We start from the raw sequence: 143,493 nt of genomic DNA, 5'->3' as shown, positions 1-143,493 counted from the left end.
GCGCTGATAGCCATCGCCGCCATTGTGTCTGCTTTGGGTTTGTGCCCCGACTCCGTCTGCGATCTCCTCATCTTTCATATCCTGTTGAGAGCACAGCGGGGATGGGCTTTAAAAAATAAAAATGGACTGCTCGTACGTGCGCTGGTGGTTAATGTGCCTCGGCGGGATCGACAGCCGTAGAAGATGGCGTGTTGCGTCACCGGCGGAGGAGCCAACTGAGTCTCGGCATATGTGGATGAGCTGTTTCATCAGCAGAGATTAACATGGATCATGAATCTATAGGTTTATAAAAACCTGCTTACTCTATATTAATAACTAGAGAAGATCTAATGCATCTTTAAGTCTGTTAATGTCAACTCATCCCATCAAGAGACTCAAACCAGCAATGAATGCATCTACTACTAAGTGTCTTCTTCCTCTGAGCCACTGAGGGCTGCACAGTTAATATTATTAAGATCAGGATCTCTCATTTATAAGTGACAACAATTCCTCCGTGTTTGCATTAGCAGGAAGATCCGCTGCATCTAAACGAGCGCTACCAATATACAGTATCTCCCTGAGCTGTATCAACAGACAACAAGTGTTCCACAGGAAGGAGGGAGCAGGACTAATGAATCTGTTCCATCCTGGCTCTGACAGAAACGCTGGGCTTGTACTGTAAAGAGAGTTGTGCAGTAAGGCTGCTCCGTTATTGGTCAATATTAAGATCATTATTTACCATTGACTTTGGAAACATCACGCATTTAGCAAGAAAATATTGTAGGCTGCATTTTAAAGTTAAATGCATCAATCTGGTGCACTTTGAGAGCAAAAATGAAGAGGCTAGAAGGACATGAATAACTTGTGCTCTTGGAAACAATTTAGTTTGTCTAGATATCTGGGCTGTCAATCGACTAAAATAGTTAATCGTGATTAATCGCACATTTTTTATCTGTTCAAAATTAACCTTAAAGGGAGATTTGTCAAGTATTTAATCCTCTTATCAACATGGGTGTTGGCAAATATGCTGCTTTATGGAAATGTATGTATATATTTATTATTGTAAATCAATTAACAACACAAATCAATGACAGATATTGATCCAGAAACCCTCACAGGTACTGCATTTAGCATAAAACAATATGACTATGACTTGCCCCAAACTGCATGTGATTATCATAAAGTGGGCATGTCTGTAAAGGGGAGACTCGTGGGTACCTAGAGAACCCATTTACATTCACACATCTGGAGGTCAGAGGTCAAGGTACACCTTTTGAAAATGGCCATGACAGTTTTTTCTCGCCAAAACTAGCGACAAGCTAGTATGACCTGGTTGGTACCGATGGACTCTTTAGGTTTTCTAGTTTCATATGATTCCAGTATCTTCACTCCAGCTGTAAAACTGAGCCGCTACAACCTCTGAAAGATTGATTGCGTTAAAGAAATTAGTGGTGTCGAAACGAATGTGCGTTAATCGGCGCACTGAGGACAGTCCACCCCGGCTGCTGGATATAGAACGCAAGACAAAATGATCGATTATCGATAAGTTGATTATCTTGTTTTTATAATCGTTGGAGGCCAAAATTGTAATTTAAATTTAAATATTAAGAGACGGACTGACATGTTGTTGGTTTTGGTCTTTTCATTGGGATAGTTGACAATAAGAAAAACATAAGATAACACCAGCCTTATCATTCAAAGATATTTGGTATTCAACAATTAAAGCAGAACTTACTTTAATACTTACTATACTATATATAGTATACTATGTGTACATGTATTTTTGAGAAGAACTAAAGTGCGTGTCCTGCAGCACACTAGACCAGAGATACTGTAGTCTTTATGAGAAGCTTGGGATAAGGTAGGAGGGCATAAATCAGTGAGTGTAAAGTGGCTTAGTGTGCAGATCCTGCAGAAAGCGTGAGCAGGTTGTGTAAATAATGCTTCACTAAGGCATATCCACTCTCTCCCATCAGGAATGGATGATTTATGAGCTCTCTGACTCTGTAAATCCGCACGACCTTGATTGATATGAAAGTTAATTTTCCCATATGTCCAGGAATGTTTGATCCTGAAAGCAGCCCGGTGTTGTTGTTGGTGTTGGTGTTGTTGGTGTTGTTGGTGTTGTTGGTGTTGTTGGTGTTGTTGGTGTTGTTGGTGTTGAGGTCAACGCAGTCTGTTTTAAAGTGGAGAGAACACAGTAAAGGCTTGTTTAAAACATTCAGCGTGCACTTAATCCCACACTGACACGATACATTCTCTCATTCATACATTCAAAAAGATGGAAAAAGAGAGTTCTCTCTCACTTGTGGGAGAATTGATTTAAAGAAACATGCGTCACAATCCTTTAACAAGAGGATTAAACCTCTCCATGTTCGTGTATTCTGAATCCAGAGTAGGTTTAAAGAGAGTTGAAAAGGGGGGATATGAAGAGTTTCCTTTTCCATCCATGAGGACATAGTGATTATTTGAGCCGTTGGACTTCTGGAGGCTCTTTGACCTTGATTGATATGAGAACTAATTAAACTCTGATGCTCTTCCAGATGCTTCGTGTCTGATGTTCTAGATCATCGGCCTTATTCCGACAGCTGTTTCACAAATCAACTTCTAACTAACAGCTCATTATTTTTATTCCCTCAATGTGGCCCTAATACTCCGTAGTACATTGTCTCTTTTGCCCTCACTGCATTAGACTTATATACTATATACTGAGACTATAAACTGTGTTACCTTCATCACAATGATCATATGTTTTGCGGCTCCAGACAGATTTTTTGTCTGTCTATAATGGCTCTTTTGAGGTTGCTGACCTCTGAACCCAGACCATGGGGAAAAAGTTGATCTCATCAAACACTTCTAGGGACTTTTACTTTGTAAAATATCTAAATGAATCCAGTAAAAATGTTAGATTTTCAGCATGTCTGTAGTCAGAGATGTCCTGAAGTCAAATATATCAGTCATTGTCAGGAATTATTTATTATCCAGCAACCCAACAATCAAAGAATAAAGACATTTCCCTCACAAATCAGTGGTATTTTCTTTTTAATTTATAAGGGTCATGTAATGTTTTATACTTCTGGAGAATATAATCCATCAATCTTATTTCCATAGATGTATTTTGTATATACAGTTCCCTTTGTTAACACTTTATTTTGAAAAGCAGACGTAGTCCCACGTGTCTACTTCCTCTAACTTCTCCAAGGTGGTCTCTAGCTCTCCCGTCAGCTCCGTTCTCTTTATCCATCCATGGTCAGCTCCATCGGGGCCGTTTCAATGCAGAGAACACAAATGTCAGTATCTGGGTGCTCTACAGTCGTAGCGTCGGCCCATTTGACCACGGAGACGAGAGCGACGGCCGGCTCCACCGCCACGTTACCGCCATACCATAACGTTTCCTGTCCGTGACATAGTTAGCATGCAGCTTTAGCTCTGCTCTGTGTAGCTCTGCTTTTCCTGTCAATGTGTGAAACCCAAAGTGTTTCCATCCTTTACTGGATGTGTAGTGTTTACCACGCTGGATTTAACATGTGAGGGTGCAGGTCGTATCCACGACGACCCTCCGACGTTTTAGACTTTCTAGTTTTGACTTGCTGAGGTTTGTTTTGGTTGACGGATACGGAACGGATATGACGTCACGATACTCAGACTACAACAATAAGAGCGGTCTTGTTCTCTTTTATAAAACCACTGAACTCCAGCCTCCTCAACACGTCACTGAATTCACAGCTTCTAGGTGAAAAGTGATCAGTATAGAATGAAAGAAGACATAAAGAGGGTCAACTCACAGTGATCGTACGGAGGCGTCCATCAGACATAATCTGAAGAGACCACAGCTTCTATCACTGCCACAGTTTAGCTCACTATTTGTTGAATATTTCAGAGGGCTGCATGTCAAGAGGGAAGTAATGAAAATGTCACTCTGGTGTGAATTAAGACGAGTCTGACAGAAGTTAAGATCAAACCAGCCGGTAACACGAGAAAATGAGATTCCTCACCGTTCACGCGGCTGATTAAGGAATTCCCGCTGCGGATCGGCACGCAAAGCAAAGAGACAAAAATTGGCCGAGATGAATTGAAACTGAACTCCGGCGTTACCTGACATGCTTGGAAAAAAACTCTTGGTTGGAGGTAATTTACTGACAGATATGAGCTGCTGAAAGACATTCTGCGTCAAAGAAAAGTAGAAAACAAATCTCCCTCAGTGCTTCTGAAAGCTCATCTAGAGTTCCTTTTACACCGAGCGTCAAAATAACAACGTAAAGGCATCAGAGTATAACATGATTCAGTTATATCTTCTTTGTGTTCAAAATTGCAGATGAAACAAGCAACCAAATATGCAATTTTTAGGGTGTAGAGTGAAGATACTGGTATCATATAAAACTATAAAACCTGATGAATCCATCGGTACCAACCATGTCATACTAGCTTGTCGTGAAAGAGGTTAAATAACGCTCCAAACTTACGCTAAATTCTGGTGAGGAAAAGCTGTCATGGTCATTTTCAAAGGGGTCCCTTGACCTCTGACCTCCAGATGTGTGAATCTAAATGGGTTCTATGGGTACCCACGAGTCTCCCCTTTACAGACATGCCCACTTTATGATAATCACATGCAGTTTGGGGCAAGTCATAGTCAAGTCAGCACACTGACACACTGACAGCTGTTGTTGCCTGTTGGGCTGCAGTTTGCCATGTTATGATTGGAGCATATTGTTTTATGCTAAATGCAGTACCTGTGAGGGTTTCTGGATCAATATCTGTCATTGATTTGTGTTGTTAATTGATTTACAATAATAAATATATACATACATTTACATAAAGCAGCATATTTGTCCACTCTCATGTTGATAAGAGGATTAAATACTTGACAAATCTCCCTTTAAGGTACATTTTGAACAGATAAAAAATGAGTTTTGGTGGTTTTAATGTCGATACAGTAGTCACAGTATGTCATCTGAATGAAGTAACTGAAGCTGTTCATCAGGGTTTACATTCAGATCAGGTGCACAGTGGAATCAAGTCAGTGATGGAAACAGTCAAGTCAATCTGCTTGCAGGTCTCAGTTGAAAGCGTCCGGATCAGTGATGAGGTCACCGGGTGGTGAAGCTCATTAACAAACATGAAGCTCAGCCCTCGGCAGCACTCAGAGCACCGTTTCCCCACCGGCTGCCGTTTATCGACTGTGTGCATCCGTTGCTGCTTTAGCTTCTTGACAAATGAATGTCATTAATGAGTAACGGAGAGCACCTGGTACCGACGGACACAAATCAGCCTCCGGAAAGACCGAACCAAAAGAGGCAGCCAGCGGGGGAGCCCCCGGAGGACAGACGCTGGCTGTCAGATGAGTCTGAATTAAAGATAAAAACCATCCATTTACCGGCCTAACCATGATGGATTTACACATGTAGAGTCATTTAGTCCGTTCTGTTGCTCTTTTTCTCTGTTTTGACATTAAGATTTAACAAGAAAAAGAAAACAAGGCTTTTTTTACAGCCATTTTTACAGCTACAGCGGCATAAATATCCCACAATGCAATGCTGTAGTGACGACATTATTTGAATGTGTATTCCTGTATTGTTTTGAGCTGGAAAGCTTCTTATAAATCCTTCTCAAGGAGGACCTTAAAAGCAAATCACTACAGGAGTAACCTGCTGACATGTAGCTGGAGAACAAACAGCCCCGTCGCTCTATGATGATGTAATCTAATGTGGTTTAGCATACTGTAAATTGAGGAGGGCTTCTGCTCATTCATCTTAATTTTACAGGTTTTGTTTGCATCACTGGGAGAAGACGGCGTTATATTTACACTTCAGCCACGTTCAGTTGACGCATTAACTCTCAGCGTATCGGTGGAAATACCCAGAGGAGGACGAGACGGTGTCTATCAATCTCAATATACAGACTGAGCTTTTTTTTCAATCACCACTCTACTGAGCCGTATGAGGTGTCAGGATTGATGCTGGGAATCAGTGAGACTGCACATACGTCTAGTTCATCTTGTTTATCATTATAAGACTTCATAAAAAATAAAAACTTTAATAAATAAAAGGGAAAAATTGACAGAAGAGTAAATAAATAAGGGAATTAATACAAATATAAATAAATAAAGAAGCAAATTAAAACAGAAATATAAATGTATGTCATTTTAGAAGAATTGTTTTTCCCTCCGGCCTCAACGGTGAACGGAGAATAAAAAAAACTAAGAGAAGTCTTGCTGAATTGAAGTAAATGGCTGCGTTTTGCTAAAAGCTTACTATTTAAAACACAAATGAGACTTGGATTATTCTGCACCAGTTGTATGAGAGTTTGTAAACTGATGTTTCGATGTAGTTTACTGTAATTCATCCGGACGAGTAGCGTGCCGGCATGTTTTAGCGTAAATGCATGTGTTCTTCAAGAATTCAAGTTCAACAGGGTGAGTAACTGATTTTCCAAATAGTCAACAGTTTGACATTTCAGTGTTAAAATTGGAGCTGACGATCTTCCCAGTGCTGACCTGAAGTCAGTGTTGGATGTTGTGCAGCGACACACAGCTGAGCTGGAAACTGCAGATTTAGCATGAAAAGTAATTTGAGGAAACTGCTGCGGGTGAAAAGTTGATCTAGTTTAGAGAAATGATGGTAGTTTAAAAGGTTAATATGAGTCAAGAGCTCCCGACACATCAGATAAAGGCTGCTCGTAGATATCGACGGGGGGGTATTGGCAGCTTAATCTCATCTCTCCAGGTGAGATATGTGAAGTGGCCTTTCCTCCTGCAGTGACTAAGGTCAGCAGTAACAGCGATACTGTGCGTCAGCAGAGGATGAATGCCTCGTCTCCGGCCGCCTGTTTAACCTTTATTCCCTCAGAGAAGATGTGCTGAGCACGCTTGTTATTCCTCCGAGCCTCACGCCTGCAAACACTCTCTCAATCCTCTGTTAGACGCTGAGCGGTGATTCAGTTCAGGATTAAGTAGCTCGTCTCAGCGTGCTCGTCTCAGCGTGCACGTCTAACCGCCCACAAGGTGGATGTTAATTCCTTAAAGGGACCTTGTGGAGCGTTTGACCGCTAGTGGACCTGTAAATGAATATTTCATGGCGGTCCTGTATTGTTTGTATGTATTTAATAGGTATGTGCATGAGGACACACATGCACATTTCAGTTTGTCAACAGATACAGATTAAATTCATTCTAGATGTTTTTCTTTATTGTAAAACATGACGTCCTTCTGGTCTGAATGAAGAAAAACACTTTCATTGATTTCTTATAATGTTCTTTGTGTTTGCTGTTAAGCTTCACTCTCTCTAAAGATATGGATTTCTATGTTATTGTTTTGGTCTCTTCTTCCCTTTGGTTACTCTTTTTTTTGTGATTAATTTTAAGTTCTGGGGAGTAATTAGTTGCATGTAACGTTACGTAACTCAATTACAAAATAAATGTATTTGTAATCAGTTATTGAGAAGAGTTACTGATCAAAATGACGGTGATTACAAACGGCGGACATCCCATTATTTACAGTAAAAAAAGCTTATAACATTAATTCTGTTGCTCTTTTCCAATCTCAATTCAGTTCAATTCATTTTATATTGAAGAACTTTTAATAAAAGTTTGACAGTCAGTGTTGTGTTCGGTTGAAGTTTATGCTTTTAGGACTTTTCAGCTTTATTGCTCAGTTTATAACATTTGTTAGAAAGGTAATCAAAAGGTAATCAAATGTAATAAGTTACTTTGAACAATTTTTTGTCACAATGTCAAGCAAAAAAAAGATTATTTTCATATCGTCAACCAAAACAAACCGCGGCGAGCCGAAAGGAAAAAGCAGAAAACAGCGGAGGGAGTCCGTGGATATGAGTTTTCTACAGGTGCAACGTTTCAGTCGTGGAACCTTTTGATGGACAAAGCTGAAGTTTGACAGCGTGATATGAATTTAGAAAAATGAGCGCACTGTGTAGAATTATTATGAGATGATTGTTATGTTTTTGTTTGTAGAGAAACTAACCGATCCCAGTGAGAGTTGGTGGAGTTTAGCAGAAAAGATGAGAGCAGGGAAACTCTGAGTTACCTGTTTTCTAAGGTAACAGCTGGACTGCATTAAGTCATAGAAGTAAAGTCCACTCTGGCCTGAACGGGCTTCACTGCTCCTCTCAGCCGGCTCCTTATATGCAGCTAAAGGAGGACGCGGCCTTTGCAATCAAACTATAGCTGGAGGGAAAGAGGAATAAACAATGTATAATTAATCAGCGCGCTATTAGTATTCCCTGACATTGTCGGCAGCGACCCTGGAGGCTGACGGAGCAACAACAATGTTCACAGATACATAAATTAGACTTTCAGAACAGAAGCAGCTGCTCGGGGAGAGTAGGACTATTGTTTCCTCCTGGGAGAGGTCAGAGGTCATGGAATCACTACATGAGGCTGCTCATTTGTTTAGTTTGGAAATACAGAAGTTAAATCTGTTTATTCTGTTTTTATTTTTCAATATTTTAATAAATGAGGAGGGGAGAGACTAATAATATTTGAATCAGACCACGTTTGTTTGTTTTTAATACTTTATACCTCATTATTATATTATTATATTATTACATTATTACATTATTACAGTTATACTAGCGTCTCTTCATCATGGCATCTATACTCATTATTATATTATTATATTATTACATTATTAAAATATTATATTATTACATTATTAAAATATTATATTATTACAATATTATATTATTACATATTATATTATTACATTATATTATTATATTATTATATTATTACATTATTATATTATATTATTACATTATTATATTATTACATTATATTATTATATTATTACATTATTATATTATATTATTACATTATTATATTATATTATTATATTATATTATTACATTATTATATTATATTATTACATTATTATATTATTATAGTTATGCTAACGTCTCCTCTTCATGGCAGCTGTACTCATTATTATATTATTATATTGCATCATGATTTTTGTTAAATTAACGCATGTCGGAATAACATCACGAGCGTTTTGCTAGAGTTGTGGCGCGCTCCGGTGATCTCGATCGTTCAGTGTAAGGTGGACATAAAAACTCAGTCCAAGCTGTTTTAAGTCAGTCTTGACGTTCCGATAAAATCAAACAACTTTAATATCACCGTAAGTTTAATGACGCGAACGTCGTCAACAACCGATAGGAGCGCTCTCTCCAACACCAAACAGGAAAACGGGGTAGAAAGTGAGGAATAACTTTGTGTGAGGATACGTTGCATTAATTATCATATCAGGAAATGATACATACTGTATACTATAAATACAGTTGTGTGTTTGCCTCTTCATCTTTACCTCAGGACGCCCGTCTGTGGTAGAAATACAAAATAAAGATATATACTCTTACTCAAGTAATTACTACGGCGACTACTTTTACTTGTACTGTACTTATTATTATATTAAATCATAGTATTCTAAGTTTGTGCTTCTCTGCCCACGTCTGTCCTTAATCAAGACGTTTAACTCCTTTACCAGTATAACAGTGTAATAATAAAATCATCAGTAAGAATCAGGAGAGCGTTAGAGAGGTGAATGTCAGCTACAGCGAGGCGTGAATCACTCCGTCGACACTGAGTCACTCACTCGTGAGTTCTCTGACATTTTTGGGGTGATGAAAGTCAAACGTTTGACTCAGTGATATTTCATATTGACATACAGTATATTTATTGTGTTATACTTCAGACCTGAAGTCATGTAATCATACCATCATATTCTGCTTTAACAGTTTGGCTCTGAAATGCTGCAGAAGTACGACTCCCTGTACGAGGTGTGTTCGACCTGCAGACTCTGACCTGTCTGACTCAGCTGGTTTAGCATCTACTCTGTTTTACTGTCTCTTATTTGTTGACGTAGCAGTTGTGTTGGAGTCTCGTAAATAATTCACGATGACTGCAAGCGAATACAAATGTGATGTTAACATACAGCATACAGAGTGTAACATTTCTCTAGTCGTTCTCCATCCATCTGTTTATTTATCAGTTCATCCAGAACCAGGTCAAATTAAAAATATACAAACAGTTCAATTAAACATCGCTGCGGATTACGGAAACGATTTTCTGCTTTTTAAATGCTGCAGGAGGAAATGTGTTGTCTTCAAATGGCAGCAGGAACGAGGACATGAAAAGACCCAAACCAACAATGAGCTGATGCTGCTAATAAGTATCGTCTGTGTATTCAATATAAGGACGTCGGCTTACGGCTCAAACTGAACAAACGTTTAGTGAATTTCCACCTTTTAAACTTTTAAGCGAAAATGGCCGAAAGGAAAATGCAAATGTGATATAATCAAAAGCCCCGGAACAGCTACTTAATACCCGTTGAGGTGCGATTGTTTCGTCAAGAAATAAACTTTGAACCTCAACTTTTTTACAACACTTTTAAATCCAGTTCTGGCAACTACCGGGAAGTAAAGTAATTATGATTAATCGCATGATTATCCATCGTTAATCATGATTAATCGCACATTTTCTAAATGTTCCTTGAAGGGAGATTTGTCAAGTATTTAATCCTCTTATCAAGATGGGAGTGGTCAAATATGCTGCTTTATACAAATGTATGTATATATTTATTATTGTAAATCAATTAACAACACAAAACAATGACAGATATGAACGCTATCGGTTAAAACGTTAAAAGAAATGTTAATAATTAATTCAAAAGCTGAGCGGCTCAGAGGAGCGGCTCGTCTCTTTAAGGAGGAAAGCTGGTCCACCTTAACAGCCCACCTTAAGAGGCAGAGCCGGAGTTGATGGATACAGGAAGTCGGCTCCCGTCTCTCCGGCTCGCTTGAGCGGAGCGGAGGAGTTGTAGTTTCATATCATTTATTCACCGACAAATAAACTGTCCACACACTGCTACACCTACGATCACAGCTAGAACGCCACCAACAACCTCACACTCACCGCCAACACACACACACGGTCTGTTGGACAATCGTCAAAGTTTCGCTGCGCTGACAGACTGAACGTGCGGCGGCGGCGGCGGTGGCGGCGGCGGCGGCGGCGAGTCACCGGCAATGCTAGAGCTGCTGTAGCACAAACACACACACTGTTTGTTGGATACTCACTAAAGTTCCGCCGGGCACACACACAGCTGACAACCTGCTAAACTAAACTACATGTGCGGTGGAGACTTTTACTGGGAAAGTGGCTGCATGTCGGCGACCCTACACGCAGCATCGTAGCTGCTAAGTTAACGCTCCCAGACGGTGAACTGGAGACGGTGAACGCAGCATCGTAGCTGCTAAGTTAACGCTCCCGGACGGTGAACTGGAGACTCAGTTGTCTGTTTTGCAATTAAGGCTGTCCCACTTGAAGAATTAATTTAAGATGATAAAACAGGTGAAAGTCTTGTCCCTTTGTACTGTTTAGTGTGAGAAACAAATGCCGCCTGTGTTGTTGGTTTTTAAAGTTGTAACCGGAGGTCTTCTCTCTCTGCAGTCTTGTCTTCTCTCAGCTGTTCTGCTCCATCAGCCTCTACTGAGCTCCATCTATCAGAATGAGCAGAAGTGACGCCCTGTAGCTGCCAAATCCCCAACCAACACCCCCCCCCCCCGCCCCATCCATCCACTTTCTAGACAACCTCCCTTCTTCCACATGGAAAACATTTTGGGAAATCACCTCCTCTATTGTGATTAATCTGTCCTCTCTGTCTTCAGGCCTTTAAGAGCTCATTACTGAATCCATCATACTTTGACATTTCTCTGCGTACGCGCTGTCGGCAAATTGAGACGTTTGTACGCCGTTTGGCTTCTCTGAGAGTTGGTCAATAGCTCCCGTGTTGAACGCCCATTAGCGCACCACATATATCTGTCAGTGTTTGTCTGAGTCATGCAGATCGTCTCAGGTTTGTTTTCTCTCCTGATGCATGTAAACATGAATTACTTGATGAGTAAGTCATCTGTCAGACCCTATCTGTGTCGAGGGGAAGCGTGATATCAACTCTTTTCCTTCAGCTCATTCATCATTATGGTGATGTCAGTATCAGACGGTTAAAATCAGACTCAACGGGCTCGTTCACAAGACGTTAATATGCAGTAGGATTCAGTCAAAGGACGTCATTTCATGTTTCAATTACAATCTAATTCAAGTCCAGAAAAAGAGCTCTAGATTTCACACAAAGTAAATTATCCCGAGACATCATGAAAATGTTCATTATTGTCATTATAAAACATTTATGACACAAGTTCTAACGTGAATCAGTTTCTTTGAAATATGATGTTTTCTACGATTAGGGCCATTATAGGTTAAGAAATGTAATAAATTATGGAGCCGGGGGAGGGCAATAATATTCTGAGAAAAACTCAGAATTTAAGAGAAAAAAACTCAAATATTCTCCGAGGTTATAAAGTCATAAATTTGCGAGAAAAAACCCAGAAATTCTCTGAAATTAAAGTCACAAATCTATGAGACGAAAAGACGAAAAAACTGTGTTTTGTTTTCTCGCAAATTTGTGACTTTATCATCTCCAAGAATTCCAAAAAAAAAGTTTTTGTTCATAAATTTGTGATTTATTTTCTCGTAAATATGTTTTTTTTCTTGCAAACTTGTAACTTTATAATATCAGAGAATATTTCAGTTTTTTTATCTTAAATTTATGATTTTTTTCTTGTAAATTTACCAATTTAATCCCAGAGAATTTCTGAGTTTTTTCTTGCAGATTTATGACTTTATAATCTCAGAGAATATTTATTTTATTTCTGTAAATTTGAGAATTTTTTTATCGTAAATATGTGTTTTTCTTGCAAATTTGTGACTTTATAATCTCAGAGAATATTCAACTTTATTTCTTGTAAATTTTTGTTTCTTTTTTTAAATTCACCACTTTAACCTCAGAGAATAGCTCAGTTTAAAGTATGTTTTATTTTTAATCTACAATGGCCCTAATACGCCGTCGTAGTTTTCACATCAGACATGATGAACAAAGGCATTAAAAGAGTCTAAAGCCTGAGACTTGACGTGTACTGTAGGTCTTTACCGACATTCAGTGTTCAGTGTGGGAGCTCATGGAGAATATATTTCTCATAATCGTAGGTAAGGTGAGGTATAGACTTTATAATAGAAAAAGAACAATATCTACAGCCTCTTCATGCTCATGTTCGGTTCATCCGAACTCCGTTCTGCCGGTGTCTCATTGGGGGGGAAGAAAGCACACAGTAATTGCAGTTGTGATATTTTTAAGTCTGCAGAGGTTTCTATGTCTGGCTGTATCGATTCACACATCAGTCAAACTCAGGAGCTCGCCCACCGCCTCCACACTTCACCTCAAAGTGCTGCTGCACACCAACTCTTCACCAGGTTTTCTATACTCGTATACTTGAAGTCATTTCTGTTGAAGATAATTAGTATATTCCTCAAAGTCCAAGTCCACGGCAAATGTTCACAGGGCTCTTTGGCTGGTAGCAGTCTACGAACGGAGAAGGTAAAGGAGCTGGAAACAACACTTAAACGACGACTGAGGAAGAAGGCCAATGAAGCAAAGAGGCTTTGTTTAGTGGCGTACATCCTAACGAAGCACAAAGCCCTTCACCTGTGGCGGGATTGTAATAGAGTTGATGACTGCGGTGGCTGCAATGTTATTGAAGCACCATAAAAGTAAGACAGACATTATGTCTGCTGTTGGCGATGTACCACTTGGTGTTTGAGTCGCTCTCGCCCACTTTCATTTTGTCAAATTAGCTCTCAGAGGGAAAAGTCCTTCCCGATCGGACAACTGCATGAGGCAACCCACTTGCACCAGGGCAAGTGTTCCTGCACGTGAACGCAGCATAAACGCCCTTTATCACAATGTTAACGAAAGTTAAAAAATTATGTGTGTATCCGCCCCGTGAGTCGGATCTGCTCCGAAATGTAATGGGTTCTTCCGTGACCCGTGTTCCACCCTTCCACCAAGTTTCACGACATTGGGTTTAGTAGTTTTTCCGTAATCCTGCTGACAAACAGAGAAACAAACGGAGCTGAACACCTCCTTGTTGGAGGTAATTAGAGATTCAGATGAGGAGCTCCTGAAGCTTCATCATGTTTTTCTTTTTTTTTCTTTGCTCATTGATTCGCTGGTAATTGGAACAAATGATCCAAATTGAGATTTACCCTGTTTAGAAGAGAGGAGGGGAAAGCCTTTTGCAGGAGCACCAAATGAGTGTTTTTATTTGATCTGCAGAAGGTGTGAAGTCTGTTTCCTGCTCAAGGACTCTGAGATTATAATGAAACAATATGCAGATAAATAAATGTTGCTCCTAAGAATCAGTTCATATTGACGGGAAGCAGTCGGTGTTTTAGTCTTTGTTAACCTCAGTGTTAACATCAGTATCGGTCCTGTTGTTTTATGGACGTTATTGACGGCGTCTTGTTTACCTGTAGTGCATCCATCTGGACCGCCGTGTGCTGTGGCGGACCCTCGTCGAGCCCGTCACAGCCCGCCAGTCTGGACAGCCTGTCATCGGCAGGGCGGGACCGATGTCGGCGGAGGGCTGATTGACACAAATACCCACCGAGCTGCTGCAGACAGACGAGCGGCGTGCGGTCGGCAGCCGGGAAATTGCAGTCAATCAGAGCGTAGCTTCGCCGTTTGTTGATCCTAATGAGTGCAGGACTGTCACGTCTCCCGGCGGACCTCGCTGCTGTCAGGAACGCAGACAGGAAGTCGGTCCCAGAGGTAGTGAGTGAGCGAGGACTATTGGAAATGAGTTCCTGTTAGTTTCATTGCTCTTACTTATTGTGTCTGATTGGTATAAAAGCTTGATTGTCCTCGTTGTTCTGATGAAGTGTTTTCAGATCCATGAAAAGCCCTTAAATTAAATTAACCAAACTCAAGGCTGTAAAATATCTTTAATCCAGATTAGAAGAACTTTTAATGTCTTCAGTAAACCTTTAGAGGTCGTTCAGGTGTGTGTTGTCACACTGTTACTCCAGTTGGGTTAAAGGTTTTCTCACAAAATGAAATGCAGGTGTTACTAATGTTTAAAAAGTGTTAGTTGGAAGTTCTTAAACACAGCTCAAGTTTATTATAATCATTCATCCAGAAGACATTTTAACAAAAAGAGTCGCCATTAAATGCCGGATCCATCTGCGTTCTTTTCCAATTTTTCCAAACGGAAGCGTCCACTCAGCCGTTAGGATTTGGGATTTTTTTGAAGTATGGTTGAATGTATACTCTCACGTTCTGTGAGGTAAAATGACTGTTTTTGTGAATGTAGTCTGGTGGCTTTGAAGAGCACGAAAAGGCGTTTAAATGCCACAATAATGCCCAAGGCGTTTAGCGTGCAATAAGTACGCCTTCCTTGATTTCCGTGTGTCATTTGTACGTGTGTGGCGTACAAATGACACACGAATGCGTACTCATAACACGCAGAATGTCCGTGTAATGTCGTCGTATTTACACGCCTTTCTGTGACAACAGTTTGGAGATAACGAGCGTCAACAGAAAAACTTGTGTTTGCTCTTTTGCACGTTTTAAGTTTTCACCCCTTTTTCTTCCAGAGCAGCAGCGTTTGTTTGTCGAGTGCCTCCCAAGATTTGACTTTACAGACCTCTATCTTTTTGATCTTCCATGTTGTAATTAACCAGTTTTCCCTTAAATAGAAGAGCGATCATTAATCTTCTTAGTTGCATCTGTGTTTTTGCAGTTTTGATGAAGATAGAATATAATCCAGAGGTTGTTTTCATGTAATATAAAGTCCTCATATGTCTGTGTATTCTCCACGTGTAAATGAAAAGGATTGATTACTTACATATGATCAGTAAATTAAACCGTCATATCGTAAGAAGCTAAAATCACAGTTTGATGCTTTGGATGTTTTTCTGTTTATCTCTCTGAAGATCTCCACCACACGTGTCAAACGATGTGTAAAACACATTCCCAGCAGCCACTTTCTCCCTCTTGACTCGGTGAAGGAGCCTCTTAGTATTCTGCCAGCGTCCCCGCCGAGGCGGCGGTGGCGGCGGCATCTGCAGCCTGGTCGGCGGGGCAGCGCCGGCTCTTTCTGATGAGCGACTGAACTCTGAAATCTGGGCTAAATCTCTGGCCTCCTCTGAGACGGAAAAGAGAAAAAATACTTTTGAAGTTCACGGTGGGCTTTGAGAAGTGGAGGAAATCATTAGGATGCGGTTCTCTTGTGAATCAGAGCTGCAGCGGGATGGAGGCAGCTGTGGCTCTGTGTCCACCTCAGACTCCTACTTGACCTCTGACCTCTTAACGTCAAAGTCGGTCTGCAGAGGGAAAGCATGCGTTGACCGACGCCACAGAGCCAGTCATTGTGAGAGTAGCGTAGGTCGTTTGGAGAGGAGCCAGTGCGTATAGAGTGTGAAAACTGAGTGGTGAAGCAAGAGAGAAAGAGCGGTGGCGACGGGAGCGAGTAACGTTATCGACTCCTACCCAAGCTGTTCTGGGCTACTGCAGAAACATGGCAGTCTTTTTTTATGTAATAAAAATAAATGCAAAAATAAAAGAATGAATGAATAAAAATTGCAAAAAATGAATAAATTAAAATAAATGCAAAAATAAATAAATGAAAATGCAAAAATAAATGAATAAATAAAAAACAAATGCAAAAATAAATAAATATATGAAAATGAATAAATAAATAAGTAATGCAAAAAATAAATGCAAAAATGTATTAATAAAAAAAATGCAAAAATAAATAAAAAATAATAAATGCAAAAATAAAGGAATAAATGAAAATGACAAAATAAATACATGCCAAAATAAATAAATAAATTTAAAAATGAATACAAATAAATACATAAATAAATAAAATGTAAAATTAAACAGAGTAAATAAATAAGAGAATTAACACAAAGATAAATACATAAATAAAGAAGCAAATTTAAACTGAAATATACATTTTTGTCACATTTTATCAGTTAATTAATGGCTACATTTATTTTTAATATTATTTTTGCTACATTTAATGACATTTATTTATTTATTCATTTTGTTTTTATCTTGGCATGTTCCGTCCTCCATACAGATTTGTACATTTTGACTTTTTGTCAGATATGTTTTCAACATAAAGAGTTTCATGTCCATCATGAAGTCTTGAAGTGCTCCAACAAATCTGAAGTAATTCCATTAATCTGAACAAACAAATCAAAAGTCAGCCAGCGTGAGAAAGACACTAATCATTCACTAGTGTATTTAAATAAATCTTCTTATTACTAATTGTGACGGTTTATTGTGATACAAGTTTTAGATGCTATTATCCACCATAGGATTGTGGGATAGTCTCAACATTAAGTCATATTTATGTTATTTATTTCCATAAATCTGTTTTAGACATCAGGACGATCGTAAAGATCTTCACACCAAATGTGAAAAACATAAACAAGACAGAGAGGTAGATCCACACGAACACACTCAGGTGTTGACGTGTTTGTGAGCAGGTTTAGTTTGTAAACAGCGAAACAAACTTTAGTTTTAATTGAATTCTACATTCGCTCGCTGCTCTGCTGTAGCTGCACATATTGTGTGTGTGTGTGTGTGTGTGTGTGTGTGTGTGTGTGTGTGTGTGTGTGTGTGTGTGTGTGTGTGTGTGTGTGTGTGTGTGTGTGACAGTCAGCGACTCCGCGGGTGTCTCTTTGTGTTTGGCTCCTAATTACACTTCGAACTCAGCAGTCGGGCTGCTGCACGGCTCCGTGAGCCTTACAGCACACCGTACAATATGCCTCTGAATCACTGCGAGCTAGCGGCGGGTAACCAGGGAGCTAATTAGCCGTCTGCGTAGCTTCCTCCTGTTCTGTCTGCTTTTTTTTTACTTCTCTGCATGTCGGAGAAAAGTTTTCAGAGAGTACTTGTGGATTGTGTTTGTTGTTGATTTAAATATTTAGTGAAAAGGAATCAGCTCTCGGTGTTTGTGATGTATCTGTGAGACAACAATCAGCCTCTCTGTGTGATCTGAGGGCCTCTTTAGAGTCGACGACACCTCAGCGGAGAAGAACTGCAGCAGAAGTTTCAGACATGAACTCACATACAGACCAGGGACACTTTCCTCTTTCAGGATATGAGGAACATTTCTATCTGATTCTGGAGTTCAGCTTACGGGCCAAAGTTCAGGCGGTTAGTTTAGTGTTGGGATGTAACGTAAAAACACAATCCTCCGTTCGGTTCTCGTGTTCAGAAAAGACAAAAAGTGACGTTTCCTGTTTCAAAACAGCAGCACCAACGTCCCAGTAAAGAGGATGGAACCTGCCATAATCAGAAATAAATGAATAAATAAATAAATGACTTCATAAATAAATAAATATGTCATTAAATGCAGCAAAAATAATATTAAAAATAAATGCAGCCATTGATTAATTGATAAAATGTAACATAAATTAAATATTAAATATTTCTGTTTTAATTTGCTTCTTTATTTATTCATTTATTTATCTTTGTATTAATTCCCTTATTTATTTACTCTTCTGTTTAATTTTCCCTTTGTTTATTTATTTATTTTTGTATTATTTAAAAAATATATTTTTATTTATTTTTGCAGTTATTAATTTATATGTTTTTGCATATATTTATTATTTATTTTGAAATATGTGTTTTTATTTATGTATTTATACATTTATTTATTTATGCATGATTTTCCCTTTGCATTTCACCCCTTATTTTAATTATTTTTGTTTGTTTTAATTCATTTATCTGTTTATAAATTATCTTATGTATTTACTCTTCTGTTTAAATTCCCCTTTTATTTATTTATGTATTTATTTTTATTCATTTTTAAATTATCTATTTTTTAATTTTTTTTAATTTTTATTCATTTTATATTTATTTTGAAATGTATGTTTATATTTATTTATTTCCCCAAACTTATTTATTTCTGTATTATTTTCTTTATACATTTCCTAACACATTTCTTTATGCATATTCACTTAACGTGTGTCATCATGGGGTCATAAATAAATACATTTAAAATAAAACAAAAAAATAAATGCAAAAATAAATAAATAAATACAAAAATAATTGAAAAAAATATATACATTTAAAATAATTAATAATAATTAATAAAAATAATTACATAAATATATTAAAGGGAAAATTAAATAGAACAGTAAATGAATAAGGGAATTAAAACGAAGATCAATAAATAAAGAAGCAAATTAAAACGTCATATTTTGTCAATTAATTTATGGCTTATGGCATTTATTTGTAATATTATTTTTGGTTCATTTAACGACATATTTATTTATTCATGTATTTATTTATTTTTTTGAATTTTGTTATGAAACGGTAACAGGCATACAGTATATGTCGTTTTGGGAGTCACTGGCAAACGATCTATTCTGTCGTTTAGTGTGAAGACGTGTTGTAATAATAATAATAATATTAATAATCGTCTCTACAGTCGTCCCAGACTGAAATGCCAAAACTAAACAAAGTTGGTACAAGCGACCGACACTTTCTGGATTCTTCATTATTATTGAAATGAGCTTGAATGAATATTATTATTATTATTATTATTATTATTATTATTATTATTATTAATAATAATCATTGTATTCACATCACTGACCCACAAACCCACGCAGCCTCAGCTCTGTATCTTCACATGAATACAGGTTGTGACTAATTCTTCCACCTGCACGTTTTCACAAGTCAGAGATGTTCAGAGCGTTTCTGACATCGGAGGGATTTTTTTCATGTTTTATTTTTTTTAATCTCAGGCCTGTTGTTGGTGCTTCCCCCGCTGAGATGTTTCTAGGCAACCGGATAAACACCACGTCTGTGTTAACGCTCACAACTCAGCAGCATCAAACAAAGTGTCCTCCACCCTCCAGATGGATGGAGAGGATGATAACACTGCTTTCTTTATCTGATCGCAATATAAATGTAAAATATATATCAGGATGTCACACGGGACTGAAATCAGCTGCTGAGCTCGTGCCTTCTAGATTCCAACGTAAACAAAGTGTTTCAATAACATTACAATTATCTCCAGATAAAACAACAACCAATCAATAGCTAGATGAGCTATTACACCCAACATGCCGTTTCATTTGTACTCAAAATGCAATCTAAACTTCCATCAATACTCTCAACTGCAGCTCCCATAATTCTTCACCCAGTAAATGAAAACTGTTTTAAAGTCGTCCTACTATACTTGAACTTGTCTGAACACAACGTCCTCCGTTTGAACTGCTCCTGTTGATAAATATTTCTTATATATTTCATGAACTTGCCCGTGAGTGTTTCCAGTTCTCTGTTGTGTTGATCTTGTGAAGGACTCTTAAATATTTGATCAGTTATTGACGGATTATTGTCTCCGGCGTTGTGATTTGTCTCAACTTTAACTCGATCGACTGCTGAAGCTTGAAACCTGAATATAAGAATATTATTGTCTCGTATTGTGAGTTAAATTTCTGACAGAGTTCTCTGTCTGAAGCATTGATTGTTCAGTACATTTAGAGCTGACTGTGTGCAGGATTTACAGTAGGGATGGTCATTTTGAAAAATGTTCTTAACCGATAACCGACCCTCGTTAACCAATTATTAACCGTTAACTGACAAGATTTATTTACCAGCTGCAGGAGCACAACAGATATTCGTTGACGGGAGTCTCCAGTTCACCGTCCGGGAGCGTTAACTCAGCAGCTACGATGCTGCGTGTAGTGTCGCGGTCATGCAGCCACTTTCCCAGTAAAAGTCTCCACCGCACATTTAGTTTAGTTTAGCAGGTTGTCAGCTGTGTGTCTGCCCGGCGTAACTTTAGCGAGTATCCAACAAACAGTGTGTGTGTTTGTGCTACGTTAGCAGCTCTAGCATTGCCGGAGGCTCCGTGCTCGCCGCCGCCGCCGCCACACGTTCAGTCTGTCAGCGCAGAGAAACTTTGACGATTGTCCAACAGACCGTGTGTGTGTGTTGGCGGTGAGTGTGAGGTTGTTGGTGGCGTTCTAGCTGTGAACGTAGGTGTAGCAGTGTGTGGACAGTTTATTTGTTGGTGAATAAATGCTATGAAACTACAACTCCTCCGCTCCGCTCAAGCGAGACGGAGACCAGAGACAACTTCCTGTATCCTGCAACTCCGGCTCTGCCTCTTAAGGTGGGCTGTTAAGGTGGACCAGCTTTTCTCCTCAAAGAGACGAGCCGCTCCTCTGAGCCGCTCAGCTAGATAGCGTTAATCTGTTAAAATGCTTAATGTCGGTTAACGGTTAAACGGTTAATTGTGGACATCCCTAGCAGGATTGCACTGATTTTCTGTAGTCTAACCATAAAAGAGTCATATTAGATCAAGTCACATGTATTATTTCCAGTGAAAAGTGTAATTGAACTCGTTTTGGACAGTTGTGTAGCAGCTCTTTGGCTTTCGCTCCGTGAGTTGTGGTTTGCTCTCCTTAATTCATGATCCAACCTGTAAAATAATGTCCTCGTGCTTCCTGTAAATCGCTGCGAGGAGTCTTCTCTCTAACAGCAGCGACATCAAGCGACATCTGCAGCGAGGGATCAGTGATAAACTGATATGGTGGAAATTGACTTTTTTAGAAATCACTTTGTGTACCTTCAGACTTAACGTCTCCCCGGCGAGTCGGTGTCAGACTCCCAGAAGCACTCTGCCTTTTATTGTCGCTTCGTCCCTGCACTTATCCCACCAACACAAATCCGTCTTTGTACTCCGTAATTAAAGTGATTCTGATTCAGAAACCGCCCCGCCCCCATCCGTCTCCTATAATTATTTTTGAAGCCTATTTTTAAGTGCAGGGTTATTAATCATGTCATGGTTGAAGTACCTCCCGAGTCTCTAGGCATGCTGGGAGATATTTCCTCTCACAAGCGTATCGAGCCATCTCACTTCAAACAAAGTTAACCTTTGTTGTCTCGACTGAAGGAAGATCAAATCTTCACTCTCGTGATGCATTTGTATGGAAATTTATGCCGCGGAGAAAAATCTGCAAAATCAAAAACAACGCGGTTTGTTTGTCTTTTCTTCATCTCCAGCATCATCCTGTCATCTCCACTAATCCTTCTACTGTTGCTCCTTCTTCATGATTCCTCCTCCTCGTCGTTGTTTGCGGCGCAGCTTCAGGGTTAGAGAAGAAGGCGTGCGAGCAGCGAATCCCTGGTTCAAAACTTCCAGACCATCTGGGATCAAATATATGGGAGGGGAAACGAGTGAATAGTGTTCTCTCCTCCTCCTCCTCCTCCTCCTCTTCCTCCACTTCCTCCTCCTCCTCCTCTTCCTCCTCTTCCTCCTCTTCCTCCTCCTCAAAATGTCCATCCAAGACGTTTTGTTCATTTTGTTGTGGTTCCTGATTTCTCCTCAAATAAAGCTTTCTATTCTAGTGACACACAAAAGAAACACCTGAGGAAGTCTTTGAAATATATTGATTAGGGGTGGGAAAATAAAATAGATTCACCTACGTATCATGATTTTGAAATCGGTTTTTTAGTGTCAGAATTGATATATTTGCAAAACAAACCGCAGGAAACGTTGGAGGGTCAGCGTGGATACGACCTGCACCCTCACATGTTAAATCCAGCGTGGTGAACACTACACATCCAGTAAAGGATGGAAACACTTTGCAATTTACAATTTATTGAACTTTCTTAACACTAGACCATGAAGGGGGAAAGTTGAATCATACACTTCTAGGGACTTTTACTTTGGAAAATCTCTAAATGAATCCAGTAAAAATGTTTGATTTTCAGCATGTATGTAGTCAGAGATGTCCTGAAGTCAAATATATCAGTCATTGTCAGGAATTATTTATTATCCAGCAACCCAAAAACCAAAGAAAATAGACATTTCCCTCACAGATTAGTGGCATTTTCTTTTTAATTTATAATGTTTTATACTTCTGGTGAATATAATCCATCAATCTTATTTCCATAGATGTATTTTGTATATAAAGTTCCCTTTGTTAACACCTTATTTTGAAAACCAGCCATACTACTTCCTCTGACTTCTCCAAGGTGGTCTCTAGCTCTCCCGTCAGCTCCGTTCTCTTTATCCATCCATGGTCAGCTCCATCGGGGCCGTTTCAATGCAGAGAACACAAATGTCAGTATCTGGGTGCTCTACAGTCGTAGCGTCGGCCCATTTGACCACGGAGACGAGAGCAACGGCCGGCTCGCCCGCACGTTACCGCGATACGATAACGTGTCCTGTCCGTGACAGAGTTAGCATGCAGCTTTAGCTCTGCTCTGTCTAGCTCTGCTTTTCCTGTCAACGTGTGAAACCCAAAGTGTTTCCATCCTTTACTGGATGTGTAGTGTTTACCACGCTGGATGTAACATGTGAGGGTGCAGGTCGTATCCACGACGACCCTCCAACGTTTTAGACTTTCTGAGGTTTGTTTTGGTTGACGGATACGGAACGGATATGACGTCACGTTACTCAGACTACAACAATGAAAGCGGTAACTTCCTTCTACCTCACATAGACTCAGATGAAGCACATATATCCATTCTGGCATTAAAAACTCTCCCCCCCCCTATAAGTGAACCCTGCGGACAGAATAGCTCCGTAATGAGAACCATAATGCTGATTTCATCCTCTATTCTGGAGATAGCAGTGATGGTCTTTAAAAGGATAATAACTTGAATGTGTCCATGATGAGGTTGGCGGTCTGGAGAATGAAAACATAAAGGCTTTAATTTTCTTTTCTTTATGAGAGTTTAATAAAGTCTGAAGTACAGAACAGAAAGATGAAGTTTGTTCTGATCTCAGTTTGTGAGCTCCCATTAAATCTTCTGATTTATGCATCAAAAGCCTTTTTTATTATTTGCACAATCTTTTTCTTCTTCTTCGTTTTCTTTGATCTCTAAAACGAGATGTGAAAATAAAACCTGCAGCAACGCTGAGCTTCTTTGTCTCTTCTTAACAGTATTGATTCGGACCTATACGGCTGAAACGCCGCTCCATCATTCACGACACCTTGAGTGAAACCTCCTCCTGGTGTTTCCTGGCGTCTCTGCGGACTTCCTGTCGCAGGCCTTCAGATGAGATGATTTAATTGAAGCTGAGGTTTTGACGGTCCGCGGCTCTGACGGCTCACGTTCACCCTTCAGACAAGATCGCGCCTCATCATCAGACCTCCCCCAACCGTTCGCTGCGGGAGGCTCGTCGCTGGCAGCTGACGGCCGGAGAGGGGAGCATGACGCAAACCCCAACACGGCGGCGGCGATGTGGCGGCTCCTTTTACAGGTTTACAAGCAGAAAGACTTCAAGGATGATGTCCAACGGGTCGGTTTGGTTTGTGGATGTGATGTCAGCTTTTCCGTGCTAACGTCTCCCACGCAGTGGATGAGACACATGTAGTTTCTGACCGGTAGTGCTACGGAGCAGGACTTTCATATGGTTTCATGCTATTCCACTGATCTACCGGTTGTAACTGTCACGGTTAGGGATGTCCCGACCAAGTTTTTTAGCCTCCTATCCGAGTCGTTTAACATTGAGTGTCTGCCGATACAGAGTCCCGATCCAATACTTCTATTTTACTAGATGATACAGCTGCGAAGCCGTCTTCAAGGTAGGGCTGTCGCAATATTGCAATAGCTCTGCATGTTTGGTGGGGGGTTTTTTTCTTGTTGGTAAAACTGGTTTGATAAAACGCTGCGCTTGTAACTGTCACTTTTCACCCAGCTGTCCAAATCCAAAAACCAGAAAGACCAACCGTCACATCCTACATGTAGCTACAAGTGCTGAACACAACGACAATGGAGGAGAAATGAACCCACATTGACCGGCAGTTCGTCCTCTCTCCTACGTGCTTCAGCCTGCCCTCATCCAGAGCCAGGACTCTGCCTTGTGCTGACATGGAACTAGGTGTACTCGGGTACGAGCCCCTGATGTGAAGGCCTCCACAGACTCCACCTTTAAGTAAAGTAAAGTATCTCAAATTTGTACTTAAATACTTGAGTAAATGTACTTTACAGCACACAGTCAGCTCTCTTTAGTGTGATAAACAAAATCATTTGTGTTTAATACAATATTTCCAATCCATTATTTCAATTTATTTTATTAGAAAATCTGTTCAACATGTACCTTAAAGGGAGATTTGTCAAGTATTTAATCCTCTTATTAACATGGGAGTGGACAAATATGTTGCTTTATGTAAATGTATGTATATATTTATTATTGTAAATCAATTATCAACACAAATCAATGACAGATATTGATCCAGAAACCCTCACAGGTACTGCATTTAGCATAAAACAATATGCTCCAATCATAACATGGCAAACTGCAGCCCAACAGGCAACAACAGCTGTCAGTGTGTCAGTGTGCTGACTTGACTATGACTTGCCCCAAACTGCATGTGATGATCATAAAGTGGGCATGTCTGTAAAGGGGAGACTCGTGGGTAACCATAGAACCCATTTGCATTCACTGATCTGGAGGTCAGAGGTCAAGGGACCCCTTTGAAAATGGACTTGACAGTTTTTCCTCGGAACAGTTTAGCGTAAGTTTGGAGCGTTATTTAACCTCCTTCGTGACACAAAATACAACCTAAAGATCACAAGTTAATGCGTTAAAGAAATTGGTGGCGTTAAAACAAATTTGCGTTAACTCGTTATCGTTTTAACTTTGACATCGTTAATATACATGCATATGTTGTAGTTTTCACCTGTTCTTCTCAACAGCAGATTTGTAGTTAAAAGCCGACTGCTTTCTCAGTAACAGTAAAAACAACATGAAGGAAGAACGTCTCCAGAAAATGGACATGCTCAAGCTGAAAGTCACATAAAAGTCACGGAAACCGTCGGTGCCACTGTGGGAATCGGCAGCTGTATCCGCCCTGCTGAAGAGTCCTTGAGGAAGATGCTGAGTTCCTGCTGAACGCCGCTGTGTGGGGGTGGCGACCGTGACCTCTGACCTCCACCGGCAACACGGCCAGCGGACTGCCGGGGCCCGTTATCAGCTGGGTTTGGATGTAAGCGGCCGTGTCAGCTGCCTCGCTCGCCGGCTCGATCGCCTCATTATCGCCGGGATCGTTAGAAGGTCGACGCACTGAAGAGGAGTTCTCATTGATTGGTGAAGACGTCGGCCTGGAGCTCAGACAGGATGCGTCATGGGACGGTTCAAAGAGGAAGGATTTAAGTCACCCCTCGTATTCATCACCAGCTGCTGACGGAGTGCTCCTGAGCAAGGAAGCGACCTTCAGACGGACCGCTGGAGCTGGTCAGCAGTTTGGAGTACAGCAAATAATTAGAGTTGATTACCCATCTAGGTAGTTCAGTAATAACATGCTAATAGTGGGGTAATAGTTTGATAATAAATAGGTAATAATTATGTAATAGCATGTAATTACCTACGTTGCGTGGCGGCTGCGTGACTCACGCGTCGGGTGTTCGCACCAGCTGCGTTTCTGCTGCTGCTCCTGTCAGCCCTTTCTTTCTACATAGAGTTTGTCTTTCATAATGGCCATTTAATTTCATTATAAATGACATTTTCATTTATTTTAGACAGAGAAACGATTTATGAAACGTGTGGTAATTTTGTAAATAATAGTAATAATCCACAATTAAAACCCCGTACTGTATTCATAGTATTCATTCAATACTATGAATACATTCATGGAGCTCTCCAAGTCACTGCATGTTCTACAACACTGTCCGGCACATATTTCAGAATAAAAGCCTTGTTAACAAATGAAGGAATTCTGTCCACAGAAAAAACGCTTGAGGGCTTTTATTTTGAAATGAAAGCAGGAAGTATTGATTTGAAAGTAAGTCTTTGAAACTGTAGTAATGTTGCTGATATGATGTCAGTATACAGTCAGTAGATCACCTTCACTGTCTGTTGTTGCTGTGAACCGTGCGGCTCGCGTCAAAAATAGGCGAGACGTCTGCGTTTCATCTCTTTGCTTCTAAACTCTTTGGGAGAGTTGAAGGGAAGGCAAAGAAAACTGCAGGAGGTGAATTTGAGTCAAAAATCTCTCCTCTTCTCAGAGTCATAACTAAGTCAAATGTTATCACAAAGACATGAAAAGCCCATCGATATCATTCAGTGTGATTCACACTCTCCGAGGAGATCATTCTATCTGATGTCCGTTGAGAATAAAACATCTATAAATCTGCTTAGAAATCCGACGCTTCAGAACCTGCCTGAGAATCATGACATTGCTCAGTTGGGTTGATATCTGGATTCACGTCCTCCTCGTCAAACCGCTCAGTGAGCCTTTGTGTTCTGTCTGGAAGCATCTGCACTTTCTTTCATTCAGATTTCGTCCCTTTTTAATTTGTCACCCGTCAGTCCGTTTAAACTTTCACTCCACACAAACATAAAAAACGTTGAACCGAGTTCACAAAGGCGACAGAAGCTCCGTCACCTTCGCTGTTGTGTGAACGTCACAGACTTCAGCTTCAACACGCGGAGAGGAGATAGATAAAGGATGTATCCATCAGGGGAGCGCTGGCCTGTCTCCGTTCAGAGTATTAATGCAGGACGGATGGGATGGATGCATGAAGAGGGGGAGTTTTATTGTACCGCCTGCTACATTCTCATTCTCCAGATCCACTCGGCCGCTCTCTGGAGAGCTGTTGTTATCCATCAGCTGGAATAAGAAAAGGCTTCTTCACGCCGCTGTTCATCATCCATTTGATTTGATCCCCCCACAGCGCCTGTAACCAGACATCCCTCATGAGGACACGGCAGCATTTTTCATATCAAACACACAGAATATTTAACATGTAGAGAAGAATGTGGTTGTTGTGCTCTGACATGATGTTGATGTTGATGTTGTTGTGTGGTGTGAGACGGTGGAGCGGTGACTCCTCCGCTGATTCATTCCCTGCTCTCTGCTGCCCTCCCCTGTGACGGGGATTCATGTTTAATAGAATCTGGAGGGAAATAAAGAAAAGTCACACCAGCAGAAAGCTGCTAAATCTCCCCCCCGAGGCTGATGGATGTTTTTTTGTGTCTGAGACGAGGAGGAGGTGATGTGAGGCAGTTTCCTGACCTGTTCAATGCAATTCATTTAACCTGCGCCGACCGCGGCGGCTTCAGTAGCTAGTAGCAGCCGTGTGTGTTTGATGGACTCTGTTGTGTTCAGTGTTCATGAATGAAATGACACACTATACACACACACACACACACACACACACACTATACGAGTATCGAGCCGGTTTTGGGCCTGCAAATCCCTGATATTTTGATGGTTCTAAAGATGATGTTTCCAGATGTTCCTGTGGTGTGAGGTATGTCATGTTACATCCCACGATCAGCTCTGAAGTCCATCCTGGACGCACCGATTCCAAATATTAAACATGTTGAATATTTCCGATGGGATAACCTGTTGTGTGAGGGGAACCCCGAGGACAGCCGATGACGCAGCCACGTGATTTAAAGAACGACAGCCAATAGAGAACCGAGCTGACAGAAGAAGGAAGGACAACCACCGCCGTCGTCATGGCGGCCGCGGCTAATGCATGAGCTAATGCTAAACGTGAAGCATAAAGTAGTAGTGAGATGGAGCTCAGAGATGGAGGAGCAACTTGTTGATTATTTATTTAACGTGTCTCCATGACGACATCCATCCATCCTTTGTGAGTTTTCAGGACAAAGTAAAAACTACCATCACTAATTCTTCCTGCCCGTTGTCCGCCATGTTTGTTTACACTAAAGTCACGTTTCATCGCCAGACATTTAGAGAGATTTCTGTTTTTTTTAGTCGGGACTCTTGTCGTTGATGATTGAATCTGTTAGTGTGTGGTGTTCTGGCTGTTTTGGCAAAATCGTTGCTCTCCGCACATTACAGGAACTAAACTGTTACATTGAACATGTCCTTATGTTTGGGCTCTCTCACATATTACACATCTGTTAAGATCTGAAACATCTGTTAGTGTTGGCCAGCCTTTAGTTGTGTGTGAAAAGAGTATATCAATCCATTAGTTAGGGGACAAGAAATCAGTTATGATAACCACGAGTTATGCCAGAGCAGGAATGTCATAGTCTGTTAATAAAGGGCCCTATCTTCCAGCCAGAGAACGGTCATTGCTAGTTTCAGTTTGTCATTTTCACGACCAGCGTCCACAGGGGGCGTTTTTTTTATCGCGAGGGATCGCCTCACTTTACGCTTTCCCTCGTGAGCTGCTGCTTTCAGCTTTCAAACCGGAACCAACATGGAGGCTCGTTTGGAAACTTTCTTCTCTTATTTAACAAAAATAGTTCACCGAAATGTGTTTCTGAAAAAGTTTTATGAGAGAAATAATCCATGCAGTTGATGAATCTGTCTTCATTTCACACCGACACCGTTTAGTTTAAAAGTTCATCGGGAGTTTCCAGAGGCGGCGAGTCGCGTCGGACGCCCCTGATTTGCATAAAGTAGCTGAGACCTCAACTTTATGCAGCCGCCACGCTACCAGAATGCATTGCACGGCTGCTTACATAGACAATGAATGGAAAGCGTGGAAAGGACGGAGCCTTAGCCGATCCTTTACGAGAATTATGTCATAGGTTTACGAGAAAAAAAGTCGTAGTATTATGAGAATAAAGTCATAATATTATAAAGTAGTAGTTGTACGTGTTATTTTCTTTTTTTCTTTTAAACTTCTGACTTTATTCTTGTAAACTTCTATCTGTTTTTCTCGTAATATTCTGACTTTATTCTGTAAATCTCAGATGTTTTTTCCATCAATGTGGCCCTAATACTCCGTAGTACATTGTCTCTTTGGCCCTCACTGCATTAGACTTCTATACTATATACTTAGACTATAAACTGTGTTACCTTCATCACAATGATCACATGTTTTGCAGCTCGAGACAGATTTATTTTTTTTGCCTAAAATGTCTCTTTTGATAGTAAAGGTTGCTGAGCCCTGAACCAGAGTAGAAATAGAGTCCAACTTCTTTCTCTTCACCCAGACATGTTCTCTGTGAGACTCTCCTCACGTTGTCGTTTCATTTCTTGCAGTCTGCCGCCCTCTAGTGAGACGAGACGCTCTGCAAAACTGCCATGACATGATACATATTTTAATAAGAAGAAGGCTCAGGGAGGGAAATAAGCAGCAGCAGCCAGACGCTGCTAAATCTCCTCCTGAAGCTGATAAATCTGTCAGGCCTGCCGGCGGCGCTGCGTGGCGGGAAGATTACAGGCAAAAGAGACGAGTCTGTCACTTTGGGTTTTATGTTCTGTGTAAATCTTTTGTTGTCCAACACTTAGGAAGCATTTCTTTTTATTAATAATTATATAGTATTATTAATATTAATAATAGTTTCATTATACACACACCACTATATTAATTCTATAAGTTTTTTACACACTGACTATACCCATCCTCACTTTTATCGGTTATTTGTTAGTAATGCTGAGGAAACAACACAATGATAATTAGTTTATTAACTTTACATATGTCCAATTGCGCTTTCTCTACATTTTGTATCTATATTTTTTTGTTCTTCGGGGCGACATTTTCCAAAATATTTGCGTTAAACTAGTTTAAATACTTCGCAGACCTGCAGGTATCTCTGTACCAGCAACTCTGTCCTACAGATTCTGATCAGATTCAACTGAATAGCAATGATAATGATAATTTAATGTGATAATATTGATAGTAATTACTTTATGTGATTAGCAGCCATCCATCCTCTGAATGCTCTAGGTCTCTAGTTTGATCCATCCATCCTCTGAATGCTCTAGGTCTCTAGTCTGATCCATCCATCCTCTGAATGCTCTAGGTCTCTAGTCTGATCCATCCATCCTCTGAATGCTCTAGGTCTCTAGTTTGATCCATCCATCCTCTGAATGCTCTAGGTCTCTAGTTTGATCCATCCATCCTCTGAATGCTCTAGGTCTCTAGTCTGATCCATCCATCCTCTGAATGCTCTAGGTCTCTAGTCTGATCCATCCATCCTCTGAATGCTCTAGGTCTCTAGTTTGATCCATCCATCCTCTGAATGTTCTAGGTCTCTAGTTTGATCCATCCATCCTCTGAATGCTCTAGGTCTCTAGTTTGATCCATCCATCCTCTGAATGCTCTAGGTCTCTAGTTTGATCCATCCATCCATCCTCTGAATGCTCTAGGTCTCTAGTTTGATCCATCCATCCATCCTCTGAATGCTCTAGGTCTCTAGTCTGATCCATCCATCCATCCTCTGAATGCTCTAGGTCTCTAGTCTGATCCATCCATCCTCTGAATGCTCTAGGTCTCTAGTTTGATCCATCCATCCTCTGAATGCTCTAGGTCTCTAGTCTGATCCATCCATCCTCTGAATGCTCTAGGTCTCTAGTCTGATCCATCCATCCTCTGAATGCTCTAGGTCTCTAGTCTGATCCATCCATCCTCTGAATGCTCTAGGTCTCTAGTCTGATCCATCCATCCTCTGAATGCTCTAGGTCTCTAGTCTGATCCATCCATCCTCTGAATGCTCTAGGTCTCTAGTCTGATCCATCCATCCTCTGAATGCTCTAGGTCTCTAGTTTGTGGCTGTAGAGTTTCATGAGGCTGTGATTATCCTACAGGTCACCACAGGTTATTTTATACAGTGAGGTCAATGAAATGTCTCCTATGGGGACTAACATCATCACACATGAATCCAGTTGGGGTCATTGGATCCACAAGAGTCTCAGCTTTACAGTGAGACCCAGTTTATGTAATTCAAGACTGTTTAGGGACCCCAGTATGCAGAAATATTCAGATACACCATTTTAGAATAGGAGACAATAACACATTTATACTGCATGCAACTGCAAACTGCATGTGATTATCATAAAGTGGGCATGTCTGTAAAGGGGAGACTCGTGGGTACCCATAGAACCCATTTACATTCACTGATCTGGAGGTCAGAGGTCAAGGGACCCCTTTGAAAATGGCCATGACTGTTTTTCCTCGCTAAAATTTAGCCCAACTTTGGAGCGTTATTTATTGCCTCTAAATGTATTTTTCTTTTTCTAATACTCAGGCTGTTGCAGGTTGATCCTGGACACACAGAGACGAAGCTGCTGTCAAACATCATCCGACTCAGTAAGACAACAAATAATTACATTTTCCAAACCTGTTGTGTACAGTCACCTACTTTACGTGCATATTTAATCCCACATCCTGCATTGTAAATTATTCTTTTTTCTCCCCCACCAGCGTTGGACAGATTCCTCCAGCTTCATGGTAACCGGCACAATGAAGTGATTGTTGCCACGGAGACGCTGGCTTGTCCTCCTTTTCATTAGCGTCTTCAAAAGGGGGGGAACTAATCCGTCTCCAGTGTGTTGTTGCATCAGTCCAGCAGCCCGGCCGGCGCCCACTCTGAACCCCCCATCCCAGGAGTGTCGACATCAAAGCAGCCGCTGGTGTCAAGACGGCGTTAACAACATCTGTATTCTCCTGGTAAGTAGGACACATCTTCACCCCAACGGAGTATATATATATACTGTATATATAACACACTACAGTTCATGTATGTCAGGGCCTTAACGGGATACACACACCAAATAAAAAGTCTAAAAATCAGTGTTAGATTCTTACAACAAGACAGACTAATGGAGAATGTATTGGATGATATAATTCATTTCTGTTGTGTTGAAGTTTTATCCGAGCTTCAACAAGTCGTATCAAGTTGTTTTTGTTTATGCAGTTGGCATTTACAAAAAGAAAACAATAATACTAGCAAATTTGATTTGATTACAAAATGATTTGCTTGAGTTCAAGACAAAAAATGATTAGGATATGTTGACAGTGGACATCTTATGGTATTATTAAACCGTTCATATACATATTTGATATGAAATGTTTGATGGTTTTAAACGATTAGTGGGTTAATCTGATTATTTGATCTAGATAAAAGTTATTTTGATAATGAATTAATAATTTAAGTCATTTTTTTTAAAGAAAAAATGCCAATTATTTCCTGTTTCTACCTTCTCAAGTGTGAATGTTTGCTGGTTTTCTGTATCTTCTATGATAATAAACATATAGTCATACACAGTATATGCCATAAAAAAAGCCATAGTATAGTATGTCATCAAAAAATGCCATAAAAAGTCATATATATCGTTTGAGTTTTGGATTTGTTGAGACAAAACAAGACATTTGAAGACGTCACTTTTTGGCCCTGGGAAATTTTTTATGGAAATTTTATCAACCAAATCGCTGGAAAATAATCAGCAGAAAATCCAGCTGTAGTTTCCTGCTTTGAGTTTGTGACTGCTGATTTACTGACAACCAAAGTGTTATCTATACACGACATAATGAAACCAGGAAACACATGTCATCCATTAGGAAACAAGATAGATCTTATGATAGCTGCTTGTTGTTACAGCAACTTTTAATGTGTTAACAGGATGAATTACAACACTGAGGAATGAACGTTAACAAACACAGACTCCCTCAAGAAACCAGAAACCTTTTACAACAAAAAAGTAAGACTAAAGAAAGAACAGAAACATGCTTAAAAGTTTAACTAGTACAAATTAGAAAGAGCAGCCAGTAATAATAAACCGTCTCTTGTTTCTGTGTTCAAACATGATTAAAGCCTGAGGCTGACTGGGTGAAAGTATTAATGAGTTTATTTGACAAGCAGGTACAGAGCGGCCTCCAGCAAAACATACACTTATAAAAATTAGATGATAAATCCACCAGAGAGGTATTTATATTCTTCTGGACTAAAGTTTTAACCAGGTAGTTTTGTTGTGTTTCAATTTCAACACAGTCTCACAGAAATAGTGAAGAAATGTAATCTATTTGATTCGTTTACAAAGACACGAATTTCACTTTTTTTTCTCAGCACGACTTTCAACAACGTATTTTTTGTGCGTTTTCCTACAAATGTCCAGCAACACGTGTCAATTTCTGCTCCAGTCTTTTCAAAATAAAACTACTTTAGTACTACTTAGTTAACTTTAGGAAAAGATCGCGATTTGAGTTTACATAACTCTGAAAGTGTCGTAACTTAGGTATGGAAGTTTTGTGACAAAATTACTTAGTTAGTTTTCGGGAAAGATCGGGATTTGGGTAAAAAATATCAACCGAAGTGGTGAACCTTAAGTACCGAAGTTACGTGTCAAAAACAAATTAGATAGGTTTAGGAAAGGATCGCGGTTTGGGACAAAATAACTCTAGAAGTGGCGTAACTTAAGTACGGAAGTTACGTGACAAAAACTACTTAGTTGGGTTTAGGAAAAGATTGCAGTTTGGGTTAAAATATCTCCAGAAGTGGTGAACCTTAAGTACAGATATTATGTGAGAAAATCAACTTAGTTAAGTTTAGGAAAAGATCACGGTTTGGGTTAAAAAAACACCAGAAGTGGCGTAACTTAAGTACGGAAGTAACGTGACAAAAACTACTTAGGTTTAGGAAAAGATCGCGGTTTTGAGTTTAAGTAACTCTGGAAGTGGCGTAGCTTAAGTACGGATGTTACGTGACAAAACTGCTTAGTTGGGTTTAGGAAAAGATTGCAGTTTGGGTTAAAATATCTCCAGAAGTGGTGTAACTTAAGTACGGAAGTTACGTGACAAATAAATCAACGTTGACTTCTGGTTTCACACGGGGCACCAACAGCGGTCTCCTGGTGAACGTCTGGTGTTTTTTGACCGATCCATCCACCCCGACTTCCTCCCTATTCGTTGTGTTGTTTGTGCAGGAGGAAGGTGATCGATTCCACCCGTCATCACATGTGAGGTGGGATATTACACCATGAGGCTGCAGGCTGTGCATTATGTTCAGATTACTGCACTGTTCTGACACCAGCACCTTCATCAGCTTTCTAAATTATTCCTCATAGCTGGAGGGAGTGTTTACTTCAGCACTGACAGTTAGTGTTTCTCCTGATACAGATTCAGAGACCTCAACTCAGGTTATCTGCCGATACCGAGCACTGATTCAGATTTACTGCATCAAAGTTTGTGGAGTTTTTAAGTCAGGTAACATGAGGACAGGGATTCAAGGGATTTTAACATGAGCATATAAAAACCCATGGATGATATTGTGTGTGTTCATCTTCTGAATGGCTTACATGCTGCTCTTAGATGCTTTTTGATTCTACTGTAACACCAAGTACTGACGCTCCGGAAAATCACGTTTACGTTTACAAGTGGGATTCATCATTCAGCACCTGGATAAGAACAGTTTTAACAACGTTTGGTGAAGTTGACTTCTCTTATTTTTTCTCTTAACGGAAAATGAAGAGAGATTTAAGAGAATGCTAATTTTATTGCCTAAAGATAAATATGTTGTAGTTTTATTGCCTAAACCTAAAGAAGTTGTAGTTTTGTTGCCTAAACCTAAAGAACATGTAGTTGTATTGCTTAAACCTGAAGAAGTTGTAGTTTATTGCCTAAACCTAAAGATGTTCTAGTTTTGTTGCCTAAACCTAAAGAAGTTCTAGTTTTGTTGCCTAAACCTAAAGAACATGTAGTTTTATTGCTTAAACCTAAAGAAGTTGTAGTTTATTGCCTAAACCTAAAGAAGTTGTAGTTTTGTTGCCTAAACCTAAAGAAGTTGTAGTTTTGTTGCCTAAACCTAAAGAAGTTGTAGTTTTGTTGCCTAAACCTTAAGAAGTTCTAGTTTATTGCATAAACCTAAAGAAGTTGTAGTTTTGTTGCCTAAACCTAAAGAAGTTGTAGTTTTGTTGCCTAAACCTAAAGAAGTTGTAGTTTTGTTGCCTAAACCTAAAGAAGTTGTAGTTTTATTGCCTAAACCTAAAGAAGTTGTAGTTTATTGCCTAAACCTAAAGAAGTTGTAGTTTTGTTGCCTAAACCTAAAGAAGTTGTAGTTTTGTTGCCTAAACCTAAAGAAGTTGTAGTTTTGTTGCCTAAACCTTAAGAAGTTCTAGTTTATTGCATAAACCTAAAGAAGTTGTAGTTTTGTTGCCTAAACCTAAAGAAGTTGTAGTTTTGTTGCCTAAACCTAAAGAAGTTGTAGTTTTGTTGCCTAAACCTTAAGAAGTTCTAGTTTATTGCATAAACCTAAAGAAGTTGTAGTTTTGTTGCCTAAACCTAAAGAAGTTGTAGTTTTGTTGCCTAAACCTAAAGAAGTTGTAGTTTTATTGCCTAAACCTAAAGAAGTTGTAGTGTTGTTGCATAAACCTAAAGAAGTTGTAGTTTTGTTGCCTAAACCTAAAGAAGTTGTAGTTTTATTGCCTAAACCTAAAGAAGTTGTAGTTTTATTGCCTAAACCTAAAGAGAATGCTGTTGATTTCAGCCCAATAAGTGCCAAAACAACAACAAAGTAAAAACACTAGATAGTATTCACATCTTCATCAAGCCTGCACGATACTTTATTTGAATGATGCTTAGTGTTTAATTTGCATCTAGTTTCAGATCTGTATCTAAATACTGTTTACATGATGGGATTAGGTGTAAGAGATCATTGTGACTGACTGGGGTCATCAGAATACAAGCATATCTTTACTGTACTGCAGTTCCATGTTAATAATGGGCTGACATATACAGAGCTATATCAGCCACTAATATTGGAATGACCAATTTATCGGTGTGGTTCTTGTGTCTGTATTCTGAGCTGTAAGTCAAGCAGGTTCTCGTGGGGGTTCTCAATGCCGTTGTGTTTTACATGGGCCAGTCTTAGTGTACTTCTCTGTACATACTGTATATACAACACCTCCTGCTTGTCTGTCTGTTTTAGGCTCTAAGGAAAGAGGCCCTCTGTAAACACGAGCATAAATAACCCTGACGCTACCGCACCAGACTGTAACGGGCGTAATCAAAGTGGTTCTGCTCTGAAACGCCCGTTCTGGAGGCTGAAACCACGAGACAGTTGGCAGAGTGTTTCCATGATGACGTTTCCTTGGGTTTGGCCGCGTGTGGTTTGTGTGTGGGAGTCCGTAACAATCAGAACCAGCTCTCTGCAGCAGCGTAGATCACTTTAAATGGTCAGCTTACAGACAGCAGAGAAACAAAAACCATGACCCTCCAGTCAGTTATCATGATGATACAAACAAATATATCTCACACAAAATCATCCAGATTCACTCTTTACTGTCTTCTATAGAGGAAGTTTGTTTTCACAGTCTGTAGAAACAATGTTGGCATTGTACGTTTCTACAAACCGAGGGATACGTTTAATCAACAAAGTTACGATTCAACCTGAAGGGAACATGGATGTCTGAACCACATTTTCAAGGCAATCGATCCAATAGTTGTTGAGCTATTTCACTCAAAACAACAAGTGTCAAACTCTTGGTCGTCCAAGAGGGAAAAAGACACTATAATTCATCCTCTGGGGACCCTGAATGTCTGCATCAAAGTCCATGGTGTTCCATCCAGTAGCTATTTCAGTCTGGACCAAAGTGGTGGAGACTGACTGCTAAATAACTATTACACACTGAGAGTCATGTGCTGAACATGGAAACTGAAAAATAGAAATGAGTGTTCTGTCTGATTTGAGCGTGTGAAGTCGTTTTGCCAAAAATAATGCAGAAAATTATGTTATCTGTGATGGATTTCCTCATTCAAGTCTCTATGGAAACTAGCAGCTGCAGCAGCTCTCTCTCCCTCTTTCAGTTATATTTTAAACTTGACAACTTTATTGGCATGCCAGTAAGAGATAAGCATAAACAGTGGTGGAGTTTTGTTGCCTTAACCTAAAGAAGTTGTAGTTTTATTGCCTAAACCTAAAGAAGTTGTAGTTTTGTTGCCTAAACCTAAAGAAGTTGTAGTTTTATTGCCTAAACCTAAAGAAGTTGGAGTTTTGTTGCCTTAACCTAAAGAAGTTGTAGTTTTATTGCCTAAACCTAAAGAAGTTGTAGTTTTGTTGCCTAAACCTAAAGAAGTTGTAGTTTTATTGCCTAAACCTAAAGAAGTTGTAGTTTTGTTGCCTAAACCTAAAGAAGTTGTAGTTTTATTGCCTAAACCTAAAGAAGTTGTAGTTTTGTTGCCTAAACCTAAAGAAGTTGTAGTTTTATTGCCTAAACCTAAAGAATCCTCTTTGTTTGTGTTCAAAACATGACGTTTCATTCAGTTTTACATGTTAGAACGTGTTGCTTTTAAGTTTCACTTTAACTTTTACAACGTAGTAGGCGTAGTAGGCCCCTACTGATCCACATCTATGGTGCTTATAGCGACTTATAACGCCTCTTTAATGGCCTGATAACAGTCTAATCGGGTGATACTCTTCTGGTCTGAATGTACGCAGCTTTACTAGAGCTGTGCTGTAAAGAATGTAAATTATGCATCAGCTGTGTGCACAATAATGAGCCAGCATGTAGAAGTGCATCTTAATTGGCTCAAAACATAGCATCATAAAGAGATTAAATAAATTTTCTTTAGAATAATTAGTAGTGATTTTTAGAGTTTAACAGCCAAAAACCATCTGCAGTCTTTCACAGCTGAATATCTTCTTTCTTTATTCCGACTCTTTCTCTGCAGACCAAACTGTAGTTTTATTAAGGGCGCAATCAGAGAGAAATGAATCTCTTCCACCTCCAGATTTACAGATCTGTGGTGTGTGAGGACATTTTATTCAGTTATAATCCTTTTTTGTATTGCCTTGTATTTCTTTTATATCTTCTCAGTGTCTTCCTAGTCCCAGTTCTTATATCTTGTGTTCAGCACTTTTAATTCCCTTATTGTTGAAAAGGTGCTTCACATACTGTGCACAAAGCTTCCATCCAGCGTGTAATAGCAGAGAAGCACAGTTAATAAATGTGTGAAAAAGTTAAAGGTTGGTGGAGACATCGGAGACGAAAAGGCTCATCATAACAACTCCTCCTCCTCCTCTTCCTCCTCCTCTTCTTCCTCCTCCTCCTCCTCCTACTTCTCCTCCTCCTCCTGAAGCGCTCTGTCTAGTTTACCCAGCATGTTGAGTCAGGTCTCATTTAATTCATAAAGAGACTTTCCAGGAAACAGAGAGAAGCAAGAGAGAAAGATTCCCACGGATCATGTAAGAACAAAGCCGTTTCTGTTTCTATTTCTGTGCGTAACGGACCGTGGAGAGATGGAACAAGTGGTGCGCACAGAGCGGAGAGCTCTGCCGCAGCTCTGCCTCTGCCTCCTCCTCCACCTCCTGGTGGGCTTCTCCGTGCCATCCTCGGCGGCCTTTGACCTGGTTCTCCTCCACACCAACGACGTGCACGCCCGGGTGGAGGAGACCAGCGAGCTCTCTGGGAAATGCAGCAGCAGCAGCCAAGGCAAGTGTTTTGCCGGGGTGGCCCGGAGAGCCACGACGATCAAGAGGATCCGCAGCACCGAGAGCAACGTGCTGCTGCTGGACGCAGGAGACCAGTTCCAGGGGACCGTCTGGTTCAACTACTACAAGGGAGCCGAGGCTGCACATTTCATGAACAAACTGGGTTATGATGCCATGGTGAGTTTAATAAGTTATAATCTGATTGCTGCTTCTGCATGTACAGTATATTCTGACTCTGGGGACACTAAGCAGACCTGATCCAGATGACCTGAGAGGTCTGGATGGTTCAGAACATAGCAGAAGATCAGAAATGTATTTTGGCCCTAAACCATTTAGTGCTTTGTAAACCAGCAGCAGTATTTTGAAATCAATTCTCTGAGAGGCAGGGAGCCAGTGTAGAGACTTCAGAACTGGACTGATGTGATCCACTTTCTTGGTCTTAGTGAGGACTCTAGCAGCAGGTTCTGGATCTGATCCATCTTTTAGGAAGACCAGTAAAGACGCCGTTACAGTAGTCAAGGCGGCTGAAGATAAATGCATGGACTAGTTTTTCCAAATCCTGCTGAGACATCTGTCCTCTAATTCTTGCTATATTCTTCAGGTGATAGAAGGCTGTTATTACACTCAAATGTGTTTTCTTTCCAGTAGTGGAGGAAGTATTCAGATCTTTTTCTCAAGTAAAAGTAGCAATACCACAATGTATAAATACTCTGTTAACAGTAAAAGTTGTTAAATCTAAAATGTATCTAAGAAATATATACTAAAAGTCCTCATTATGCTGTCAGTGTTGTATTAAACAATTGATGCATCATATTGGATCATACTTTGTAAATGTATCAATCTACAAAGTAACTATAGCTGTCTGATAGATGTCGTTGAGTAAAAGAATCAGAAAATGGAAATACTCAAAGAACACGTCAGTCAAAATTGTGCTTAAGTACAGAAATATTTAATATTTCTACTGTTTATTTGTGTGTATAACAATACTGTTATTACAATATTCTTAATCATAAGTCAGAGGATTAACTGTAGTTTTCTGCCATTAAAGCTCACAAATCAGAATCAGATTTATTAGCCAAATACATACTGTACATACTCCGGTTTTATGCATCTCTCTCAATGTACTTGCACAGAAATATAAATAAAAGAGACAAGCACAACAAAGCTGGGCAAATAAAGGTGAGAAATAGACAGGACTGTTATTATAAGTAGTGAAAAAATAGGTGTATATATAAATATATATATAAAAAGCACCAATGACAAACAATAAAATAAGAAATAAAATAAAATGTCTATATACAAGTTAAGTGTTCTGTAAGCTGTAAAATAGTGCAAAGAAATTAAGACTGAATGGATATACATGGACTGGATGATTATGTTCAGTATGTACTTGTAAAGATGTCCTCTAAATATAGAGAATATTGTATTACATAGTTTATTTCTTGTCCCACATTTTTAATGATGTAATCTACGGTTAACAAACATTACTAAAACCATCAAAGATAAATAAAGATTAGAAAGGTCTCAGTTCAGAGCAGACGAATCAGTGAAAGTCTGAAGTTGATGTATTGATTCAGGTCTAAAGGCCTCAGTTGGTTTTAATCAGCTTAACAGCAGCAACACTGAGAGAGAAACGTTTTAAAGGATCAGCTGTCTGCTCTCTCTGCCTTTTATCTTTGCACCATTTTAAATCTTGATGGCAGAATGAATCCTGTTTCCTGTGGAGGCATTTTGCCTAAAAACAAATTTATTTTCTATGCAAAAAAAATGACTCCTGTACGGTGGCCAAAATAGGTCAACACACTACTTCAGAAAAACAAATGAGCGAAACGTACATAATACAAAAATGCTGCAAACAAAACACATTCATCAATTTGAAACATGTACACAACTTACAGAAATACAGTACACAACACTGCAAGTCGTATAGAACAAAAGTTAAGTTTCAAGACAATATAAGATTTATTTATGTACTGTACGTAGCACTTTTCTAAACATAGCTGCAAACAAACAGAATACAATATTGCTAAAACAATGAAGCTACCAGATCATTTTGAAAATATAATTAAACAATAAAACAGTAGAACAATGAGGAGGATACAAAAGAAATGCAACCAAAAACAGGTTCAAATAAGTTTTAAGTAATACGTTTTCCAATAACATGTCTTATGAAAAACGTTTTGAGCCATCCAATTCTTAAGGTCGCTAACACATCTCATAAATCAGGCTGCATTTGCAGTTTAAGAGGAATATAAAGGTGTGTATCATCAGCATAGAAACTAAATAAATATCATAAATGTGCAATCAGAACGTCTTTAGATGATATACTGACATCACTGACGAATGGGATTTGGTGGTTAGAAGGCCACAATACGTCTAGCTTTAAACTGAGATAGATTTGCTCACATGGAGACAGTGCAAAGATGCGAAGAATGAATGGGAGTAAATAACTTAACATCTTAGGGTGGAGTCAAGAGGATTATAGTTGTCCAAGCAAAAACGGTATGAACTACTTTCTCAAGATATGCAATTGTTAAAAATGTTTAATTTTAGCTGCTGTTCTCAGTTGAAGGAATTATGATTGTACTACCCCAGATTCAAATAATAGATTGATGTCAAATTGAAGCCCTGGATTCCAAGAAAAACTCCTTTTTATTGGATGATACATGACCAATTTTGGATTACAGAGGAACCGTCAAAGAAGCGGGGCCAAATATAGGAACTTCGGATTCTGATTGATTCAGGTACAGAACATTTTGAGCCATCCAATAGTTAGGGTTGCAAAGACATCTCAGAAATCAGGCTTCATTTGCAGTTTAAGCAGAATATAAAGGTGTGTATCATCAGCATAGAAACGAACATATCCAGCCAATATCTAAAAAAAGATAGCAGAATCGTGCAATCAGAACATCATTAGCTGATATATCGACATCATTGACGAGTGTGATTTGGTGGTTAGAAGGCTAAAAGACGTCTAGGTTAAAACTGAGCTAAATTTGCTCACATGGAGACAGCGCAAAGATGCAAAGAATGAAGGGGAGTAAATAGCCTAATGTCTTAAGGGTTGTGGTTATGGTTATAGTTGTCCAAGCGAAAAGGCATGAAATACTTTCTCAAGATATGCAATTGTTAAAAATTCTCAGTTGAAGGAATTATGATTGAACTACCCATGACACTTGGTTGTCAAATAATAGATTGATGTCAAATTGAAGCCCTGGATTCCAAGAAAACTCCTTTTTATTGGATGATACACAACCAAGTTTGGATCAGTATTTATTTGCAGTTTAAGGGTGATATAAAGGTGTGTATCATCAGCATAGAAACGAACATATCCAGCTAATACCTAAAGAAAATATCAGAATCGTGCAATCACTGATATATCGACATCATTGACGAGTGGGATTTGATGGTTAGGACAAAAGACGTCTAGGTTAAAACTGAGCTAAATTTGCTTGAAAACCGAGCGTTATTTTTAGAGATCTAGATTACATATAACCATTTTTTCATCCACATTTTAATGACTGTTTCAGTGTGTTGTTAGAACACATTAAAATAGTTGTTGAAATGTTGTCGAAACAGAAGTTATATGTCACCTGGATGTCTAAAAACTTTCACATTTCACATCTTTTGACTGCAAATCATCAAATAGATCTCACTGGGTAACAACTACCTGTATTAGATACAAGAGCTTTACTTCTAAAACAAAATACTTGTGTAATTTGTGGTGTTTGTGACGTATTTATGTTTCCCCCCAAAAAAGATGTGTTTCATAGTCAGATCCAGCAGAAACAAGGCTTTTCTCTGTTCTGCTATTTTATTTCTGGTTAATTTCCACATTGTCAGTGGGTCACAAGACGACCAGACTGTTGTTTCCTATCGTTTTAATTCAGTTATTTCCGTGCCTGTAGAGCTGCTTGCTGTCTGATGTCAACATCCATCTTCTTCTGTCCGGAAACACTTAGTTTGGTTTCCTGTAGCTGGATTTAATAAACATTCTTTAACGAGCCGCTGCACGGCTCTGTGGACGAGGACCTTAGTTTGTTTATTCCGATTCAAATAAATTGAACTAAAGGAGTAATTTTCTATGACTAACATGCTCAAAGGACTAAAGCAATAACCACATTGAGTTTACAAACCAGTCTGTCATCAATAAAATCATTAAAATGCTATTAGATTAATCAGATTAATCATTAAAACATGAGGAAAATATTCTATAATAATATTATGGAAGGAGCCATTCTGTCAGGACGTTTTTGCTTATGATGTAGTATTTTTAGGCCATGGTATTTCTACTTAAGTAAAATATCTGAGTACTTCTTCCACCAATGATCTTTTCATGTTGTATTCTGATTGGTGAGGATACTTCTGTGTTAAAAGTTTCCTCTTTCTAAGTTCATCATTCATTGTCTGCAGAAACTAGACAAACTAGTCTGTGAGTGATTTTACTGAACACACACAGACTTGTTTAATATACTGTGTGTTTGCACTGTGTGTAATTTTGAAATGAATTAATGAGGGCAGTAGTCTGCAGTTCTTTATTTGACTTTCATTTTTGCATTTTAGGCTTTTGGAAATCATGAGTTTGATAACGGAGTGGACGGACTCATGAAGCCGTTCATGGAGCAGATTAAGTGTCCTGTTCTCAGCGCCAACATCAAGCCGGACGCAACTCTGGCCTCGACGTTTGGCAACTCTTATTTACCTTATAAGATCCTTACGGTTGGCAGTGAGAAGGTGGGCGTGGTGGGATACACTTCACAGGAAACCCCAGATCTGTCCCAACCTGGTAAGTGGATGTGGATCTTTTCTGTCTGTTTGATTCTAACTCTGCCTCATGCTCATCTGAAGGGCCTCCACACTGTAAACATGATGATATATACACTCTCTCTTAGTGTTATGCGTTGGCGTTTCATGGCCTACATCAGTATAGTAAACACTGTTTCCTCTCCAGCTGTCATGAAGAGTTAGAGAGGAATTTTAAGTATGTGTAGAAGAAAGTCTGAAAAACATGTTGGAAACAAGATTGTAGAAACACAAATCACCAGTGGCATTTCATCTGACGGTGCACAAGTTAAATATCATTTGTTGCTGTAGCTACATAGTCCAAAAAAAACCGACAAAATGAAAAAAAGGATGGCTTCCTGAGAGAAATCAAAAGAGGCACAGAATTCCCAGGAGAAGTTATGTCGTCTAACTAGAAAACAGTGCTTCACTAATGGAATAATTGATCTGAAGATCTGTAATATTACTGTAAAAATCAGAAAACAAGAATACTTAAAACATCTTGTTTCAGCAGAGCTGCAAAGCTTCTGGTCTACTCAAGACGGGACGCTGATATTTGTGCACAAATTTAGAAAGTGTGAGCTAAATATACGCTTGCAACGCCGGCAAGGTGTGTTGCACTTGAGTCCAAGACAAATTTCCCCAAGGGGACAATAAAGTGTATCGTATTGTATCGTATCGTATCGTATCGTATCGTATCGTATCGTATCGTATCGTATCGTATCGTATCGTATAGTATTGAATAGTACCGTATCGTATCATACCGTTCCGTATCGTATCGTACAGTATAGTACCGTATTGTATCGTATCGTATCGAATAGTGCCGTATCGTATCGTATCGAATAGTACCGTATCGTATCGTACAGTATAGTACCGTATCGTATTGTATCGTATCGTATCGTATCGTACCGTATCGTATCCTATCCTATCCTATCCTATCGTACCGTACCGTACCGTATCGTACCGTACCGTATCGTACCGTATCGTACCGTAACGTATCGTATCGTATCGTATCGTACCGTACTGTACTGTATCGTATTGAATAGTACCGTATCGTATCGTACCGTTCCGTATCGTACCGTAATGTATCGTATCTTACCGTATCGTATCGTATCGTATCGTATTGTATTGTATCGTACCATAATGTATCGTATCGTACCGTATCGTACCGTATCGTACCGTATCGTACCGTAATGTATCGTATTGTATCATAAATTGCAAGTATTTAAATGTTTAAAGTGAGAGAAAATCAATATGACTTGAGAGGAGTTAGCATGTTTAAAAACAAAGGGTCACGACTAATGTGAAAACTTAAATAATAATAATGAAACATATAAAAATAGAATTGCCTTTTTTGTTTGTTTTTCCTAAATTGTTTGTGTTTGTGTGCAATTTATTGATGTTTCTGCAGGATTAACAGATATTATTTTGTACAAACAGTGTTTCCTAATGCAGACCGTCCCTCTCACCTGTCCCATGTTGCTCTACAGGACCACACCTGCAGTTCGAGGACGAGGTGACCATCCTGCAGGTGCAGGTGGACAAACTGCTGACGTTGGGAGTCAATAAGATCATCGCTCTGGGTCACTCAGGCTTCACTGTGGATCAGGAGATCGCCAAGAAGGTCCGCGGAGTCGACGTCGTCATCGGTGGACACAGCAACACTTTCCTCTTTACAGGTAGGAAACTGAATACTGGTGTTTATGTCACATCTGTCTTTATTTATGGCTCTAATCTGTGTTTCATTACAGCCATTTTGTGGTGTCTTGTTAGTGATGCATGTGCTAATCCAAAGTCCAAACTTCACCCTTGTTGGTCTGAGTTTAATGCTTTAAATAATAAATATAGTGCAGAAAAAAATATGAAATATGGTGCAAATAAAGAGATGCATGGGAATAGTGGAGGTAATTGGGAGATATTCCAGATCTCTCCATATATGAATTACAACTAAGAGACTGATGGTAAGTTTCAGAACAAACTCTGTTAAGGATTAACTGTTGGTTATTGTTTAATTTCACTCTCCTGCAGTGTTTAACACTGTGAGCTGTGTTACAAGAGGAAACTCTGAGTCTTCGTCCTCGTGGTCAGGTCAAGAGTAAACATAGTGTCACTGTCGACACGGATGTGGTCTCCGTAAATAACTCTATAGTGTTTTATATAAACAGCATTTCGACAGAGGAACAGAGTTGTTGGTTTGGACCTCAGGCTGTGTTTCTGTGTTTCTGCAGCAGAGATCAGGCCGTGTGTTAACTGTCAGGCCAGCTCTCGGCCACTGTTTGAACTTCAGAGATAAAAGAGTGTCCTTGAAGCTGACAGTGATGCATTCAAGGCCTCCTGTGAAGTGCAGATTTGTGCTGTAAAATTCAGTTAATCCCACAGACAGAAGGAGAAAAAAAAACTATGAACTTGGCATCAGTGACTTTTGCAGAGATGTTTTTTTGCCACTAGAGGCAAAGCGACCAAGATGGTCAACTCTAAGGCTCTCTCCACATGTTTTCTTATGGAGAGAGAGATGCCGTTGAACCTCACTACAGTTCTACCAGATGTTACAATTCTCCGCTGCGCTCAAGTAGGGCTGATAACACAAAACCAATAGTGGTGGATGGAAAGAGTGATAATACAACTATCGGAAAGCCAGCACTGTCCAGCATCTCTCCTCAGTACGTCCATGTGTATTGGTGTGGGACGTCCCTGTGATCGATGCCCGTGCATTGGTTCCTGCAGCATCAGCATGCTTGCTGGGAGCTCTTGATGTCTTTGGCAGTGATTGAGAAGTGTTATTCTCCAGGCTGCCACATTGTCACTAGGTGTTGGAAATCCCTCGTTAGCCTTGGTAGTCCCTCGTACAGACGTAGTTAATTAAGGATGGTAGCAGTTGGTGTCAAGCAGGCACCGGACGCGGCAGCAGATGCAGCCACAATACCGGAGACCACCAAGATCCAGGTGAAACCCTGCTCCAAGTGTACCGATGCTCCAGGTATAACCTCGCTCCCGGTGTGATCCCGCTCCAGGTATGACCTCGCTCCAGGTGTGACCCCGCTCCACGGTTAGCTGCGAGACAAGGAGGCACAAGGACTCCCGGGAAGGAATGAAGTTAGTAACAACATGGACATGGGACATGAGTATATCCAGAAGGAGAGGGGAGCTCAGTGTGTCATAGGAAGTTCCTTATGACAGTGTGTCATAGGAAGTCCCCCGGCAGTCTATGCCTATAGCAGCTTAAGTATAAGCGTTATCAAAGAGGAAAGTCTTTAGCCTACTCTTAAATGTAGAGACGATGTCTGCCTCCCGGACTGAAACTGGGAGCTGGTTCCAGAGAAGAGGAGCTTGATAGCTGAAGGCTCTTGCTCCCATTCTACTTCTGGAGACTCTAGGAACCTCAAGTAACCCTGCATTCTGTGAGCGCAGTGCTCTAGTGTGGTAGTAGGGTACTATGAGCTCTTTAAGATATGATGGGGCCTGACCGTTTAGCGCTTTGTAGGTGAGGAGGACGATTTTAAAATCTATTCTGGATTTTACAGGCAGCCAGTGCAGAGAAGCTAATACAGGCGTAATATGATCTCTTTTTCTAGTAGAACTTTTTCTAGTTCTAGTTCAAAGTGCAGCCAAAGAGAGGATGTGCTAATGGCACCACTTTTGTGTTAAAAAAGAAAGAAAAGAGTCATAATATTATAAAGTAGTAATTTTACGTGTTATTTTATTTTTTTCACATAAAGTTATGACTTTATTCTCGTAATATTACAACTTTTTTCTTGTGAAGTTCTGACTTTATCCTGGAAATCTCAGATGTGTTTTCCCTCAATGTGGCCCTAATACTCCGTAGTACATTGTCTCTTTGGCCCTCACTGCATTAGACTGATATACTATATACTTAGACTATAAACTGTGTTACCTTCATCACAATGATCAAATGTTTTGCAGCTCCAGACAGATTTTTTTTTTTTTTCTTTCTTTGCCTAAAATGGCTCTTTTGATAGTAAAGGTTGCTGACCCCTGCTCTAAATGCTGCACACTGTTCCGGCTTTTATTTGTCTTACATTATAATGAACTGAATGTCTTTGGGTTTTGGGTTGTTTGTCAGAAAAAAAAAGTAATTTAAAGTTGTTTTTTTTTGGTTTTATTGGACCAAATGATCGAATAAACAAATAATCAGCAGATTAATCGATGATGTAAACAATCATCAGCTAGAACCGTAGTCGACACACATCAAAACGTGCTGTTTAATCGACAAGAAGATAACTTATAAATATACTAAACAACTGCTTTATTGGCGACGACCACGTTCACAACACGCGACGAAAACAACCAAGTTTCCAGTGCACAAAAGTACGATCTGTACAAAATGTGCATATTTATGAACACACACATACTGTACCTCTCTATAATCCTTTAACAGCAGGTTACACCCTGATGTAAACCAGACGATGATTTCCAAACCAGCGATGAGCAGCATAACAAACATTCTTTAAAAAGCCATCATTGGAGGATCGGTCACATACAGACAGTATTTATAACACCTGGGATTCCAGTTCGGTGTTAGTCACCAAACTTAATGCCAATGTTGACAGAGTGACCACAGGGGGGAGATTTCCTCACAAGTTGTTTTTCTGTCTGAGTTGAGTCACTGTTTTTTTTTATTTAACCTAAGTTGTAAGTCAGTCAGGTGAGGTTAAATCAACTGGTTTGGTTTAACCCAGTTTTTATTCTGGACTCAGGTTTTGGAAGTTTAACACTTTTAGCTTCTCCTGAAGATGTTTCACAAGTTAACAGATTTATTTTCTGTTCTGTGAGTTGATGAAATAAGACTTGTGGAGAGCTCAACTTGAGCTCTGGGGATTTGTAATGAGCATATTAAAAAGAATCAAAAAGTTGATCTATAATGAACATACTTGGTTGCAGCCCTGGTATTATCGGACATTTTATTAAACATGGTAGTTTTCCGTTAAAAACTGTTGTTAGATTTAGATTCCCACAGACTCTAACTCTCCATAACACTTTATTTTTTCAGGACCCGCTCCGTCCTCTGAAGTCCCCGCAGGTGTTTATCCTTTCATGGTGAAATCAGACAATGGGCGGCAGGTTCCTGTCGTGCAGGCCTACGCCTTTGGAAAGTATCTGGGTTACCTGAAGGTGACCTTTGACGATGCTGGGAATGTGCTGAAGTCCACAGGAAACCCCATCCTGCTGGACAGCAGCGTCCAACAGGGTAAAGAGCTGGCCAGCTTTTTGATGTGATTTTTCTAACGCCCTTTTCAGACGTGAAATACACAACATTGCCAGCTTCATCCGTCTCTTAAATGAATGGCTGAATGTCTTGTCCAGATCCAGAAGTTCTTGCCGACGTGGAGGAATGGAAGAAGAATCTGGCCAACTACTCGGCTCAAGTGATTGGAGAGACTCTGGTCTTCCTGAACGGGACCACTGAGGAGTGTCGATTTCGGGAATGCAACCTGGGAAACCTGATCTGTGATGCCATGGTAAGTAATTAATCACATGAAATAAAGGAACTGCAGATCAAAATGAGGTGGTGCAATACATCAAACAAGAGGTTCTCCTATTAGACCCCCTCAGTCACAACTCAAATTTACAAGACAGTCTCGATTCCCTCTCAGTAAACATCAAACCAGTTGCAAGAAACCTGGGTGTTTTATTTGATACAACACTTTGTTTTGAGGCACAAATAAAACGGGTGGTGCAATCCTGCTTCATGCATCTCAGAAACATCTAACATCTAAAATGAAATCATTTCTATCAATCATGACGTCAATAGAGTAGTCAACGCTCTCATCTGCTCTCGTTTAGACTATTGTAACGCCCTTTATTCCGGTCTCAGCCAAACTTCATTACATCGCCTGCAACTAGTCCAAAACGAAGCTGCTAGACTAATCACTGGTACGAGGAGATTTGAGCACAAACTCCGGTTTCAGCTTGGTGCACCTTTTCCCACACCTTATATTGTCCTCTTTTGGCATATGTATTGATACAGTACCTCTGGTTACAGGTTTTAGTTTTCTCATTATTTGGTCTTTATGTTTTGTTCTTTTATTGTTGTTTTTCTTTTGTCTGTATTTCACTGTATCTGTGCAAGCACTTTGTAACTATGTTTAGAAAGGTAAATAAAGATTGTTATTATATTTTTATTATTATTATCAAACGGTAACATCAGTGTTTGGTATCGTACATGGTCCTTTACAAATCAAATAGATAACACATGGAACCCATGTGTGAATCTGCTTCTTCTCCTCTTTGTTATTCAGGTCGACAACAACATCAGATCCTCAGACGATGTTCAGTGGAACCATGTCAGCGCCTGCATCAACAACGGAGGAGGCGTCCGCACCTCTATTGACGAACGCACAAGAAACGGTGCGTCACTCATTTTAAATGGAAGTTAAACTAAAATGAAATGTTTTTATTTGATCAGATAGATACCATCAGCCAGATGGTGCCAGGAAAGACATCACATGATTAGCTGGAAAAGCAGGATTTCGCTTTTCGTCTTTACAGGCCTCTCTGGAAAAGTAGATCAGACATCTGCAGCTGATTAAAAAACTCACTGATGCCAGGAAAGACCACACCAGTTCAGTTCTCAGATCTTTGCACTGGCTTCCTTTATGTGCCAACAAACTGACTTTAAAAAATTACCAAATGGTTTATTTCTGATCTGCTGCTCCGTTATGAAGCGTCCAAAAGCTCTCAGATGGTTCTGGTTCAGATCTGCTTTCTGTCCCCAGAGTCCAAACTAAACACGGAGAAGCACAATTCAGTTTTTATGTTCCACATAGCTGAAACAAACAAACACTCTCAGTTCTTTTAAATCAGGGCTTAAAGGGACTCTTTGTAAGAATCAGAAATTGCTTTTTAACAGCGACACCTGTGGCCGTTAAGTCAACGACAGTCAACGTCCTGTTGCTGAGCATCGATCAAAACAGTGAGGCGACACACACGAGACTGAAAGTGATTGACAGCTAAAACCACAATATCATTCTATATTTCACATGCTTGGCAGTAAGGTTAGCTTACCTGTCCAACAGGAATTTTGCCAACTTGGGGTCCATTTTGATACCTAAAACCGAACAAACGTCCCTCCATGAATCGAAGGCCCGGCCGACGTCGGTCACATTCCTGTTTTTAAGACGGGCTTCATTAGATATAACTTAGGTTTCTTTGTGCTTCCTTGGAATTTGTGTTGCAGTCTGAGTCGTGGTGGAGGCTGGTCGTTTCTAACCGGAACGTTAGCTATGGTCGCACACTGATTGCCCTGTAAGCGGAGCTGAAATTAAGGCACTCATGAGCACGCATGACGTCACATTCGTTGGATTTTCCCAGGGGAAAAAAACGGTCCGTATTCTTCACATTAAAGCAGTCTACAGGCTGATAGAGGAAACACAGAAAGTCGTGGAAGGTCTCATTTTTTAGGTTTAGGTTACAACCTGTTCACGCAAATGATTAAAAAAGCGTGTAAAAACGTACATACAATCCCTTTAAAGACAAATTCTGACTATTTATTCATATTTTGCACGGTAATCTTTATTCTACTGTTCAATCTGTACAATCATTGACGATTGAAGAACTTTATAAAACAGTGTTGATGTTGTTGTCTGCAGGTTCGATCACAATGGAGGACCTGATCGCCGTCCTACCTTTTGGAGGAACCTTTGACCTGGTGCAGCTGAAGGGCTCCACACTGTTCAAAGCCTTCGAACACTCAGTGAGACGATACGGCCAGAGCAGCGGAGAGTTCCTCCAAGTGTCCGGTATTTTTTAGTTTTTTCATCTGTATGTCGTCTTTAGGATATTAGGAAGGACGATGTGAAAACAGTGTTGGTGGCAGAGAAATAAGTGTAAGTGTGCTTAAGGGGTGCTGGTAGGTGGATTTCGTTACCTTTGGACAGAGCCAGACTCGCTGTTTCATTTGACGCCAGCTCTCTGTACTTGATCAGTTGGTACTACAAAAGGTATTGAGACATGCATCGATAAGAATCTGTATCGTTCAACAGGATTTCGTGTAGAGTTTGACTTGTCCAAACCTGCGGGGAATCGTGTGAAGAGCCTCCTCATCCTCTGCACAGAGTGTCGAGTTCCTCGCTACGAACCCGTCCAGGAGGAGACGGTTTATAGAGTGGTGCTGCCGTCCTACATGGTGAATGGTGGAGACGGATTCTCCGTGATCTCTAACGAGAAGCTCAAATACGACAGCGGTGAGACGTTTGGTTTGTTTGTTTGTTTGTTGTTGTTGTTTTCTTTCATGAGTTTGTAAAATTTATTTTAACATTTAACTTTTCATTTCCTTCCAGGGGATTTGGACATTTCAGTCGTGTCCAACTACATCGCGAAAAAAAAGAAAGTTTACCCGGCTGTTGAAGGACGCATCAAGATCTTTAACGCAGCTTCTGGACAAACCGCTCCACTGGTTTTACTGGTTTCAATGGGGCTGCTGTGGACTCTGTGTTGGAACATGTAAGGCTGATTTTTACCACGACACACGTTTTTTAACTGAACTGCACATGAACTTGAAGATTTAACAGCACTGATGGATTTAAAACAGAAACCACAGCCGAGGCGACTTAACAGCTGCAGTTCCTGTAAAGACCACAAGATGCCCTGAAGAAACCGACTGTATTGAGTTGAGCAGGAAATCGTCCAATTTCTGTCCAGAAACGTGAAATAAAAACACTCTTTATACAAAAAGTTAGGGTCTCAGATTTTATTACGGCTTCATATCACACTCATCCACCTCAGCACCACCCAGGCTCTGCACCACTTACCTGTATTTAATGTTTTCTTATATGCAAAGCCAAATTGAAGCTTCAAAAACTGAACTGAAACACCCTGAACACATCATCGTTCAGTCCGTACAATAGTACCCGAACGCATCGCTGTTCAAACCTTCTTCAGTACGTGAACGTACATAAAATTCTGATGTATCTGACCTCTGAACTTTCTGTGCAGAGAGGAGAGGATTTCACTGTAGGTATCAATCAACACACATAATGAGTGGAAGTATGAAGCAATTTATCTTCTTCTCATTGTGACTGAACGTCGGCTTCAACAGTAGCAGCGTTCAGCAGACTCTCTTCTGTCCGTAACATCCAGCGTTTCTTCTCCTCTCAGCTGAGAGAACAAAGCCTCCTCTGTGTGAAGGGATCTCCCAAACGACGCTCTCTGCCTGTTAATGTCGGGAAACTCCTTATTAGTCAGTCGACCGAGCGCCGACACAGCTGGCCCCCAGCCCGCGACCCAAATCAGCTGCCAAACACTGGAAAACAAGACGCTAGGACTGCTTTCACTTAGTCCCGGGTGGAAATGAGGACACAGAATCTGGCAGCCGCCAACTGTAGAAGTCATCCTGGGTCACATTCCAGTTTTATATTTAATTATTTAGTGAAAAGAACTTCCCAGTTTAACCACAGTCCCGTTATGAGATTTAACCAGTTTGGAGTCTCATGTCTCACTCAAATAAATGTTGACAGTGATTTCCCTTTTCACTTTAAAGGGTACAACAGTAAGTGAACGTGCCATTGTTCAAATGTACTTCAGTACGTACAACAGTACATGAACGCATCACCTTTCAAATGTACAACAGTAAGTGAACGCATCATCGTTAGTAACATACTATACTGTGACTTTTTTGTGACTTTTTTCGACATACAATACTTGACAATACAATACAATACTTTGTTAAAAAAACGTCATGAAAAAACTCAGAAGTTGGAAAAAAGTCATAGTATAGAACATCATAAGTCATGTGTCAAAAAATTATGTTAAAGGTCACAGTATAGTATGACATTTAAAAATCATAGTATAGTATGTCAAAAACATACTATACTGTGATTTTTTTACAACATTTTTGGACATACAACATACTGTATATACATTTTAATGACATTTTTTCAACCTACTACAGAATACTATGAGTTTTTTATGACATACTATACTTTGACTTTTCATGTCAATTTACTATAATATACTATGACTTTTTTGTTGTGAATAAAAGTCATAGTATATTATGTCAAAAAATGTAATGAAAAAAGTCAAATATTGTCAAAAAACGTATCGTATAGTATAGTGAGTCGAAATTGTTTTATGACAAACTACACTGACTTTTTTGCAACATTTTTGGACATACATACATTTTCATGACATTTTTCAAACTACTACAATATACTGACTTTTCATGACATACTATAATATGTTTTTTTGACATACTATATGACCTTTGATAAAATGTCCTAGTATAGTATGTTGAATATTGTCATAAAAAGACGTATTGTATAGTACATCGAAAAATGTTACAAAAAAAAGTCATAGTTTAGTATGTTGAAGTATGTCATGAAAAAAGTCACAGTATAATATTAAAAATATTTGGGTAGGAGGTCTTCCTGGACCCAAAAGGAGTTTGTTTGAGGTGCTCTTTGGAGAAAAATAAATGTTGACAGAAAAATCACAAGAAAACTCTAAGGCACTCTCCTTTTAAATAACTAAAATGCCTTTATTGTAATAGCATAGTCATGTTAGACTTAAAAGCAAACTCCTACATGTTTCGTGCTAAAGCTCTCTTCAGGGAGTCAAACTGATCTGATGGACCAATCCATCTTATAGTGGTATTCTACCAATATGAATCTTCCACTGGGACATGTTGTGTAGAGTGTAGACATTTAAAAAACCCAGTAGATGGCGTCAAATACATGTTTACAAAAAATAGTGAAGTCTTGGTCCTCATTTAGGCCTGGGCGTTTAGTAGCCTGTAATTTGTAGATCAAAAGGCTTCCTGTTGTTGAGGTTGTCTTTTTGTTTGTCACCTTTTCGTATGTGAAGATGGGATGTGGTCAATGCCAAAGGCTTGTAATGTGGATGGGTTACTGTTATGGAAGTCCAGAAAGTGTCCAGCCATAGGAAAGTTTATATTTCCTATGTGAATGACATATTTGTGTGTTTCTGCCAGCCTGTCCTGCAGACGTCTGTTTGTTCTTTCAATGTAAATAACTCTGCAACTGGGACATTCTTGCCTGTAGATGTCTTAGTCTGTTTTACATTTGTGCATTGGTTACAATGAGACTTATAGGGTTCCTTGGGTTTTGGACCCAACCAAGTTTATTGGGTGTTAGGTCGTAGATGGGTGTGTATCAGTTTGTCTTGTAAAGTCGGGCATCTCCTTAAACCAGGCTCAGCAACCTTCACTATCAAAAGAGCCATTTTAGGCAAAAAAATAAAAAATAAATCTCTCTGGAGCCGCAAAACATTTGAGCATTGTGATGAAGGTAACACAGTTTATAGTCTAAGTATATAGTATATAAGTCTAATTCAGTGAGGGCCAAAGAGCAAATGTACTACGGAGTATTAGGGCCACATTGAGGGAAAAAACGTCTGAGATTTCAAGAATAAAGTCAGAATATTACGAGAAAAAAAGTCGTAATATAACGAGAATAAAGTCATAAAAGAGAGAAACGAGAAAAAAAGAAAATAACACGAAAAATTACTACTTTATAATATTATGACTTTATTCTCATAATATTTCGACTTTTTTCTCGTAAACCTATGACTTTATTTTCACAATATTATGACTTTATGTGTTCCTCAATGTGGCCCTAATACTCCGTCGTACCATAGACCTACAACAACGATAAATAAAAATGAAAATGTAAACAAAAAACAGTTATTCATTTCCATTTTTAAAAATCCACAGGGAGCCACTGGAGAGTCGCTAAAGAGCCGCAGGTTGCAGACCCCTGCCTTAAACTGATTAATGGCGGTTCAGGGAAGATCTGACTATGAGTATGACTCCCGAGTATATCATCACTCTCAATAATACCCCAATTCCTATTTATAATCTGTTTGATGTTTTCTGCTCCCTGTACTGTATGCTTTGACAAACACCACCCTATCTTTAGTTTGTTTGGGAGCATTTCTTTCAAATAAAGTTTGTCTGTCCAGACATTTAGCTCTGGTGTGTGCTTTCCGTAGGGTAGTGTTTCTATAGCCCCGTTCCTGAAAGCGTGACAACATTTCCTTAGATTTGGCCTCAAACTCATTTTTCCTGGTCACAAATATCTATTTGTGTTTTGTTACCATGGTTTCTGTTACTATTGTGTTATGCCCTATCGGGGCGAACGACCCTCCACCACTTCTGTGATTGACCCAAATCAATCACACACCTTTAAAACTTAAAATGTATTAACAATGACCTACAAACAAGACAATACAAAACTCATAAACTGAGAAGCCGCAAGACCAGTAGTTCCTACGCCAGAGGCCTTTTCCCTCTGCTGCTGGCACAGGAGCCTTTTAAGCACTTCCCTCCCAACCCCGTTGAACAATGCAGCTCACCTGGGCACCTTGTTTATACATACAACACCTCACCCTTAACACAATATTTGTTTTGTTTGTCACAATGTCACTCAAGCACACACACACAAGTACATATTTGGAACAAACAAGATCTTATCACACACGAAAGGGCCAACTAAGATGCTGCCACCGAGTGTACGAATGAGCAGCAACCACACAAGTAGACAAATCAGTGGGTGCCCTTCCCACAAGGTACAAAATGGCTACCAACACAATGAACACCAACACAAAACCAAACAAAGTTACTATATTTACCAACACAAAAACAGTAACACAGGTGACCAAGACAAGAGTGGAGTAACCAACAACCACAAACCAAACGGATCAGGATCCAACAAACGTGCACTGCCACTACCACAACACGAAATAGTCATATTTTAGTCAACCACTGCACACAAATGTTGCCAACTTACACCTTATTATCAGCAACCCACAAGTGAATCTGTAGCACTTTATTTATCACAGCTACACATAACAAAATGACCAAGCAAACAGTAGAGTCACAAACAAGTTACCGTGCAAAGTGCAAAAACTGGGGAAACAAGCTGTAGAGAGACAAAACCCAACCCGCCTACCGAGATGGCTAACTAACTATCCTTGCTGAGCTTGAGGCGACTTTAAATGCTGAACTCAGTGTATCATCGAAGACCAAAGATGTAGCCAACTGCAATACACTGAAGCGTACCCCCACTCAGGATTACATTCAAAAATATGAAAGGCAAAATAACAAAGTGACAGGCTTTTCAAACCTAGTCAGGGTGCTCTAAACCAAAATTCCAAGCTGGTCAAACAGTTAACCAGTCAAAAGCACAACTAAACAAGCAGCAATAACCACAAATGATCTAACAAAAAAGACAATCTCTACACACAAAAACTGACATTTACCTCACCTCATAGACTTTCGATCCCGGACGAGCCCCCATTTATTACGCACCACCCTTAGGCAGCACTCCAACACTGATCCAAATCAATCACAGAAGACACCTTTAAAACACTCAAATCCCTAGGATTTATTAACAAAGACCTACAAACAATTCAATACAAAGTTCTGGCACCGTCTAACTATAAAGTTATGCTTACCATACAGTATCAGTGTATACACTAAATTGCCACTGTATATACATGTATATGTTTGTGGGCATTTACAGTGTCACAGTCACCAAGTATATTCTATGTCATTTGAGGATGCTTTTGTGTTAAAAGATCCCTCTTTCTAAGTTCACCATTCACTATCTGCAAAATCTAGAAGAACTAGTCTGTGTGTGATTTTAATTAATAAGGACTCTGAATCATCTCGTCATCGGTGGACACAAATAACCTAGATAGCCAATTGCCACTCCCATGCACTCAGTGCAGTCACGTCCTTAGGCGCTCCAAACAAAGTGTTCTCAGGACACACATATCTACATGCATACCATTCATGCAGGTAGTGTACTGTGCAGACACAGCAGACACACGCCCACACACATTTCTAAGTCATAATCTTATTTTATTACACGGTTTTGTCAAATAGTTGATTGGTCAACCACGGCGTTTTATAGTCTCTAATTTCTTTATGACAGACCGTTTATATGGACGCAGTTCTGATTCAGGACGATTCAGCCTTCACATCGTCCAGTCGGGGTTTATTTCACAACAATGACCGGCTCGCTGTACATTATGCCTTACTTGGATCCCTATGACATGACTGACTTGATTTTATCTCTACTGGAAGTCTATTCCACTCTACCACTGCCATGTAGGCCTTCGTGGTTTTGTCAAGAAGCTTACCCAGCAGCTGTTTATTCCTGACAAAATTGTAATGCTCAGCGATCAAAATATTAAAGAAAAAGAGTTAAACAGCCAAAACATCAACAGTCTTTCACAAGTGTTTCAGTTGGTGTTGAGGTTTTCTTCAGTCTCCACCAGACCAAAGTGTAGTTTATCTAGTTTTATTGATGGCACAATTAGAGAGAAATTAATCTCTTCCAACTCCAGATTTACAGATTTGTGGTGTGTGAAGACATTTTATTCAGTTTTAATCCTTTTTGTATTGTGTTGGCTTCTTATATCTTGTGTACCGCATTTTTAATTCCCTTATTGTTAAAAGGTGCTATACCCTATAAATAGATTTCCTAAATCGTACACATACTGCGCGCAAAGCTTCCATCCAGCTTGTAATAGGAGATAAGTGTAGTTAAATGTGCAAAAAAGTCAAAGGTTGGGGAGAGACATCAGAGAAGAAGAAGGTGTATCATAACAACCAAATCCTCCCTGATGCTCTCCTCCTCCTCCTCCTCCTCCTCCTCCTCCTGACGCACACTGTGTAGTCTACCCAGCATGTTGTGTCACCTCATTTAATTCATAAAGAGACTTTATAGAAAGCAGAGAGAAGCAAAAGATTCCCAAGGGTCAAAAAAACAGCCACAGTTTTCTGTTTCTGTTTACCGAGAGATGGAACAAGTGGTGCGCACAGAGCGGAGCGCACTGCAGCGGCTCTGCCTCTGCCTCCTCCTCCTGGTGGGCTTCACCTTGCCCACCTCGGCGGCCTTTGACCTGGTTATCCTCCACACCAACGACGTGCACGCCCGGATCGAGGAGACCAGTGAGAGCTCCGGGACATGCAGAACCAACAGCAGCGAGTGTTTTGCCGGGGTGGCGCGGAGAGCCACGATGATCAAGAGGATCCGCAGCACCGAGAGCAACGTGCTGCTGCTGGACGCCGGAGACCAGTTCCAGGGGACCCCCTGGTTCAGTTTCTTCAAGGGAACCGAGGCTGCACATTTCATGAGCAAACTGGGTTATGATGCCATGGTGAGAAACACACAGAGACCTTAATAAGTCATCAGATTTATTTAAAGCAGAAAATAACTGTCTGTTAATGTGAAGTTTAAAGTTGTGTTGTGCGTAAATAGATAGATAGATAGATAGATTTTAGACTTTATTAATCCCAATTCCCAAAAAGTGGCATTATTAATTTCTTCTAGTCCCACCATAACATCAAAATGACCAGTTTCTAATTACTTTTTTACACTTTGAGTTTTATTTCCAGTAGTAGAGGAAGTATTCAGATCATTTTCTCCAGTAAAAGTAGCAATACCACACAATGTATAAATACTTTGTTAACAGTAAAAGTGCTGGTTGTGCAGCCAGTGTTGTATTCAACTATTGATGCATCATATTGGATCATATTTTATAAATTTATCAATCTGCAAAGTAACTATAGCTGTCTGATAGATGTCGTTGAGTAAAAAGTACCAAATAACTCAAGTAAAGAATTTAAGTATAGAACTAAATGATTTTAAATGTATATACTCTATTTCTACTGTTTATTTGTGTATAACAATACTGTTATGTTATTACAATTTTCTTAATTTAAACAATAAGAGTCTGTAATTTGTTGTGTGGTCACATACTGTCTTGGAGTCACTTTAGGATTAGGAATTACTGTTGCCACGGATGGGTTTACATTATAGTTAGGGTTAGGGTTAGGGTTGACCCTAATGGCAAGCCTGGTGCATCTCATACAGGCACTAAAGCGTGCCTTACACTGACGGGTTTGACAGATTGTTGGCACCCTGGGGATGAGAACAGGCTGTGCCAGTGCAAATATGCAAAGAATACATTGGAAGAAGATTCCTTAATGACGTAGGTTGGAGTAATGATGATTAGTTCCAAGTGAAAAAGGCATGACCGACTTTCTCAAGAAGCTTCGAATACCTTTTATTATTTCGTAACAAAGGTTCGAAGCCTAAAAAATGGTTTTCGGGACCGCCCTACTGTCAGCACTCACACGCTTTTTTTGCAGGAAATGCCATCATCTAGTTTTAGCTGACGTTCTTAGTTTAAAGAATTATGTTTGTTCTATGCTGGATTATTGGTTGTCAAACAGTAGATTGCTGATGAATTTAAGTCCTGGATTGCAAGGAAAAATCTTTTTTTATTGTTGTGATATAGGAACCTCAGATTCCTATATTTGGCCCCTAAATTTGGTATATACATGTATATGTTTGTGGGCATTTACAGTGTCAGAGTCACCAAATGTATTGTTCTCTATTTACTATCTGCAAAATCTAGAGGAACTAGTCATAGTGAATGTCATTCTGTAATTTTATATTTCAATTTACTTTTTGTTTTTCAGGCTTTTGGAAATCATGAGTTTGATCTCGGTCCAGAATCACTCGTGGAGAATTTCCTGGAGCGGATCAACTTCACTGTTGTCAGCGCCAACACCAAAACAGACACAACTCTGGCCTCGACGTTGGGCAGCTCTTATTCACCTTCCAAAGTTTTTACTGTTGGTGGTGAGAGGGTGGCTGTGGTGGGATACATTACAACGGATACTGCTGTAATTTCCAATTCTGGTAAGTGGATGTGGATCTTTTCTGTCTGTTTGATTCTAACTCTGTCTCATGCTCATCTGAAGCCCTCCACACTGTAAACAGGATTGTGGGATCAACAGATATTATTGTGTACAAACAGTGTTTCCTAATGCAGACCGTCCCTCTCACCTGTCCTTGTTGCTCTACAGGACCACACCTGCAGTTTGAGGACGAGGTGACCGCCCTGCAGGTGCAGGTGGACCAACTGCTGACGTCGGGAGTCAATAAGATCATCGCTCTGGGTCACGCAGGCTTCCCTAAGGATCAGGAGATCGCCAGGAGGGTCCGCGGAGTCGACCTCGTAATCGGTGGACACACCGACACTTTCCTCTTTACTGGTAGGGAGCTGAATACAGCTGCTCACATCACATCTGTCTTTATTTAAGCTAATTGATGTGATTTTATTTTATTTATTTGACAAAGCAGCCACTCCCATCTTGGAGTGTTGCCACGTACTTGGGCGCACCCAACAAAGTGTCCTCAGAGCACACATACCCGCATGCATACCTTGCATACGCACACCCACACACATTTCTAAGCCATTATCTCATTTTATTATACCGTTTTGTTGAATTGCTCAATTCTGAGTGGTCAATCACAGTGTTTTATGGTCTGTAATTTCTTTATGGCAGACCGCTATGTATAACAGACTCTTGCTATGGACGCAGTTCTGATGTCGGACTCTGGCGGACCATTTTTGTGTAAAAAAACAAGAAAAAGTCCAACACTGTGAGCTGTGTTACGAGAGGAAACTCTTGATATTCTACTACTTGATACGTGATATACCCCACCCCACCTCATTGGCGAGGGGCTGCCACAGGGGATCCTGTACAAAACTGATGGCAGGTTCTTCAATCTTAATCGATTCAAGGACAAGAATAAAATCAGAAACACCACCATATTGGAGCTTCAGTACACGGATGACGACGCCATCGCAGCATACTCCGCAGAAGACATCCAAGGCTTCCTGAATGCCTTTGCCAAGGCATACAGAGCCCTGGGCCTAGCCTTAGACATCAAGAAGACCCAGGTCCTACATCAACCTCCACCCAATCAACCAACCATCCACCCAGCCCACCATAAAAGTGGGCAACACCAATCTTTAAAAGGGGTTAACCATCGCCTGAGTTGTGCCAGTGGAGCCTACGCCAGACTCAGGAAAAGAGTCTTTGAAGACCGAGACCTACAGGCCAAAATAAAACTCCTGGTCTAAGGAGCCGTTATCCTCCCTACCCTGCTGTATGGAGCAGAATCATGGACCACCTACACTAAACACCACAGGGCCCTGGAACAATACCACCAAAGACCCTTACGGAAGATTCTGAGGATCAGCTGGGAGGACGTGCGCACCAACATCACCGTTCTGGAGGAAGCCAACATGACCAGCATCACCACCACAATAATGCAGTCCCAACTCCAATGGACCGACCATGTCATCCGCATGCCCAACACGTGTCTCTCCAAACAGATCCTGTACTAAAGGAAGGCCCCCGGCGGGCTCCTGGAAGAAATCCATGCAGGAAGGAGCTGCATGTCATGAAACAGAACTCTGTCATGCTGCGGACACAAAGTGACAGCACCGCAAGGAGAGAGAGAAAAAGGCTCAATCACCGGCAACCACCACCACAACTTAACCGGTCCACACTGCACCAAAGTATGCGGACCACAGATTGGCCTTTACTGTCATCTGAGGACCCACAAATAGACAACCCAACAGGGAGGACGTTCATACTCGCCTCGAGTGACCGCCAATGATGATCTATTTTCTGATATACTATAGATCAAAAAATAATTAAAAAGATGATCTATAATGAATATACTTGGTTGCAGCCGTAGTATTATTGGATATTGTAATAAACATAATAGTTTTCCTCACAGTTACCATTAAAAACTGCTGTTTTTAGATTCCCACGGATTCTGACTCTCTGAATCTTTCTTTCTTTCTCTCAACGCTTCATTTTACAGGAACCCCTCCTTCCACTGAAGTCCCTGCAGGTGTTTATCCTTTCATGGTGTCATCAGATGACGGGCGGCAGGTTCCTGTCGTGCAGGCCTACACCTTTGGAAAGTATCTGGGTAACCTGAAGATGACCTTTGACAATGCTGGGAACATGCTGAGGTCCACAGGAAACCCCATCCTGCTGAGCGGCAGCATCCCACAGGGTAAAGAGCTGGCCAGCTTTTTGATGTGAAGATACTTTTCTAACGCCCTTTTCAGACATGAAATACACAACATTGCCAGCTTCATCTGTCTCTTAAATGAATGGCTGAATGTGTTGTCCAGATCCAGAAGTTCTTGCCGACGTGACGGAATGGAAAAAGAATCTGACCCGCTTCTCGGCTCAGGTGGTGGGAGAGACTCTGGTCTTCCTGAACGGGACGCGTGAGGAGTGTCGATTTCGGGAATGCAACATGGGAAACGTGATCTGTGATGCCATGGTAAGTAATTAATCATGAAATATATCACAGAACAGAGAACTTGGTACATAATAACAATAAAGGGACTGCAGACGGTAACATGTTTATTATCGTACACAATATAAGTAAAAATACAAATAGAATATTTAACAATGGAACCCATGTGTGAATCTCCTCTCCGTTATTCAGGTCGCCAACAACATCAGATCCGCAGACAGTCTTCGGTGTAACCACGTTGGCGCCGGCTTTTACAATGCAGGAGGCATTCGCGATTCTATTGACGAACGCGCGAGAAACGGTGCGTCACTCATTTCCATGGAAGTTAAAAATAAAAGCAGAGAAATATTTTATAATCAGAGACAGAAAGGGCCACGAAAGATATCAGATGATTTTGGCTGGAAAAGCAAAGTGTTGATGTGTGCTTTACAGGTTCGATCATCAGGGAGGACATGCTCAAAGTCTTACCTTTCGGAAATACCGTTGACCTGGTGCAGCTGAACGGCTCCACACTGTTTAAAGCCTTCGAACACTCAGTGAGACGATACGGCGAGAGCACCGGAGAGTTCCTCCAAGTGTCCGGTATTTTTACCTCGTTTCCATCTGTATATATGTCATCTTTAGGATATTAGGAAGGACGATGTGAAAATAGTGTTGGTGGCAGATAAATAATCCAGCACATACTGTAAGTGAGCTTAAGGGGTGCTGGTAGGTGGATTTCGTTTCCCTTGGGACAGACCTAGACTCGCTGTTTCATTCAACGCTAGCTCTCAGTACTTGATAGTTTTTGACAGACATATTTCAGTTGGTACCACAAAGGTACTAAGGTTTGATCCTCAGACATTTATCGTGTCCTCCAACAGGATTTCGTGTAGAGTTTGACCCCTCCAGACCTTCGGGGAATCGTGTGACGAGCCTCCAAACCCTCTGCACAAGGTGTCGAGTTCCTCGCTACGAACCCGTTCAGAACGAGACGGTTTATACGGTGGTGATGCCGAGCTTCATAGCGAACGGCGGAGACAGATTCTCCATGATCTCAAACGAGAAGCTCACGCACGTCACCGGTGAGACGCTTTGTTTGTTTTTGTTGTTTTGTTTCATGAGTTCGTAAAAGTATAATTTATTTGAACCGTTTACTTTTCATTTGCTTCCAGGGAATTTGGACATGTCAGTCTTGTCGAACTACATCACACAAAGAAGTAAAGTTATTCAACCTATTGAAGGACGCATCCAGATCTCAAACTCAGTTTCTGGACATGCTGCTCCACTGGTTTTATTGGTTTCACTGGGGCTGCTGTGGACTCTGTGTGGGAATATGTAAGGCTGACTTTACCAAGAAACACAAGAGGACTGGACCAAACTACCACGTCAACTAGAAGAACTAACAGGACTGATGGATTTGATTTCAGAGGTGTGGACTCGTGTCACATGACTTGGTCTTCAGTCAAAAATTTGATGACTTTAGATTTGACTTGACAAAATCCAAAAAGACTTACATCCCGATTTGGACTTAAACCCAAGTGATTCGTGACTTCACTTGGACTTTTTTGGGGCGTTTTGACTTGAAAATACTTGATAACTTCCCCTAAGCCCAAAGATTAAAAAAGTATATTATTTAAAAAGTGTGTGCATGAAGACGATCAGTGTCGGAGATGTTGGGTTTATTTCATGTATAAAATATGGACTTAGTCTCTCTGACATCACCCATAGGTTTCTGAAGAGCAAAATTGAAGCTCAAAGTAGGCGGCTCCCAGCGACGCAGTGACGGTAGCACTTTAAAGAACAAAATCATTTTTTTGTACCAGGCTGTAAACATGTTTATTTCTGCTCTAAAGTTTGGGTATTTTAACACGTGGGTCATTTGATGATTTTTGGCACTTCCACATTGGCTTCACTTCTCAGCACCGGAGGTTGCCGGTTGGTTTATTTACTTTATTGGGGGGTCTAGTAGGCTGACCTCAGGTAATATCTAGGCCTTTGTAGGGGATTGGATATCTCCTTCCTCTTATTAATTACTTAAGGGCAACAGGAATAATGGAGAGAATTTAATTATTAGTAGTATTATTGTTATTATTATTAATAATAATAATTATTTTTTTTATTATTTATTTATTTATTTATTATTATTATTATTATTATTTTATTTTTTTCCTGCCAATCTACTGCTCCACACTCCAGTCCAGCAGGTGGAGGTAATGCACCTATAAGCTGGTTTGCCAACTGCCAATAAACACCAAAGAAGAAGAAGAATATGTAGGCCTCACACCACACAGGTGCTGCTGGTTAGAAGGAGTAAGCAGTGTTTGACTGGGCTCTTGTGTATTTCATTTGACAGTGTGGACAGTTTATGTCTCAATTTAGAGTTTAAACTCTTTAGAAGCTACGGACCCGGATGGACATGATTGGTAAATAAACGCCATGTTGGGAACTTTGTTTGTTTGGAGCACATGTGTCTAACCAACACTCACCAACTAGCAGCTGACAGTTAAAGGACTTTAGTCACTAGTATTGTTAAAAATCTCAAGCCTGCAGTCAATCCTGTGAGACCAGGTAGAGGGAGCAGAGTCACCTTAATCAGCAGGGGAGGAGTCTATAGAAGGGGAGGAGTCTACAGAAGGGGAGGAGTCTAGAGAAGGGGAGGAGTCTATAGAAGGGGAGGAGGCTACAGAAGGGGAGGAGTCTACAGAAGGGGAGGAGGCTACAGAAGGGGAGGAGGCTACAGAAGGGGAGGGGTCTACAGAAGGGAAGGGGAGGGGTCTACAGAAGGGGAGGGGTCTAGAGAAGGGGAGGAGTCTATAGAAGGGGAGGGGTCTACAGAAGGGGAGGAGTCTATAGAAGGGGAGGGGTCTACAGAAGGGGAGGAGTCTAGAGAAGGGGAGGCTATATAAAGGCTGGGTGTGTTCTGTTCAGATCCCATTTTGATTGAGACCATGCTGCCACACCAGCAAATTGTTTGCACTAATCCGTTTGTTTGAGACCATGCTGCCAACCCAGTAAGTTGCCCACGATGATTTTGATAATTTGTTTTAGACAACATATGGTTTATAATTTGAGTTATTTTAACATATTCTCTATCTTAATTTAATGTGTGTATTCTGATAGATCCTGGTACTGTTTTAGAGCGGTGTAATATAGACCACTTACCTGTGAGCTAAAGTCAGATTGAGTAAGTAAGGCAACCTGTTAATTTTGAGAAGGAAGTGTTTGTATATTTTGTTAAATTATATTAATTTGTTTGTTATAATTAGAAACCGGATGGAGAATGTTAAAGTCTTTGAACCCTTAAGAAGCCGATGCATTAATAATATAAGGTGACTACGTACCTCTTATTTTGTATAACTAATTGTGGTAAGCATGGTAATATGGTAATATATTGATTTCATTTGTTTATTGTGCAGAAAAATCATCAACAGCCATATCTTCATCCCTTTATCCTCTCTGAATCAATGGTTAACTGGATCTTGGTGTTTAATGTGCATCCAAGCTAGAAGTTCAATGGTCCAGCATTAATACTCTCAATCAAGGCAACAATAATCTAATTTAGGCATAGATTATTAAGTCTTTTTTTCAATAATTAAATCAAAAACATTGTGGATCATCAGACACAACGTGTTTCTTCAGCGGGAATCAACGAGGATCGTTGTTTGATAACGTTACGGTGGATTCATCTGACTGGATGGATGGATTGTCTCCTCGCTCATGTGAAACTAGATACAGTATAAGATGTTTTTAAGTGTTCATAAGTTTGCTCCTGCTTTGGCTGTTCAGGGTGATTATGGGATGGCTTCCTGGTTCAATAATGTGAAATGATATGTCAGAATACAGGATCAATAAGAAGGTTTTTTCTTTGGAGTGAATCACATAATGCTCCATGAGCTACACAACTTCATGATGTTTTATTATGTGTAGTAATAATTTATCATGCAGCATTAACACAATTAGAAGAAAGTTACTGGCTAGATTGGAAGAAAAATGGCTGAAAGATATATTGTTAAAACCACAATTACGAAAAATGGAATAAAAAAAAGTAATGGTATAGTATGTCGAAATTTCTCTTGAAAAAAAGTCATAGTATATGTCGGAAAAATTTCATGAAAAAAAACATAGTATAATATGTCAAAACATTTCACAAAAAAAATTTCATATTATAGTATGTCAATAAATTTCATGAAAAAAAGTCGTAGAATAATGTCGAAAAATTTCATGAAAAAAAAGTAATAGTATAATTTGTCGAAAAATTTCACGAAAAAAAGTCCTAGTATAGTATGACGATAAATTTCATGAAAAAAAGTCATAGTATAGTATGTTGAAATGTCTTTTGAAAAAAAGTCATAGTATATGTTGGAAAAATTTCATGAAAAAATTCATAGTATAATATGTGAAAAAAATTCACAAAAAAGTAATATTATAGTATGTCGATAAATTTCACGAAAAAAAGTCAGTATAATTTGTCGAAGAATTTAACGAAAAAAGTCATGTTGAAAGATTTCATGAAAAAAAGTCAATATAGTACGTCGGAAAAATTTCATGAAAAAAGTCATAGTATAGTATGTCGATAAATTTCATGAAAAAAAGTCAGTATAGTACGTCGGAAAAATTTCATGAAAAAAGTCATAGTATGTCAAAATATTTCACAAAAAAAATTTCATATTATAGTATGTCGATAAATTTCATGAAAGAAGTCATAGTAAAGTATGTCAATAAATTTCATGAAGTCATATATGTCAAAATATTTCACCAAAAAAATTTCATATTATATGTCTGAAAAATGTAATGAAGAAAATGTCATAGTATAGTATGTCGATAAATTTAATTAAAAAAGTCAGTATAATATGTCAAAATATTTCACCAAAAAAATGTCATGAAAAAAAGTCGTAGAATAATATGTCGATAAATTTCATGAAAAAAATCATATATGTTGAAAAATGTAATAAAAGAAAATAATGGTATATGTCAAATAATTTCATGAAAAAAAACTCGTAGTATAGTATGTCGAAAATTATTTTTTTAAAAAATAGTATTGTATGTCTAAACATTTTGAAAAAAGTCAGTTTGTCAAAAATTAAAAAAAAAAAATATGGTATAGTATGTCGAAAGTTCTCTTCAAAATTAAATTTATCTTTTTTTAATCTGATTTCAAAACAGTTCATCTGAAGGAAGAACACATTGCCTGAGCCTGGAGTTCACCTGCGACGTCCTTAAATTCAAATAAAATAAAAAAATTTAATCTGCAAATGTTGACAGAATGAATCTTAAAAATATTAGGATGGTTTTCAGACATTTAAAAACGTCTTTCATTAACGTGTAAATATTGTCATTGGTAGTGCAAGAAAAGACGACGGAGCGTTAAGTGTAGTGACATCAATAAATATATCTTTTTATTTGTGCTTTTATATACATTGGAATGTGAAGATGATCCCAGAGGTTTTGGAAATAGTTCAGTATTGCACTTCTATAATCCACGATGTGGATACAGTGTTCGGTACATCATCTGCTTCACACAACGATCACTCCCTGCAGAGGAGGAAACATATGCAGTTAGAATAAACATTTCAGAGAGAAGTTTAACTGCCGTTTGTCTTATTAAAAAAGTCATAATGTGCATGTTGGTCGAAAATAGTCAAAAAAAGTTGTAAAAGAAATCGTGGTATAGTCTGTCGAAAAAAGTCGTAAAAAAATCATAGTACAATATGTCGAAAAAAAATTCAGTGTCGTAAAAGTCATAATATAGTTTGTCGTAAAAAAAAAAAAAGTCATAGTACAGTTTATCGAAAAAAGTCGTAAAAAAAAAAAAGTTACCATTTCGAAAAAAAACGAAGTCATAGTATATGTCGTAAGAAGTCGCAGTATAGTAGGTCAAAACATTTAAGTAAGCTCAAAGTTACCGACTGTAGCTTTAATCCTCTTGTTTCCCATTAAAAGCTTCTCAGAGGATATAAACAGCTTCCCTTGCTGTGAAGAATCTCTGTCAGATATTATCGTACTCTCCTGCCTCAGAATGAATGGTACACATTCCCAAACATATCACAGTGAGTTGTGTCTCTTCCTGTTTTATGTCTTTACGTTCTCCACTGTCATTTGTTTACCTTGCCGAGTTCAGGGAAGAGCTCCTGCACGGCGATGTCCAGCAGGACGTACGTCATCTGAGGAGACACAGCAGCAGAGACAAAGTCGTTAGAGAGGACGCCAGGAAGCAGTGATCCCATCTGCCTTTCACACTGGTGTTAGTATCGACTGAAAGTAGCATTGAATGTCTGGTCAGATCAACCTCCGGCTCTGAGAAGTGAAGCCAATGCAGAAGGTCCTTTAAACCTGCATTCTCTCTAACAGCCAGCAGGGGGAAACTAGAGACTGAGACCATAAACTCATGTTTACAATGTTTACTGAGGGAATAAATCAAGTGAGAAGTAGGCTCATTTTCTCAGAGACTTCTATACAACCAGAGGAGTCGCCCCCTGCTGGCTGGTAGAGAGAATGCAGGTTTAAGGCAACTTCAGCATTGGCTTCACTTCTCAGACCCGGAGGTTGCTCGGTTGGAACGAAATGGAGTTCCTTCAGTGCTACGTACAAAACGATTGTGTCTTGCAGTGATTGTACATTTAATGTGTATCTTTACCAACTAATATTTACTGCAGATCTGTTGCATTAATGTTGTCATGGTGTAGAGTCGTTCTGTTTACCTGCTTGTTGAGGACAGGCTGCTGGAAGCCGTCAAAGAGGAGCCGGATGCCTTCGTATTTAGCCTCCTGGCCGATGCACTTCACCACATAGTCTGAAAATCAAAAACACACTTTAAATGTATTGAACGACGTGAGACGATTCATCTGTGGTTGTGTTTGATCTAGTCTAACGTTTGAATGTAGAGCTATCTCTGACCTGGTAAATACTTCATCATCTCATCGAACGTCTGCTTGGCTCTGATCTGTTTGTCCTCGGTGGTTCGCTCCTCGCAGCTCTCACAGAACACGGCGTCTGAGGGAAGAAAATGACAACATGAAGCACAGAATTCAACTTTATGAAAAACACAGCATCTATTCTTCTTTCTGTTTCTAAAGGTCGGAGACAGAAGAAGGAGTTGATGACTGCAGATACTCAAACCAGCACACATGGATGCTGACTGTTACTAAAGCAGGAAGCTACATCCACACTAATACGTTTTGGTTTTAAAATGAAGACAGCTTCCCTCCTGCACATGTAGGCTGTAGTAGACAAAGTCAGCAATGCTTGTAACTCCTTATCCATGTTGAAATTAACCACTTCTTTTGTTTTCTTCTGGAAAAGGTTCACGTGACGAACCAGAGAAGGACACGTCAGGACTGATGAGATCCAATCAAGAAGCCAACGTGGGTGTCTGCGTCATCGTTTTCAAAATGTCTCCGTTTCTGTCCGTCCAGACTAAAACGCAACCCCGGAGTTTTAAAACGGGGTCAGCAGCACTTTCAAGCGTCTCCGTTTTAGAGGCTGGAAAACGGCGCAGTAGTGTGGACGGACGTGAGGCGTAAACGTAGCAAAACGAAAACTTATTAGTGTTGATGTAGCCTTAATAGGGATGTTAATAATTAACCATTTAACCAACAATAAGCATTTTAACCGATTAATATGCTGAGGTTTTTGTTTCCCCGGCACAAAATGGGAGTAAATAACCGCAAAAACAAAATAAAGAAAAACGTCAGTATCGGCCACGAATTCTGCAACCGTGCATCTCGACTGAATACTTTCCAGATTGTTCATTGTCTTCTGAAACGCACCTCTGAGCTGTGTGATGAGGGAGACCATGTGGTGCTCCTGGAGGACCTGCTCCAGTTTGGACTGCATGTACTGGTCCATGTAGGCTTCAAACGTGTTCTTGAGCAGGATCCTCCCGGCAGCCAGACAGTGGTGCAGCCAGTCCGCCGTGTGGAACACCATCCGACCTGTCAGTGAAAACACAGACACAGACACAGACGCAAGAGTCAAAACAGAGAGAGACCGGAGGGGACGAAACACGAGACAAGTTGTTTTTACAACAGATTCAATTCCTCGTGTACAAATTTGTTTATCAGCACGTTTGAAAGTATTATAGGCACACAATTAACAATCAAGTACGGAAGAGAAATCTGAACCAAAGAACGTATATTAGCCAAGAAGTGAAAGTCCATTGTTTTAGCGCTCAGCAGCAGAGCTACGTTTCCGCCATTTTGGACTGAAAGCGACTACCGGACGCCAGTAAAAACGTCCAACTACAAAGTGCTGAACAAAATAAAACTAAATAATTTCTATTCTATTGTCATATTCTACCAAAATCAATCAATCAATCAAACTTTATCTATAATAAAAGATAAATAAAATTATGAAACTACAGAAAATAAGCAGATTGTATTAAAATAATTAAAATGGAGCAAAAATAAACACAATGATAAATAAAATTATAAAACACTAGATAAAAGCCAGACTAAATAGATGGTTTTTAATGGCCTGTGTTGAACAATAATATATTATAAATATAAGTGTTTTCAGTCCAAAATGGCAGCAGTGGCTGTTGTAAAAAAAACACCGGAGTTTCGTCTCTTTGCTTCGATACTCTTTGTCTGAACGAGTCAAACTGGTGTTTGACCTTCTAAAGTTCTTTCTACCCGTAGAGTTAAATTATAAACGGTACTCTCCTCCACTCTGGAGACAATAGTTCATCACTTACCGACGTACATCATGTAGTCATACATGCCGTCTACAGAGATCATTTCCATGAAGTAGTTGTGCTTGTGTTTCCTCTCCGAACTCTCCGACAGGTTTGCGTTGTTCTTGAACAGGTCGTTGAAGAGCTGCAGGTGAAAAGTGAATTATCAGTAGAGTGTCACCAATTTGTAAATTGGCCGTGTCAGTTTTTCCTCGCCAAAATGTAGCGTAAGTTTGGAGCGTTATTTATCCTCCTTCCTGACAAGCTAGTATGACATGGTTGGTACCGATGGATTCATCAGGTTTCTAGTTTCATATGATACCAGTATCTTCACTATAGCTTTAAAACTGAGCCGCTACAACTACAACCTAAAAATCACAAGTTGCGTTAATGCGAAATTAATGGCATTAAAACAAATTTGCGTTAACTTTGACAGCCCTGAACTCTACACATTTCCACTAGAATTTAAAAAGTTCTGTGGTAATAGACTGACAGGTTGAATTGATGTTTTAATGCCATCGATATATTTGCTTCCTCTGAGTCGATGTGGAGGTAGAAGGAAGTTACAACATCGTGCTCCAGTGTGAGCAGGAGAGAGATGTTTAGTTTGTGTTTTTACCTTCTTGTTGTTCTCGGCGGTGGGGCTGAGGATGGTCAGCTCCGGTCGGCTGGGTTTGGGTTTGGGCGACTCGCAGGAGTTGAAGAAGGACTGGATGAAAGGGTCCAGGTTCTGTCCTTTCTGGAAAACAGAAAAACACATCATCAGTGACATGTTGAAGTAGTCACGTTAAGGGATAACGTACAGCGATTATTACAATCATTTGACTCAAAAACGGTCCTCCAGAGTCCGACATCAGAACTGATGATCGACCAATCAGAACAAAGCCGTGTAATAAAAGGTGATAAAGTATGTCTATGAATATTTTATGAGTTTACAGTTAATTATTTCTCCACAGTGTTGAGGAGTTGCATCTTTGGTTTATGACATTTTGCCAGTAACTCATGTTGACTTCTTGCTTCTTCATTAAATGTTTTGTTTGTACGCCTCCTGGTGTTTCAGGCAGCATGTTAGCTTAGCATAAAAACTGCAAGCTGAAGAATCTACTGCAGGGAAGGAGGCGTTGCACATGGGAATAAGGAATAGCGACATTATGAATCATCATTTGAGCTCCGGAGGGACTCACCTCTTTGATCAGCTTCCCCGGGACGGACTTGAACATTTTTCCTGTAAAAAAAAAAACAAAGACTGAAGAGTTGCTTGGAATTGTAAATTTGGACAAACAGATATTACAACATGATTAATTCATATTATCATGAGTTCCCTGAAGGTTGATAAACGATATAATATTGAATTATCACCAACAGGACACTGGAGTAAGATTCATACTTTTTTATTTTGACCTGGATGAGATAATAAAAATAGAAATCCATAATGTGTAGGTACCCAGGTTGACATCAGGCAGCATCCGGTCCAGGAACTGAGACTCCATGCTGTGAGGAGACAGGAAGTCGGCCAACAGCTGACTGTTGCTGAGCTCTGAATGCTGCAGGAGTCTCTGCAAACACAAACACAGACACACCAGGTAGCTTAGTAGATTTACACTTTTATGCATTTTATTGCATCTTTGTTATTGTGTAACGCGTCTTGTGACCACGCAACTCAATCAGCAGTGAAATATAAATATTGGATCAGAAGCCAATAAAACGGCACCGTTTGTTTCATACCTGTAAATATTCCTCAAACTCTTCCCTCTTGGATTGGAGAAACTCACAGTTCTTCGGTCCTATAATTCTTTTGGATGGAAGCTGAGCATCTGCAAATGTACCTGGGAAAAGAATGGTGAATGAATGAATGTAGATTATAGAGAAATATATATACAGTATATATAATATATAGGTATAAGGAAACAAGTGTTACCGTGGAACTCGGTGAGTTTGGATTCGAGTACGTAGAACTCCAGATATCTTCTGTAGACCGACCACTTCTCAGTTTCATGACCAACTGCAGGAAGAGAACAACAAATTACAACATTATATATATAAGTAGAGAATCGTTGATGATAAAACTGATAGTTTAAATGTGAAAAGTCTCCGTTCTATATCAAAAATGTTATTTTATTTAGGGCTGTCAACGTTAATAATTGCACGTTATTAGTGTTATAAGCAGAATATTTAGTTATATAAAAACATGTTGTGAATTTTGGAAGTGATCACAGACTGTATGTCTTGACTTCTGGACTGGGTCATGGTCTGATGTCCAACACTATGAACCAGAGGGTTTGTGTTTTACCGCCCCGTTCACTCACCTTCCTTCCGGTCCTTGCGGTCCACGTCGATGCAGAAGACGGGGATCTTCTCCCTCTTGACCTCGTCGTCGTAGATGTCGATGTAGGGGATGGTGATGCTCCAGGCCAACAGGTTCCTCAGGGAGCCCGGCGTGCTGGCCGGCTCGGCGGGGGAGTCGTCCTCCATCACGACGGTCGCCTCCTCCACCTGCAGGGAGACAAATGGTAATGTCAAAATTTAACATAAATCACAACAACGAATTTGTAAATGAAATGTGTATAATGTGTTTAACAAGTTTTATTCATTAAAGAAAGTTGATTAAATAAAAAAAGTAACTCATTTATTTATTCAAATTGAGGATTTTGTTCGAGGATTTTGTTTGTAATTTTATTTTAGGGTGACGACGTCGGGGGGCTCAAGCAGGGGATCTTCAAGGAGAAAAGGTTGGGGACTACAAGTCTACAAGTATAACTCGGGTTTAAAATGTAAAAGGAGATGAATTGATTCAATGTTTAGACGCGTGAAAAAGAAACACTCACCAGATCTTCGTCGAAGTCGTTCATGGCGCTGGGCAGCATGGATCCCTCCATCGTCGTGCTCTTGAACACGCCTTTGATTTTGCTGCCGAATCTGCTGATCCCGAACGTCTCCCCGCGCTTTGACATGTTTCTACGGTGAACAGAGAAATACGAAGATACGGGAAAGAGCATCTAACCAGCAGTAATACTACACAACCCCACAATTCCCTCCTCCTCTCCTCGTGCTTCTCTTCGTCGTGATCGTGCTCAAATGTCAGAAAAACAGTAGAAACATATTTATCTATCAAGTTTGTCGAATGACTTGTTGGCAGAGCGTTTCACTTTGTGCTTTGACAGCTGACATGCAGTAGACATGCAGAACAACTACAAGACGTTTTCATCCACCAGCGACGGCAGCATGTAGTCACTGAATACTCTTATTTCTAATGTTTAACCAGGATGTTTCAGTTTGGAAATGGAAAGATTCACCTTCTAACAACGATGAAGCGTCGGGCAAAGTGCCCAACTGATCTGAGAAAGATCAAACAGGTTATAACTTTCCTGTTCCCAAACTCACCAAAAGAGCTTCTGCTATTTAAAAAAGGGCAGTAAGTCAGACTTTTACTGCAGCTGAGAGGGAGGTGGGTCAACGCCAACGATTCAAAGACTATTTAACTAACTAAAACTTGAATGCAGATTCCTGCCAATTTAAAAACAAATCTTGCAAATTTTAGACTGCATTTTATAAAAGTAAAGCTCTTGATTGGTTGCAAGACAAAATCAAACTGATGCGTTTGAGAAGTTTCACTTATTTTGCTAAATAAAAGAAATGATTTTGTAGGAAAACATTTCTATTGCCTTTTATGTGAGGAATCAAAAAAGATACACTGAAACTCAGGAATTGTATTTTTCATAATCGAAATCAAATGGTCACTTGCATTTGCAAAGCCTCTATTGTAATATCACACTGTCCTCGACTCCAACCGTCAACTACTGAGAGAGTAGTGAAGGACAGAGGGCGGTGATGCAACATGATGCAGGTCTGAATTGAAAAGACGCTGCCAGACAGAAACACTTTCATTGCTTTAAATTCAACCAGTCATCAACAGACAGCCGTGTCTTCTTCAGCAGCTCTATCGTCTCAAACCTGAAGTTAAAACCAAAGAGCAAGTATCAGCATAACATGTAAACAAACACAAAAGCCCAGCAGTGGCTCCTGATGTTAGAGGGATAGTCTGGACGTTTCTCAGTGAGGTTGGACGTATCTCGCCATCAAATGTGACTTTAGTGTAAACAAACATGGCGGACAACGGGCAGGAAGAATTAGTGATGAAAATTGAGGAAGGATGGATGGATGAAGTGGAGACACGTTGTTTTTAAAAAGTCCTAAAAATAGAAAAAAAAAAAAAAAAAAAGTAACGTAATTTTTTGAAATATAGTCAAAAAAAATTCTGAAAAAAGATTAAAAAAAGAAATGTCCGAAAAAATAGTAAAAAAATAAAAATAAAAAAATGTCCAAGAAAAAGTAAAAAATCTGAGAAAAAGTAAAAAAAAAAAAAAAAAATGAGAAAAAGTAAAAACGTGTCAGAAAAAGTAAAGAAAAGTCCTAAAAACAGTAAAAAATAAATAAATAAATAAAACGTTGGAGAAAAAGTTAAAAAAAAAAAAAGTCAGAAAAAAGTTGAAAAAAAATAAAAAAAGACAGAGAAAAAAAAAAAAATGCCCAGAAAAGTAAAAAAAATAAAAAAATGTCGGAGAAAAAAGTAAAAACGTGCCAGAAAAAAGTTAAAAAAAAAAAGGTTCTAAAAACAGTAAAAAAAAATAAAATAAATAAAAAGTAAAAAATAATGTCCGAAAAAAAGTAAAATAAAAGTTGAAAAAAAAAAAAAAAAAATCAGAAAATGTCGGAAAAATGGTTTAAGACATGTCAGAGAAAAAGTAGAAAAAATGCCCAAAAAAGTAAAAAAAATAAATAAATGCCGGAGCCCTGGTAGCGGTAAAAATATTATAAATATAAAGCGTACATCTACTGTAGGTAATACTATGGAGAAGTACCTCACATAACCACACTGAGAAACATCAGAACTATCCCCTTTGTTAGATTCTCAGAGCAGCCTACAGTGAGCTATCCTGCATCTGCATGCATCAGACTGTGTTTGCATCCAGCATCTTTCAGGCAGCAGACTGTGTGAGGCCGGGCAACATGCCGAACACCTACTTACCTGTTTTCTTCCAAACTGAAGCTATTTCTGGAATAAGATGCACAAGCAGCTAATGTTGACAAAACACCTCGAAGGGATGTGAGCAAAACTTAAAGCTGTTCTTGCTACTAGACGCTGGTACAGTGTAAAAACACTTATCATAGTATCGTCCTCAAAAACATCTTTTGGTGGACTGCATACTTCATTTTACAATCTTACATTCTTAAGCTCATTTTAAAGCTATTATGAATTCAACAAAAATCGAATAATTACTGTGTAAATAAGCCAGTTTACCTTACTGTTCCAATACTCACGGCATTGATCGTATCATGTACATCACAAGATTAGTATCTTATTATGAATTAACTTGGTGAAATTCTATTCTTTTCATGGGAGGTGTTTTCATCACATTGTTAACCCTCTTTCTGTTTGCTATTTCTGCCACATGAAAGATAAATTATAATAAAACTAAAAGTCTAAATTATACAACAATCCAGACACAAACCTGTTGATTCTTGAGTTCCTTGTCGGAGACTCTGCTCCCCTCAGCAGGTGTCTGAAGTACTAAACAACAGGAGAGGAGACACAGTCAGTGAACAAGAAAACAAAATAAAAACAACAACTAATCTGACATGAAGTCTGGAGAAGTCTAAATGTTTGGTAGTATTCGTTCTGGCTCGCTGAGGTTTGTTTTGGTTGACTGATACGGAACGGATATGACGTCTCGTTACTCAGACTACAGCAATAAAAGCGGTAACTTCCTTCTACCTTCACATAGACTCAGATGAAGCAAATACATGGAGTACTGTTCAGTACTTGAGTAAATGTACTTACTTACTTACTTTGCAACATACTGAGAGTCTTGATTTTGAACACATGATCATACAGAACCTGGAGATGTGTTTTGTTTTATATTGTGGGTGACAGAGCTTCTGAGGTCTTACTTCATCGCTGTGACAGAACATCGGGGTGAAGACTCTCTCCAGCAGAGACAGGACGTGTTCGTAGGCCTCGAACAGGCAGCGCATCGTCTGCAGCTTCACCACGCCGACGTACGGACCTTTAGCAACTGAGAGGGAGACGGCGTGTGGTTAAACTGAGAGTTTACACTGGAGACAAACAGGAAACACTTAAACACGTTTTGTACACATATAGAAGTGCATTCTAAATAGTTTAAAGAGTAGCTCAACAACAGGCTGAAGACGGGTGTTTCACTGCCCTCTGAGGTTGAACGTTTCACCTCTGAATACGTCTAGCATCACCCAACAGTGATGTCACGGGGTACTGCAGTACACATGAACATCACTGCAGCAAACAGAGAAGTTAAACCAGTGGAGGTCAGAAAAGAACAAGAGTTCCAGCTGCAGTTAAGTTGCTCTTTCTGTAAGTCCAATAAATAGTTCATCTATGGCAGGGGTCAGCAACCTTTACTAAAGAAATCTGTCTGGAGCTGCAAAACATGTGATCATTGTGATGAAGGTAACACAGTTTATAGTCTAAGTATATAGTATATAAGTCCAATGCAGTGAGGGACAAAGAGACAATGTACTACGAGTATTAGGGCCACACTGAGGGAAAAACATCTGAGATTTACACAATAAAGTCAGAATATTATAAGAAAAAAAGTCAAAACCTTATGAGAAAAGAAGTCGTAATATTACGAGAATAATGTCGTAACTTAACGAGAAAAAAAAGTCGTAATATTACGAGAAAAAAGTCGCAACTTAACGAGAAAAAAAGTCATAACTTTATGAGAAAAAAAGAAAAAACACATACAATTACTACTTTATAATATTCTGACTTAATTCTCGAAATCTCAGATTTATTTTTTTCCTCAATGTGGCCCTAATACTCCGTCGTACCGTCGTACCATAGACCTACAACTATGATACATAAAAATGAAAATGTAAAGAAAGAACAGTTATCCATTTCCATGTTTAAACCTCCACAGGGAGCCTCTGGAGAGGAGCTGAAGAGCTGCAGGTTGCTGACCCCTGATCTGTGGACTAAAATGTCATTTTTTATCTTAAAGTTGAGTGTTTGAGAGCAACATCAGCATCATCAAATTACGAGAGTTCAATAATGAGCATGAATTTCTCTCATTAACAAGAGCTCCAAAGTGTATTGTGTCACAGTGTACGAGTTTACACCGGTTTGATTTTACCAAAGTAAACGTAGTCACTCAAGGTAAGTTATAGCCTCTTACTGTTCCTGATCTCCTCCACGATGAACGGGTCGAAGCTGATCTTGTCGATGCTTTCGTCCAGGCAGTAGGTCTCGTAGATGTGCAGCACCTCGCCGTGAAGACGCTGCAGCTCAGAGTCCTTCAGATCCGGACTCAGGATCTTATCGTTGAACTCCTCTGGAGGAAAACAACGAGAGGTTTTATACAGTCGGATGGACATATTCATGTTACAGGGCTGAATAGTTGCTACTAAACAAAGCTGTCAACATTTCTGGATGGATACTGAGTCGAGTGCGACACCTAGTGGTATAATTCGGTATACCGGTCCGGTCCGTATTAGAGGGTTAAGTGTGCAGCAAGGTTTACGTCTGATGGTTTGTTCTTACCCACAGCGAGGCAGAACTGAAGCACGTGCACGGCTCCTTCCTGCTTCAGGAAGTTCATGAAACGAAAGAGGAGATCCTGCTGCTCCCTGATCTCCTTCAGGTCCAACTTCAGCACCTACACCACCAGAGGGAGACGTTTCGTTATCCTCATTACAGGATAGGTTTCAAAAGGTAAGGTAAGATGTCTTTCCCTTTTTCATTTGACATAACAGAAATCTGTCGTGTCCTGTAGTGAATCAGGTCTCTCTTTCTCTCAGTGAGGTACTCACGGACGCCTTTTTGCCGCTGACGTCTGCGTACTTCTGTAAAAATGGAACCGGGACAGACGGAGGATCCGTGGCTTCTTCTGGCTGGAGACACAAAAAACATGATTTTATCTAAATGAATCGATATCAATCCATTCAGAAGTGTAAGCTGTGGAGCAGCACATCTTTGTTGCTAAAAGAGTTTTCCTCATTAAATGAGTATGGTTTATTTTCCCTACTGGATAAACAGTATCTGAACTTTTCACTGATTCAGGTGTAAGGTCATGAAGTCAGTATTCCTGAAATGTTCTTTTCACTTACTGGAGTTTCATCAAGAAATATCAGCACCATGAGGTTCACAGTATCCTGAAAAACAAAGAGGAACACCACGTTGTCTTAATGTCCTGATTAAGTTGAATTTTAATGTAAAACCTTCAAAATACAGACTAGAAAATTAATTTTTGCCATAATTAAATTGGTTATGTTTTATTATTTTCATGCTGTGTTGCTGCATCACTACATCCTGAAGGACCTTAGGATCAAAAACGTGAAACAAAACAAAGAAACATGAAGGATATTCAACCATAAGTTCAAAACGTCCTCATTGCTGCTGATTCATGACACCGCCAGAACAAACATCAATCCTGCTCTACTTACAGGGTCGGCCATGAAGTCCATGGTCGGTAACATGACGGATCCGGCCATCACCTCCCGCAGCAGCAGAGCCAAAGACCTGAACAACGACAACACACAGTTACAACTGTTAATACATTATCATTTGGTTTGATCATTAACAGCCACTCAGACCTTTAGATACGAACAGTGAGCTTGAGATTGTAGTTAATACTTAAAGTCATTCTACATTAGAAGCTAACTAAATCCAGTCCTGGATGTCATCCAGGTTAATCTCTTCCTACCTGCAGTCTGTTGCTTTGGGCGGCATGACGAAGGGAAACAGCATCTCAGTCAGCTTCCTCAGGTAGAGCAGCTCGTCTCTGCGGCTGCGCAGAGCGATGTGAAGGTCGGCGTCGTATTCATCCAGAGCCGCCTGCTGTAAACCCTCCACGTTCTTCACTGCACACACACACACACACACACACACACTAACATCAGTGACACAGTGGATGCTACTGTAGGCTTTAAGAGCAGATCAAAACCAAGATTTATACCAGCATTTTCACTTTATCTATGCTGCTGAGAGTAAATAAACCAAAACACAATAAACAGTACGACCAGGACACAAACACGAGCTTACAACACAGTCTTCCTGATCAGATTTGTTGCATTAATTCACAGGCTAATCCTTAATATAAAGCACAATTATAAACATCACCAACAGTGTTTGTGGTGATATTTTTTTTTTGGAAACGCCAGCTTTAACGTCACAGTTCTAGTTCTAGTTTTGTGAGGTGACACTTTCACCATCTCTAGATTATATTTAGCTTGAAGTTAAATGTAAAACAAAACATAAATTAATATAAATAAATGAAAGAATGAGTGATATGTTAATACAGAATTTCAAATGCAAAGTCAAGCAAAGTGCAGTTCAGATCGGTACGGACCTTTTTCTTGAGCTTTTGCAATAATTTCAATGTGCTTCATCACAGCTTTCATCACTTTGTCTGCAAACACAGCGGGAATGTCAACCTGCCAAACAGAAGGGCAACATTAGTGAGAGACAGGAAACATCTTGGGGATTAAAAGACACAATAATAAAGCATATGTTTTTATGTCCATCTGAGATCCAGTGTGATTATGCATAAATCTCCTTATTGCATTGGAATGTCTACTGAATGCTTGAGCTATCGGCTTCTTCTTCATCTGTAGCGGCTTTACTGACGCAAATTATATCAACTTCAACCTGGTCCTTCTCCCATGAATGATGTTGGACTAAGGGGACCTCTAAGACTTTAAGGACATTCTGGGACTCCAAGGAACCACAGACTTGTATACCGCTTTGTAACCCAGCTTCTTTTTTCTTCTCCTATAAATGCATATAATATCATATGCTGTTGAGTATTTCACCTCACACAGGATGACCCTGTCCGTCTTTTGTTTTCTGGATTGTTTGTTTTGTGTTTGTTATAAAACAACAAAAAATTAAGTGTTAAAAAAAAGGAGGGGGCAACTTTGAATGTTGTGTTTACAACCGACAAATCCTAATGATTGTGCCTTTAAATAAAAAATATATGACAAACCTTGTGAGCCCGGCGGAGGAGCACCGAGGAGAAGAAGCGAAAGGTCATCCTCACTTCGTCCACGCACGCCTCGTCATCTGTGATGTCCCTGAAAACCAGAGGAGGGACTTTATAACAACTTCTACATGTGTGTCTGTAAAAACTGAAAAGCCCAGAAACACCAAGCTGACATCGAAGAACTAGCGGCAATGAAGGCCGACTGTTGCGTCGCCTCACGTCTCCTTTGTATTGGCCAAAAAGCCGACGGACAGTTAGCACGTACATTCTGTGCCTACGTGAGAGAAAATAACTCTCCACACCAGCAGGCGGCGGTAGTCTGCGTTCATCAAACGCAGACTACTACTAAAAAGGGAAACAGGTAGACCGAGGACGGCAGATATAAAAGCCTGAATCAGCCGAAAAACCTCCGACACTAGACCGACAGACGCTCACCGACGGCCCCAAACTGTCTGACGGCCGACCGTCGGCTTGGTGTGTCGGGACCTTAAGATAATAAAACACTTTGGGTTTTCTTCTTACCTGTACCAGGGGTACACAAAGTTCTCCAGAACTAACTCGAACACCTGCAGGTCGGAGACAGCAAAAGTTAGAAGAGGTCAGAAACAACTTGAACTGATGACATTTTACATACAATAACAGACACATATGACCAACATTTATAGTGTAATTTTGTAAGTAAATGTCAGAAGATGATTCATTAAAATGGTAGGAAGTATGTTTCACAATTATATTGTCTGTATAATATCCACATTTAATTTGAGTATAAAACCGTTGACATGTATCCATCCACTGAGGTACCTCTGCTATTGAAGCGTCCACTTTTGAATGAACCTTCAGGTTCAACCACGGCTGGTAGTTTTCAAGGAGCAGCGTCGGCCTGCAAAGAATAAAAACATTGGAGCATTTTATCAGTGTGTGCTTCTTCAACACATCTCTGCTCACCAAGAAAAATACAGAAAGCATGAATACAATCACTCCAGCTAGGATCCTAATACTAGGTTTGCTAAGGTTTTTTTGTTTGTTTGTTTTTCTTGTCTTTGAGGGCTGCATCTGGAGAGATTACACATATCATCAGTTTTACCTCCACTGGCTTCTGTACATTTCAGGATTGATTTTAAGTAGAGTAATTAAATATTTTAATCGATTGACAGCCCTAATAATAAATAATCATATCTTATAAGAAGGTTATATGTTATGTATGAAAAATCTTTATCAGCCAAGTCACTATAGTTTTCAGGAGTTGACCGGCCATGAGCTTGTTGCATCTCCCTCATTTCCCGTCATCTCTGCACTAACGTTATCTACTAAAATGACCCCAAAAATGAATGTAAAGGTGTAAAACGCCCTCTGAAATCTAACGTAGAAATATAAAGTAGCATACTCAAGTAGTGTAAAATCACCTCAAAATAAGCACAGTACATGAATAAATGTATTTAGTTGTGTTCCACCTCTGTAAAGCAACATAGAGCAGATCTATATGTCGTCTGTTCACCAGGTATCATTGTAAGTGTTAATCTGCTCAGAGATGATGTGAACGTACCGGTGACGGTTGCACTTGACCTTCCCACACACGGCACAGCTGTGGCCCAGAGGAAACAACTCCTGATCCTGTCGCTGTTGGAGGGAAAAAATATCCTTTATCTGTTATTTTATCCCACACTATACGTTTATATATATATATATATATATGTATATATATATATATATATAAACGTGGAAAACAACTCTGTGTACATAAACACCACACTGCTCCACATATATTCATATCTAAATATAAATCAATGGTGCTTCTTAGCTGACTGTGTCAGACCTACTTTGTGCCTCGGCTTCACGGTGAAGAAGATATTTGGGAGAAGGGACTCCGGTCCGAGGGAGCAGTAGAACGTGGTGACGCCAGCCAGGAACGACCAGAAGATCATCAGGATGTGGAGATAGCTGGAGGGAGATTATTGGACGGCATTAAAACAAACCAAAAACACTCACTCACACTGCTCAGATACAATACAAAGGAGCAGTTATCAGTGTTTAATCATGGGCTCATCCCTCTGTTTGTTTGATTTTAGATAAAGTGAAAGCTTTTAATGTTCCATCCATTGAGCCATAATACATCTCTTTTTTTCCCTTTTTTTTTTTAAACGATTAATAATTTCTGTCATATTTCCAGTCAAAACAGTGAGAAAAAAATACTACACATTCTCACATTTTCATCAGCTCTAGCTTTCAAAAGTCAAACCACTGAGGACAGAAATCTGGCTTTTATCCAACGGCTGTGAAGAAAGCAGGGAAGGCTGTCTTCATGTTTGCTGTCAAACTGAGCACATGTGGGTCAAGTTCAGGTTAACATTTCACCGTCTTTGCTACGCTACGCCCAACGGGGCAAAGTCACGGGGCAACGTCACGGGGCAACGTCACGGGGCAACGTCACCGCAAAGTCACAAGCTCTACAGATTTAGGTGGAATATGATGGAAACTACCACAAAGAAAAGGAAGAGCAGCTACAACAGAGACTGTGAAACTACTTAGAAGTATTTATGAGCCGGTGGAAGGAGATTCTCTGAGATTTTTTTGGTGAGATTTGATAGTTATTTTTCAATTTCACACAACGACATGAAGCGACACAGTTCATGCGAGTCTCACAAGAAAACACAAAAAGAGATGTACCTATCTATGGATGCATTTGGGAAAAGCATACAGATGTTACAAGATAAGGGACAGAATAGAAATGTTTATTATTTAAGTTAGAGACTACCTCTCAGCCTTGGTAACATGTCCCACATTGTCCCACACAAACTTTGTCCCACATTTGGTTTGTTGGGATCTGGTCACCCCTAGTAGGGTACCTTGAAAAGTGTGAAAAGGTTTGGGAACCACTGCTTTAGGGCAAAGATAATGGGAATAATGATTTGCTCCTATAAACTAACTACAAAATCGATTGTAAACAAACAGAGATATATAGCAGCTCTTCCCTGATAACAGCAGGAGGACAGACATCACATGACTCTCCCAGTATCAGAGACAACCTGACACTCTCTCCACACCCCCCTAATAAAACACACACTTTATTCTCCTGATGTTTTTACCTGTTGAGCAGCAGAGTAAGCGCCACCATAGAGATGAACAGGAAGCAGAAGACTGGATACTGACGACCAGCTTCTCTCAGGACGTCGATCTTCAGCCCTCGTTTCACATTCTCCACATACGTTAAGAGATCTGCCATCCTGTCAGAGGACCTGCTGACAGCATCAATACACATTTATTATAACACTATTAACTAGAATATCAGCATTGACAGCATTAAAGGTCCCATATTATACAAAATGTACATCTTTGTCTTTTATATTATAAAGCAGGTTTTAAGTGATTATATAAATACTGTGAAAGTATCGAAACACTCAATCCACAGGGAAATACACACAGCCCGTATTCAGAAACTCTGCATTTGAAACAAGCTGTTAGGATTTCTGCTCATTTGTGATGTCACAAATATACAATATTTAGACCCTTGACACAATTTTAAACATTCTAAATGTGTCCCAGTTTATTTCCTGTTGCAGTGTATGTGAATGACACCAGCTGACAGGAAGTAAACATGGACCCAAGCTGTTGCCTAACAACGCAATTCTGTTGCAATTCCGTCAAAATGCGCTAAAACGGAGCGTTTCAGACAGAGGGTAAATATATTATATATTCAGGGAGACAGTATGAGGGAAATACAGTTTTTAACATTACAGCATGTAAACATGTTCTAGTAGAAACACAAAGTACAATATGAACCTGAAAGTTAGCTGATATGGGACCTTTAAAACACATTTATAATAACACTATTAACACAGACAGACGTTCATAATGGAGCTTTATCTGTTTTAATGAGTTATACAGAGTCAAAGTGAAGTTACACACGTTTAACATGTGAGTGTGAACTATGTCAACGACAGATAGCAGGAGTTAGCTCAGTTAGCTCAGTTAGCTCAGATAGCTCAGATAGCTAACTGAGCTAACTGAGCTAACTGAGCTAACTGAGCTAACTGAGCTAACTGAGCTAACTGAGCTAACTGAGCTAACTGAGCTAACTGAGCTAACTGAGCTAACTGAGCTAACTGAGCTATCAGTTTATAGTTTTAGAGACTTACAGTGGTGAACTATCGGAGTTCTTCTTCATATAAAACAAGACATGTTATCCTCCAGCTTCAGTCTTCAGCTGATGAACAGACTCGAGCCGGATCAATGTTCCTAAAGTGTTTTACTTCATGTCTTCCTGAATAGTTTAAAGACTCAGAGAGAGAGAGAGAGACAGACAGAGGGAGAGAGAGAGAGGGAGAGGGAGAGAGAGAGAGAGAGAGAGAGAGAGAGAGAGAGAGAGAGAGAGAGAGAGAGAGAGAGAGAGAGAGAGAGAGAGAGAGACAGACAGAGGGAGAGAGAGAGTCTCTTCCTCCTCCAGAGGGAATGAGCTCTAATCCGACCGCGGGTTGCCAGATCCGTTACAGACTCACGGGTTGCCAGATCCGTTACAGACTCACGTAAATCCATCGCGATTTGTTATTCTCTTCATCTTCCTTGGTGTTTATTGGCGGTTGGTAAACCAGTTTAGAGATGAATTACCGCCGCCTACTGGACATATGGAGGACGGAACATGCCATAATAATAAATAAATAAATAAATGAAATAAAATAAATGACTAAATAAATAAACTATTCAATTTATTCATGATTCCCTAATTTATTTATCCCTAATTTTAATCTATTTAATTTTCATTTTTATTTATTTATTCATTCATTCATTTATTTATGTTTATTACATTTTAAATGTATTTATTTAGTTTTGTATTTATTTTTTTTAATTCCCTTATTTATTTACTCTATTTAATTTTTCCTTTTACTTATTTATTTATATATTTGTTTATCAGATTTTAAATGTATTCAGATAGTTTTTTATTTTCCTTTTTACTTATTTAGTCATTCATTCATTTATTTGTTTATTACATTTTAAATGTATTTTTTGTTTTGCATTTATTTAATTTTCCCTTTTATTTATTTATGTCTATTACATTTTAAATGTATTTATTTAATTTTATATTTATTTAATTTTCCCTTTTATGTATTTATTTGTTTATTACATTTTATTAATATTACAAATAAATGTAGCCAGTAATTAATTTATGATAATTGATATATGATAATTTATGATAATTTATTTACTCTTCTATTTCATTTTCCCTTTTATTTATTTTTCTATTTATACATTTATTCATTTATTTATGTTTATTACATTTTAAATGTATTTATTTATTCATTTTGATTCATTTTAAATGTATGTATTAATTTATGTATTCATGCATATATTTCTTTTGTTTATTTCTGCACAATGTGGATTCGAGTGTGGAGCAGTAGGTTGGCAGGAAAATAAATAATTAACTAAAGAAAACCATAGAAATAAGCAAAAAACACAATCCTCTCTATTATTCCTGTAGCTGTGGAGTAATTAATTAGAAGATGTGGTACTTTCCTTGATGTCTTTCTTAATATACAATGAAACACACAACCACAGAGATCAAAGTCAATAACTTTATTAGAAAAATAGGTTTAACTCACCTCACTGTACAGTATAAAACAATTCATTTGCAAGAATGCAAACACACTTGTTAGCAAAACAAAAAAAAACATTCTTGACCCTTAAAATCGGTGATCCAACAGAGTCAATACTAGTATGAAAACAAAACAAAGTAATCTGGCTCTTTATCACAAACCCGGTAAAAAAAAGAAAAAAAAGAAAGAACAAGCTGCACAATCCTTTCTGAACTGGAAGAACGCTAAAACATGAGACAGATTCAAAGACACGGCATTTCATGGCAACTGTCACAAAAAGGCAAAAACAAAAAGAGAGAAACTACGACACTATAATGATGTTTAAAAAGAGCTTGAAGGAGAAATCCAACCACAGATACGCTTTAAAAAGTCAGTGACGTACAATGCATTCGAAAAAAGTGACATTAATTCATTCTGTGATTTCCTACAATTCCCAGAATGCCTTTCACCACCCCCAGAAAAGAGTTAGGGTTATATACAGTATAAATAATGCTAAAACATCCCGTGGGTGCGTCACATTGGTTTCTTCAGTGTTTTTGCTGAATATTGGTGTAAAACCTGACTGTAAATATCTTTCATCATTTAAAAGAAAAATCTGGTGATATTCAACATTTTTCTTCTTGTCAACAAATCCCATAAAAAAGCTAAAATCCACCAACGTACGTATCAACTAGCAAGTATTGTGTGCATGTTCTTCCTGTAGATTAATCCACCGCTGAAAATAGTCCCCAACAAATGTTACTAACACTATATCCTCCAGTTTGTTTGATTAAAGCTGTTTTTTTAGGAATTAAACTGCATATTTGTGAGTTGTTGTTTTGTTTTTTTAAGATTTACATCTTCAGTAGGAACCAATTACATAAATAAAAACTAACACTGGATTTTTTACTAGGGATGCACCGATACCGGATCGGATATCGGGTTAATACTGTATTATGAATTGTATAATTAACGACATTATTAAAACAGAATATTAGTTTTTTTTCTCCTAAATTTGTGACTTAATAATCCCAGAGAATTTGAGTCCTTTCTTGTAAATTAACGACTTTATAATAACAGAATATTACAGTTTTTCTCTCATAAATTTGTGACTTTAATCTCTGTTTTTTTAGGAATTAAACTATACATTTGTGAAGATTTACGTCTTCAGTAGGAACTAATTACATAAATAAAGAATAACACCAGATTTTTACTAGGGATGCACCGACACCATATCGGATATCGGGCCAATACTGACTCAAATAACTGAATCAGTTATCGGTGTGAATGGGGACGATCTATTCAATTCAATTCAGTTTTTACATACTATATACATTATATAGTGGAATTTTAATTTCTGTTTTAAATTTTTGACCAAATTGTTACTGCATTAAATTACAGTTGAATTGTAAAATTTTACCAAGTTGCTGATGTATGATTTATTATTTGAATCATAAATATCAATTTAGTAAATTTATATCTATGTATTTAATTATGTTTTGTTTTACAAACAACGACAATGTACTTTTTCTGAACTTGTGTTTCTGCTGTAGTTATTTATGAGTAACTTTTAACAAGCTGAATTTTGTCGGAAGGTTTTGAGAGACATACTAACAGTGTTGATTTTGGTCTTTTCATGACATTTGTTGACAATAAGGAAAATACAGAATAACGCCGGAACGATCATTTACTAATTCTATTGACTGTTTAGCAATTAAGATGGATTTCGCTGAAAAATTTAAAAACAAAATGTGCCAAAAAATGCAAAGTACATCACAAAAGAGGCCGGTTATTTTCCCCAAAAGCCGAACTATAATCGGATGGATTTGCTCCTTTAAATTCTTAACAGTTTGAATTCCAGTAATAATGTGTACACTGATAGTGAAAAGACATGAATTAACACCAGTTTACTCTAGAAAATTTGTCACAACCACACATAAATGGCATGATAATCAGTCAACTGTGACATACAATGTGAAATGTATAATCATGCTTTTGCGATGATAACGTTTTGTTTTTTTCCTAAGCCATGTTTAGTTTGAAACTTTTCAGGACCTGGAAATGAACTAATTTTCTTCCAGACCTGCTCAGAGAGCCTAAATAAAAATCATCCATGAATGACCGCTGACATCACTTTGCAGACATCTCGACATCGATGGGTACAAACAAGAACAGAAAATAAGACATTTTCTCATCGTGGAAGACAAAAGGATGACTGGTTTCCAGGCATTTACCATTTAAAAAAAACAAAAAAAAAACAGTCACAAAACAATTTCTGTCTGTAAACTACATCATCACTCAGTTCATTAATCAAGACAGTACGGCGGCGTATCGTACGGCCATTGTAGGTAAAAAATAAAATAAAAATTATAATATAAAAAATTACAGAGCCAGGGAGGGGGGCAATATTCAGAGGAAAAAACTCAAATTTCTGAGATTAAAGTTGAAAAATTTCCGAGAAAAATTTAACAAATTTCCGAGAAAATAAAACTTGAATATTCTCCGAGAATATAGTCATAAATTTACGAGAAAAAGCACACAAATTTCTGAGAGAAAATTTGAATATTCTGAGATTTTAAAGCCATAAATTTGAGAAAAAAAGCCAAATTTACGTTAAAAAAAAAGAAGAAATTACACAAATTTGTGTCTTTTCTCAAAAATTAACAATTTAATAATCAGAATATTCAAGTGTCTTCCCCGTAAAGTTGTGACTTTAATCTCAAAGAATTTCTGAGTCTTTTATTGTAAATGAACGACTTTGTCATAACAGAATATTAAATTTTTTTCTCGTAAACTTGTGATTTAATCAATCTGAGAATTTGAGTCTTTTCTCGTAATGAATGACTTTATAATAATAGAATATTCAAGTTCTCTCGTAAATTTTTCAGTAATTTTTTTCAATAATTTCAGTAATTTTAAATTTATTTCCTCATAAATTTGTGACTTTATAATCCCAGAGCATTTACGATGTAGTTCCTTGAAAAAAAAAAAAGTTTTAGATATTTTTTTCTCTTGTAAATTTGTAACTTTAATTTCATAGAATTTCTGAGTATTTTCTCGAAGAATTAACAATTTTAGAATATTCAATTTTTTTCTCGTAAACTTGTGACTTTAAAAAATCCCAGAGAATTTGAGTCTTATCTTGTAATTAACAACTTCATAATTACAGAACACTACATTTTTTTCTCGTAAATCTATGGCTTTAATCTCAGAGAATTTGAGATGTGGTTCCTCGACAAAAAAAAAGAAAAAAACTTTTTCCAAATTTTTTCTCTCGTAAATTTGTGACTTTAATTAAAGATTCTTTTCACGTAAATTAACAAATGTATAAATCACAGTACATCCACGTTTTTCTGCTTGTACATTTACAACTTTAACCTCTGAAATTTCGAGTTTTCTCTGAATATTACCCTACTTCCCCCGGCTCCGTAACTATTATTTTTTACCTACAATGGCTCCGATACGCCGCCGTAAGACAGCAAGGCTCGTTCAGGCTCAATTCAGGAGGAGCAGCTAACACGCCTACAGCAGCTGCAGCCTACATCAAGTCTCAACTGAGAGCTAAAAATCCATTAAGTGCTCTGTTGTTGTTGCCTGTGCATATCTCTGAGGTGGATGAGGGGTGGGAGTTTAGGGGCGGGGGGGTCGAACCTTGCCTCAGTTTCCTCAGTAAGTACAAAATGGGACAAAACGGGCGAGTCCTCGAAACTGAGGTAGTTAACGGACCCATGGTGGTTCAGGTTCTTAGAGAACCATTCTCCTGGAATGCCCGACCTTCAAGACGAGGTGATCACACCTCAACACCGTCTATGATAATCACAGATTATCACGTCTAGTCCACCATAAAGATGTAGTTTAAGAGCTCAAAGAAACTAAAACAAATTAGCATCAAATTCCACTAAACCACTCCAAACTTAAACAGAAAAGAAAGTGCAAAGACTTTTCCAGAAGGACGTCCATCATGAACTCCTACTCAGTAAGTCTCAAATGGCATATTCAGGGCTGCGGGGGAGGGCGGGGGGGAAGGGGATTATAAACTTAAATAACATTTTTTTTTTTAAAAAGCAAGCTTTTGCTCTTCTGATTATCTTCAATCATGGCAGTTTCAGGAGATCTGCTCCTTAAAAAAAACAAAAAAAGGCTTGAATACCATTGGACCACTGAGTCAGTTGACCTTACCATTCCATCCACTGGCAGCCTGCAGTGTGTGTGTGTGACGCCAGACACCGGTCCAGTCTTCATAGCGACTCATCAGGACCGGCCTCGACCCCTTTTTCCTGCTAGTCAGGTAACAAAAGGAAGCAATTAGAAAATGGAAAACAAGGATCACATCACATCTACACACACATATCTACTGTGCTGAGTCGCACACGCACACTCGCTCATATAACTGTAGAGGGATAACATGACTTTACACACTGATTTAAACATGCACGTCAATGCTTTTTAAAAAGAGGACGACAAGCAGAGAATCGGCCTGGTTCGGTAAATTAAACTGAGGTGCAGCAGGTGAAACAGACAGGCAGAGAGAAAAGGAGAGGAGGAGGGGGAGGTTAAGAGCAGCCATTAAATCTATAAAAGCCAACAAAAAACACTACAAAGCGAGTCATGCACGGCAGTTATCTCTCACAACAGCACAACCACAATCCTCCAGATAAACATGCAAGATTAGTATCCAGGCCTTCAGCTAGGTAGATCCTTCTGGGACAAGGAAAAGCTTCACTTAATTAATAAATCAAATTGTGCTTTTATTCCCCCGACTAGTAACAAAAGGGACTTGTATGGCAGACTGGTGGTGACGGTGGGGGGGTGGGGCTCACTACTGATGCTGCATTGACAGTGAATTTAGGACACCAATTTGTGAAACATTTGTGTTTTTTTTGGACATGAGAGGAACTCATAAGGGATGAAGTATGTCACCACATACAGAGCACTTGAGAGATGCCGACTAATATAGAAGTAGGTGATTTGAATTTGATGGCATGCAAAGGTGACACTGTAGCATGTGGCCAACACTGGCAAACCTTTAGTCCATTTTCTTCCACAAGGAGCCTTAAATTTCAAGGCAATTTGAAGAGAGAATTTGCCGAAACATGAATTTGCAACACAATTTGAAGTTTTTTTGTACACGTGTGCGTGTATGTTTATTAAAGCAGACAAACAGCAAAGAATACAAGCCAAAATGTAAAGCCAAAAAATAAGGACTACGATGGTCCTTTTTTTTTTTTTTTTTTTTCTCTTTCTTCTTTTCAATAACAAGACACGCATTACTTTGTGACAATACAAATTGTAATTTCATTTGTTTTTAAATACATGTTTAGGAGACATATGCTTTGTTGCTGTTAGCTACTTAAAACATGGAAACCAGAATCTCTAAAAACAGACAAAGCTATAGCCAAATAGACAGCTCGAGCACATATTTGCATCTAAAATTTTTTTTTTTTTCAAACGTAATGGAAAAATCTTTTAAAACGACCATCTTAAAAAAAAAAAAAAAAAGGGAAAAAAGTAAAACCAGTTCGCCAGAGACAAGTGGGAGTGTGACTACCGTTTGAGTCCAAGCGGATTATTAAAATATGTACAAAAAGATATCTTGCCAGATGTCACCAATTTTGAGGAAAAAAAATGCAGGCAACCGTTACGGGATCGAGGGCCAATCAGATCAAGTCTCTAAATAAAAAGACAAAAACAAAAACAATAAAACACGTATATATTTTGTTATCAAAGCCCTACTGGTTTACTTCCACTGTTGCCCAAAAGAATCCTGATAAAATTCCTGGTTGTCGGATTTGTAACCGGAATAGTTACCAGAATGATCACCACCTTGAAGCGGTTGCTGAGCAATGGGTTGAGAGCCCCAGTTCTGATTATTGGTCTGGCGACGCTTGGAATCTGGCTGGTTGTACCCATCAGCTTTGCGCTTTCCTCCTACATTTCCACCGCGGCCACCCCGAGCACCACGTACCCCTCCTCGCCCTCTCGGTGGCAAGCCTCCTCTTGCTCCCCGCCCGCCGCGGCCCGGTCCGGGCCCGCCCCGCTGGGAGAAGCTGGCCCTGCCCCTGGGTGCCCCGGCGCCGCCGCGTCCCCTGGCTGGAGAGGATCCGCCCCGGGAGCCCCTGCTGCCGCCCCGTCCTCGGCTCGGGGCCTGGAAGTCGTCGTACCCGTAGTAGGGGTCGTCGTAGCCGCCGCGGTAGTTGTGATAGTCATAGCCATAGTAGTCATAGTAATCCTCATAACCGTAGTAGTCGGGGGGGTAAGCAGCATAGCCGCCCCGGTTGCCGCCTCTGCCCCGGCCTCGGACAGGAGGCGGCATGTGGGAAGGCGGAGGATAGTAGTAATAGTCATCATACCTGAGGAGGGGGAAAAAAGACAATAAGAATAAAGAAAACAATGATGAGAACAATTTATAGGGCTGCACCCAATAGTTCAAAGCGTCATTCATCAAAGATCAGGCTGCACTAATATTAGTTTCAGACTATTTATAGAATTAGATTCCAGTGGTGAGAAGGATTGTTTCAGACTGATCCAAACATTTCAAATAACTCCAAAGAAAAGCACAAAAGTCAACATAAATTAATAAAAAGATAGATGTAAGCATTTCCAAAATTCACCCCATGTTTTTAATCAAAAGTAATATTCTGCTGCAATACATATTTGTTGGCGTTTAGCCTTTCAAAAACAACATTCTCACTGTGGTTTAAAAACTGTTTGCTCTCCTGCTCGCTTGCAGCACGCAAAGGGAGGACACAACTGTCTTACCGGGGCGGTCTAACAGCACCATAAATTACATTTATATAACCACAATAACACTAAATCTATTTCGGCTCTGACAACTAAAGTAAATGACTTAAAGTCCCCATGAAATGGAAGCTAGAGCGTCTCTAGCTGCTGTACTGGGACGTATCTCACAGTGAAACTGAATATTTGAGTTGTTGTTTTTTGATTCGATTTGTTGTTAGATCAGGAGGCGGACAAGGGAGAGATGAAAGGGAAACTTGACGATTTTCAACAGGCCGTGCGGTAATGTTACTGCAGCACGGGCAGGGCATGCAGATGAACGGCGCCCGAAGCCCCCCGCCGGCAAAATACCACCAGCCGTTTTGCGCCGTCATTGTTTTGGAAATGACGACAGCGTTTTATGCCCACTGATACACAAAAACACATCTCTTCCTGTCTCTCTCCATATTGCTCTATTAGCTACTTCGATCAAACAACGTATATTGATTTGATCCACAGACGATTGGTTAGCTAGTCGCCCCAAGTCTCATTTGATTTGATGAATTTTTGTTAACGGCCCTGTGTGCAGGATGAGTCATCAAACATTTGTAACCGTTTACAGGAAGAGAAAAGACAGGGATTTTGATCGGATTTGGATGTAATAATACTCTTTTTGACATATATTTGGCATATAACAAGAGGTAAATGAAAACTTAACACAGGATTAAAACTGGGAAGATTAATTTTTCATTTCATAGGGACTTCGTTACAGCAGTAAAAAGATCAAATTTCATCATTTTATTCCCTTATTGGATTAGCCTGCTGCCTGCATTTATGTTGACGAAACTGGCAAGTTTAATTCATTAAAGAAAGTTGATTTAATAAAAAACAACTAATTTAATCTGATTATTTAAATAGAACATTTTGTTTGAGAATTTTTTATTTTGCATGTAAAGAAATGCCATTCAGTGCAGCCCTATTGGCTTATAATAAGAGCTGCCGAGGCGTTACTTACATTGTTGTTTTGGCTGCTAGTCTCTGTGCTTTGCGGTCCTTCCTCTTCTGATCTGGTGGTTTGGCAAAAACAATCTCAATAGGCTCTCCCTCCAGCTCCTTCCCATTCATCTCATCCAACGCCTGAGAAAAGCAGCAAGTCACACACATTAGTCAACGTTTCTGCAAATGTCTTTTGGTTCAACAATCTCAATTTGTTATTTAGGATTCAAGCTGAGGAACTTAAGTATATGATAACTGCAGGATATCCATACCTTCACTGCACCGTCCCTCTCTTCAAAGTGAATGAAGGCGTAGTCTTTGAGCTTCTTAACGCGCTCCAGTTTCCCGAACTCACTGAAGGACGTCTCGAGGAGCTCCTCTGTGACACCGTTGGCAAGATTTCTCACAAATAAAACCTTCACCTGCAAAACGGACAGAGAGAGAAGGTCAAATCTCATGTCAGCCTCTCCTCCAACACGTTTGTTATAAGGGCCATATTTACATTTTTAGGATGAGGATGTCATTTACAGATTACGCAATTGCAATTTGTAATTTGTTTTCTATCACGTAACATGGCGACTGTTGACGCTCACCTTGGCCATGACGTCTGGGTCCGGATCTTCGATGGGATCGGCCCACTCCACCGTCACCACGTTGCCCCAAACCTTCACCTTGCCGCTCATTAGCCGGCGGCGAGCCTGAGCTGCCGTTTTGTGGTCTTCGTACTCCAAGAAGCAGAAGCCACGGTTCTTCTTTTTGTCATCGGGCTGATGGTACAGTATGACGTCACTGAGGCCCTCTGGAAGTACAGAAATATGAGGCTACTTTCAAAACTGCAGCACAATGACATGAATCTATAAAAACTAGGGCTGTCACAGTTAACGCGATAACGCGTTAGTGCATATTTGTTTTCACGCCACTAATTTCAGTATCATATGAAACTAGAGAACCTGATGAATCCATCGGTACCAACCATGTCATACTAGCTTGTCGTGAAGGAGGTTAAATAACGCTCCAAACTTACGCTAAATTTTGGCGAGGAAAAACTGTCACGGCAATTTTCAAAAGGGTCCCTTGACTTCTGACCTCCAGATGTGTGAATGTAAATGGGTTCTATGGGTACCCACGAGTCTCCCCTTTACAGACATGCCCACTTTATGATAATCACATGCAGTTTGGGGCAAGTCATAGTCAAGTCAGCACACTGACACACTGACAGCTGTTGTTGCCTGTTGGGCTGCAGTTTGCCATGTTATGATTAGAGCATATTGTTTTATGCTAAATGCAGTACCTGTGAGGGTTTCTGGACAATTTCTGTTATTGTTTTGTGTTGTTAATTGATTTCCAATAATAAATATATACATACATTTATATAAAGCAGCATATTTGTCCACTTCCATGTTGATAAGAATATTAAATACTTGACAAATCTCCCTTTAAGGTACATTTTGAACAGATGAAAAATGCATAAAATATTTAACTGATTGACAGCCCTAATAAAAAAACAAACATTAGATATTTTTACCTGTGACTTTAGAAAACTCTTCAACAATCTGCTCCTTTGTTTTACTCTTGGGAATGGAGCCAACGAATAGCCTGTTGTTGGCGACAGATATACACACCCCGATGTGCTTGCCAGGGCGAATCTCATGATTATTACACTGTGAAAAGAAAAACAGAACACATGTCAACCATGTCAACCATTAACGCCTCCAACTTTTTGCTAAGAGAAAAAACATTCCCAGTAAATCTAATATTTTACCTAAAGAACAAGAAAGGAAACTTTCATCTACATGCCTGTAGTTTTTTACTCTGGATGACAATTTAGTTACAAGCGTCTAGTTTATTGTTAGTGGAGTATGTGGGGTATGTTTGCACAACCAAGTTCCTTGGCTGCTGAACAAAAACTAGTGTCCCGACTTGATTCAGTTTCCCTGAAGAGAAGACAGTAATCCCACTGAACTTACCAGTTTCACCGCCTCCTGGGCCGCTTCTTTAGTGCAGAACGTGACGAAGGCGTAGCCCCTGTTCAGGCCGCTCAGCGGGTCCATCATTAGCCTCAGGTCCCAGATAGACCCGGCCTTCTCAAAGAGAGGAACCAGCTCGTCTTCGAACAAGTCACGGGGAATCTTCCCGACAAATATCTAGCGAGAAAATAAAAAGGATTTAAAGATAAAAAACTAGGGATGCAAATTTAGAAAAAATGTCTTAACCGATAACCGACCCTCGTTAACCGATTATTAACCATCAACCGACAAGATTTGTGCCTCGTGCCAGCTGACAACTTGACTTCCTCTCAACACAACATGATAAAGTGTACCTCTGTTCCAATGTTGGGTTGAGCACCCGAGTACACCGAATCAGGTGGGGGCCCGCCATACTTTCGCTGGCCCGTTGTGACGTCGAGGGTGTAGTTGGTTCTGTCCAGGAGTTCTTTGATTTTAGCCTCATCGGGTCCTTTAGTGGAGTCTGAAACTTTAGTCCCTTGTTTCTCCCTCTGCCTGTACGTCTTCATCACCCCACAGAGAAAGGCACTTTTGTTCTGGAAGAGACACATGGATATTTACCGACTTTTATGGAGGGAAAAACACAGCACAGATAAAGTTTACTTTTTTTAAAGTTATAGTATGCAGCGTAAGATTGTCCTAAAACAACAGGTCTTTCAGATGTTTAAACTTACTTGCACGTGTGACAGATCACTCTCTTTGAACTGGACCAGCACTTGCAGGGCTCCCTCCTCATTGAATTCTTTCAAAGCTTCAATAGCCCTTTCGTCTAGGTCACTATGTGCTACTAGGCCTGAAGAGCACAACAACAAAAAATACTGTTAATATGGTGTAAAGAAAGACACATGAACATCTGGGCAGGTTAGCACTGAGAAACAAAGGACGTGTGACTCATGCAGCTATGAAGCAGTTGTGTAACAGAGTCTTTATAATAACAATAATAATAGATTCACCAGAAGGAACTGAAGAAAATTAGCACAATGCCCAATGATTACATCATTACTACGCATGTCAATATTTTACAGCCCCATCCAGCGTCAAGATCAATTCAATCGATCTCCTCAAGACATGCAGCAGAAGTCAACTGGTACAATCAAAGGACAGTGTTATTACATTTAACAGAGAGCTAAAACTAGATTACAAGACCCTGGAAAACACTCCAACCAAACACCCTTTCAGGGCCGCAATTATTGGTTATTTTCATCTAGGGCCGTCCTCGACCAAAGAAACTCTCAGTCGACTAACACTCAAATGATTTTGTCGACTAATCAATTAGTTGATTTAATCTGCCAGATCTGTAAAACTGAGTTTCTCCACAAAGAATCACACAAAAGCACCACTTTAAATCGAGTTACCGAGTCACGGTCAGTCTACTAAGACCAAAACAACTGATAGGTCAACTAATCGACTAAGAGGGGGCAGGCCTAATTTTCATCATCAATTAATCTGCAGATTATTTTCGAGATTAATCATTTGCTCTATAAAATGTCAGGAAAATAGTAAAAACATTCATCCCCGTTTCTCTGAGGTGATATCTTTAAATGTCTTGTTGTCAGTTCAAAACCTAAAGATATTCAGTTTAATATGATATAAAACAGAGAAAATAAGGAGATCTCCATGTTTGAGAGGCTGAAAACATTTCCAGATATTTTTGCATGGAAAACTATCAAAAGTTATTTTTTCTGTCTATCTGACAAAACGTTGCAGCACTACACTTTTTACTATTAACCACTAATGCTTCAATTACTTGTCAACAACTAAATTAATTCAATTGTACTCCTGTTCATTTTGAATATTTTTTTACCAAGTTGCTGGTGTAAGATTTATTATTTTAATAATAAAAAACAATTCAGTATAGCCTGAAGTTGTCTTACACATAAATGAATGATCCCAGTCACTTGACTATTTTCTGAAACTACACAGACCAAAACATGAGTTCTTTAATTTTGGACAATAAAATGCAGAACAATCAATAATGGAAATAATTAGTGATAATTGCAAATATCTAATTTTATACTCAAGCAACTGTTTTAAGTCATTTTTCATTCATACATGTGAGAATTTGCTGCTTTTCTCTATTGTTTTACGATTGTGAATTGAATATTTTGGGTAGAGCTGCAACGATTAATTGATTAATTGTGAACTATTAAGTTACTCACCATCTACTTTGATAATCAGTAAATCAGTTTAAGTAATTTTTAAAGAAAAAGTGAAGCATTTTATGATTGCAGCTTGTTAAGTGTGAATATTTTCTGGTTTCTTTACTCTATGACAGTAAACTAAATATCTTTGAGTTGTGGACAAAACAAGACATTTGACGACGTCATCTTGGGCTTTGGGAAACACTGATCTACATTTTTCTGCCGTTTCATAAACCAAACTAATCGATAAAATAATCAACACATTAATTGACAAATTGCAGCCCTATATGATATAAAAGAGAAAAGCAGGAAATATTCATATTTGAGAGGCTGAAAACAACATTTTCAGCCATTTTTGCATGAAAAAACTATCAAAATAATTGCTGTAATTTTGCTAACATTTTTCTGTCGATCCGACCATCTGTCAAAGCTCTACACCTTTTTCTTTTAAGCCCTACTGTATCTATTAACGCTTCTTTTAAATCATGCTCAAAGAGAACAATTCACCTGCTGCAGACAGACAGCTGCTCTATTGTTTTCTGGTTACACCCATTTAATCCAGTTTCTATACTCAACAGCATGACAATACTTAGACCTGAAGCAACAAAGAAGGTACTTCTGTGTGAGCGATAACAGACAAAATAGTACATATTTTCTTATTTATTTCTGCAAGGAAACTGGCCTTGTGATTTAATCTAAAGAGGTTTAAATACGAGGCATCTTATTATTGAATAGGAAAAGAAGAAACCAGTTTACAGGAATTCTCTTTTAAATGCAAACAACTTGCTGACATCCCGCTGCTCACTTGATTAGTTTAACAACTTTTAACTACGCCCTCATTAACAGTTAAAAGCTGATTATACTACAGAGGCACTGATGATGAGTGAATGGTGTTTCATTTCCCAGGTCACCATTGTTCTAAGCTTGTGATTTCCTGAAACAGCTGCACATTTTAATATTTCCACAATTAATACTCAACACAAGAATAAATAGTGGATTTGTTGGGGACTATTTTCAGAGGCGGATTAATCCACATGTGGCGCTCTAGTGAGTAGTTTTTGGACAACGATGGAGCTCAGAGAGGAATATGATATATCAGGCTTTAGTTAAACAGGTTACTCCCTATAGATACACACTTACTAATCGGATCAATGCATTGTTGCTTCTGGTCTTTTCAGATTTATTGACAATACGAAAAACACTGAGTGTCACCAGCCTTAAAGGAGAACAAAAGGTAGACTTTCATGACATTGGCCCAACACCCAGCGGTGGAATGTAAGTACATTTACTTAAACACAATTTTCAGGTACTTGTACTTTGAGTATTTCCATTTCATGCTCCGTTTCCACTACATTTTGGAGGCAAATATTGTACTTATTACTGCACTACATTTATTTGATAACTTTAGTTACTTTGCAGATTTAGACTATTAATACAAAATATAAACAAACTAATAAATGATGATATATTATCTCTTAAGCTACTCAGCAGTATATAAAGTAGTTAAAATTAGCTCTACTTTTACCAGCTGCAACATTAAAGTGATGAACACATTGATAACAGCAGGGATGCACCGATACCGGACCAGCTATCGATACGGACTCAAACAGCAGGATCGGGTATCGGTGACAATGGGTCCAATCTATTTCATTCAGTTCTGTATTTATATACATTATATACTAGCATTTCAATTCCTGTTTAAGTTTTGACCAATTTGTTGCTGCATAAAAAAGTGGATCACTTGAATTGTAATTCCTGTTCATTTTGAAGAGTTGCTGGTGAACGATTTATTGTTTTAATAATAATAACACATCACTAATATGTAAGTGATAATGTACAGCGAGCCGGTCATTGTTGCGAAATAATCCCAGACAGGGCGATGCTACACCCTGACACAAAACAGAGGGGTCTCTCATCGCCCTGAAGGGGTTTCTTTCAAAACAATGACCCGCTAGCTGTACATTATCCCTTTTATTACACGGCTACTTGATTAAGAAATCAATATTTTGACACAAAAACAGTCCGCCAGAGTCGGACATCAGCGCTGCGTCCATAGCAACGGTCTGTTATACAGAAATTACAGACCTCAGAACACCGTGATTGACCAATCAGAATCGAGTATTCAACACAGCCGTGTAATAAAATCCAATAATATAATACATATTATTCTAAAAGGGGCACTTCAGCATACTTTTACTTTTGGTACTTTATTTTGATTTCTTATTATTTTTACCTTAATTTTGAATGCAGAACTTTTACTTGTAAAAGAGTATTTTTACACTGTGGTATTACTAATTTTACTTAAGTAAAGGATCTGAATAGTTCTTCCACTGAAAAAACAAAGTATTTCTGGAGATGATAAAGAAAAACTAAATACTCCCCATTTATTCCACATCTCTGACAAGTCCTGTGTTTCAACAGTGTGCTGGCACCTTACATATGTTACAGCAGGTAACTTAAAGTTAAGATACAATGGCAGAACAACATCCAAACAGATTAAACTTGTGCTTTCTTACCTGCTACGTAAAGTTCATCTAGCTTCTCAGCCACATTTTGAGGTAAACCAGCCTCCAGTAAAGCTGGGAAGTGTTCTGAGCGGGTCACCTCGGCTGTAGTGTCCATCGGTTCCTCCGTTCCCTCCGTACCCTCCGTACCGTTCCCATTTACATGATCTGTGGCCATGTCTCCAGACATCTGTGCAGAGGAGATTAAGGCAGAGTTAACAACAACAACAACAACAGTAGTTACAACACAATGGTGGGTGGGTTGGCGCCATCGTTCAGGACTGGATACAGACTGTAAACCGAGTGGCTGCTGTGTTTCATATTAGTTATTATCATATGTACAACAATAACAAAAGCAGTCATTTAGGCAATGAAAACCTCAGATCTCAGACTCCCTCCAACAACACTCATTACATGTGTTGACATTTAACACATACAATAGTGTACAATTAAAACATAGGGATGCATTATAATAAATATATAGTTGTGGTAGACTGCTACATGAGTGAAATGTAACGTTAAAGTAAACAGGTAAGTTAGTGTGTGTGATCACTAACGTCAGAACGAAACTGAAACAACATCTGGATGGCGCGTTTATCCAGTTTAACACGAAAGTGTAACGTTTCCGCTCACACTACCAGGACAACTACACAATAACATCATCACCTCAGGGATGAATCCAGCTGCTTTACAAACATCCACCAGCTAACATTACTGCCTTTTTACTAACATGTTTTGCACTATGGAACTGAGATGCTGGAAACTTGAATTTCCCAATAAAGTTAGTATCTATCATCATGTTGCAGAGATAGATAGATAAACTACTACAGAGATCACTACAAAAGAGTATGTGCTAATGGAGGTAATGCAAATACATGGATATGGATGATATAAAATACAAATCGAAGATAAATATGAACAAAAAACACATGCTTATTGTGGTAAAGGTGGATTAATATTAAATAATATAATTCATATTTAACTTTTTATACTGCTGGGTATCTTATGAATGTCCCCCTGGGGATCAATAAACCCTTATTGACATAATAATAAACATGTTTATGAAGAACTGAGACAATATGGCACCACGATAAAAAACAAACACCTTAAGAATAAGAAGACAATCTGAACTATGTATTTGATCAATTTCTTAAGGACCGATAGAGATTTATATTTTTTTATTGTATTTATTTATATATATTTATACTTTGTTTAATGTACCCCTGGCATAAGCAGTTTTGTATGTACATATTTTATTATTTTCCAAAATAAATAAATAAAAAGTTATTTGTTGATATGTTGAATTCTTAACCTGGATCTGGAGAGTAACTGAAGTTATTAAGATGTAATTGAGTAAAAAATATATAATATTTGCATCTGAATTGTAGTGGAGTAGAAGTATGAAGTAGTAGAAAATCAAGTACAAGTACAACACTTGAGTAAATGGTATTTTCACCACTGGAGAACTAGAACATGAATGCTTTGTCTCCTGCATGAAATAAAAACACTAACCAAGCTGTGTGCATGTGATCATGTAAATGCATGCATATGGATGATATAAAATACAAATTGAAGATAAATATAAACAAAAACACATGCTGAGTATAGTGCAGAAGAGACTGTTAAAAGTGAGTATAGTGCAGTGCAACATGATGATAGAGATAGATACTAATACTAGCCTCTCAGTTCCATGGTGCAAACATGTTAGTAAAAAGGCAGATGTTAAAGTACAAAGTATTATAATGTTAGTTAACCAACAGTAGCTTTATATGTTGTATTTATAATGCTAATGTTAGCTAGTGCTGGCTCCATCAGCTCGGAGGCCTCCGCCTCTCCGCCTCGCTGTCTCGCGCTGCTCGCTGTCTCGCGCTGCTCGCTGTCTCGCGCTGCTCTCTGCTCGCGCTGCGGAGCTGCAGACTGAACGTGGTTCATGTTTAACAACACATCTCTCTACTTCATCCTTTAGGTGTCTGCTTTTCCCTCTAAATGTGGTGCACATGTATCCATGCACGCTGCACACCACATCTGTTCAACCGGCCGTAAATCAGCGGGCCCGTGTTTCAAAATGCCGGTTAACCGCGTCCGTTACCGAGCCGCTCCTCCTCTATCACACCAACCGGTCACTCTACACCTAAACACCGCGTGTTCCCGGTGAAACACCGGTCCGCTCGGTGCGTACGTACCATGCGAAGCTGATCTCGGGTGCACGGTGCTGCTCCGCCGTGTTTCAGGTGCTCCAGATGGCGGTAAAGGTAAATATCTCCGCGCCCGGTGCCGGTTCCGTTCAGCTCGGTTTCTACTCTCCCGGTGACACAAAATGGCGACCACGTAACGTCGCGATCTCTGCTTCTCGCCCTGCATGTAACGGGGTTTCCTGAGGGGTTCTCCACGGGCTGCTCGGTTTACATCACATCCGGGACCCTGCCCCACTAACTGCTTTATTTATTTATTTTTTTATTTTTTTATTTATTTTTTTATTTATTTATTTAAGAAAATATAAGTATAATGACAAAGAACTTTAAACACGCACTATCTGCAACCATCTTGGACTCTAACCACTGGCGCACTTTACACTTACTTTAAACTATACATCCTATATACCACTTTATAGACTGTACATGTGTACATATTACATTTATTTATTGACGGACTATACACACTATGTTCACCCATTCACTCTGTATCTTTTATATCTCTATTATTGTTTTTATAATTGTTGTATACCTTTACCTCTCCTGTGTTTCACTCTGTTTGCTGATGTTGCTGCTTTGACACCTGGATTTCCCTCCAGGGATTAATAAAGGTTAATCTTATCTTATCTTAATATATACATACAAAACGGATCAAGCCAGGCGTACATTAAAAAAAAGTCTAAATAAATAAATAGTGACGGACATAAAATGACGATGAAATGAAGTCTAACCATATTTTGTGTCAGTTCAGTTAACCTTAAAAGTGTCGGACATAAAATTACTATATTTGTTATATTGTTGTAATTTACTGTACATGATGCTTTTATTTTGTTGTAATTTACTGTACATGATGCTTTTATTTTGTATTTTGTATCCCGGAACTACGTCACACGCTGGGGGCGTGGCTTTGGAGGCATCCTGGAATTCTCGCGTTGCTATTGGCTGAGCGCGAAATTTGAAATGTCGTAGAAACAAACAGCAGCACGTCAGAGAGAGGAACATGCTAGTTTATATAAAGGGAATCAAACTGAACGGAAACAAGCACTTAAAGGACTTATTCTGTAACTTAATACAACATGGATATCGCTGCTTATTTACAGTAAGTGAACTTTAATGTGAACTTAACGCTCCTTGGTGTTAGCTTCATGCTAACCATCATATTTAACTTAGACTTGTTTTGCTTTACTCCAATGTTCCGTACTTTCATCTTTTTAGGCACTTTGAGGAGAGTTTGAGCTCCTATACAGGAGACGACCCGCTGGATCCCTGGGACAAGTGAGTCATCTGACTGTTAAAGTTAGAATGAGTTATCTGGGTTAGGGTTTTTATTTCATGCAGGAGACAAAGCATTCATGTTCTAGTTCTCCACTGGTGAAAAGTACCATTTGCTCAAGTGTTGTACACTTTTGAGGTATTTTTCCACTACAATTCAGATGCAAATATTATATATTTTTTACTCCATTACATTTTAATAACTTCAGTTACTCTCCAGATCCAGGTTAAGAATTCAACATATCAACAAATAAATTGTTATTATTATGCCAATAAGGGTTTATTGATCCCCAGCAGTATATAAAGTTATATATTATTTATATATTTAATATTAACCCCACCTTTACCACAATATGCATGTGTTTTTGTTCATATTTATCTTAAATTTGTACTCTATATCATCCATACCATATCCATGTATTTGCATTACATCCATTATCACATACTCTACAATATACTCTACTACAATATAGTAGTTTATCTATCTATCTGTATATCTGTCTATCTAGCTCTGCAGCATGAAGATGTACACAATAATGCATCAATAACCTTAATTATCCAATAATATATACATAACATTATTATATATATTGTTCTGAAATTGGCCATTTTGCAAAATGAGTACTTTTTTCTTTTGGTACTTTAGGTATATTTTAGTTGTCATGATATATTTTTAAATTTCCAATTGTGACCAGTGTTCCTCTCATCCCAGTATATTATTTTTCCTTTCAGTTATTTAATTTTCTTTATTAGTACTCTTACTCTGTAATGCTCATTTTGTGCAAACAGGCACTGCACTTGAATAATATATGCGTGTGTGACAGCTGAGAGAATACTGAATGCACCTATTTCCCCAGGTTTGTGGAGTACCTGGAGCAGAGGTTACCTGCAGACGGTGGCAGCGGGATGGCGCTGGTGTTTGACACTCTCGTGCAGAAATTTTTGAATGTGGAGCAATACGCAAATGACGTCAGATTTGTGAACTACTGCATCAAATGTGTAAGTCTCACTGAAATATTATATCCAAAAGTCACACGACTAGAGTTGTTATTCAGATTTATGAGCATTTCTTCATTCTAACTTTCTTACAGGCCAGTTATTATTCTGACCCCGTCGCGCTGTACAGTCACATCTACAGTAAAGGCGTCGGCACCACGACTGCTGCCCTCTACGTGGCCTGGGCTCAGCAGTATGAGCAGAAGGGGATGAATGAACAGGCAGAAGCCATGTACCAGAAAGCAACGGAGAACCAAGCCCAGCCAGCTGACACTGTTCTCAACGAATACAGGTAACAGCAAATAGACAGATGAAAAACTTTTAAGCTCTGTGCTGTATCTAGGTATCTGTCTATTTGAGGGCTCTTTAGTCTTCTGGAGACACAGGACTGGTGCTATTATAACATTTTAGGAGGGCAAAGACATCAGACAGATGTGTGTAAACATATACAAACGTACCAAACTCATACGGACATTACCCCACATTGTACCCATAGGCATGGGACGATATGAAAATTTCATGTCACGTCTATCCTGGCCAAAATAATTGCGATATTATCCCAATAATCATGAAAATATGCTCTTAATATGCTGGAAAATACTGAAATCACTTAAAATCACTTTCCCTCACATTTTGTTAAAGGGACTGTTTGTAACTTTTTAAGCGTATAAATGTAGCGGGTCGGCACACATGCGCGTTCGCATATGCGCGCTCGCGTGTGGCCGGAGCCTCGTCTCCGCTGCCTGCTCTCCTTCACTCAGACAGAGCGCGCGTCCTCGTTGTCTTGCTCCACCTCTAGAAGTGAACGCCCGCTCACTCCACACTGCAGAAGAGTTAGTTTAGCTCTGAGAATATCTAGTGAATGTTCAGTGGACGTTTGTGCAGAAATAACTGCTGCAGCTCCTCCAGACCAACAGAGGTTTCCCGTGTCTTGTGAAGTGACGGAGCTCTTCAGAGAGTTACGTTGTCTTCTCGTTACCGACCGGGTGCCGGTGTCTCCTCTGCTCTCTCCGGCTGCGGGCGGAGAGAGCAGAGGAGACACGCTGCAGAGCCCCGCTGCTTCAGCCTGTACTTAATAACAAGACAATAAAAGCAGATAAATAAAGTAAAAAGCCACACTTACTCCTTACTAGGTGTTTCATAGTTGTTTGAGTGTGTATTATTCAGTCACCAACATGTACAATTATAACTTTAATCTGATCTGCAGGCAGTTTCAAACCAGAACCGGAAGCCAGGCATCAGTATCACGTAAGAGTGTATCCACTTCCTTCTTTGTTTATTACGAAATAGATATAAATATCTATATATATCTATCATGTCAGCTACTAACTGTTTGATGTTTTTTGTAAAGCAGGGAGCCGGAACCCGCTGCAAAACTCCCAGTTATCCAATCAGATGTCTTCTCACAGAGAGCCTGCTGCTCCAAACAAGGTGTGTGTCTGTACATTTCAGTAATAATCATTTAATAACAACAATATCTGCCGTTCAGATCCACTTATAATGTTCCTCCTCTGTTACAGGCCTCCGTGGATTGTCCACCCAAACCACCGACACATAGAACCACCATAACGTAAGTTACTTTTCTCTATAAATCTATCTATATGAGATCAGAGGATGTTCTGGACGAGGATACGCTTTACAGTGTTTTGGCTGACTCGGATATTCAGCTGTATTTATTACATCCAGAGTATACGGCTGAAGAAATGCATACTTTAGAAATTGATATGATGATCTGATGTATTTCCTCCACAGAGTGTCTCGCTCTGAGACCTCAGGGACGATTCCCTCCAGCCAAAGCTCCGGCGTTCAGACGGTGTCAGAGTACATGACAGATGAGCTGGAGTGTGAAGGATCTGAATTTTGCTTTGAGGAGATCCGAGCAGAAAAATACTTCCGTAAGCTGCAGGAGAAGCAGGCGATGGAGAGCAGAGAAATTAGTAAGATGATTATGAATCCAATCTGCTTTCATATAATTCAGGGTTAAAAACAAAATACTGCAAGTAAGATTTAATTGGTGAGACTCGCATGATGTGTTTCATGAAGTGAGTTATTAACTTTGTTATAACATCTGTTTTTGTTTTGTTTCAAGTGGAGAAGAGGCCGAGTGAGGCGGACGAGGGCAACCTGAGCATGGACTGTAGTTTGGAGAAAGTGAACGAGGATCTGGAGGTCTGTGGAGGTTTAACCAGCCAGCCTTTATCCCAGAGGGTGAGACTGCAAATTCATGTTTGTTGCTGTTGCTGTTGCTGTTGCTGTTGCTGTTGCTGTTGCTGTTGCTGTTGCTGTTGCTGTTGCTGTTGCTGTTGCTGTTGCTGTTGCTGTTGAGTGCTTTCTGTTCTTCCTGTTTCATCTTCTACTGAAGATAAAAGTTCTTAATTTGACTCCAATAATTTACGATGCACGTAGCTGTTCCTGATTGGATTCTTTTTCCACATTGCATCCTATACACATTTTCCATTTAAAAATTCCAGACCTCTCTGTAGATTTTTCAGACCATATTTGACTGTGTGACTTTTTGACTCGGGCTGCAGCAGATGCTGTGACAAGACTACAGTGCTTTGGTGCCTCCCTTGCCAAAGCGCCGCCCTCGGCAATTGCCTAGTTTGCCTATATGGACGCCCCAGCCCCGGCTGTGACGTACTGACGCAGCTCTGTAGTGTGTCTGGAGCGTGCATTCAGTCGCACGCCATAGCCTTCTTCTTTGTCTTGCTTTCGACAACATGGAGCTCTGACCCACGCTGCCTCACACAGTGGTAAACATTTGGCTGCACTTGCTGCTCCAAATGCCACAGAAATCACTCTGCTGCTTGTATGATCAATTTATTTTTAGAAAATCTGAATTTTCTATTTTAGATAACAGAACAGGGGCGGTAGTCTGGAAACAGACGTGTTTTTCCATACTATCGTTTCTTTTTTCCATACTTGGAAATTACTAAAATCAAATTCCAGACTTTTCCATACTGCGTAGGAACCCTGTGTCCTAGAACCTTCTTGAGTTATCAGATGACTTGCAAGATGTTTACTTTCCCATCTTTCCCATCCATCCCATATGACATGAATGCAGCATTAGTCTGGTTAAACATTTGAAATATAACATTTAAAGAGGGAACACAATGCATTGTAGTGACAATGTGTAAACAGGATAACTTCAACTTCAACCTTATGTTTTCTTTGCTGCAGCTGTCTGCAGTAGAAACAGCTACCAGTCTGTTCCCAAATCCTACCCAGCATTCCTTTGGGCGTCCTCGACCCTCGAACCGTCTGAGCAGCAGGCGCTCTCTTGGCTTGAGATTACACACCGAGCCCGCCTTCATCCAAGAGACCGCCGCCGTCCCCGAGCCGCCTCAACAGCATCTCAACGCCGGGGCTGCTGCTGACACAAGCCCTCTGAGCTCAAAGGTATCCCATCATGCCCCAGTCCTGGCTGACAGGAGCGTTCATTTACCACAATCTGCACCGACGTCGTCGCCGTCTGCCGTCCGGACCTCGATGGTTCAGCAGCTCGTCGGCTTCGAGCAGATGAAGCTGTCGCTCCACAGACCCGCCGGCATCTCGGCTGACGTTCTCCGCCAGGACGATGGCGTCCAGCCGAGCAGCGCGGAGAACAACAACGCCAGACATCAGTGAGTAGCTTCGACTTCTGCATATAGCAAAAAAAAAAACAAGCTGAAAACTGTTATTCTAAATTGCTTTCTCTGTTACTTTCTTCCCCCTCAGGGAGGTCGTTCAGCCAGCGGAGCTCGAGGAGAAGTTCAACAGTGAGTCCATCAGTTGTTCAACCAGTGAGCTCCTCCAGTCGTAGCTTCTCGTGACTGCTTTTAAACCTCCCGTTTGTGTCTGTCTCAGTGTCTCAGGGAGCCACAGCCAACCTGTCTCACATCACTCCCAACACCTCGCTGGGCTTCGTTCAGGCCACGCCGTCCAAGGCGCTGCCGTCGCCCACCGTCAACACGCGAGAAGCGCTGGGTGAGCAACACAACCTCTACGATATGTGTCCGAGATGTTGGAGGGTTTTTCTGTCTTACAGTGCGTAGTTGAAGCGAGAGTGGATGTGAGTTGTCCGTTGGCTCACGTTTCACGTTTTCATGCTGTTAGGATTGATTCAAGTCGACTGTGCTTCAGCGCTCCAGTTTTTGGTGGTGATGCACCAGATTCTGCTGCACATTAAATGTTTTGTATTACAGTGTAGTATTGTCTAAAGTATTGAGGTATCGATACATAGTGATACAGAATATTTGAAACAGTTGACATTCTCATTTTCTGCAGTTTGGATATGCCGGTACCAGCGGTGCTTTCACTTCCATGTTGTGCTACATTCCTGCTAATGTACAAATATTTGCATCAAAATCAGACTGGTCTTTATTCACACTGCATCTCTGACAAGCAAAATAGTAGTGACAAAACTTTTTACCCAAAATTAAAACACACGGCACTGCTTTCACTTTCACGCTCCTGCTAATTAACAAATCTCTGCATCAAAATAAAACATAAAATAAGCTCTTGCATTTTCACCTTGCCTGTAAAATACACAGTATATGACTCTTTCACTCTGGACCGCAGCCACGACATTCAGGAAAGCTTTGCACAGGCTGAAGGTGCAGAGTGCATGCACAATGGCATCCCCAAAAGTGAAGCCAAAACATCTGGATCACCCCCCCTGGTGGCTGGATGTTAGTTTAGAAACGCTTAATTTGATATGCAGCAGAGTTTTCTATGAGCGGAGCATTTTAAACGTCAGTATCTTCAATTAATTGTGCAGCCCTTGTGGTATTGGATATTAATATTTTTAAAGGTTTTTTTATTGAAGTTGTAAATCCCAGTATCGAGATTCGTGCCAGCGCTGTCACAGTGAACAACATGTAATGTGGTTTTGTATCATCCAGATGTGATCATGGACATGTTCCAGGCCCCGACTCTGCTAGAGGACCCGTTCAGCAACACGTCAGCGCTCCACGCCGCTGAGACGGAGTTTGACCCCGGCTACCCAAGAAATGGTAAATCAGGTCTTTGCTGCAGCTCCTTCCTTAGATTCTGTAACTGTCATTCTTTCTGTTGACGTTTTCCTGCAGCTTTCTGACAGTTAACACAGATTCTTGTTTCTTTGATTTTTGAAAGGAGGCGTCTCGTCTTTCAGCAAGCCGTCGACCACGGCGGCGTTCACCGTCTTCCAGGACGACACTGACAAAGAAAACGGCAGGTAAATAAAACGGATTCCAGAGAGCCAGCAGCAACACACAATATGAACATCCTCAATATCTGCTGCTAATTCTGTCAGGCGTCATCTAGAGTTTCTACTCACATATGTAGTGATTCTATGGTGAAATAAAGAATTTAATGAATAATGTTCCTGTTATTTTGTCCCTCTTTCTTTCTGTTCAGTGCTGCTGCTCCATCTGCGGTTGAGAAGTCTAATCCAATCAGAGCACTGGCAGAGATCCCGGTTTCTAACAAACCGAATGTGAGTATGAAGAAAACAAACCAACACTTTAGAAGTGTGTTGAGCTTCACAATCACTTTTAAAGGTGCACTGTGTAATACCTGGCTGCATTTCACCTCTACTACTGGGTCCATACGATCTATATTTACAAAATTCAATGAAACTCAATACACAATACAGGGACAGTTGGACATTAAATAGCAGAGCAGGGGGACAAAGTGAGACCGTCTACCTGCTGTGGACTTCATATATTCTACTCACTATGATTTGAATATCTCCTCCCCGCCCAGGAGACCCCTCAGGACCTGATACCAGACGAGAGCACCATGTGGGGCGCTCGCTACAACTCCCTCAACTCGCTGGCCGCTTGTCCCAACAGCACCTCAGACTTCGCCATGTTGGCTCAGTTTGTCTCCACGCCGTTCACACACAAGACGCCGTTCAACTTCTACGAGGAGGACCAAGGTAACGGACCTGGACAGACACACACACACACTTCAGTTTCCATCTGTAGTCTCTTTTCCTGCGCCACATGGTCTCATTCAGGTTTGGGAACATGATTGATTTTTTTTTTTATTCTGCAGAGAACAAAGGTGATGGAGAAGATGCTGACGGCGATGCTTTATTCAGACGTCAGACGAAAAAACTCAGGTACCTAATCTGTTGCTGTATGTATTTATTCATGCATTTATTTTTTGTATTCATTTCTGCATGATTTTCCCTTTGCATTTCGCCCTTTATTTATTTTCCCAGACTTTATTTTTCTTTTCTTTATGCATTTCTGCCTCATTATGCAAATGAGGGGGATGTCACATTTTATCAATGAATTAATGGCTACATTTATTTTTAATATTATTTTTGCTACATTTAATGACATATTTATTTATTTATTTATTTATTTATTTATCGAGTCATTTATTTTTATTTATTTTTTATTTTTTTATTTTGGCAGGTTCCGTCCTCCATAGATTTCTGACATCTTCTAGACTAAATGTTTAATAGATGATGAAACCAGTCTTCGTTGTGGTCCTTCATGATATAAAGGTCATGTAAAGTGTGGAGTATCTGTGACCTGTATCTGTCTGTCCCCCCCCCCCTCAGCCCCATCATGGAGCAGAGTCCGTCTAATGACACCGCCCTCAGTCGGATCGAGCCTCCCTCCGCGGGACACGGCACCATCGTGGGTGAAGTGCTCGCCACGGCCCCGCACTGCCTGACCACCTCCTCCATCACCATGGTGCAGCCTCCCCCTCCCACTGTCCTCTCCTTCAGAGACCAGACCCTGTGTCCCACCGACTCCTCCGTCTACAGGACCACGGCGGCGCCCGGCTGGGAGGTGTACACCAGCCCAGAGCAGCCGCCCAAACACGCCTCTCTGCTCGCACAGCGGCCCGAGAGCTCGGTCGGACCCCGAAGTGAACCTTTTAGCATCATGGAGGATTTAGAGAAACCCGCCAGTCCAGAACGCGTCCAAGTTCCTGATGTCCCCATGAGCCCAGAGTGTGCTCTCCCCTCAGACTGGCTGGCCGCCACAAGCCCTAAGCTCAGAGTGGAGCCGGACCTGGACGCCTTCCTGAGTCCCCATCTACTCAATAAAGTGGATTCTGTCCCCAACAGGACCCTGGACGTCCCCATGAGTCCACAGCAGCAGCCGCCGCTCTGTGCCGCTGACGTGCCCATGAGCCCGGCGCAGCCACCACAGTTCAGCACTGAGGATGAAGCCATGATGAGTCCAGACAGAACGCTGAGGCCGAGCGCCGCTGACGTTTCCATGAACACAACAGCGGCGGCGGTCAAGCTGGCATCAGATCCCTGGGATGATGAGCTGATCTCTAGTCTGCTGTCATCACTCAGCCCGCCTCTCACCTCTCACCCCCGCTGCATCACCTGGCAGTGCAACGTACCCAACATCACCCCGAAGACCACCATCAGCATGGGTAAGAGCTCTTATTCATTCACATATTGAACATTTTCTTTAACATTTTGGACATTTTTCACATATTTTTCTGCTATTTTCACAATTTCTTTTCACATATATTACAAATAATTCTCGCTTGTTTTTGAGACATTTTTCACATATTTGTCATACATTTATGTATTAGTTAGTTATTGGCGTAAATACTAAACTGTAAACAAGTCACAGATTCAAACATGTCATCAGCGGAGTCTCGTGATTGGTTCGCTCGCTCCACAACGTGAAAGCGTCTTTCGCCAAACAGACGTAACTTTACGCGCTCGTCCCTCCGATGTTACTGCTCTCATTCACCACATTTTCCAGGAGGATAATTGGCGGTACTGATCAGGGATAGAATGTGTGAAAGGGACTTCAAAACGTATTTTAAATCATACGAAACATGGAAGATTTGTAAAGGTTAAAAATAGTTTTTTTTGTTAGCTGATAAATGGCAATATTATTTATTAATTATGGATTTTGTAAAGAGGTTTTGACTAAATTCAATCAAAAAGAAAATGTTGAAATGAAAATATTTTCCTCCTGACAGGAGAAGCGTCCCTGCGAGTTCTCTGTATCCTCGGACACGGTGCTTTTGCCACCGTCTACCAGGCTACTGACCCCAACACCTCAGAGAGGATGATGTTAAAGGTAAGACGGTGGTTTATTATCAGATGTAATTCATTGGACAGAGTAACTTTCTGCTTCATGTCCACAGTGAATATCTGAGCCTCTCTCTTTGTTATCGTCTGCAGGTTCAGAAGCCGGCCAACCCCTGGGAGTTCTACATCAACACGCAGCTGGACGCTCGGCTCCGGCCCGAAGTCCGTCACCTGTACAACAACATCCGCTCCGCTCACCTCTTCTGCGACGGGAGCGTGCTGGTCGGCGACCTCCACAACTACGGCACTCTGCTGGTACGTTCAATCACCTCCGAGACACGATCGCTGTCTTACTGATTTACAATAAAACACGTCCTCTTACCCCTCCTATCAGAACGCAGTGAACATGTGTAAAACCATGAGCAACAAGGTGATGCCTCAGCCTCTCACCATGTACTTCACCGTCTGCCTGCTGCACATGGTGGAGCAGCTGCATGCCATCCACGTCGTCCACGCCGACATCAAACCTGACAACTTCCTGCTGGGACAGAGGTAACCGTCGATAACACACACGCGTTGTGTCTCTCTACCATTTAAACATCACCGTCTTCATCGCTGCTACTGTTGTTGTTGTGCTCCAGGTTCTTGGAGAACAAGTGTTTTGAGCCGGACAACCTGGACCACGGTCTCGTGCTCATCGACCTCGGGCAGAGCATCGACATGGAGATGTTCCCAGAAGGCACTGCTTTCACCGGCAAATGTTTGACGTCGGGCTTCCAGTGCACCGAGATGCTCAGCGGGAAACCCTGGAACTATCAGGTGAGGACGCACCTGTCATCATACCGGAATAATATTCAGTTTTATCAGATATATTTATTTCTTTATTTAAATTAAAAACAAGTGATTAAAGAGTAGTAACATTTATTTTGTCTTATTTTAGTGCTCAAAATGTGATTTACAGGCAGCAAAACTGATATTTAAGTTGCAATTTAGAGATGAATTAAAGACCCTTTTAGAGCAGCTTTCTTTTACTGGATCTTGTGTTGAGTATTTTGCTCTTGTGTGTTTGTAGACGGATTACTTTGGAATAGCGGGGACCGTCTACTGCATGCTGTTTGGGACGTACATGCAGGTCAGAAACGAAGACGGCGTGTGGAAGACCAACGCCGTATTCAGAAGGTAATTCCTCCAAACTAGAGGTTAGATTTCTCCAGATTGTGTCGTCTCTTTATGGCAGAGCATTTATATATTCATTAAAGAAAAACTTATCTGGAGGTCAGAGGTCAAGGGACCCCTTTGAAAATGGCCATGGCAGTTTTTCCTCGCCAACATTTAGCACAAGTTTGGAGCGTTATTTAACCTCCTTCATGACAAGCTAGTAGGACATGGTTGGTACCGATGGATTCATCAGGTTTTATAGTTTCATATGATACCAGTATCTTCACTCTAGCTTTAAAACTGAGCCGCTACAACCTAATTGAAAGACAGCCGTACTGTCCCAACACAACGTAACCAGATGTTCTGTCTGCTCCACAGGAACCCCCACAGCGACCTGTGGCAGGAGTTCTTCCACACTCTTCTCAACGTGCCGGACTGCGACTCCCTGCCGAGCCTCCACAGCCTCCGCTGTAAAATGACGACGGTCCTGCAGCAGAACTACAGAAGCAAGCTGCCGTCGCTCAAGAGCCGCCTGATGGTTCTGCTGCTGGAGAACTGCAAGACGACTCGGAAATAATGACCCGAGACGGATCTCCTCCTTTCGTTTCATTTCACATTTTAACTCTGAGGACGACAATAAAAGTTGATTATTAAGTTGTTTTTTCTATTTCTTTTTTATCTGCTTTCAAATTGTTTGACTTCTGGGATGATGACCAAGAAGAATAAAATGAGTGTTTGAGTTCAGTGGACGAGGTCGTGGAATTTATTGAAGCTGATCTGCACAGATACGACTTATTATCTGATTATAACAGTTTTCCTTTCTCGGAGTTGGTGTCGCGCTATGAACATTTATATTTAATCTTACGGTTTACTAGATTCGGGTTGTTTTTTTTCGTTAGAGGACTCCACAATATTTAGTTTTTCAGATTTTTTTTGTATTTAACAATCACTTCTTTAATACAGATCTATATATTTACCCTTTATATATAATGGAAACTGACCAGGTGATTTTTTCCAGACATTTTTCTGATATTCTCACAATTATTTTTTTTACATATTTTACTAATAATTTTTCTGATATTTTTAGGACATTTTTAACATATTTTTCAAAAAAAAATTCTCATATTTATTTATTGTTAGTTATCAAATCACCCATGAAAGCATTTGCGTAAATACATTTTGGAAATTTTTCTGGTATTTTCATTTAATTTTTTTGTTGTTGTATTTTTTACATATTTTACCAATAATTTTCGGATGTTTTTAGGACATTTTTCATTCATTTTTCTGGTATTTAAAAAAAATTTTTTTCACATATTTACAAATAATTTTTGGATTTTTTTAGGACATTTCTTTACATATTTTTTAAAGCTTATTTTGAGCTTTTTTTTCTGGTTCCAATGCTGTTGTCTATTATTTGCTAATATTTTTCACACATTTTTCTGGTATTTAAAAAAAGAAAATTACACACTTTACAAATAATTTCCAGATGTTTTTAGGACATTTTTCACATTTATTTTTAGACATTTTACGGATATTTATTTATTGTTAGTTATCAAATCACCCTGAGAGCATTGGCGTAAATACTAAACTGTTATGCTATGAAAAATTTTATTTTATTTTATGGTTTACTAATTTCAGTTTTTTGATAGGTTTAACACAGATTTCTTTATATTTACACTTTATATATAATGGAAATTGAGCAGGTACCTTCAAAGTATCTTGAACAAAACTCTGTGGAGCGTTTTAGCCTCTTTTAGCTCCCAGTTTTGGTCTCATTTCCTGAGTTGTGAAGTTGACCGTGTTGCTCGGGGAAACAAACCCAGTGTGTTTATCACACTGAATAGCTGCCATACCTATCGTGTGTTTACTGTGACCACCATGAGGGTGTGAGGGGGATTAGTTGGAGTAAAATCTGATCCAGAATCAGGGTGTGTTAGTGTCAGTCTGCAGCCGCGGTTCATCCTCCCTCCACCTGTTCAGACCTGCAGCTCAGCTCAGCTCGCTGCATTCTTCTACCGCTCGCCCTCAGGGGTTTACTACAACAACTAACATCTTAAAGTTCATATTCATGTTCTCAAACAAGGTGGATATGTAATTAGTAACTTCATCATGCCAGACTTCCTTTAACTTTTAAACAACTTTATTTACAAATAAATGTCCTTTGATATACATTATTATTTCCTCCAGGTGAGATGTGATGTTGATGTGATGTTGATGTGATGTTGATGTTGATGTTGATGTGATGTTGATGTGATGTTGATGTGATGTTGATGTGATGTTGATGTTGATGTGATGTTGATGTTGATGTGATGTTGATGTGATGTTGATGTTGATGTGATGTGATGTTGATGTGATGTTGATGTGATGTTGATGTTGATGTGATGTTGATGTTGATGTGATGTTGATGTGATGTTGATGTTGATGTGATGTTGATGTGATGTTGATGTGATGTTGATGTTGATGTGATGTTGATGTGATGTGATGTTGATGTGATGTTGATGTGATGTTGATGTTGATGTGATGTTGATGTGATGTGATGTGATGTTGATGTGATGTTGATGTTGATGTGATGTTGATGTGATGTTGATGTGATGTTGATGTTGATGTGATGTTGATGTGATGTTGATGTTGATGTGATGTTGATGTGATGTTGATGTTGATGTGATGTTGATGTGATGTTGATGTTGATGTGATGTTGATGTTGATGTGATGTTGATGTGATGTTGATGTTGATGTGATGTTGATGTGATGTTGATGTGATGTTGATGTTGATGTGATGTTGATGTGATGTTGATGTTGATGTGATGTTGATGTGATGTTGATGTGATGTTGATGTGATGTTGATGTTGATGTGATGTGATGTTGATGTTGATGTGATGTGATGTTGATGTGATGTTGATGTTGATGTTGATGTTGATGTGATGCAGGTAGCAGCACAGAGTCTTTGCTTTACTTCAACACAGAGTAAGTCTTTACTTTACTGCCCGGCTGCATTCCCAATAGTTCAGTCAGGACCTGAAGGCAGCTGGCTCTGAACACCCTCCCACACCTCACAGCAGAAACACACCTGCACAGCCTGCTGCCTTCAGGTTCTGTCGGAGATATCTAAACTATGATATCTGACCTGTACAGATGAGATGTTTAGGAGCAGAGAGGAGGCGTAAAAACACCAATGAAATAAAAATACAGCAATATAACAACGATGAACAAAATGTATGGATGAAAGTGTTATTATAAATAAATATTTCCTCTCAGTCGATGTTTTGAAACTCAAATACAGAATAAGTTGAGTTTCAAACATCAGCGGGGGAAGGAAATGTTGAATATGACCTCGTATTGCGGCCAATAATATTTATTTAAAAAATGTGCCCAGTTTTTCCTTTAAATTAGAAAAAATTCTTGCTCATGTTATAACAACTTGTTATAATTACATATGTTAATATGTTATTATTAACATATTTTCTTGTTACTAAATACATTATTCCATTTTAGCATGACATATTCAAAGTGGCTTTATATAATTTTTTGATTCTTAATAAATCTATATAAGAAAAAGAAAATAAGAGTAATAGATACAAGAATAAATCCAGTAAATGAAAAGATTTGGAAATATAAAGAGAAATAAATAAAAGAATAAATAAATGTGGAAATATAAAGACAAATAACAAAATATTAAAGAATAATTTTAGGTGTTTTCAAGTATCTGTATATACTTTACTTCTGTATATATGAATGTACATATTTTTAAAGTTATATATTAATTTATTGCAAATAAATTACTCTATTTTTCTGTATATTTTAGTCATTTTTTATTTTTATTACTTTATTTAAAAGTAAATTCTACTTAAATTTGTAGAAAAATGTTCCACTTATTTTTTGGACATTTTTCATAAATTTTTCTGCTATTTTCAAACATTTTTTACACACTTTACAAATAATTTTCGGATGTTTGTAGGACATTTTTTCCACATATTTTTCATAAATATTTCTGGTATTTTCTTAATTTTCTTCTTTTATTTTTATTTTTTTACATATTTTTGGTTGTCAAAATAAAAAGATAAAATATCCAAACGAAGTAAAACCATGTAAGGCTTTAAAAGTAATAATAATAAAAAAAAAGAAGCAGTAAATGTTGTGTCACATCTGAGAAGCATAATGTTCCGAGCAGCACCTGAAGGCATCACAGCAGAGAAGGACAACCTGAGTGTTGCTCAGTGAGAGACAGCAGAGAGACACAGAGAGCCATGGAGGGCAAAGGAGGACTGAGTGATGAGGCTGTGTCTGCGGCCTGCAAAGAAGGAGATCCCATCACCAAGGTGAGAGGCTGCTCTTTCATTTATTCTTTTAGTGTTAATGGATTTATTTGAGTTTTACTGCTCTGGCAGAGGAAACACAGACTGTGTGGTGAGGAAGTAATGCAGTCCAACCTGTTGGCAGGTCTGAGACCTGCAGAAGCCTGCAGGAGGCCTGTCAGGACTGACACTTCTCAACCTTTAACATGTTGGACAGGAGCTGCTGTTGAGCTGCACAAAAAGAGGGTTTAAAGTGGTTTATACTCAGAGACAGAGCAGCTGTAATGCACATCTGTAAAGGCCCAGATGACATAAAACATGTAGTCACATTATCCAGTCATGCAGATAGTTTCAGTTTCATGTGCCAACATTTAGAATCATCCACCTGTGAGATTTCTGCTTCAATGGTGGTGAAACTCAACAACAATAGAGTCCAGGTAACTCTGGATGATCCACACAACATTGAGAATGTTTTAACAGTAGTTAAAGAGGTTTGTAGATTTTTGTGATATGAGGTATTAGTTTTTTTATGGAGTCATAGGAGTATAGGAGTAGCATAAATAATAAATCTGTAAAAGAATAAGAAAATAAATGTAGAAATTTAAAGAAGAATAAATACGTAAATAAAAAAATTTGGAAATGTAAAGTGAAATAAATACAAGAATAAATAAGTAAATAAATAAATGTGGAAATATAAAGATAAATAAATACAAAGATAAATAAGTACATACAAAATGTGTGTATATAAAGAGGAACAAATACAAGAATAAATAAATGTGGAAATATAAAGATAAATAAATACAAGAATAAATAAATGTGGAAATATAAAGAGAAATAAATACAAGAATAAATAAGTAAATAAAAAAATGTGGAAATATAAAAAGAAATAAATACAAGATTAAATAAGTAAATAAAAAATGTGGTAATGTACAGAGAAATAAATGAGAATAATAAGTAAATAAAGAATGTGGAAATATAAAGAGGAATAAATAAAAGAATAAATACAAAATGTGTGAATAAAAATAAATAAATGTGGAAATATAAAACAAATAACAAAATATAAAAGATAATTATAAGCATTTTTATTTATTTTCACATTTATTTGTACATTTATTTCTGTTGACATTAATTTTTATATTTTTAAATATATAAAGTTATGAATTGCATATATTTATTATATTGCATATGTGAATTACTCTATTTTTTTGTATAATTTTATTTGTTTTGTTTATTTTGATTTGTGATAACAATATGAGGGTTTGTTCCGTTAAGTGGCCATTATTTATATCAAAATGTTGATGAGTGCAGCTTTAAAGCTGTGTTGTGTAGTTTTGTTGATGTCTGTGGTCTGTGCAGGACTACATGATGCAGCAGACGATGCTGAGGGTCAAAGATCCGGTGAGATCTCTGGACTTCTACACTCGGATCCTGGGCATGACGTGAGTCCTCCGTCTGGTCCTGACACCAGTTAGGAAGCCTAACATCAGTCCAGACTTTATTATTCAGCTGTCTGACCTTTGACCTCTAACTGTCTCCTCCTGTTGTTCTCCAGCCTCCTCCAGAAAATCGACTTCTCCTCGATGCGTTTCACGCTCTACTTCCTGGGCTTCGAGGACAAGTCGGACATCCCGGCCGACATCAAAGAGAGGACGGCGTGGACTTTCTCTCGCCGAGCCACCATAGAGCTCACACAGTACGTATGATCACCACGACACCGAATACACCCTGAAACACCAGAAACCACCCTCTCCACAAAAAGAAATATATATATATATATTATTTATGCATTATTATTTTTTTTATTTTTTACTTTATATACCAGTGTGTATTTATATATATATATATATATATATATATATATTATTTATTACCAGTGTGTATTTATATATATATATATATATATATATTATTTATTTTTATTTTTTTATGTATTTATTTATTTTTGTTTTCTTACCCATGAGTCATCTGGGGTAATTGACTAATCGGTCGTTTTAGTCTTAGTTGACTTCTATGCTTTTTTCATGCTGAATGACTTATTCATTTGAGAAACTGTTGAGCACATCTCTGTTAAACAACCAGATTTAAAGTGGTGCGTTTGTGTGATTCTTTGTGGAGAAACTCAGTTTTAAAGATCTGTGGATTAAATCAACTAATCGATTAGTCGACTAAGACTCGATTTTGTTTTTCAAAATTATAACTATAAACCTGTTTTCCTGCCGTTCTTACTAAAAATATATATTTATTTTGACCTTCTGGAATAAAACACCTGATGTATGTTTGTAACTTGATTGCTGATGAATGGTTCAGTGTTTTAATGAACTTTATTTCTGTCCGTCAGTAACTGGGGTTCAGAGTTAGATGAAACTCTGTCGTACCACAACGGGAACAACGAGCCCAGAGGATTTGGTGAGAAGTTTAACTGAGCTCAAACACTTTGTACTCTTTACGTGCGTGTGTGTGTTTTGGGTGTAACCGGCTGTCTTGTTTCAGGTCATATTGGCATCGCTGTTCCTAATGTTAAAGACGCCTGCAAAGTGTTTGAAGAGCAAGGAGTGACGTTTGTCAAGAAACCAGACTCAGGTGAGTCAGGAATCAGGTCCACAGGTCTGTCTGTCTGTGGCTTTTTAGATATGTCTGACGGATTAAAGAATCAAGATGTTGTTGTTCTAGATGTGTCAAGAAAATTAAAAACACTAAATCATCAGTAATGCTCTAAAACAGCTGCTGCGTGCCGTGCTGAACACAGCCTGTAAATCCAGTCTGATAATCTAGATTTCGAAATGCAAACATCTTACTTTACTTAAACAAATGTCTCTACATCATGTTGTTGGTTGATATGAGTTTCCACCAGGAGGTGGAGCTCAGGTTCAGCTGGACGTGATGGTGGGATCTCTTTACTGGTGTTGGTCACATTGTGGAGACTCACCTCTCAAAAAACATGAAGTTCACTTTACATGTTAGAGTTAGACTACGTTTTAGTTAAATCAGTTTAGTGTTCCTCTAATAGACATAAATGTTTACCGCTATATTAACTGTCATGTTCTCCTCCTCTCACAGGTAAAATGAAGGATCTGGCCTTCATTCAGGACCCGGACGGCTACTGGATCGAGATTTTAAGTCCTAACAACATGTTCTTATTAATGACACCGTAAAGTAGAGACACACTGGTCCCTCAGCTCCTTTTCTAAAAAACAAAACAAATAAAAAACCCAAACAGAAAGTTGCTCTTTGAATCATTCACAGTCTGCTGAAGAGTTGAAGATGTAAAGAAGAAATATTTTAAAATGATAAACCTTCTGAGCTCCATCGTGAACATAAACGTGACTTCACCATCAGCATGCTGATATTTGCTAATTGTAAATGGTGGAAAGACTAAGCACTAAACACACATTTTGAGGTACTTTACTTGAGTATTTCCATTTCATGCGACTTTATACTTCTACCCAGAATGTATATTACAGAGAAGTGAAAGTCAATAGTTCTTTCTATTGCAACATCAGCGCCCAGCAGCGGAGCTACGCTTCCGCCATTTTGGACTGAAGGCGACTACCGGACGCCGGTAAAACGTCTGCCTACAAAGACCCGTATAAAATTAAAACTAAATTATTTCTATTCTATTGTCATATTCTACGACTTAGTTAGCTTTAGGAAAAGATGGTGGTTGGGGTTAAAATACTTCCGGAAGTTACGTGACAAATAAATCAACGTTGACTTCTGGCCTCACACGGGGCACCAATAATGGTCTCCTGGTGAAAGTCTGGTGTTTTCTGACCCACCCATCCACCCCGACCTCCTCTCTACGCAGCGTTCGCTGCTCTTTATACTTCCTGGTTCACGATTCCATACGAATTGATTTCGTGCTGATCATCTGGAAAAAAAAATTGAAATTCGTGTCTATATACACGAATCAATACGTTAAATTTCGTGGCTATTTCACGAACTGCTGTGCGACTGGGCTGTTTGTAACCGACACAAAGTAGGCCTAAGGCAGGGCTCAACCTTTACTATCGAAAGAGACATTTTAGGCAAAATAAATCTGTCTGGAGCCGCAAAACATGTGATCATTGTGATGAAGGTAACACTATTTATAAGTATATAGTATATAGTATATAAGTCTAATGCAGTGAGGGACAAAGAGACAATGTACTACGGAGTATTAGGGCCACATTGAGGGAAAAAACATCTGAGATTTACAGAATAAATGACAATAAATAAATAAACTTTACGAGAAAAAAACTCATAGTATTATGAGAATAAAGTCTTAACTTTACGAGAAAAAAAGTTGTATTACGAGGATAAAGTCTTAACTTTACGAGAAAAAAAGTCGTAATATTACAAGAATAAAGACGTAATATTACGAGAAAAAAAAGTCTTAATATTACAAGAATGAAGTCATAACTTTACAAGAAAAAAAGAAAATTACACGTACTTTATAATATTATGACTTTATTCTCAAAATCTCAGATTATTTTTTCCCCTCAATGTGGCCTTAATACTCCGTCGTACCGTCGTACCATAGACCTACAACAATGATCAATAAAAATGAAAATGTAAACAAAACAGTTATTCATTTCCATTTTTAAAACTCCACAGGGAGCCACTGGAGAGGAGCTAAAGAGACGCAGGTTGCCGACCCCTGACCTAAGCGGTGACCCTACACTGTAGTTTTACTGCCGTTCATCAGAATACTTCTTCCAGCACTGATTGCTGGTTTTGTAAACTGCCAGCTGCGTTCTGTAAAAGTAGTAAAAGTATCGGTGACATGGATTAACCTGTTCAGCCTGAACAGAAACGCATAACGCTGTCTGTCTCCAGTTGTTCTCTCTCTCTCTGTGTCTGGATGTAAAGTGCTGACCGGCTCATGTCACCCAATTTACCGCTGGTCACTTCAAAGCGGCGTCCCGGCGTGAGAACCGTGTCGGCTGACCGGGGCGGATTTACGGCCCGCAGAGCTGTTCCCAGGCCTGTCAGCCTTTAATCCTCCATTCAGCTGGAACTGACGCCGGCTTCTTCTCTGGGAGGATTTAACGGGTGCAGCAGTGATTTCAGTAAATCAACTGTAAGATGAAGGCAAAGGAGGAGTGGATTAACGTGTGTGTGTGTGATCCTTTAACGCCGCTCCAGTCTGGTCACTCAAACATACCTTCAGTTAAAGAGTTTAAGGTGAAAAACATTTTAGTTTTGCAGGTTAATTTAATCATGTTGACAACTATGGAGTCATAGGAGTGCCATATAAAAGAATAACTCTGTAAAAAAATATAAGGAAAATAAAGGGGTAAAAATAAATAAATTATATTATCTAAAAATAAACAGAAAAATATAGAGTAGTTTATATGTTTGTATTTTAAATAAATATACATAGATATATATTTTAAAAACTATACACATAAATAATGAATAAATAAATGTGGAAATAAATTAAAATGCTTACAATAATTTTTATATTTTGTTTTTTGTCTCTACATTTCCACATTTATTTATTTCTCTTATATGTCCAAATTTGTTATTTATTCTTTTATTTATTTCTCTTTATATTTCCACATTTTATTCATTCTTTTATTTATTTCTCTTTATATTTCCAAATTTTTATTTATTCTTTTAATTATTTCTCTTTATATTTCCACATTTTTTAATTATTTCTCTTTATATTTCCACATTTTTTATTTGTTCTTTTATTTATTTCTCTTTATATTTCCAAATTTTTATTTATTCTTGTATTTATTTCTCTTTATATTTTCACATTTTTTTTATTTGCTTATTTATTCTTTTATTTATTTCTCTTTATAATTCTACATTTATTTTTATTCTTTTACAGATTATCTCTTTTTATGCCACTCCTATACGACTTTTTTAATTTTTTAATTTTATTATTCAGAAAAACAGTGAAGTGCCAAAGGGGCCGGAATACCCATAAACTTGGTGTTATGTCAGCAGGTTATTGAAATAAAAACACATTGATAGTGCTTTTAACAGTCCGAGTGGTAACGTTGATGAACGAGAAGGCACTCTCTAAAGATTAATTCTCTCCAAATATAAATCAAAAGTTTACACTGAAAAAAAGAAAAACACCATACCAGCTGTACTTTTCATGACAGCAGCGATATTATTACGTCATCTTTATTTGTAAAAAGGCACACAGAGAATCAGAGAACCTGATGGTGAATTCAGTGACGGATTACATGTAAACCACATAAAATAAAAAAGTGTAAAGGTTTTAGTCTGATGATGAAATACTGTTTCATTTATTTCAGCCAGTTTTTATCACCGTCATTGTTATGATGTTAATCTTCATCCCAGTTTGCACCAGTCTGAACACAGACCCGTCTGAGACCATGCTGGTCGATCCGTTCCTGTTAGATTGGTTAAACATCAGAGAAGTGATGATGTCAGAGGACTGATGATGTCAGAGGACGACTTTAGTTCATCGCTTATTGTCTCATAGTCTGGAAGGTTTTAAAGGGTCAGTCTGCTCTAATTCTACTTTTTGTTATCGTCCAAATAACATATTCAGAATGCCAGAAATAGATTTAATATGTCCCAATATGTCAAATGCAGTATGCCATAAATACCAGGATGTCCTACTCAAGCCTTCAGGAAGAGTGCCGGGCTTTGAAGCAAATCTTCGTAGTGGCCAAACGGCGGTACTACAGCGTCCGTGTCCGTCGCGTAATGCTATTGGGCCCAAAAATACTTTTTCCCAGAGACTTACATTGGGAAAGTACAACGGAGTATTAGGGCCACGTTGAGGAAAAAAAAAATCTGAGATTTCGAGGATAAAGTCGAAATATTTACAACTAATAATCCAACTTTCTTTCTTATAAAGTTATGACTTTATTCTCGTTATATTACAACTTTTTTTCTCGTAAAGTTATGACTTCATTCTCGTCATATTACAACTTTTTTTCTCGTAAAGTTATGACTTTATTCTCGTAATATTAAAACTTTTTTTCTCGTAAAGTTATGATTTTATTCTCGTAATATTAAAACTTTTTTTCTCGTAATATTACAACTTTTTTTCTTCTTAAGTTATGACTTTATTCTCGTAATATTACAACTTTTTTTCTCGTAAAGTTATGATTTTATTCTCGTAATATTAAGATTTTTTTCTCGTAAAGTTATGACTTTATTCTCGTAATATTACAACTTTTTTCTCGTAAAGTTATGACTTTATTCTCGTAATATTAAGATTTTTTTCTTCTTAAGTTATGACTTTATTCTCGTAATATTAAAACTTTTTTTCTTCTTAAGTTATGACTTTATTCTCGTAATATTACGATTTTTTTCTTCTTAAGTTATGACTTTATTCTTGTAATATTCCAACTTTTTTTCTCGTAAAGTTATGACTTCATTCTCGTAATATTAAAACTTTTTTTCTCGTAATATTACAACTTTTTTTCTTCTTAAGTTATGACTTTATTCTCGTAATATTACAACTTTTTTTCTCGTAAAGTTATGACTTTATTCTCGTAATATTAAAACTTTTTTTCTCGTAATATTACAACTTTTTTTCTTCTTAAGTTATGACTTTATTCTCGTAATATTACAACTTTTTTCTCGTAAAGTTATGACTTTATTCTCGTAATATTAAGATTTTTTTCTTCTTAAGTTATGACTTTATTCTCGTAATATTAAAACTTTTTTTCTTCTTAAGTTATGACTTTATTCTCGTAATATTCCGACTTTTGTTTCTCGTAAAGTTATGACTTTATTCTCGTAATCTCAGATTTTTTCCCCCCTCAATGTGGCCCTAATACTCCGTCGTAGGAAAGAGAGTCTGTAACTCAGCACATATTTTTTTTGAGGTGAATCAACTTCCCAAAAAATAGTTTGTGCAGGTTTTTACTAAGTGAATGTCACTTTGTTTTAAAGTGAATCTGATTCGGGAACAAATCAGCTGAACTCGGTTAAACTGGTTAAAACAGTTCAATAAATTTGAACAGAAAGAAAAAAAGGCAACAAATTAAAAAGCAACTGGGTCACTTTGTGAAATCAGCAGGTGGAAAACGGTTAACAGAAGCAGTAGTTTGGGTGAAGCTCGGTTTATCAGTAGTTTGTTCTCTGGTGATAAAAGTGTTAAATCTGTCAGTCAGGAGTTAGTCAGCAGCAACATGAGTCAGTGAATCAGTCAGAACGCTCCGACCTCGGTTCCCCACGGTCTGTAGGGTTTACTGCTGCTGCTGTGAGGAGTCTGGGAGGAAGAGGAGGAGGAGGAGGAAGAGGAGGAGATGGGAGGACTGGTGGTGGCGGCGGTGGAGGTGAAGGAGGAGGGAGGGAGGATGGGGAATCCTCCGTGGAGGGCGATGGGGAACGACGCCGAGAGGGAGAGGAGGGAGGCGGAGAGAGGAGCGGGGGCGCAGGGGAGCACGAGAGACGAGGAAGAGGAGGAGGAGGAGGATGAGGAGGAAGGAGAGGAGGTGGAGTCTGCGTGGGAGGAGAAGGAGGAGGCTACGCTGCGCTGTGACAACTCCGCCAGCCTCTGGGGGGCGCCACCTTCTCCTGAATCCGGAGGAACGGACAGACCGCTCAGTCCGTACGGAGGTCGAAACGCCGCCGCCGCCGTTGCCGTGGCGACTGCAGCGGCCGCAGCAGCAGCCCAGTGGTGGTGGTGGAAGGGGTGAGGCAAAGAGTGAGGCTGGTGCTGGTGGTGGTGGTGGTGGAGGTGAAGTGGCGAATGGGAGGTCACGGTGAGGGCGGCGGCGTCGCGCTGAGAGGAGCAGGAGGAGAGGTGGGAGAGGATGCGGGAACGCAGAGGGTCGCCGGAGTCCAGGCCCTCCACGGCGCTCAGGTAGCGGGAAACCTCCGTCACGCACTCCCTGAAACCCAGAGACAGGAAGTCCAGGGCCAGAGCGTGGGCGTCAAAATAACCTAGAGAGAGAGAGAGACGCTTAAACTTTACAATCCAAAAATATTTATTCATTTATTCATTCCAGGTAAAAAGAACGTGACGTGTTGTGGTGGATGTTTTCTGCAGCGATCAGCTGATTGTCTGTTTGTTCTGCTGCTGCTGGAAAACCCAAACAAACGCTGCAGAGAGACGGCCTGTGAACGCAGCCAACGCTGACCTCGCCAACACCCCCCCTCGCCTTTCCCGCTGGCTTTATGAAAGCAAACAGCGCTGCTCAGGGTCAAGTGGTGCTTTTATCCCCACGCTGCTTTCCCATGGACTCACCACCTCCCGACACACACACACACACACACACACACACACACACACACAGTAGTGTTTGACTGACAAACCAAACGCTCTTCAAAGAACGAGCGCTGACACTGACTAATGCTTCGCCTCACGTCTTCTAAAAGTCACTTGAACGCATCACGAAGACGACGGACAACTGACCAACAACCTGCACGTTCTGAGCAGAAATAACTACACGTATAATTAAAGTATTATGTATTTCTACTGCTAAGATCATCAGAGACAAATAATAAAATAGCCGACAATGTTCATACCACTGTGAATCTGAATCTACAGTCTGGTGAGAAACTTAAATGGCGACTCCATCTGCGTTCTTTTCCCTTTTTGTTTTCAAATGGAAACGCCCACTCAGACGTAGGTCACCAAAGTAAGCTAATCAATAAGGTTATGAATAATGTGAACGATGAATTCAGCAAGCTAGTGAGCAGGTAACGCAGGAAACGCAACGGCGTAATGACAGAGGAGAAACATGAGGCCGTCGGGAATATCAACATTTTCCTCAGACAGATTATAAAATTCCGAAGAAAAACAATATACGACTTAAATTACAATATATTAACTTATTATGCATCAAAAAATTATCTTCCATGACCTCCGACAGTTCTGACAACGTCAACAAACACGTCACAACTCAGAGCTTTCAGAAACTTAGCAATAGTCCGTGGAAGTCCGCGTATTGAGGAGATCCAACACGTTCTCTTGCCATCTCATCATATGATGAGTGATGCTTATGTCAGACCCCTCGGCGTCACTTTGTGGTCGCAGTAAACCCGTGATTAATGTTGTGAATTAAACACTTACTTAGGTTTAGGAAAGAACAACAAGGTTGGGCTAAAACATGACTACGTTTGTGCGGTGAAAACGTGTCCGGATGTTGTGAACGCAGGACATGAACGAAGCTTTGTCTTTGTTGTCTCCAAGAGTACAAACAGATTCATCTGTCTGGTTACCTTTCCCTCCGGTGGCCTGCAGCACCTTCAGATGGTCCACGGTCATCTGCAGAATCTCTGCCTTCTCCAGTTTAGCTGAACCCTGATCAAACAAAACCCCGACAGTTAAGACATCCCTTTAAACAGCGGTGTCAGTGTGATACGATGATGCTGGTTTTCTGTCCAAACCAAATTAGTTCCCCAATATAATATTAAGAAAATTATAATTACAAGATAAAGATCTAATTCTTATGACATCAGGAACTCATAATGACAAGGTTTTAAGTCATAAGTGCAACAAACAGAAGCCATAAATAGGAGAACACTTTTTCTTTTCATTGATGTGACGTTAAATTAATATTTTGAGGGAGGAAGGAAAAGATAGTGAGTTGAATTTGACATATAAATTGATAGAATAATGTTACGATATGGAGGGTTAGAGATAAACAGCACATTCAGACTGAATAAAATGTCAACAAAATGCTTTGCAGATGAAACGCTGGATACATGATGGTTTTACAGATCATCCAACATCCAACTCAGTCTCACAGCTGTTCCTGAAATAGTCACGAAATTTAATCTATTTGATTCGTGTTCACATAGACACGAATTTAACTTATTTTTCGTGACGCTCAGCACGACTTTTAACAACCTATTTCTCGTGCGTTTTCCTACGAATGTCCAGCAACACGTGTCAATTTCTGCTCCAGTCTTTTCAAAATAAAACTACTTAGTTAGGTTTAGGAAAAGATGGTGGTTTGGGTTAAAATGACTTCGTAAGTGCTGCAACTTAAGAACGGAAGTTACGTTGACAAATCAACGTTGACTTCTGGTTTCACACGGGACATGAACAGCGGCCTGCTGGTGAAAGACACTTTTCCGGTTCACAGTTGCGTGGATTACATAAGAATTGATTTTGTGCTGAACATCACGAAAAAAACATGAAATTCGTGTCTACGTACACGATTCAATACATTACATTTCGTGACTATTTCACGAACTGCCGTGCGACTGGACTGGATCCTGAGTAGATTTTGTTTTAGTAATCATGAAGTATTCCTTCACGACACTGGGCAGCTTTCCTCTGCAAGAATATATAGCTGAAGATGGGACAAATATTATTTGGGAGGACTCGGACAATGATTCAATATTATCAAACTGTCAGTTTAGTCGTTTTGTGATATGATCATGTCAGGTTCTCGTTTTACAAACGTTTGTTTCAAGCCCAATGTGACAACAAACTACAGAAATGAGTCCCTGAAGGTTTAGTTTTAAATGTGTGATGAGTTGTGTGAGATATAATCTCTAACAGAGGGACAGTTTATTGCTTTAAGCTCATTTTATACAGGATTGTATGGACATCTGTCATTTTACTGAGTGAAGGAGTCACAGACAGCTGAATCAGTCGTTAATCACACAGGTGTAGTGATGATGATGAGGAGGAGGAGGAGGAAGACTGAAGTATTTAAAAACAGCCAAAGTTTGCAGGAAAAATGAACTGATTTCATTGCAAACGCCACAATAAATGGATTTTCCCGCTTTGCATGAATTTGTTTTGTCTAAGCTCAACTTTAGTGAACTTGAACTCTGGAGTATAAACTGCTCTACTGCAGACGAGACGGGAGTCCATCGTACAAATAAAGTCTCTTCTGATGTGACGTTAAACCACAAACCAACAGATCAGAACAGAAACTGATAGTTTTATAGATTTTAAAGCCTCTGAACATCCACACACACGCACGCACGCACGCACGCACGCACGCACGCACGCACGCACGCACACACACACACACACACACACATATATGTTTTCAGCTCTTCTGGCTGCTCTGGTTGAAGGTGGGCGGAGCTTTGATGGGAATTTATCAGGTCACAAGTCTTCATCCACCAATGAGAGTGATGAAGGTGTAATTTGTCCCGCCCCCTACCGGGTGCAACGAGGCTGACGGTCCTGAGAGGAGCTCTAATCAGACAGATTAACTGGGAACACCTGTGTTGGTGTTCAGAGGCTCTCCAGCTTCACCTGTTGTCCTCCTGGTTCACACCATTCAGGATTCATCCTCACTAATGTTTTAGTTTTAAAATGCATAACGCTTGCTACGTTTACTCCTAGCGTCCACACTACTCCGGCCGTTTCAAGCCTCTAAAACGGAGACGTTTGAAAAACACTGCTGACCTTGTTTTAGTTTTAAAACTCAGGGTTAAATCGGGGGTTGTGTTTTATCGTACGTGTCCACAGGCTCTGGCTGGGAAGGTTCCTTACGGAGTGAAATGACCCGGAAGTATCTCAGTAGCAGCCGTGATGAGAGCTGTTGGAAAACTGCTGAGGAAAGGAGCTTCAATGCTTCCTTTATTATCTCCTTTAGCAGAGGAAACACTGGAGCATCCTTTACCAAAGGAAAGGAGAGAATAACATCCCACAATTCCTTGTGGCCGCAACTTTTAAAGCGGCGCACCATTCGGCCATTCATGAAAACAAACGATATGCTGATCTTGCATAATATGTTCATACAGTCATATACTAATTGGGATTCATGTTGATAAATATGAGTGGACAGTGAATGCCAGTGAATTAGTGTGGATGTAGCCTCAGGCTGAGGGATTTATTGGTTCTGTTTGGATCCTGAGAGAACCCTGATGTGGTTCTACGGAAACAAACTCACCTGCTTCTCGAAGGCCGTGGGGACGAGCCTCCGCAACTCCGACAGACTGTTGTTGATTCTGTCTCTGCGTCTCTTCTCGATAATCTGACAAATAAAAAGAAAACAATAAAAACTCTGAACTGTAAATAAACAAAAGTCTCATTTGTGAAATAGTCACGAAATGTAATCAGTTTGATTCGTGTACATAGACACACATTTCCCTTTTTTTCGTGACCCTCAGCACGACTTTCAGCAACCTATTTTTTGCGTGTTTTCCTACGAATGTCCAGCAACACGTGACGCACGTGTCAATTTTCGCTCCAGTCTTTTCAGCTTACTTAGTTAGCTTTAGGAAAAGATAACAATAACACCAGAAGTGATGTAACTTAAGCGCAGAAGTTCCGTGACAAAAAAATACTACGTTAGGATTAGGAAAATATTGTGATTAAGTTACGCCAGACCGGAAGTGGCTAAGTTAAGTACGGAAGTTCTGTGGCCTACGTGGCGTTCGCCGCTCTTTATCCTTCTTGTTTCACAATTACGTGAAATTTGTTTTAATTTGTGTCTATGTACACGAATCAACACATTAAACTGCTGTGCGACTGGGCTGTAATATTTAAACACCAGAGCTAATCATATAATACTTTATCAATACAAATAACAACTTTACCCCTCTGCGCTTTTTCCTCGCCATCACTTGAGTGGTCGTGGTCGGCGATCCGCATCTGATAAAGGACGACTTCCCGTGCCTGAAGAACAAAATCATAATTCAATCGATGCATTAAATAACCACATTTGACCTAAAACTGAACAGTGTTGATTTATCTCCAGAAGAGAAGTGGAGTAAAGTTTGATTTCCAGTTTTGAAAGTGACAACAGACCAAAAGAAAGTGGACAAATGTCCAAATAAGAAGCTGCTGGACAAACATGTTATTTAGTACTGTAGTAAATATTGAGCCTCAGAAAATGAACAGTACTTCATCACCTCCCGTCTGGACTACTGTGATGGAGTCCTGTCCGGGGAACCCAGCAAAGCCCCGGACCGGCTCCAGTATGTCCAGACCTCAGCTGCTGGTTCTGACCCGCACTAGGCCCCGACAGCACATCACCCCGACACTCATCCACCTTCACTGGCTTCCAATCAAGTCCACCTCCATCACCTATAAACTCCTCCTTCTCACATACAAATCCCTCCATGCACTTGCCCCCCAGTATCTATAACCAACCTTCTCCACCCTAATACTCCATCCTGGAAACTATGATCCTCCGACTGGTCTGCTCTCCACCCTTCACACCAGGCTGCTTCATCCCTGGACACTTTCAAAAAACACCTGAAGCACCACCTGTCCATCAAGGCCTCTGACCTCTAACTCTTCCTACACATCACTCCTTTTAATTACCTGGCTACAGTTTTTTCCTCTGTCTTATTTATTAGTATGATTTTGAGATATATCAACACATTTGAGTATCCAGAAAGGGCTATATAAATAAAATGTATTATTATTATTTTTATTATTATTTCTGCACCAGTAAACCAACACAATGGTACTTTTTGAAGGACAAGCAGGCACCTTTAAATCTTGGAATTAAATAAATAAATAATTAAATTAAAATAAAATACAAATAAATTAAATTAATAAATTAAATTAAATTAAATCTTGGAATTAAATCATCTTTATATCATCATATTTTTATATGCAATGAAAAGGGCTGCAGACTACACAAATAAATATTAAAAATATTAAGATTACAAGCCATGCTCTGCAGACTTGTTCATGCAGAAGAGTCCAGCATCCTTTAGCAATTCAACTTTTATTTAATATAATTATTATAGATATGTTTACTCATAAACCAGTGAAGCTTCTCATAAAGTTATGATCAAGAAGAAGAAGAAGAGGAAGATGTTCTTCCATGTTAACTCACTCTGGATAAATGCTCTCACTGCCCACATCGATGGTTTCCTCCACGTCACTCTCTGCGGAGCTGCTGTCCTCACATGGCCGCTTCATGGTGCACTGAGGGCGGGCAGGGCTGTCTGTCTCCACCGGGAGGAGACCTGGAGCTTTATTATTTAAGTTTATATAAAAGTAAAGTTTCTTTGAGAATAAATGAATGACTCAATGCCACTACAGCACTATGAATTAGTCAATGCAATGTATTATAAACTACCATAAAGAGGAATATGGTTTTAATCCAGATGTTGATGAAGAAGTTTCAGGATATTTTCCTTCCAGGAAAGAAAAACACTGAAAGCCACAAAAGTTTCTCCTCTTGCAGAATAATCCCTCCCCAAAAAATAACTCAAAAGCGAGTTGTAAAAAAAAAAAAGTTTTCAGAGTGTAAAATCTTCCAGGAGTTCTGATTCCAGCGGTGCGTGTCCAGTAAATAGTCCGGGTCAGGTGGCCTGTGTGTCGGCTGCAGGACTGGACTGGTGACCGGTGTGTGTCCTCCTCTTCCTCCTCCTCTTCCTCCTCCTCTTCTGCTGGAGCTTTCCCACGGAGCCTGGGAGCCACACACACATGCACATGCACATACACATGCACATGCACATGCACGCGCACGGTGGAGCCGCCACACACACATGCACATACACATGCACATGCACGCGCACGGTGGAGCCGCCCACGTGCACCACCAGTCTCTCTCTGCAGAGGCTGCTCCTCCTCTCACCTGGCTGCTGCAGATGCATGCGTGTGCGTGCGCGTGCGTGTGCATGGGAATGAGGCCACTTCAGAAACTAGTGATGATTATATAAGTCATCAGGTTTAATTGCATTTTTTTATCTGTTTAAAAATGTACCTTAAAGGGAGATAAGTATTTAATCCTCTTATCAACATGGGAGTGGACAAATATGCTGTTTTATGCAAATGTATGTATATATTTATTATTGTAAATCAATTAACAACACAAAACAATGACAGATATTGATCCAGAAACCCTCACAGGTACTGCATTTAGCATAAAACAATATGCTCCAATCATAACATGGCAAACTGCAGCCCAACAGGCAACAACAGCTGTCAGTGTGTCAGTGTGCTGACTTGACTATGACTTGCCACAAACTGCATGTGATTATCATAAAGTGGGCATGTCTGTAAAGGGGAGACTCGTGGGTACCCATAGAACCCATTTACATTCACTGATCTGGAGGTCAGAGGTCAAGGGACCCCTTTGAAAATGGACATGACAGTTTGGAGCGTTATTGAACCTCTTTCATGAAGAGCTAGTATGACATTAGTGGCGTTAAAACAGATTTGCGTTAATGCATTATTAATGTGTTAACTTTCACAGCCTGATTTATTCTCTATAGCGCCACCATGAGGTTAAAAATCCCCACTTTAACGCAGGATTGGCACGCTAACATAGCCACATTCCCACATCACCGTTTAGTGTCCTCAGTCTAAAGAAACAGAGCGACCAAAATAGTATGTGTGTGTGTCTGTGTGTGTGTGTGTGTGTGTGTGCCGTTCCCACAGCTCCTGCCTGTACGCTGAAACCCAATCATCGTGTGAGAGAGGTCACACACACACACACACACACACACACCATCTGATAACCTCAGCTCGACTGTCAGCACCCTCTCATTGACTCTGAGACACATCAGAGTCTCTTAATCTCAGATTATTACAGTAACACGTCAGAGTTCATCCAGACAACGGCCACTTTATTAAAGCTTCAACCAGGACAGTAAATGCTGCTCCAAACACTTATTTAAAAACCTTTGTCTTTAATTAGAAATGTTAAATGTATTTTATGTCTATTGTTTTCTTTATAATAATAATAATAATAATAATAATAATAATAATAATAACAACAACAACAACAATAATAATAACAATAACATTAATAATAATAATAAAAAATACTATAATAATAATAAAAATACTATAATAACAATAACAATAATAATAATAATAATAATAATAATAATAATATAATAATAATGGTAATAATAATACATTTTATTAATATAGCGCTTTTCATGAAACTCAAAGACACTTTACATAGTTAAAATGATCATAAATAAGAATATCATAAAATATAAAACACACAACATTAATCTCATGTTAAAAGCAGTTTCTAAAAAAGGTGAGTTTTGATTTGTGATTTGTTAAACACAGGTGTCACTGACATAAATCATAAATATCATTAATAGTTGTGTATACTGCTGTACTGGTTTGGTCTACTGGGAGACTTTAATGTCCGTATCCTGCTATAACAAATCAAAATCGCCACTATGAGGAAGACCTTTAGAGAGCTGCAGGTCAAACTGTTACTTCCAGGTTCTGCTTTAGAAGTATAACAAATTCATTTAAAATCCCATTGAAGCTAATAACTAAAAATCAAGGCTTGGAACAGAACAGTGTACTTGTACTTAAAATATATTATTGTAAATAATAATAATTATATAGTAACTATATATGTGATATAGCACCTTTCAGAACAGCGTTACAAGGTGAAAACATTTGAAGCGAGAAACAGGCGATGCCACGGCTGAATCTGGTTTCATTTTGGAACTAGTTTCACAGCTCGGTCCAAGTTTCTTGAGTCGGACGCGTCACGCTGGACGAGCTCATTTACATAAAGGACTGTTCATTATCAAAGAGCAACGACCAATGAGGAAACTCCAACACTCGGCCGACCAATCGTGTAACTTCATCAATCACTCAGTGATAGACTTTTGCATTTGTAGGGCTGGTCCCTCTGCGGTCCGTCCAAAAAATGTCAGCTCACAAAACTACGCCATAAAACGAATAGCGAAAAGCACCTGGTGACCAAAAAGTGAGTCAAGGCGAGCAGAGCCGACGCAAAATGTTAGTATATTAATACAATGTGTTATGATACTATGAGACAGGATGTATATAATCCCCAGGACTGTGAGGTAAATCTACCAGGAACGTGTTTCTGAAAAGGAAGTTTTCCAAAGTGAAGAATATTTGAGGAAAGTACCAGATCGTGTTATCGGAGCAGAAAAACAACGGCGGAGGTCTCAGTTACTTTCCTTGAGATCTCATTTATTGATGTTGTGTTGAGGTGAGAAGCTGCTGTGTGTGTGTGTCAGTGTGTGTGTCAGTGTGTGTGTTGATGGTATCAGAGGTTTATTAGTGTCGGGGGGTCACGGAGGACAAGCAGGGCCATCCTATAACAGGAAGCAGCGAGCGTGTGAGGAGGGTAATATCTAAATATCTCGGGGAACGCCGGGCCGGAGCGCCGAGTCGTGAGTCGGAAATCCTCTGGGAACAAGAGAACACGACTGGAAGCTGTGTGTGTGTTTAGAGAGAGAGAGAATGGGAGGAAGTGGGGTATTATTCTCAGTTAGACGCTGCTCGCCGCCCGTCCGTCGCTACGACGCCTCAGACCTCACACCGCTCTACCCCTCGTTCCCACAGGACGTCCAACACACACACACACACACACACACACACACACACACACACACACACACACACTGGCTTGTATATCAAAAAATCAATTTCTAGTCGTATTATTCTCAGGAAGAAACCAGAACATGTTGAGAGGAAGTCTTTTTCTTTGGAGAGCTTCTCTTCTGGATTGGGTTTGAAGTGTTTTTTTGCTCTGGAGGTGACATATTTATCATCATTATTTCCTGGTCTGAACGCCTGAGCAGATAAATTACTTTATTTATTTTAATCTGTCCAATCAGATGAGCGTGCATCTGCAGAACTGACAGGAGGAGAGCCTCACAGTTCTTGTGGCTGAGCAGCAAATATGGTTCAGGTTTTTCTTCCCAGCATAATTAAGCGTCGGTTGTTTTTAGCTTTTAGAGCCTTTGGGTTAATAAACATGTTGCATGCTGACTATCGGTACCTTTTGGAGGGTCTCTCTCTAAAGCTGGACGTACGCTGGACGATTTAGCTCGTTTCTGACACGACTTTTGAGCCGCGCGACTCATTTTAGAGTCGAATTTCAGCTTGGTCGGGCGTTGTTTGCCGTGCAGTGTATAAGGGGCGGGTGGGACTGAGGACCGACTAAAGCTGAGCGTACACTGTACGATTTTAGAGATGTTGTTGTGTACTTCCTACTCCTACTGTACCAGTAGATCGTGAAGCCAAAGCTCACGATTTGTGTGCTTACACTGTACGGTCCCGTCGGTTTGAAAGCTCAGAGGCAGGTAAAGTGTGTTTGCTTGCAGAAGACTGTACGGGTCACAATGCTAACAAGACAGAAATGTCATCTGTGCCATCCTGTCTGCTGAAACGTCTAAAGAAAGAGGATGCAGCGTATACGGACTCGCAAGTGGCGAGGAAGAAGTGGACAGCAGTGAATTGGAGGTAAACTAGCTATGTTTTACTAGATCTATTGTACGTTGTTATCTTGATAGCTACGCTCTGATTACTGTAAGACAAAATTGAAAAAAGGCGCTGACGATGGGGAAAGTTAAATCGGTCCTCGGTCCCCCCCCCCGGTACACCGCCCAGAATGACGCCCGACGAAGCTGAAATTCGGTCCAACTCTAAAATGAGTCGTGTGGCTCAAAATTAGGGCCAGAAACGGGCTAAAACTGTACAGCGTATGTCGAGCTTAACTTCTCCTGACTTGCTGTCGGACAGTCGGATGAATTTCTGAAAAGTCCGAAATTTCAGTCGGCCGTCCACAGGCTCTCTCACAAAGCAGAGCCACGAGCTGAATCCCCAACGTAGGATCCATTAATGTAGTTTCCCTTTACAAACCCTTTCAGCGTAAAATAGAGATGTTGTCGTTTCTTGCAAGGGAACCTGTGTTACTTTCTCATCTTTCTTTCTTCACCGTCTCCGTCTCGCTCCGTCTCTGCCTCTCTTTTATAATCTTTACGATGTAATAAACAAATAAAAATCTACATTTATATTTTATTTCATTTAGCTGATGTTTCCTCCGTAACTGATTTACAATAAGTGAAGAAGAAGAAGCACCAAACAGGGACCTTCAAAAGGGACGACAGGGAATAATCAAATGACAAAGAATCAATAATATAACTGAGGTACATTTCAGAATAAGAGCGTGCTGTGTGTGTGTGTGTGTGTGAAGATAAATGCATGACGTCCATCAGCTGCCTTTAATGCACTCCCACAGACTGTATGAATGTCTGTTGTTTGGGGATATAATAGTCTATTGTTGTGATGAAGGAAACCCGCGGACGCGGTCCTCCGGGAGCGTCGTACTACCGACCTGCAGGTGCTGCTGCGCTACTCCACTTCCTTCCTGTCACCTGACCCGCGTTTCCCATCAGGACACGGTGTGGAGGAAAGAGCAGAAAGAGTGTGTTGTACAAGACGATGAGAAAAGAACTGTTAAATATAAAAAACTTTACAGTATCTTTCACATTACACAGAGACGTTAACATCAACCATGACGGAGAGCGTTTGAATCGTTATCAGTCGGACGTGTCGAGAGTCATTTCACTGCTCACTTGACCTCTGACCTTTCTCCCACCTCTCCTCTAAATAAAGGTTAAGTTAAACAGCAGTTGTCAGATACTGAAGGAGGGCGGCTGAAGACAGAAACATGATCAGAAGACGGTTCTTTTATACCCTTTATATGTTTTATACTTTAATAAATTGTAATAATTGTCCAAATCCCTGTTGAATTTATTTACTATATATTCACTTCAACACGTCACATAGCATCGTGCCGGAAAAGGGGTGAAAATAAGCGCGTCTGGAGCTGGAGCTGATAAATACCCGTCACGACCCTTAAGAAGCCTTTATTCTATCAGAGGAGGAAGAAGAGGAAGAAGAGGAGTTCCCAGCAGTGAAGAAGGCGATGGAGTGTCTGAGAGGTCTGAACCTCTAATCTCCAAACACGTCAACACACACCGGACAGCTAACGGGAATCTGTGATGTGTCCAGATGATGGAGCATACCTGTCATCAACAACAACACCTCCCATCACACCTCTGAGTCTAGCGTCTGTCGGACACACACACTCATTTTAAATTCAATCTTATTTTGGTTAAATTGTTGGTGTTTGTGTAATAAAAAGAAAGAAAGAGAGAGAGAGGTGTTGTAGATTTCCTCCAGTCGCGTCTTATCTCTCTCGCCCAGAGTCGTCCTCTGGTTTGAGTTTATCAGAGACAACACCCAGTCTGGACATTCACACAGATTAACGTGTTGTTATAAAGTCTGTTGGAGTAAAGCGTTGTACCAACATCTTCAGAGTCCTGTGGTTGTTATAGTTAAACCACCATGGTCTTCATCATCTTCACCAGCTGTCACTGAGACAGATAATCTCCTCTCTTCATGTCAGTATGTGTGAGAGTCAGTGTTTGCAGTGAGAGCTCCACTTTTCTCCCAGACGTCCTGTTCAGCATTCGTCTCACCTCGGGAGGCTTTAACACACACACACACACACACACACACACACTCACACACACACACACGCACACACACACATACACACACACACACACACACACACACACACACACACACACACACACACACACACACACACACACACACAAAAATAAATAAATAAATGTAGCAAAAAATAATATAAAAAATAAATGTATCTATTACTTAACTGATACATTTCTGTTTAATTTGCTCCTTTATTTATCTTTCTATTAATTATATTTATTTAATCTACTACTTTGATTAAAAATAATTTTCCCTTTTATTTATTTAGGTGTTTATTTTCTATTATTTTATTTTAATATCTATTATTTATTTTATTATTATTATATTTTAAAATGTATTTATTTTTAATGTATTTATTTATCATTTATTCATTATTTACGTATTATGTTTTTGCATTTATTTTATATTTATTTTTAAATGTATGTACTTATTTATGTATTTATGCATTTATTTATTCATTAATTTATTTTTTATTTACTGCATTTAATTTAAAATTATTTTATATTAATATTTGAATGTAAGTATTTATTTATTTATTTCTGCACGATTTTTTCCCTTTGCATTTCACCCCTTATTTATTTCCCCAAACTTATTTAATTTCTGTATTCTTTTCTTTTTTACATTTCCTAATGCATTTCTGCCTCATTGTACAACTGAGGGGGCTCCTCCTCAGTCTCCTGATTGAGGACGATGCATTCAGTAAAGACAGTGTGTAAATGCATTAACGCTGTGGAGAGCTCGTAGCGTATTTGCGAGCCTTCAAACCATCTGGAAGTCAAAGCAGAATACGGTCTAAAAAAAACAGGATCTGAATATATGACAGCAATGTTAAATGAGTTCTGCTGTACGGCTCAGATGGTTGAGAGGGACATGAAGATACGCTGCATCTTTTGACCAGAAAAAATCTCCTAATGTACAAACTGCAGACCTCAGATCAGTCTCCTGGTTCTCCTGGTTCTCCTGGTTCTCCTGGTTCTACTGTCTGCAGACATTCTCCTCTCCAGGATCGTGACCCGGCTCATTGTGGTCCTCCTGACCCCACACGTTCCAACGATGGGGGGGGTCGCGGCCTGAGTGTGTGTGTGTGTGTGCGTGTGTGTGTGTGTGTGTTGACATTTGTGGCGCATTCTAAAGAGAGAAAGTGGGTGTGGGAACGACCTGCTCGCCATCTCAGACTCTCCACGACACACACACACACACACACACACACACACACGGTCAGCTGATATCCAACTCCCCCAACTCTCCCAGCACTTTATCTTCATGATGTGTGTGTGTGTGTGTGTGTGTGCGTGTCGTCTGAGAGCAGCGCTGCTGGGAAACTCCCCGAGCTCAGCTTCAATAATATTTCAATGTGACCTCAGATTCTCAGAAACGTCACTCACTAATATTTTATGCTTTTAGATGAATGAATATTCTTCACGTTTGCAGATGATGAACATCACAGTGGTTTTACATGTTTTCTTGTCTTTACCGTGAATCATGTAAAAAAGACGTAATATAACGAGAATAAAGTCATAACTTTACGAGAAAAAAAGAAAATAACACGTAAAATTAAAAAATCTCAGATTTATTTATTTGTCCTCAATGTGGTCCTAATACTCCGTCGTACTATAGACCTACAACAATGATAAATGAAAATGAAAATGTAAACAAAAATTATTATTATTATTATATTTATATATATTGTTTTGTTATTCATTTCCATTTTTATAAATCCACAGGGAGCCACTGGAGAGGAGCTGAAGAGACGCAGGTTACTGACCCCTGATTTAGCTACAGTATGAACATGAATCTGCACCAGGCCTTTAAACCATAATACAGTATGTCCATCTCTACGTCTCTTAAAGATCAGAACACATCATATACACATTTTTCTGTTTCTGCTGTCAGACCACAGAACAGATATAAAATAAATCGTGAATGTTTCCTATAAGCAGGCAGCCCAGTCGCACAGCAGTTCGTTAAATTACTTTGCTGATGTATATAATAGGTTATTCTATATTCTATGCTAGTTGTAGTGGTCAGTTATATTTATAGTGTATTCCAATATTCTTTATATTTTGTTATAAATGGATATATTTTGCTGATATGTACATTTTATTTACTGATCTGGTGCATTGCCACATACCTTTTACTAATGTTTGCTTGATACACTACGTGACTCGCTCTGACTAAGTGTAAAAACGTTGATATTCAACGTTTTTGCAGAAACGTACAATGCAAACATTTTTTTCTGGCGACTGGGCTGTGATTTATCCACCTTTTAGTTTAAAAAAAAATAAATACTGCCGTCGGCATCGGATACCGACACACGGGGTAATCCCCTCTAGAGTTACTTTTGGACGTGTCTAGCCCGTTCTCCTCCCAGGGCATCAAATACCGAGGCTTTTGTCACTGCCATCGATGTTCGATACCGCCGTCGGTGTGAGACGCATTCCCATTGACTCACGGAACCGACAACGAGTCACGTGACTGATGACTGACGTGGCAAAATAAGTCAACGTCAACTTTTAGATTCACACGGGACACAAACAGCGGTCTCCATCTTCCTGTCGGTACTACATCAGCTGCTCTGAGCGTCTAATAATGACGTGTATGGATTTACATTGGAGTTAGTTGAAAGCCCGGTGCGTCTCATGCAGAAGCTAAAGGGCGCCCCGGTGCATCGGTATTTGATGAGTTGAGAGTGAGAACGTGTTGAATGCAGTGAGGATGACGGGATAGATAAAAGGTTTTCAGATTCAGACATCTTCCCGTCATTTGAGAGGTTAATAAGCGGCTTTAGGTCATCAGTCATCTGACAGCGTTAGACAACCTCTCTGTTCTGTTTCCCTTTGAATCCCGGCGATGCCATGTGGTAGATTAGGTTTGGTCAGGTTCTCTGACTCACAGTCACATCGGAGACGATTTCTACCATAAAAACCTTTAACGAGTCTTAGCAGTTCCTGGAAGGTAGATGTG

At 39.5% G+C, this 143,493-nt stretch overlaps 8 protein-coding genes and 1 long non-coding RNA gene across 21 annotated transcripts in view; 6 read left to right on the top strand and 3 right to left on the bottom strand.

Annotated features, from left to right (window-relative positions):
• mei4 (meiosis-specific, MEI4 homolog (S. cerevisiae)) overlaps positions 1-37,197 on the top strand; it is a 93,138-nt gene extending 55,941 nt beyond the window's left edge. The window contains exons 6-7 of one of the 4 annotated variants that reach the window (XR_012591450.1): positions 31,827-32,248; positions 36,501-37,197. Coding sequence is in view for 3 of the 4 variants with exons in the window: in XM_074615985.1 (XP_074472086.1) it covers positions 15,817-15,984 (168 nt within the window). In the remaining variant the exon portion in view is untranslated. Of the gene's footprint in view, positions 1-15,816; positions 16,481-23,808; positions 24,803-31,826; positions 32,342-36,500 lie in introns of those variants that run through there. The other 3 variants (XM_074615987.1, XM_074615988.1, XM_074615985.1) reach the window with 3 other exon arrangements.
• Positions 37,198-38,636: 1,439 nt separating this feature from the next.
• LOC141755804 (snake venom 5'-nucleotidase-like) lies at positions 38,637-52,475 on the top strand. Its single transcript, XM_074615033.1, has 9 exons — positions 38,637-39,179; positions 43,566-43,788; positions 45,275-45,463; positions 48,793-48,990; positions 49,107-49,261; positions 50,042-50,150; positions 51,392-51,541; positions 51,785-51,985; positions 52,082-52,475. The coding sequence occupies exons 1-9, from the start codon at positions 38,811-38,813 to the stop codon at positions 52,246-52,248; spliced, it is 1,761 nt and encodes a 586-aa protein (XP_074471134.1). The 5' UTR covers positions 38,637-38,810; the 3' UTR covers positions 52,249-52,475.
• Positions 52,476-57,432: 4,957 nt separating this feature from the next.
• On the top strand, positions 57,433-64,331 carry LOC141755805 (snake venom 5'-nucleotidase-like). The gene is made up of 9 exons (XM_074615034.1): positions 57,433-58,925; positions 60,253-60,475; positions 60,643-60,831; positions 62,459-62,656; positions 62,778-62,932; positions 63,101-63,209; positions 63,341-63,490; positions 63,772-63,972; positions 64,063-64,331. Exons 1-9 carry the CDS (start codon positions 58,566-58,568, stop codon positions 64,227-64,229), a joined length of 1,752 nt encoding a protein of 583 aa, XP_074471135.1. The 5' UTR covers positions 57,433-58,565; the 3' UTR covers positions 64,230-64,331.
• Positions 64,332-66,151: 1,820 nt separating this feature from the next.
• LOC141756551 (uncharacterized) lies at positions 66,152-71,034 on the top strand. The gene is made up of 4 exons (XR_012591497.1): positions 66,152-66,219; positions 69,009-69,129; positions 69,964-70,102; positions 70,190-71,034. It is a non-coding gene; the product is annotated as an uncharacterized LOC141756551 (long non-coding RNA).
• Positions 68,260-85,910, bottom strand: LOC141756549 (sorting nexin-14-like). Of its 4 annotated transcripts, none has more exons than XM_074616382.1 (30): positions 85,711-85,875; positions 84,661-84,813; positions 83,395-83,515; positions 83,121-83,194; positions 82,379-82,457; positions 82,100-82,143; positions 81,581-81,668; positions 80,945-81,029; positions 80,300-80,456; positions 80,040-80,115; positions 79,704-79,748; positions 79,407-79,487; positions 79,138-79,252; positions 78,773-78,928; positions 77,511-77,635; positions 77,072-77,130; positions 76,588-76,614; positions 74,387-74,516; positions 73,868-74,054; positions 73,480-73,563; positions 73,287-73,387; positions 73,006-73,117; positions 72,746-72,786; positions 72,181-72,300; positions 71,583-71,706; positions 70,657-70,821; positions 69,785-69,880; positions 69,589-69,680; positions 68,995-69,051; positions 68,260-68,422 (listed from the first exon to the last, which is right to left on the bottom strand). In XM_074616382.1, exons 1-30 carry the CDS (start codon positions 85,737-85,739, stop codon positions 68,405-68,407), a joined length of 2,841 nt encoding a protein of 946 aa, XP_074472483.1. In that variant the 5' UTR covers positions 85,740-85,875; the 3' UTR covers positions 68,260-68,404. The 4 variants fall into 4 exon arrangements, with proteins under 4 accessions (XP_074472483.1, XP_074472485.1, XP_074472486.1 ...); XM_074616384.1 differs by having other exon boundaries at positions 84,661-84,810; XM_074616385.1 differs by lacking the exon at positions 76,588-76,614 and having other exon boundaries at positions 85,711-85,910.
• Positions 85,911-87,127: 1,217 nt separating this feature from the next.
• Positions 87,128-103,880, bottom strand: LOC141756550 (heterogeneous nuclear ribonucleoprotein Q-like). 6 transcript variants are annotated; one of them, XM_074616388.1, is made up of 11 exons: positions 103,689-103,880; positions 101,518-101,695; positions 97,535-97,653; positions 97,175-97,396; positions 96,822-96,998; positions 96,380-96,515; positions 95,448-95,653; positions 95,127-95,276; positions 94,874-94,995; positions 92,950-93,491; positions 87,128-91,421 (listed from the first exon to the last, which is right to left on the bottom strand). In XM_074616388.1, exons 1-11 carry the CDS (start codon positions 103,689-103,691, stop codon positions 91,393-91,395), a joined length of 1,884 nt encoding a protein of 627 aa, XP_074472489.1. In that variant the 5' UTR covers positions 103,692-103,880; the 3' UTR covers positions 87,128-91,392. The 6 variants fall into 6 exon arrangements, with proteins under 6 accessions (XP_074472489.1, XP_074472490.1, XP_074472492.1 ...); XM_074616389.1 differs by having other exon boundaries at positions 87,128-91,418; XM_074616391.1 differs by having other exon boundaries at positions 93,107-93,491; positions 103,689-103,879.
• Positions 103,881-104,662: 782 nt separating this feature from the next.
• bub1 (BUB1 mitotic checkpoint serine/threonine kinase) lies at positions 104,663-115,857 on the top strand. Of its 2 annotated transcripts, none has more exons than XM_074615515.1 (24): positions 104,663-104,796; positions 104,913-104,972; positions 105,827-105,968; positions 106,061-106,257; positions 107,173-107,213; positions 107,320-107,396; positions 107,486-107,535; positions 107,718-107,902; positions 108,055-108,173; positions 109,146-109,588; positions 109,683-109,723; positions 109,812-109,931; positions 110,849-110,959; positions 111,081-111,162; positions 111,345-111,423; positions 111,693-111,867; positions 111,987-112,053; positions 112,504-113,339; positions 113,904-114,004; positions 114,109-114,270; positions 114,350-114,507; positions 114,597-114,774; positions 115,028-115,134; positions 115,492-115,857. In XM_074615515.1, the coding sequence occupies exons 1-24, from the start codon at positions 104,774-104,776 to the stop codon at positions 115,688-115,690; spliced, it is 3,753 nt and encodes a 1,250-aa protein (XP_074471616.1). In that variant the 5' UTR covers positions 104,663-104,773; the 3' UTR covers positions 115,691-115,857. The 2 variants fall into 2 exon arrangements, with proteins under 2 accessions (XP_074471616.1, XP_074471615.1); XM_074615514.1 differs by having other exon boundaries at positions 107,317-107,396.
• A 3,414-nt stretch (positions 115,858-119,271) lies between these two features.
• LOC141755896 (lactoylglutathione lyase-like) lies at positions 119,272-122,625 on the top strand. Its single transcript, XM_074615208.1, has 6 exons — positions 119,272-119,429; positions 120,762-120,844; positions 120,958-121,098; positions 121,744-121,811; positions 121,896-121,985; positions 122,463-122,625. The coding sequence occupies exons 1-6, from the start codon at positions 119,358-119,360 to the stop codon at positions 122,555-122,557; spliced, it is 549 nt and encodes a 182-aa protein (XP_074471309.1). The 5' UTR covers positions 119,272-119,357; the 3' UTR covers positions 122,558-122,625.
• A 2,882-nt stretch (positions 122,626-125,507) lies between these two features.
• Positions 125,508-134,597, bottom strand: hey2 (hes-related family bHLH transcription factor with YRPW motif 2). The gene is made up of 6 exons (XM_074616012.1): positions 134,096-134,597; positions 132,843-132,921; positions 132,194-132,277; positions 129,552-129,633; positions 127,110-128,270; positions 125,508-126,301 (listed from the first exon to the last, which is right to left on the bottom strand). Exons 1-5 carry the CDS (start codon positions 134,179-134,181, stop codon positions 127,531-127,533), a joined length of 1,071 nt encoding a protein of 356 aa, XP_074472113.1. The 5' UTR covers positions 134,182-134,597; the 3' UTR covers positions 125,508-126,301; positions 127,110-127,530.
• Positions 134,598-143,493: the final 8,896 nt, after the last annotated feature.

Source organism: Sebastes fasciatus, chromosome 18 (genome assembly GCF_043250625.1).
Source record: "Sebastes fasciatus isolate fSebFas1 chromosome 18, fSebFas1.pri, whole genome shotgun sequence".
In the NCBI taxonomy this organism is placed as follows: Eukaryota; Metazoa; Chordata; class Actinopteri; order Perciformes; family Sebastidae; genus Sebastes; species Sebastes fasciatus.
The sequence above is the reverse complement of the archived record's forward strand: the minus strand, read 5'-3'. Positions and strand labels throughout refer to the sequence as shown.

What these genes read in the sequence shown, in the direction of transcription:
- LOC141756549 (XM_074616382.1), bottom strand. Translation starts at nt 85,739, where the DNA reads ATGAAGAAGAACTCCGATAGTTCACCACT. An exon ending in TGGACGCTTCAATAGCAGAG is followed by an intron (nt 82,144 to 82,378) that starts GTACCTCAGTGG and finishes TCCGACCTGCAG; the next exon opens with GTGTTCGAGTTAGTTCTGGA. An exon ending in CCGCAAGGACCGGAAGGAAG is followed by an intron (nt 73,564 to 73,867) that starts GTGAGTGAACGG and finishes CTCTTCCTGCAG; the next exon opens with TTGGTCATGAAACTGAGAAG.
- hey2 (XM_074616012.1), bottom strand. Translation starts at nt 134,181, where the DNA reads ATGAAGCGGCCATGTGAGGACAGCAGCTCCGCAGAGAGTGACGTGGAG. An exon ending in CCACGGCCTTCGAGAAGCAG is followed by an intron (nt 129,634 to 132,193) that starts GTGAGTTTGTTT and finishes TTGTTTGATCAG; the next exon opens with GGTTCAGCTAAACTGGAGAA. An exon ending in GCAGGCCACCGGAGGGAAAG is followed by an intron (nt 128,271 to 129,551) that starts GTAACCAGACAG and finishes CTCTCTCTCTAG; the next exon opens with GTTATTTTGACGCCCACGCT.
- LOC141756550 (XM_074616387.1), bottom strand. An exon ending in AACCCAACATTGGAACAGAG is followed by an intron (nt 96,999 to 97,174) that starts GTACACTTTATC and finishes TTTTCTCGCTAG; the next exon opens with ATATTTGTCGGGAAGATTCC. An exon ending in CTAGCAGCCAAAACAACAAT is followed by an intron (nt 93,492 to 94,873) that starts GTAAGTAACGCC and finishes CCCCCTCCTCAG; the next exon opens with GTATGATGACTATTACTACT.
- LOC141755805 (XM_074615034.1), top strand. Translation starts at nt 58,566, where the DNA reads ATGGAACAAGTGGTGCGCACAGAGCGGAGCGCACTGCAGCGGCTCTGC. An exon ending in GAGCGGCAGCATCCCACAGG is followed by an intron (nt 62,657 to 62,777) that starts GTAAAGAGCTGG and finishes TGTGTTGTCCAG; the next exon opens with ATCCAGAAGTTCTTGCCGAC. An exon ending in TGACGAACGCGCGAGAAACG is followed by an intron (nt 63,210 to 63,340) that starts GTGCGTCACTCA and finishes TGTGCTTTACAG; the next exon opens with GTTCGATCATCAGGGAGGAC.
- LOC141755896 (XM_074615208.1), top strand. Translation starts at nt 119,358, where the DNA reads ATGGAGGGCAAAGGAGGACTGAGTGATGAGGCTGTGTCTGCGGCCTGC. An exon ending in ACTCGGATCCTGGGCATGAC is followed by an intron (nt 120,845 to 120,957) that starts GTGAGTCCTCCG and finishes GTTGTTCTCCAG; the next exon opens with CCTCCTCCAGAAAATCGACT. An exon ending in CAACGAGCCCAGAGGATTTG is followed by an intron (nt 121,812 to 121,895) that starts GTGAGAAGTTTA and finishes GTCTTGTTTCAG; the next exon opens with GTCATATTGGCATCGCTGTT.
- LOC141755804 (XM_074615033.1), top strand. Translation starts at nt 38,811, where the DNA reads ATGGAACAAGTGGTGCGCACAGAGCGGAGAGCTCTGCCGCAGCTCTGC. An exon ending in AGAGTTCCTCCAAGTGTCCG is followed by an intron (nt 51,542 to 51,784) that starts GTATTTTTTAGT and finishes ATCGTTCAACAG; the next exon opens with GATTTCGTGTAGAGTTTGAC. An exon ending in GAAGCTCAAATACGACAGCG is followed by an intron (nt 51,986 to 52,081) that starts GTGAGACGTTTG and finishes ATTTCCTTCCAG; the next exon opens with GGGATTTGGACATTTCAGTC.
- bub1 (XM_074615514.1), top strand. Translation starts at nt 104,774, where the DNA reads ATGGATATCGCTGCTTATTTACA. An exon ending in AAGCCAGGCATCAGTATCAC is followed by an intron (nt 107,214 to 107,316) that starts GTAAGAGTGTAT and finishes TTTTTTGTAAAG; the next exon opens with CAGGGAGCCGGAACCCGCTG. An exon ending in GATGGAGAGCAGAGAAATTA is followed by an intron (nt 107,903 to 108,054) that starts GTAAGATGATTA and finishes TTTTGTTTCAAG; the next exon opens with TGGAGAAGAGGCCGAGTGAG.